The 144,179-nt window shown below is 45.6% G+C and overlaps 2 protein-coding genes across 2 annotated transcripts; both read left to right on the top strand.

Moving 5' to 3' along the window:
* Positions 1-8,784: 8,784 nt before the first annotated feature.
* LOC141095767 (serum paraoxonase/arylesterase 2-like) lies at positions 8,785-44,131 on the top strand. Its single transcript, XM_073582070.1, has 9 exons — positions 8,785-8,990; positions 25,556-25,626; positions 27,926-27,981; positions 31,345-31,513; positions 38,004-38,130; positions 38,612-38,812; positions 41,741-41,822; positions 42,236-42,364; positions 42,831-44,131. Exons 1-9 carry the CDS (start codon positions 8,917-8,919, stop codon positions 42,987-42,989), a joined length of 1,068 nt encoding a protein of 355 aa, XP_073438171.1. The 5' UTR covers positions 8,785-8,916; the 3' UTR covers positions 42,990-44,131.
* A 42,094-nt stretch (positions 44,132-86,225) lies between these two features.
* LOC141095765 (serum paraoxonase/arylesterase 2-like) lies at positions 86,226-141,673 on the top strand. The gene is made up of 10 exons (XM_073582069.1): positions 86,226-86,459; positions 127,052-127,122; positions 128,056-128,111; positions 129,049-129,217; positions 131,381-131,507; positions 131,982-132,182; positions 136,534-136,615; positions 138,720-138,848; positions 139,323-140,742; positions 141,005-141,673. Exons 1-9 carry the CDS (start codon positions 86,260-86,262, stop codon positions 139,479-139,481), a joined length of 1,194 nt encoding a protein of 397 aa, XP_073438170.1. The 5' UTR covers positions 86,226-86,259; the 3' UTR covers positions 139,482-140,742; positions 141,005-141,673.
* Positions 141,674-144,179: the final 2,506 nt, after the last annotated feature.

Here is a 144,179-nt window from a genome sequence, read left to right as displayed (position 1 = left end):
TGCCATCCTACAGTATATATGGGGGGTAAACTGCGACCATCCTACTGTATATATGGGGGGGGAAAATGCGGCCATCCTACTGCATATATGGGGGGTAAACTGCGACCATCCTACTGTATATATGGGGGGGAAAATGCGGCCATCCTACAGTATATATGGGGGGAAACTGTGGCCATCCTACTGTATACATGGGGGAAACTGCGGCCATCCTACTGTATATATGGGGGGTAAACTGCGGCCATCCTACTGTATATATGGGGGGGAAACTGCGGCCATCCTACTGTATATATGGGGGGGAAACTGCGACCATCCTACTGTATATATGGGGGGGAAAATGCGGCCATCCTACAGTATATATGGGGGGAAACTGTGGCCATCCTACTGTATACATGGGGGAAACTGCGGCCATCCTACTGTATATATGGGGGGGAAACTGCGGCCATCCTACTGTATATATGGGGGGGAAACTGCGGCTATCCTACTGTATATATGGGGGGGAAACTGCGGCCATCCTACTGTATATATGGGGGGGAAACTGCGTCCATCCTACTGTATATATGGGGGGTGAAACTGCGTCCATCCTACTGTATATATGGGGGGTGAAACTGCGGCCATCCTACTGTATATATGGGGGTAAACTGCGGCCATCCTACTGTATATATGGGGGGGAAAATGCGGCCATCCTACAGTATATATGGGGGGAAACTGTGGCCATCCTACTGTATATATGGGGGAAACTGCGGCCATCCTACTGTATATATGGGGGGTAAACTGCGGCCATCTTACTGTATATATGGGGGGTAAACTGCGGCCATCCTACTGTATATATGGGGGGTGAAACTGGGGCCATCCTACTGTATATATGGGGGGTAAACTGCGGCCATCCTACTGTATATATGGGGGGTAAACTGCGGCCATCCTACTGTATATATGGGGGGTGAAACTGCGGCCATCCTACTGTATATATGTGGGGGAAACTGCGGCCATCCTACTGTATATATGGGGGGAAACTGCGACCATCCTACTGTTTATATAGGGGGGAAACTGCAGCCATCATACTGTATATATGGGGGGGGAACTGCAGCCATCATACTGTATATATGGGGGGGGGAAACTGCAGCCATCCTACTGTATATATGGGGGGTAAACTGCGGCCATCCTACTGTATATATGGGGGGAAACTGCGACCATCCTACTGTTTATATAGGGGGGAAACTGCAGCCATCATACTGTATATATGGGGGGGAACTGCAGCCATCATACTGTATATATGGGGGGGAAACTGCAGCCATCCTACTGTATATATGGGGGGTAAACTGCGGGCAACCTACTGTATATATGGGGGGTGAAACTGCGGCCATCCTACTGTATATATGTGGGGGAAACTGCGGCCATCCTACTGTATATATGGGGGGAAACTGCGACCATCCTACTGTTTATATAGGGGGGAAACTGCTGCCATCCTACTGTATATATGGGGGGGGAACTGCAGCCATCATACTGTATATATGGGGGGGGAAACTGCAGCCATCCTATTGTATATATGGGGGGGGGAAACTGCAGCCATCCTACTGTATATATGGGGACTGGGGCCATCCTAATATGTATATGGGGTGGAACTGGGACCACTATACTATATATATGAGGGAACTTGAGCCATCATACTATATATGTGACAACCTGACAAAAGCCGGATTCGGGAAGATGGTAGACTAAGGTCAGGAGAGGTACGTAAGTGACTGGAAGAACAATATCATCAGCTCACAGAAACTGACCATGTACCGGAGACTACAGAGAGACTACAGACTGGCCCCATACCTGGAGAAACTCCCGGACCCCAGAGCCCGCAAGATCCTGAGCCGATATAGTCTCAGTGCCCACAGTCTGGCCATCGAATCTGGCTGACACAGGCAGAGCTACAAGCCCAGGGAGGAAAGACTGTGCCAACACTGTGACCAGGAGGCCCTGGAGGATGAGACCCACTTCCTGCTACACTGCTCCAAGTACTCAGCAGTGAGGGACACTCACTTCAGGAGACTCTCACATCTCTTCCCCGATTTCACCACCATGAAGGAGGAAGAGAAAACATACATCCTGCTGGGGGAAGAAGAGAGAGCAGTGGAGATAGCAGCGCGGTATGTGAGTGAATGTCATAGACTGCGAGAAAGAGAACTATGATATGCCATGGACTTCTATGGCCCCCACCCTGGATCTGCCCCATGCCCCCCCATCCACCTTCCCTATGCCATGGACTTCTATGGCCCCCACCCTGGATCTGCCCCATGCCCCCCCATCCACCTTCCCTATGCCATGGACTTCTATGGCCCCCACCCTGGATCTGCCCCCATCCACCTTTCCTACAGCCCCTACCCAACATCCCTACAGTCCCTATCCCTATTCCCTTTTGTACACCTGCTTTGGCAAAACTAATGTGTATTTAGTCCTGCCAATAAAGCTTCTTTGAATTTGAATTTATGTGGGGGAACTGAGGCCATCTCACTATATACAAGGGGGGACTGGGGCCATCATACTATATATATGAGGGAACTGGGGCCATCATACTATATATATGAGGGAACTGGGGCCATCTTACTATATATGTATGTACAGTTAGGGCCATATATATTTGGACAGAGACAACATTTTTCTGATTTTGGTTCTAGACATTACCACAATGAATTTTAAACAAAACAATTCAGATGCAGTTGAAGTTCAGACTTTCAGCTTTCATTTCAGGGTATCCACATTAAAACTGGATGAAGGGTTTAGGAGTCTCAGCTCCTTAACATGTGCCACCCTGTTTTTAAAGGGACCAATATCCCATATCTCTATAGTAAGCTCAGTTCTGCTCCAATATCTCTGTAGTAACCTCTGTTCTGCTCCCATATCTCTGTAGTAAGCTCGGTTCTGATCCCATATCTCTGTAGTAAGCTCAGTTCTGCTCCCATAGCTCTATAGTAAGCTCCGTTCTGCTCCTATATTTCTGTAGTAAGCTCAGTTCTGCTCCTATATCTCTGTAGTAAGCTCGGTTTTGCTCCCATATCTTTGTAGTAAGCTCGGTTCTGCTCCCTTATCTCTGTAGCAAGCTTGGTTCTGCTCCCATATCTCTATAGTAAGCTTGGTTCTGCTCCTATATCTCTGTAGTAAGCTCTGTTCTGCTCCCATATCTCTGTAGTAAGCTTGGTTCTGCTCCCATATCTCTGTAGTAAGCTCCATTCTGCTCCCATATCTCTGTAGTAAGCTCGGTTCTGCTCCCATATCTCTGTAGTAAGCTTGGTTTTGCTCCCATATCTCTGTAGTAAGCTCTTTTCTGCTCCCATATCTCTGTAGTAAGCTTGGTTCTGCTCCCATATCTCTGCAGTAGGCTCGGATCTGTTTCCATATCTCTGTAGTAAGCTCGGTTCTGCTCCCATATCTCTGTAGTAAGATCGGTTCTGCCCCCATATCTCTATAGTAAGCTCGGTTCTGCTCCCATATCTCTATAGTAAGCTCAGTTCTGCTCCAATATCTCTGTAGTAACCTCTGTTCTGCTCCCATATCTCTGTAGTAAGCTCGGTTCTGCTCCCATATCTCTGTAGTAAGCTTGGTTCTGCTCCCATATCTCTGTAGTAAGCTCGGTTCTGCTCCCATATCTCTGTAGTAAGCTCGGTTCTGCTTCCATATCTCTGTAGTAAGCTCGGTTCTGCTTCCATATCTCTGTAGTAACCTCTGTTCTGCTCCCATATCTCAGTAGTAAGCTCCAGTCCGTTTCCTTATCTACTTAACAATCTTGGTTCCGGTCTCGTGTCTATGTAGTCAGCTTGTTTCTGTTACATTATCTATGTGGGCAGTAAGCTTGGTTCTGCTTCCATATATATGCTAGCTCCGTTCTGTTCCCATATCTATGTACCACCCTGTTTTTAAAGCCTGTTATCTCTGCTTCTTTAATGCAGCGGCCAGAGATAAGCAGGGCAAAAGCACCGCAACTGGAGGGTCAACGCCTTGTGATTGCCCCCCAGGCTGAAAAGTGCCAGCCAGCCCCAGGGTGAAGGCCAGGGCAACCCTTGCGCCAAGCCGCTTTGTGGTAACCATTTTGGAACTTCCAGGTGACTATGAACGGTGCTCGCATGACATAACCCTAATTCTGAACCTAGACCCAAGCCAAACCCTAATCCAAACCCCAACCTCTAAACTAAGCCTAAACCTAGCCCTCACCCTAGTTAGAGATGAAAAAGTGTAAAATATAAAAACTGCTCTTATTACTTAACTAAGACAATTCTGGATCCATCTGCACAGCATCTGATTCAATACTATCTTCATTCATTAAGTGCTAATCTTCTGTCATCTCCGTTGACATCCTCTGAAACGTTGACATGCCATTACCACTGGAATCATTCTCCAAGCATTCTTCGTCATCAGTCGAGATCTCGCTTTGCAACTTTTAGCACTGAGATTTTGAAAGACAGTCCAGGTATGAAGTCCAACAGCAAAAACAAACACTTTTAGAAACTATCACAAGCTAAACAAGCAAAAATAAAATCTCTGCCTCTCTGGACTCTGACCAACACCAGGAAACAAACAAATCAGGTCCAATAGTACAGCGTTCCATGACACAGACCTCTCACATCAGACTTCCGATGACCCTCTCTGCACTGCGACCGGGGTCCCGCAATAGTTCGCTGTGAGTCTGCAGAGCTCCTAATAACTCCGGCCACGAGTCTAGCAATACACGTGAGCTCATGGGCTAATACTAATGCCCATATTAAAGGGGAAGGACAGACCATCCCCGCTACCAAAAATCTACCTGCCATAGGAATCCGCACACATTTCACAAAAGTCTCAGCAAAATGATTAGTGGGCTGTACTCTCTCTACAGCGCGTCATCCAGGGCCTGTTCACACTGGATACTATAAAGTGGTTTTCAATCTGCACTGTGTACAAGGACGTACAATGGATTGCAAAAGTATTCACCCTCTCAGCATTTTTCTCTTCCCCTCAACGACGACCATTTTCCCCGTCTCTGCTGCTAAAAAACGTCCCCACAGCATGACACTGATGTATCTGAGGAAGCTGAAAACAGGGACATTGTGTCACACACAGTGTAGGACAGACTAAGGCTAGTTTCAGACTAGCGTATTTGATCGCAGTGCACAGCGCCGCTAAGCCCCGCCCCCTGCCACGCCCCCTCTGGTCATCTCCTCCCCACTATCGCACATCGCTGCATGCGATCTGCGCACCTTATCTTTAGCATAGTGTGCGCAGATCGTGTGCTGGCCGTGCGCTAGTAGGATTTTGCATGCGCTGCGCACTTTTGACGGTGCGCCGATGTACGCCGAACGCACCATGTTGCATTTTGGTGCGCTTGGCGCACCGTCAAAAGGGCGCAGCGCACTCAAAATTCTACTAGCGCACGGCCAGCGCACGGTCTGCGCACCCTATGCTAAAGATAGGGTGCGCAGATCACATGCAGCAATGTGCGATGGTAAGGAGGAGATGACCGGAGGGGGTGTGACAGGGGGCGGGGCTTAGCAGCGCCGTGCGCTGTGATCAAATACGCTAGTCTGAAACTAGCCTAAGTGCAACACAAAGGGATAAGGGGAAGGAGGAACAAACACTAGGGAAGGGGGAAGTGGAGACCGCCAAGACAGATCTAACGTCACCTTGTCTGTCCTACAGTCCCTATATAGATTCTGCACCTATCGCCGAACAGGATACCTAATCTCTGTGTGACGATAAGTTCTGCACTGGAAAGGACAGGATAGCACTAGTCAATCCCACTAACACTAAAGACAGCAAGGATAAATGAAACAAGGGGGAAACTTAGCTTGAGTAGACTCAGTGAGAAACACCTACAACCTCCAAACTCCAAGAGGATGCTAGCCAACTGCTGCAGCTTCAAGCTTCACCAGAGAACTGAAAATAGAAAATGTCTCCCACAACTCCCAACAGGAACTTGGGAGTTATAAACACCCAGGTCCAGATGTGGCCATTAGCATCGGCGGAGGTGGCCACTAATCTGCAAAGCAAGCAACTGAGATCTCCTATAGACAGATGCAGTGCAACATCCGTGACACTGATGCCCCTGTGGAAGCTGCACACAGGGACATTGATGCCCCTGAGGAAGCTGCACACAGGACATTGATGCCTCTGAGGAAGCTGCACACAGGACATTGATGCCTCTGAGGAAGCTGCACACAGGACATTGATGCCCCTGAGGAAGCTGCACACAGGACATTGATGCCCCTGAGGAAGCTGCACACAGGACATTGATGCCTCTGAGGAAGCTGCACACAGGGACATTGATGCCTCTGAAGAAGCTGCACACAGGACATTGATGCCTCTGAGGAAGCTGCACACAGGACATTGATGCCTCTGAGGAAGCTGCACACAGGACATTGATGCCTCTGAGGAAGCTGCACACAGGACATTGATGCCCCTGAGGAAGCTGCACACAGGACATTGATGCCTCTGAGGAAGCTGCACACAGGACATTGATGCCTCTGAGGAAGCTGCACACAGGACATTGATGCCCCTGAGGAAGCTGCACACAGGACATTGATGCCCCTGAGGAAGCTGCACACAGGACATTGATGCCTCTGAGGAAGCTGCACACAGGGACATTGATGCCTCTGAAGAAGCTGCACACAGGACATTGATGCCTCTGAGGAAGCTGCACACAGGACATTGATGCCTCTGAGGAAGCTGCACACAGGACATTGATGCCTCTGAGGAAGCTGCACACAGGACATTGATGCCCCTGAGGAAGCTGCACACAGGACATTGATGCCTCTGAAAAAGCTGCACACAGGACATTGATGCCTCTGAGGAAGCTGCACACAGGACATTGATGCCTCTGAGGAAGCTGCACACAGGACATTGATGCCTCTGAGGAAGCTGCACACAGGACATTGATGCCTCTGAGGAATCTGCACACAGGACATTGATGCCTCTGAGGAAGCTGCACACAGGACATTGATGCCCCTGAGGAAGCTGCACACAGGACATTGATGCCTCTGAGGAAGCTGCACACAGGACATTGATGCCTCTGAGGAAGCTGCACACAGGACATTGATGCCCCTGAGGAAGCTGCACACAGGACATTGATGCCCCTGAGGAAGCTGCACACAGGACATTGATGCCTCTGAGGAAGCTGCACACAGGGACATTGATGCCTCTGAAGAAGCTGCACACAGGACATTGATGCCTCTGAGGAAGCTGCACACAGGACATTGATGCCTCTGAGGAAGCTGCACACAGGACATTGATGCCCCTGAGGAAGCTGCACACAGGACATTGATGCCTCTGAGGAAGCTGCACACAGGACATTGATGCCCCTGAGGAAGCTGCACACAGGACATTGATGCCTCTGAAGAAGTTGCACACAGGACATTGATGCCCCTGAGGAAGCTGCACACAGGACATTGATGCCTCTGAGGAAGCTGCACACAGGACATTGATGCCCCTGAGGAAGCTGCACACAGGACATTGATGCCCCTGAGGAAGCTGCACACAGGACATTGATGCCTCTGAGGAAGCTGCACACAGGGACATTGATGCCTCTGAAGAAGCTGCACACAGGACATTGATGCCCCTGAGGAAGCTGCACACAGGACATTGATGCCCCTGAGGAAGCTGCACACAGGACATTGATGCCCCTGAGGAAGCTGCACACAGGACATTGATGCCTCTGAGGAAGCTGCACACAGGGACATTGATGCCTCTGAAGAAGCTGCACACAGGACATTGATGCCTCTGAGGAAGCTGCACACAGGGATATTGATGCCTCTGAGGAAGCTGCACACAGGACATTGATGCCTCTGAAGAAGCTGCACACAGGGACATTGATGCCTCTGAGGAAGCTGCATGCAGAAATAGTGATTCATTCTTTATTCTATTTACTGTAGTTAGATATTTTAAAAGTGAGTTGTGGAGCGGAGCTGAATGTGAAATATGGGGTATGTACGGTACACATACCCCAAAATAGGCAAATGTAAAGAAAAACTTCAGGGAAAACAACTCTTTAAAAATATTTTCAAAACCATTTCAGGAAAAAGAAATACTGCTCCAAAAACTCCCCACCCCCAAAAGGAGAGTTCCCAGCAGCAGTTTCCTTTTAGAAAATTCTATTCTTCTTGAGCGCCTCAAAAATATCTGTGTGAACATTGCTTATAAACTCTGTGAATAAGCTGTTTATGTTAATGGCAAATGCTGCAAATAATGCACCATATGTTTTCTCGTTAAAATCAATAAGTGTTTAAAGTGTTTTTTTATTTGTATTTTTGAGCAGAATATACCCTAAGTAAGGCTGTGTTCACATGATGCATTCCTGATGTATTTTTTGCTATAAATTTTTGTAAACACTGTAAAAATGCCGCACTTCTGGAAGATTGCTCCAAAATAATACATTGTGCGATCTAGGCATAATATTACGTGTAATAAGCATGCAACTGCCATTTAATGATCAATAACGCCTAAATAATACTGACAAACAGCAGAGCGCCCCCATAACACTGCCATATACTGTATTTCATGCAATAAAACTAAAAATGCCATTTAGCGGCCAAAAAGTAAATTTCAGCTTGTCCAAAGCAGTGAAGGACTTGCTCTGCTCTTGGGGATCCAGTCTTTGGAAGCTGGTGAGAAATGAGGACAATTACCGCCTAGACATTGTGAAATCCCCCTCTATTAATAATTTCCATATTTGATCATGGTGACAGGGTCACTGCTGCTCGTAGCTTCTCTAATGCAACAGAAAATAAGTTTAGGAACTTTGGGAAAAGTTTGGACTCAGAGTGGGGGGGGGGTTTCTGGCATTCCACGCATGCGTAGATCACACAGCCGGGAGTCGGGACACACAGTGGGTGTGTTACAGATAACTGCTCTCACTCCTACCTACAGTCCAGGACACAGGTTGCTGCCAGTGAAGTCTCTGCAGCTATGGGGGCTCTGCTCAGACTGGCTGTTATTGGGGTCCTCCTGGCTGCTCTGGGGGAGAGACTGGTGAAATTCAGGTAAGTAAACTTATAGCTTGTGGATATACTATTAAAAGTTTTGTAACTTTTCCCTAACTTAGAAATGCTTGAGAACGGGGAGGGGGCTGATACATTGTATCTCTTTGTGTTGTAGCATTTATTTTTTATTATTAAACAAAGAAGCAACAATGTCTGTGTGGATCTTGCAGAACCAGCAGTCCCAGTATACATCTCTGCTGGGTCTTGTAGTCCCCCCTTCCTTCCTCTCACACTTTACCTTGGAATAGAATAAATTGGAGGGAAATACAGTCAGTAGCATGCTCTTTTTTGAGTATCAATGGTTGATAATATCAGATCTGTCCCCTCTATCCTGATATTTATTTGTATCTATTTGGTAAATGAGGCTTTGTTGCTCTATAAGATATTAACATCTACAACTCCCAGCATGCAGCTGTCAGGATATCCTGGGAGGGGTACAGTGGGAAGACCACCACTAGATCCTTACTATAATACTTCTAAAAACTGATCTAGCCATCCAGACTTCATCCTTTTATACTTGGATTTGCTGGGATTTGTAGTTCTGCAACAGCTTGGAGAGATGAATAAAATACAACATACTGTTGTGTAACTACAAGTCCCAGCATGCTGTAGGTGAAGTGAACAACTAATGCAGGGAAAGGGGCACTCATGGTCATTGGGGATTCCTTTGTCATATTTTTTCCTACTTTTTCAAGGCAGTCTGAGACTTCTAGTCCTCTCATCATTACATATACTGTGCACCGATGGTCTCCAACCTGCGACTCAACAACTTACAGTATGTGCTGCCGCACTGGTGTAGACCCTGCATCGTCTGTTCTAGGAGGTCAAACTTAAAAAAAAATAAAACAAAACAAAAAAAACAAAGAAAACTCTTTTGTTATCACTGTTCCTTCCTTTGCAATGCTGGGATTTGTAGTTCACCAACAGATGAAGAGCAATAGACCAGGAAATAGCTTGCAATTTTTAAGGTTCCTAGTTGCTGTGACTTGATGTTTTGCAGGCAGGCTGAGACTTGTAGTTCTGCAGTGATTGTCCAGTATGTTACCCCACCTTTTATATATGGGCACAGGCTGCCAGGAGCTATTGCACGGTGCACGCCCTGAGCGGTTGGCTCTGGGTGAAAGTCTTGCTGCACCTTAAGTTTTGTCTTTGTACTTTGGGCAGCAGTTCTCATCAAACATCTGACACACAAGTCACAGTACAGGATATTCCTGCTGAAAATCCACACGGAGGGCACTAATGGCTTTCGCAGATCCAGAAATCCTTTTTTTTCCTTAATCTAATGTCTAGAATACCGAAAGTAACCACCCCCAACCCATACAAATGCACCCTAGTGTGGTTGTAAAAGTGGCCCCCGATTCAGTATCGATTTCCGTGTAATTGTAGTTGAAGAGGCGGCCAGACCATTCTTATTTACTATGGCACCCAAATAAAAGCCAGTGCAGGCACTTTTGGGACCCCGCAGTGTGGAACTTAGAGCAGGTATCACATTTTTACAAATTTCTGAAGTTCCATTATAAGTGACCCAATAACAACATAAGACAAGAAGTGTTGTCATAGGGATTTTGGAACACCATGATGGGGCTTAATAATTCAAATTTAACTTAGTTTATAGTAGCTGATCTTAGTGACTTCTAAAACCTATTTTATTAAACATTATTAGGTCATTCTTAATACAAGGAGTCCTGTGCTCAGAATCTTTATCTCTTGACCAGAATATAAGTGGTCACACAGGATCCGTCCTGTGCGAGACAGACGGCCCAATGATGTGAATGGAGGTGTGTATATCTTTGTGTACTGTATGTGGTTTAGCCTAGAAAGTCTGGACTCTTGATGGTGTGTGTGTGTATATTGGTGGTTAAATAAATTTTATATATAATGTATGTGCTCTGTGTACGTAACAGTGCCAGTGTGTGTCACATACAGTGTATAAGTAGCAGCCACATTTATAAATCCCGGCAGCGCAGACGACAGTTCATAGGTGTAAACATGTCGGCAATAAGCCAACAAACAAGCAAAATTCTGCGCATTCATCGGGTGATTGGGAGGAGACACAGATTAGATATTAGAAAAAACTTTTTGACAGAGTGATCAATGAGTGGAACAAGCTGCCACGAGAAGTGGTGAGTTCTCCTTCAATGGATGTCTTCAAACAGAGGCTGGACAGACATCTGACTGGGATGATTTAGCGAATCCTGCTTTGAGCAGGGGGTTGGACCAGATGGCCCAGGAGGTCCCTTCCAACTCTACGATTCTATGATTCTATTCTATGATTCTATGATTGGATTGTTTATGGTGGAACAAAAATCCTTGTTCCTCGGTTTTCCTTGGGCGATGTGCTGCCGATAACATGATACTGTATGGCAGGGGTGGGGAACCTCAGGCCCCAGGGCCATTTACGGCCCTCGATGACCTTTTATCAGGCCCCCGAGCAGATTCTCAGGGACCGCATTCTTGGGCAGGGAGCTGTATTTTGATTGCCACAAGCTCATTAATTTCTTCTTGCTCTGTTAGCACACACACGCAGTGTTCACTACTGAACATTGAAGGGCATGCAATGAAATATTAAGTAATGAAACCAGTGCCAGAGTCAGGATGTATTTTGTGGGCGGAGTTTGTACGGACCCCGAAGGATGGCATAAATATCCAAATGGCCCTTGGCAGAAAAAAGATTCCCCACCCCTGCTGTATGGGGAGATTGATCTACTAGTTCTGTCCCCATCATTCATCGTCTTTCAGTGTAAAGACGCCGGGAAACAAACCCCGGATGACTTCAGTATTGTCGATCGCACTCGTCTAGCGGCCTGAGATCAGCGCGTGTGATTGTGCAATATGGGAGCATTTGGGGCCGCACTTTAAACTTTTGCCCCGGGGCCCCACTTTGTCTAATACCGGCTCTGCAAAGTGTTAGAGGTGTGGATGTGCTTGTATCATTATGTTATGACTGTTTTATGTGAGCAGTAGAAGCGCCGCAGGCAGAAGGGTATAAAATGTAAAAGGTGTCTAATTGCCACAAACACTTGGCACACGTTCTAGACGTCTTGGGCTGATTCTTCATCTGCTCATTCGTTACCAATTGTGAAATCCTTGTCCAGGCAGCAACGGAAAGACAACTGAGCGTACATGATGGACTGGCTGACCGGCTGCACGATATCCCATCGGGCACAAAGACTTTAATTTACAAAACCGTTCTACCAAACACTGTTATCTTTGTCTGGAATGTGCAGTTTTGCTTCATTTTTCTCTCAAGCATGAATGAACCTGGAATATAAATATTTTCAGATTTTTTTTTCCTTTTAGTGTATGGGGGAATTGCAAAAAAATTTATTTTTGTTGTTGTCTATCAACTAAAATAATAATAATAAGCCGCTTTAAAAAAAAACACTACTTTAAATTCCTCCTACTGTTTTCTGTACACGGCTTCTTTGCAGACCTATGTGTCTCCATGGTTACAGACTACAAACAAACCTTGTGCAGTCTGAGGGTATGTGCACACGTTGCGGATTGCTGTGCAGAATTTTCCCCATCTTTTGGCAAAATTCGCAGGTTTTTTTTATACAGATTTCCTGCGGATTTCCCCTGCGTTTTCACACCTGCACATTCCTATAATGGAATGGGTGTAAAAATGCTGCGGAATCCGCACGAAGAATTAACATGCTGCGGAAAAAAAACCTGCTGTGTTTCCGCACAGCAAATTTTTTTTCCCCATAGAATAACATTGTACTGTAAATCACTTGCGGATCTGCAACATGTCCACATACCCTGATCAAATCAATCAATCAAATCAAATTTATTATCACCAAGTACATATATACAAGGAATTCTTTGTGGCAAAGAGGCAACATAATATATAACAACAGATACAACAAGTAACATCTAACAAGACAGATACAGTATATAGTCTACACATGACGATTTAATTGTTGAACAGAGAGTGGATAGAAGCTGTTCATATGGCGGTTGGTGCTGCATTTGGGGACTCTGAAGCGACGTCCTGAAGGGAGTAGTTGGAATGAGGAGTGTCCCGGGTGAGAGGGATCGGATGAAATTTTCAATGCGTGGGATCGAATACTCTTATCATAAAGATCCTGGATTTTAGGCAGGGGGGAACCTATAATTCTCTCTGCTGTTCTGAAAGTCCTTTGTAAGCGGAGTTTGTCATGCGCAGTGGCTCCCCCATACCAGACTATCAGAGAGGAACAAATCACAGATCTGATGACAGCATTAAAGAATAAGATCAGCAGATTCTTAGACAAACCATATCTTTTCAGCTGACGCAGGAAGAACATCCTCTGTTGTGCTTTTCTTATAACAGCATCCACATTTTTCCCCCATTTAAGATCATGAGAGATAACACCAAGGAATTTGGTCTCTGTGACCCTAAGAACCACTTCGTCATGGATGTAGATTGGAAGTATCTCATGTTGATCTTTCCTAAAATCCACAACCATCTCAGCAGTTTTTTTTAGTGTTGAGTACAAGATTATTGGCTTTACACCATTCACATATTCTCTCCACCTCACTCCGATACAAGTCTTCTGCATTTCCCCTGATGAGACCAATCAGTGTCATATCATCAACAAATTTCAAGATTTTTACTGAGTCTGCTGAAGAGATGCAATCATTCGTATAGAGAGAAAACAGTAACGGGGACAAAACACACCCCCTGAGGTGCCCCGATGTTTGTGACCAAGGTGTCCGAAGTGAATGGTCCAACTTTTACACTCTGTATCCTGGCTGTCAGGAAGTTATAAATCCACAAGCATAAGTTGAGAGGGACTCCAAGAGCTACCATTTTCTTATGAAGTAAATTCGGATCAATGGTATTGAATGCTGAGCTAAAGTCCATGAAAAGAATCCGGACATATGAGTGCAGTTCATCTGTATGATCCAAAATGTACTTCAGTGCCAGATTGACGGTGTCGTTTGCCGAACGATTCTCCTTATAGGCAAACTGAAGCGGGTCCCATAGCTTCTGCGTGAATTTTATCAGGTGGGACATCATAATTCTTTCGAAGACTTTCATAGCTACAGATGTGAGTGCTACTGGTCTATAGTCGTTCAACTCAGAGGATCCCACTTTCTTGGGGACAGGGATAATTGTGGAACTTTTCCAACACTGGGGCGACACGGTGGCTCAGTGGTTAGCGCTGGGGTCCTGGGTTCAAATCCCACCAAGGACAACATCTGCAAGGAGTTTGTATGTTCTCCCCGTGTTTGCGTGGGTTTCCTCCGGGCACTCCGGTTTCCTCCCACATTCCAAAGACATACTGATAGGGAATTTAGATTGTGAGTCTCATCGGGGACAGTGATGATGATGTGTGCAAACTGTAAAGCGCTGCGGAATATGTTAGCGCTATATAGAAATAAAGATTATTATTATTAACACTGAGGTACAACGCACTCTTTCAGTGACACATTGTATATATTTGTCAGCATAGGGGCAAGCTGGGTAGCACATACTTTCAGACACATTGGAGATACACCATCAGGGCCAGGTGCCTTTTTGACCTTAAGTCCCTTTAGGATGCGTAGCACCTCTGCCTCGGAGATCACTACTTGGGTGTTGCACAATGAATGATCTTTATATGAACAGACTGAGGAGCTTAGAGATGAATAGCCACTGTGTGTAGAGCTTGCCTCAAATCTGCAGTAGAATTCATGTAACTCTGCTGCCAGACTTCTGCTGGGGTTCACTATAGTGGGGTGGCTTTTATAATTGGTGACCTCTCTTAATCCTCTCCATGCAGATCTAGTATCTTTTGATGAGAACCTTTCCTCCAGAATCTTTGCATACTCGTGTTTGGCTAACTTGATCTCTTTAGATAGCGAGTTCCTAAGTTTCTTGTATTCAGTAATATCGCCTGCTTTATAAGCCTCCTCTTTTCTCTTACGGATCAACCTGACTTTATTTGTAAACCACGGCTTGTTGTTTCCCCGAAAGTGGACAGATTTGGATGGAATAAACGTGTCTTCACAAAAACGGATATATGAGGACACTGCATCAACCCATTCATCCAGACCCGAGCATGTTTCCTGGAATACCTCCCAGTCCGTGCATTCAAAGCATGCTTGTAGTTGCAATTTTGCCTCCTCAGACCATGTCTTCTTTGTATAAACTGTAGGTTTGGATGTTTTCAACCTTTGCCTGTGGGCTGGAATTACCGTATATACTCGAATATAAGTCGAGATTTTCAGCCCAAAAAATTGGGCTGAAAGTCCCCCTCTCATCTTATATTCGAGTCATATACACCGGGGGGTCGGAGGGGGGGGGGGGGCGGGGGTGTCAGGTCATACTTACCCATCCTGACGCTGTGTCTTGAGCCCCCAGATTCTCCCCGTGCTCTCTCTTCCTGCCTTCAGCGGTCACGTGGTGCCGCTCATTAAAACTCATGAATATGCGCATATTCATGAGTTTTAATGATCGGCACCACGTGACCGCTGAAGGCAGGAAGAGAGAGCGCGGAGAAGCTGGGGGCTCAAGACACAGCGTCAGGATGGGTAAGTATAGCGATACTCACCTGTCCTGCGTCCATGGCTGCTTGCTGCTGTCTGTGTCTGTCATCGGTCAGTGACTTCAGACAGCAGAGGGCGCAGTGACGTGGTTAGTGCGCGCCGCGCCCCCTGCAGTCTGAACGTCACTGACTGATGACGTGGCAGATAGCGGTGAGCAGCCATGGACGCAGGACAGGTGAGAATCTGACACCCAGCGACGGAGAGGTGGGTATGTCATTTTTTTATTTTTAAATGCAGCAGCACATGGGGGAATAATCTATGGAGCTTCTAATGGGGGCAGCATATGGGGGAATAATCTATGGAGCATTTCCCACCCTAGACTTATACTCGAGTCAATAAGTTCTCCCAGTTTTTTGTGGCAAAATTAGGGGGGTCGACTTATACTCGGATCGACTTACACTCGTATATACGGTAAATGAATTAGACAATGATCTGAAAAGCCCACTGCTGCTCTCCTCACTGCCCTGTAGGCCCCTTTTATGACTGTATAGCAGTGATCAAGCGTATTGTTCTCTCTCGTGAAGCAGTTTATATGTTGAGTAAATTTGGGGAGATCCAGGTTGAGTTTTCCTTTGTTAAAGTCCCCCATTACGATCACAAATGCTTCTGGAGATCCTTTCTCCCATTCTGATATTTTGCAAGCTAATTCGCCAATAGCAGCTTTAACAGATGCTTGAGGGGGAATATATACTGCAACCAGAACCATAGATGAAAACTCTCTTGGAGAGTAAAATGGTCTACAATTGAGTGCAAGGTACTCTAGATCTGGAGAGCAGCCTTTTCCCAGTATGTTAACATCACAGCACCAACTAGTGTTGATGTAGAGACATACCCCCCCCCCCCCCTTTGTTTACCTGAAGCTACACAATCATGGTCAGCTCTGTAGATAACAAAACCAGGTAAATCCAGACTACAATCAGGGATGGTGTCATTCAACCAGGTCTCAGTATCAATCAATCAATCAATCAAATTTATTATCGCCAAGTACATATTACATATATACAAGGAATTCTTTGTGGCAAAGAGGCAACATAATATATAACAACAGATACAACAAGTAACATCTAACAAGACAGATACAGTATATAGTCTACACATGACGATTTAATTGTTGAACAGAGAGTGGATAGAAGCTGTTCATATGGCGGTTGGTGCTGCATTTGGGGACTCTGAAGCAACGTCCTGAAGGGAGTAGTTGGAATGAGGAGTGTCCCAGGTGAGAGGGATCGGATGAAATTTTCAATGCGTGGGATCGAATACTCTTATCATAAAGATCCTGGATTTTAGGCAGGGGGGAGCCTATAATTCTCTCTGCTGTTCTGAAAGTCCTTTGTAAGTGGAGTTTGTCATGCGCAGTGGCTCCCCCATACCAGACTATCAGAGAGGAACAAACCACAGATCTGATGACAGCATTAAAGAATAAGATCAGCAGATTCTTAGACAAACCATATCTTTTTAGCTGACGCAGGAAGAACATCCTCTGTTGTGCTTTTCTTATAACAGCATCCACGTTTTTCCCCCATTTAAGATCATGAGAGATAACACCAAGGAATTTGGTCTCTGTGACCCTAAGAACCACTTTGTCATGGATGTAGATTGGAAGTATCTCATGTTGATCTTTCCTAAAATCCACAACCATCTCAGCAGTTTTTTTTAGTGTTGAGTACAAGATTATTGGCTTTACACCAGTCACATATTCTTTCCACCTCACTCCGATACAAGTCTTCAGCATTTCCCCTGATGAGACCAATCAGTGTCATATCATCGGCAAATTTCAAGATTTTTACTGAGTCTGCTGAAGAGATGCAATCATTCGTATAGAGAGAAAACAGTAACGGGGACAAAACACACCCCTGAGGTGCCCCGATGTTTGTGACCAAGGTGTCCGAAGTGAATGGTCCAACTTTTACACTCTGTATCCTGGCTGTCAGGAAGTTATAAATCCACAAGCATAAGTTGAGAGGGACTCAACAGTAAAACAAAGATCCTGCAGACATGTGTTGCTCTTCTCCATCTGTTCCATAATTCTTTTACAAAATATGCTTGGTATGCTGGGAAAGGGAACCATTCAGGAAATGTCCATGGATGCTCAATTTTTTTTAGTTTGCCACATTTTTTGCAGTAGATTTAACCCTTTGTCTATTTGACTACCAAGGAAAATGTAATCGATCGATCCTCTGGGTCATTTCCACACCTAGAATCTGAGCGTCTACACTTTGCGCTAGCTGCGCTCTTGGTAAGGCAGGGAGTAGGATTAGAAATGATAATTCCTGTGTCTCTTTATGGGGGAGGAGGGAAATTGAAAAAGACCCTCCTACTTTTTACAACAACTTTAAACCCACCCCCACCACTGATTAGTGACTTCCTGTTAATGTATAATGTATTCAAGAAGCAGCCAATCAGAGGTGTGGGCGGGGTTAGGCTGGTTTCACATTTGCGCTTTTGTGCGCAGCACATCGTGCGCACCCGTGCGCATGCGCACTGCGCACCTATGTTTAACATGACGTGCGCATGGTCTTGCGCACACTTGCGTTTTCGTGCGCGTGCGTTTCTTTGTCTTTTGCGCCAGGCGCGCCAGACGCAACATGTTGCATTTTTTGGTGCGCCCTGTCTCGGCAAAAAAACGCATGCGCACGCTTGCGCACGGAATGCGCAAAAACAACACATTGAAGCCTATGGGAACGCATGCGTGCGCATGGTCTTGCGCACGGTTGCGTTTTTTTTGCGCATGCGTTTTTGAGTGAAACAAGTCTAGAATGTTCTCTAGACAATGGAAAAAATGTCACACCTAAAAACGCATGTGCATAAAAAAACGCAAACGCATGCAAAAACGCATGTAAAACGCAAGCAACGCTGCGTTTTTTTGACGCATCAGCGTGCGCATGACGTTAAAAAAACGCGCGTTTGTTTTGCGTTTTTCTTTGCGTTTTTTATGCGCACGATGCGCTGCGCAAAAAACGCTAATGTGAAACTAGCCTTATACAGGGGTCAGCATTCAGAAGTCTGCTTCTGCTAGATCTGCAGCAGAGAAAACGGATTGTATCAAAACAGAGACTAGCAAGTGATATATTGCTGGAATCAGGGTCTCTGCCGCTACATCATGCCACTCTCAGATTACATAGCTAAAATCCGCTGAAAGATCCCCTTTATAAAGAAGTAGCCACCATCTGCTAATGTTATAACAGCCTATTGTTTCTGGTCAGTGGGGTCTAACCTCTTGTATTCCCTATGATCCTGAAATTGAAGCGTTCCTTTAGACGCTTATAAAAAGACTCTTCATTCTAAGGATGTGTAGAAATCTAATCCTGATCCTTTATGATCTTGCGGTCTTGTTATTATGCAAAGTGTCTAACGTACAGCAGCTGCAATTGCCTTAAAGGAGGGGTGGGCAATTAATTTTCTCGAGGGGCCACATGAAAGACCGTGACTGTTGTGGAGGGCCGAACCAATAGGCCAAAATTCAGCTGAATATTAATATTGATATAGTAATTATATTATTGATAATTTTATTAATATTAATTGTATCACTTAATATTGAGCAGAATTAAGTATGCTGACATTATAAAGCAATCCACCTTGGCAGATGGTTAAAGGTGGTGTCTTGCGCTGAAGGTGGGGGGGGAACTTGTGTCGACCTGGCTTTACTGGGCCCGAGGGGTTTACCTTATCTTTGGACTAGGGCTAAAGGCCCCGTCACACTAAGCGACTTACCAGTGATCCCGACACCGATATCAAGGTGTCAGGATCGCTGGTAAGTTGCTATGTGATCGCTGGTGAGCTGTCACACAGACAGCTTCACCAGCGATCAGCACAGCGATGCCGAGCGTGCGGCATCGCTGGCCATCGCTGTAAAAAATAATAAAAAAAATAAAAAATATAGTTATTCTCACCATCCAATGTCCCGCGCAGCCATCCTGCCTCTCTCCACACTCCGGTCCCTGTGATCCTTTGCATGAATGACCGCGAGACTTTGTTATCCCTCGAGACCGTGACATCTCGCGGTCATTCATGCAAAGGATCACTGGGGCCGGAGCGTGGAGAGAGGCGGGATGGCTGAACGGGACGTCGGAAGGTGAGAATAACTATATTTTTTATTTTTATTATTATTTTTTACAGCTGATCGCTGGTCTCCCGCCTGTCACACACAGCGATGCGTGCTGGCCAGCGGGAGACCAGCGACCAAAGAAATGTCCAGAGGTTTCTTCCAGCGATCAGCGATACCGGCAGGGGGGCCGCTCGCTGATCGCTGTCACACACAGCGATCTCGCTGGTGAGATCGCTGTTACGTCACAAAAGTTGTGACTCAGCAGCGATCTCGCTACCGATATCGCTTAGTGAGACGGGGCCTTAAACCACCGGTTGCTCTTAGACTAGACGAGATAACTTCTACTACATTACGTATCAAAAGATTGATGTTGGGGGAATTACCGGAGGACACTTTTCCCTCGACGTTAACGCCGATTAGCTCAATACCGTTTCTATTGAATTTTGATTTTCAGGATCCTTATAATCTATGGTCTACCCTCCCTAGAGAAACATTGAATAGCTTTTATGGTAATAAAATACTTCAGGGAGGAGTTTGGCCACCAAATGCAATGACTCAACCAACTAATTTTCTTCAGAGCCAGCACATTCGGCGTACACTCCTGCAATTTAAGAAGAAATTCCCGACCAAATCGAACTGGTCCTGGTTAGATATTATGATTAAACTTCCGCTTCCACGGCTAAAAATCCTGTCTCATATTTACTCACATCTGATCTCTCCGGGAATACATTTTAAGCCCTCATTTATTTACTCCTGGGAAATGGAACTTAATACTACGTTCACAGAGAAACCGGTATCTAGAATGCTATCTGGTGCACGGGGATTCTCTAGGTGTGTTCTATTGCAAGAAAATTCTTATAAAATATTGACCAGGTGGCATTGGACTCCCGCGAAGCTCTTTCAGATGGGTCTTGCTGATAATGATGCTTGTTGGAGATGCCTCAACCCTGGAGGACATCATACACACATATTCTGGGATTGTCCTAAACTGAGACATTTTTGGGACGGTGTCGAGTTAGTTCTCAAGAAATTGCCACTATTAAAGACTAATCTCAGGGCTACGGAGGTTCTTCTTTCGTGCCCGTCAAAGGATTTCTTACCAAAAAAACATGGCCTACTCCCATTGATGCTAAGTGCTGCAAAACAGGTGATAGCTGTACATTGGAAAGATGTTGCCCCCCCCCACATTGGAGGAGTGGCATGGTAAGATAAATCAGATTTCTCGTCTGCAGGAGCTGTCTAGCTGGGAGATCTTCAATCACAAATATTATGTGTCGACCTGGACCCCGTGGACTAGATATCTGGGGGATAACCCTCGGGGTGAGAAATCGGTTAATACATGAAGTCTTACTTAGACCTGATGGCCTTTATATTGGGGTAGCTGGTTCCATGGTTACTTACAGAACTGTCCACCTACTCTATTTTCATAAATACACTCATTAACTGCTAGTGTCGATGCCGACGGTTACTTTATGTTGATGTTATTGTTTAATATTATGTATCCCTTTTTACCCTTCCCTTCTTCCTTTTCCTTTTTCCCACCCACTTTCCCCCTCCGCCCTTTTCACATTGGACCGACGCCTAAGCAATAATTAGCCATCTGTATTTATAAAATGGTGTTCTGTCTTATGGTGTGAGTTAAAACTGAAAATAAAGAATTAAAAAAAAAAGAATTAAGTATGCTGACATCCCCCTATATATCGTTTGAAGCCAAGCCCAGCCCCTGCTGTATATCGTATGAGACCCCAAATAGCCCCATATATATGCCGCATGAGCCGCCCACAGCCTCCCCATATACTGCATGAGTCCCACACAGCCACACAGTTGCCCTCATATGCACCATGTCGCCCCCCCCGTGCAGCAGCACCATGTGGCCCCCCCCCGTGCAGCAGCACCATGTGGCCCCCCCCGTGCAGCAGCACCATGTGGCCCCCCCCCGTGCAGCAGCACCATGTGGCCCCCCCCCGTGCAGCAGCACCATGTGGCCCCCCCCCCGTGCAGCAGCACCATGTGGCCCCCCCCCGTGCAGCAGCACCATGTGGCCCCCCCCCGTGCAGCAGCACCATGTGGCCCCCCCCCGTGCAGCAGCACCATGTCGCCCCCCCCGTGCAGCAGCACCATGTCGCCCCCCCCGTGCAGCAGCACCATGTCACCCCCCCGTGCAGCAGCACCATGTCACCCCCCCCCCCACCGCAGAAAAATACGCAGTATTAGCACAGCATGTGCGGAATGCCATTGAATTCAATGGGTAGCGTTTTGTATGCATTTTTGCGGTGCGAAAACGCTTACAATCCACAACGTGTGCACAGTTTCTACAGGAGCGCACGCACTTCATGGACTTACTATTGAGCCGGTACATCACTTTGTGCAGGAACGATGCGATCTGTGGGGGTCTCCAGGTCCAGAATCCCATCAATCAGCTGCATTCTGAAAAAATATATAATACTAGATGGAGGCCCGATGCTATCTCATCGGGAGGGCGGTAATATCACGATGGGGGCAGGCTTTGCAGCGTTGAGAATCTCCCCCCCCCCCCCATGTGCTCACTCATCTATCCACTCTCTCTTTCCCCATGTGCTGACTTCTCCCGTCTGTGCTCTCTTCCATGACTTGTCTACCCCATGTGCTATCCCCCTTGTCTGCTGTCTCTCTCCTTCTTCCTGTGCTGTGTGCTCTCTCCATTTGAGCTGTCTCCCCCCCCTGTGCTCTGTCTCTCTCACCCCAGTGTCTGACCGTGTACAGAACATACCACAGCTCCTGGGCAGGGGAGGAAGCAAAAGACAGTACTGACATTACAGGAGGGGATCACAGAGGATTCATTTTGTGAGGTAAAATATTGTTTAAAAACCAGTGGCGTAGCAACTGTTTGTGGCGCCCGGGGCGGTCGAAAAATTTGCTGCCCCTTTGGTCGTTGATAATCCGGAAGCATCCGAAGAGCAGTGGCGTAGCGTGGGGGGGGCGGTCCGCCCCAGGCGGCACGTGTGTGGGGGCGGCGCGGCAGCAGCAGCAATTCCTCTCCTCTGTGGAGAGGAGATCTAAATCTCGTTCACGGGCAGCAAACACTCAACCAGTTCCGCAACGAAAGTCTCTTTAATGCTCAATTCACAAATATACACAACACACGATATCTTATGGACCGCAGCCGCGAAACATATCCTCAAGATTGCAGCCAATAAACACGCCAGTCCACCACCGGTTCACAGCCGAGCACAATATAGTCCACCTCCGGATCGCAGCCGGGTACGGGACAGTCTACGTCCTAAACCGTCGTGTACGCTAATGGTGCCAGGCCTTTCAGCTCCCTTGGCTGTGTTGCCTCACACAGGTGGAGCTCTGCACTCTTGCAAAAACCAAACTAAACTGACCCTGACACACCAAAACCCTTTACTGCAGGGTTTTTAACTGGAATCTGTGGCCATGGGCCACATGGGAAACCCGGGTCGGGGGAGGAAACGGACTGCCCCACTACCATCCTGTAATCCATTTAAAAAATAAAAGCCCAGCAGGTTTTCTTAAATCTGCCCTGGACAAACAGCATGTCCAAGGCTGACACTTGTGACTGTACTGCACTCGCATGGCCTCCAAGCGCATCCTGGGGGAACACATGGTGACCCTTACATGTGACAACTGCCGCTGCATCATAGGGGTCTTTGTTTTGGATTCACCTGGAACCCACCTGAGAAAGCACAATATATTTCAAATAAAGAGCTAAAAGAAGTGACCTAAGCATTGTTCGGGTGGTTACTGCTTAGAAAAGTAAAAAAAAAAAAAAAAAGGAAAAAAAACTGTATTTGCTTCCGCAAATAAGATGATTATTCTGGAAAAACATCTAAAAAAATGTTGTGTGCACATACCCTTAGATGTTGCTCGTATCCCCTAGTAGAATTAAAAAAAATATTGAATATAGGGGAAAAAAAGCATTAAAAATAATCACCACTCTCCCAGAATGTTATCAAAATCTAATAAAGAATAAATAAAAAGGAAAATAAAATCTGGTATCGCTATGTGCAGGACTGTCCCAATTAATGAAATATTACAACATTTATCCCATACGGTGAACAATGAAAGAAAAATAGAATTTTTTTTTGGGGGGGGGGGGGTGAGGGAAGGAGTAAACTTTGCTTCCCCCCCCCAAAAGAAAGTGGATTGAAAAGTGATCAAAAAAATTAAGTTATAAAACTTACAATGGAAAGTGAAATGTCAGAGGCCTGAAGCAATCGGGTTCCAGAGATGGTCGCCCGTACACGAAACCGTGCAGCTGTTGTTCATATGCAAAAAAAGAGGTTCAGCAGCAGCTGAGCACTGTAACCTCTGTAAGAATAGGGGGCCTGCGCTTGAGGACATCTGATAAGGACAGCAGGGAGAAGATGAGGGATTCGCATGCAGATTGTACTTTCTCTGCCCCATTTCTCATACCTCTGCTTGCTGCCAGTGAATGCTGACCACTAGTCTCCGCAGGCCTCCCAGCACTGGGGAGCACAGGACAGGTGCACAGCGCTCTGCCTGCTGACTATTGCCAGTGACAGGAGTACCCTGCTGTCAGGTCACATCCCCTAGTACACTAATGTTGCACACACAGCAGTCACGTTGCTTCTCTGCTGTCACCGGCAGGTTATGCGGCTCAATAGTTTGTGGAGGTGTAATAACGCCGCCGCCGCCCTTACCTGACTCAGCGCCGCTAGTTCCGGTGCGACTGTCACCAGCTCCACGGTCTGTTGTTGTTATTAACATCAACAGCGGAAGCGTTTGATGATGTCAGCGGGGTCATGTGACTGCGCACAGAGGTGATGTTCTGTGGCTCTCTGACTGGGAGGAAGGGAGGTAGCTGGTGCTGCTGTGGGGCATCATGGAGGTGGTTGAGTGTTTGCTGCCCATGAGCGAGATTTAGATCTCCTCTCCACAGAGGAGAGGAATTGCTGCTGCTGCCGCGCCGCCCCCACACACTTTCCGCCTGGGGCGGATCGCCCCCCCACGCTACGCCACTGTTAAAAACAGTCAGTGAAATATTTTACCTCACAAAATGAATCCTCTGTGATCCCCTGCTGTAATGTCAGTATTGTCTTTTGCTTCCTCCCCTGCCCAGGAGCTGTGGTATGCTCCGTACACGGTCAGACACAGACTATTTTTAAAATGAACTTTCGTTTGTGGGAAAACCCTTTTAGGCTGTGTGCCCATGTTGCGTTTTTTAAGCGTTTTTGATGCGTTTTTTGGGGTCAAACCGCATCAAAAACGCTTAAATGAAGCATCCCATTCATTTTAATGCATTTTGGCCTTTTTATGCCAATGGATGCGTTTCTTACCGCTAAGGAAACACTTAACGGTAAAAAACCCAGCATGTTCATTAATTTCCGCTTAGGTCTGCGTTTTTGGCTATTTCCTATAGTCCAAAAGATGCGCGGAAAAAAACGCATCAAAAACGCGCAGTTTTTGCACAAAAAACAAGCAAAAAACGCGCATTTTCTGGGAAGGAGACCCGTTTCCTGAACGTTCAAAAACGCTACTGTGGGCACACAGCCTTAATGTGATCGGCTTCCTCTGCCTGTAGACACGTCGCGCATCTGCCGCCGGGATCATCCAAATGATTCACTGCGACTGCGCCGAATTCGCGCAAGACCTGCATGACTGTGACTGTGTGTGTGTGTGATGCATACGGTGTATACAGTGTGTGTGGTGCGACGGTGTTCCTCTGGTGGTACACACAATAGGTTGGTACCAGCAGCAGTTTCCATATTGAGACACCATCACTTGGGTGTCCCAATATGACGGTCGGTGATCTTCTGTCGCTTGGAATTCTGGGATACGGTGACATCTGGACAGAACAGGAAATGAAAACATTACAAGGCAGTTATATAGATATTAAATATATATATCTTTTTTGCATCCCCTTTAAAAGAGCACTGTGGATACATATAAAGGTGAATGTAAAGTAGCATCCTGGTAGAAAATGTGCAAATATTCCAAATGCTGAATATATTTAGCAGAATCTTCTCCCTTTGTTTTCTAGCCGTCGAGTCCAGTTCTCCAGGGAGATCGATCCCATAGAGCTTCCTAATTGCCAGCTCATAAAGGGGATTGGTAAGTGGCTGCAAAATCCACTGTGACCTAGATCATGAGATTTACTGGTTACTATATGGAGCCCTTCTATACAGGAGAACCCACTTATAAGAAGCTGATCGCAGCGAGTCCTGGAATGTATTGTAATGATATTTTATTTTCTGTAGCCCATGTTACCTGATCTTACCTGAGATGTAACATACATAGTAACATAGTTTTTAAGGCTGAAGGAAGACCTTATGTCCATCTAGTTCAGCCTATTTTTAGTGCAGCTGTTCTGCATTGTTGATCCTGGGGAAGGCAAAAATCCCACAGAGTAGAAGCCAATTTTCTCCATAGGGAAAAAAATTCCTTCCCCTAAGCTGGGTCACCCATCTACCTATAATATTCTGTTATTCTTAACCTTCTATACTGTTACAAGAAAAGCCTCCATTCCTTTCTTACATTCATTCAGTGAGTTGGCCATCACCACTTCCTCAGGAAGAGAATTCCAGAGCCTCACTGCTCTTACCGTGAAGAACCCTCTTCTATGCTGGTGCAGAAATTGTCTTTCCTCCAAACAAAGAGAATGCCCCCTTGTTCTTGTCACAGTCGTTGTACAAACAGTTCATTGGAGAGATCTATGTATTGCCCTCTGATATATTTGTACATATATATTAAGTCTCCCCTAAGTCTTCTCTTTTCTAGAGTAAATAGACCTAATTTTGATAACCTTTCTGGGTATTGTAGTGAACCAACTCCATTTATCATTTTAGTAGCCCGCCTTTGTACCCTTTCAAGTTCAGTAATGTCTTTCTTGAGCACCGGCGTCCAAAATTGCACACAATCCTCCAAGTGTGGTCTGACGAGTGATTTGTACAGAGGGAGAATTATGTTTTCACCTCGTGTCCCCAGTCCTCTTCTAATGCATCCCATGACCCTATTTGCTTTGGTGGCAGCTGCCTGACACTGGGCACTCCAATTTAGCTTCTCATTGACTAAGACACCTAAGTCTTTTTCCATGTCTGATTTCCCCAGCAGTTTCCCATTTAGTAAGTAATTGTAGCGTCTGTTTCTCCTTCCCATGTGCATAACCTTACACTTATCTGTGTTAAACCTCATTTGCCATTTTTCAGCCCAATTCTCCAATTTACTCAAATCTGTCTGTAGTTGCAAACTGTCCTCCTTTGTGTTAACTCCCTTACATAGTTTTGTATCATCTGCAAATACTGATATTTTACTGTGTAAGCCATCCACTAGATCATTAATAAATATATTAAATAGTAGAGGGCCCAATACAGAACCCTGTGGTCCCCCACTAGTAACCCTGGCCCAATCTGAGTATGCCCCATTAATAACCACTCTTTGTTTTCTATCACTAAGCCAGCTACCTGCCCATCTACACATATTTTCCCCTAGCCCAAGCTTTCTCATCTTACTTACCAATCTTTTATGTGGGACAGTGTCAAATGCTATAGGAAACAATACAGGGTGGGCCATTTATATGGATACAGCTAAATAAAATGGGAATGGTTGGTGATATCAACTTCCTGTTTGTGGCACATTAGTATATGGGAGGGGGGAAACTTTTGAAGATGGGTGGTGACCATGGCGGCCATTTTGGATCCAACTTTATTTTTTCCAATGGGAAGAGGGTCATGTGACACATCAAACTTTTTGAGAATTTCACAAGAAATACAGTGGTGTGTTTGGTTTTAACGTAACTTTATTCTTTCACGAGTTTTTTACAAGTTTATGACCACTTATAAAATGTGTTCAAAGTGCTGCCCATTGTGTTGGATTGTCGATGCGACCCTCTTCTCCCACTCTTGACACACTGATGGCAACACCGCAGATGAAATGCTAGCACAGGCTTCCAGTATCGTTGTTTCAGATGCTGCACATCTCGTATCTTCACAGCATAGACAATTGCCTTCAGATGACCCCAAAGATAAAAGTCTATGGGGGTCAGATCGGGAGACCTTGGTGGCCATTCAACTGGCCCATGATGACCAATCCACTCTCCAGGAAACTGTTCATGTAGGAATGCTCGGTGTTTGTTGCGTTGTTTGCTGCAGGCTACACTTGTCTCTTGTGCATTCTGATAAAGTTTATTGCGAAAAAAAAAAATCTGATTCTACTCCAGAAGAGTTTGGCACAATGCACTTTGCTAATATATTCCGGAAGCCTTGATTAAATTAAATATTTGGTCATTATCAGAAAAAAACGCTGCTTGTTGATGGTTTCCATGACAAAAACAAACCTGAATGTTTTGCGCTACATTGTGCGCTATTGAAATAAAATGCAACCAACGCCTCTTTTTTCTTGATTACTCTTGCAGAATACGGCTCTGAAGACATCGCCATTCTTCCCAACGGTCTAGCCTTCATCAGCTCTGTAAGTACACCGGATCTGCTGATAAAGTTAGTGTTTATCTGGGGTTAGAAAAACAGTCAGCTTCTTCCATACACAGCGCCTCTTGAGTCCAGAGGTTGTGTCTGGTACTGCAAGCCAGATCGATTGAAGTAAATGGAGCAGATCTGCAATACCACACACAGCCTGTGGATAGGGATGGCGCTGTTTATGTAAGAAATAATATTTTTGGTCTTAAATCCCTTTAACACTAAAATAGTTTTTCCATGCCAGATAATAAAATCCACGTTCTGCAACACATTACAATGCAGTCTGGCCTGGAATCTGTGTCAAGGAATTCTGGGTTAATAATGGAGGGTCTCTATTGGGGTCTATAATATTACAAATCGTCCCTCTCTGTAGAGGATTCAAGATGTTCTTGCGTTAAAAAGAAAGACCTATTGCTTTCAATGAGAACCTATAATGCTTACTTTCCCCACTGGTGGCGCTGCTGGGAATTTGTACACTTTCTGCTGCATCTCCCATAGATCACAGCTGATCACGAGGGTCCTAGCAGCCGGACATTCTGTGTTCGTTTTGGTACAAGTTGGAAACCTTGGCCACAAGTAAAGACCACCCACCCCCCCCCCCCCCCCGCCCAATATTTATAGACCATTTTTTTGTAATGATAAAATCCATAGATTCATATACACGTCCTACCTCTGCTGATACCTTAATACTGCCATACAGTGCCAAATAATGCAATACTGCCATTTCCAACACTGTCCGAAAAACATTGGCAAAAAATGCTTAAATGATAAGTGTAGGTATTGTTTGGATACAGAATACATGTATTGGTCACCTAGCAGTCCTATACAGAGCCAAATAATATTTATGTACAGTATCCACAGCATAATATCATTCAGTGCCAAAATAATACCGTTATATCATGTTTGAATACCTCAGTACAGTATCCAAGTAATACGTGCATGTAGTGCTCACGTGTCACTGCCATACAATGCAAATAATGTGGCCATGCAATGCCTAAATAATGCTTTAATACAGTACCCAAGTAATACTTGTATGTGGAGCTCACATAAAACTGCCATACAACTCCAAATAGTGCAATTTCCACAACATAACATACCATATATACTCGTGTATAAGCTGAGTTTTTCAGCACTTTTTTGTGTTCTGAAAACGCCCCCCTCGGCTTATACATGAGTCATTGTGACAGAAGATGGCGGGAGATGCGGAGCAGCATGTCACAGAGGCGGCTGAGTCTAAAGCCTGTGCCCGCTGCTAAAGAGAAATGAATATTCACTGCACTGGCAATGAATATTCATTTCTCTAATAGCGCACACAGTTACAGCTGCAGCCACTGGTTTCCAGCAGGGGCCGGACTATCATGGGTGCCCGCTCATTAAGGTAATGAATATTCACCTCTCTCCAATCACATAGGCGTGGAGAGAGGTGAATATTCATTACTTTAATGAGCGGGGACTCGTGATCGCTCAGCCAGAACAGCTGCTGGCACTGGAATGAGATGCAGTGAGGGCGCGCAAGGAAGGTAAGTAGGATGTTTTTTGCTTTTTTTATAGCGATGAGGAACCATGCATACAAGGGCAGGGATGGGGAGCCATGCAGACAAGGATAGGGGTTAAGGAGCCGTGCGGACGAGGACGGGGCTGGGGAGCCGTGCGGACGAGGACGGGGCTGGGGAGCCGTGCGGACGAGGACGGGGCTGGGGAGCCGTGCGGACGAGGACGGGGCTGGGGAGCCGTGCGGACGAGGACGGGGCTGGGGAGCCGTGCGGACGAGGACGGGGCTGGGGAGCCGTGCATACCTGGTTTATTCTCGAGTCAATAAGTTTTCCCAGTTTTTCTTGGCAAAATTAGGTGCCTCGGCTCATACTCGGGTCGACTTATACACGAGTATATAAGGTAGTTCAGCGCTAAAATAATACTGCTATATAACATCCAAATACATGCAGTGTTCACATAACAAATAGTACTTCTGTACAATCTCCACAACATAAAGTAACCTAGTGCCCAAAGAATACTGTTATATGATGTTACATGTAGTGCTCACATAACCAAATACCAAATTATATTTCTGTTTAGTAGTTCAATTAATACCGCCATATATTACCTAAATAGTGAAAGCTCCAACGCCACGTTTCTGTTGATCCACAGCAATGAAGGGCTACGTGCTGTGATCCTGAGACGTCCTGTTCTTGGTTGCCCCTTAGGAAACCGTGCCTCTGGCAGTGCTGGAGGCTGTCGATTTTTCATGTGCAGCTCTGGACGGTTTTTTCACCATGCTATACTGCAGTAATTACTGCAAATTATCAATGCCTCCTGATGCTCTCCTTCCTCTGCCCTTCTTATACTATTCTAAAACAGTGAAAAGAAAAAAAAAAAAAAAAAAAGCAGCTGCATACCCCTCCCCTCTCTCTTCCATGTCTACTATATATTGTTATAAACTAGATGATTCTTTTTTTGTGACAGAGGTTGTTTGTAAAGTTTTACAGAAAGTCTATGGCGGGAGTCCCCCTGCAAGTCTGCATCCTTTTGACCTGTATGACCCCTGCAAGTCTGCATCCTTGTGACCCCTATGACTGTAGTTAACCTTGGGAATAAACATTTAAAGGGATATTTATTTCTATCCTATAAGCGATATCATATGGCCCAGATAAGTCATTGTTTTATGTTTAACCTTATAGCTAACCTTTTGGAGTCTAGGACAATCCCCAATTTGGAAAAGAAATAATTGAATCTCAGCTCTGGCCACGTTACAGTATTTCCCTGCACAGTGGCACTAGGCCACCCACTGTCCAGGGGTGTATAAGTGTTAGAATCAAAGAAGCAATAGAGGTAGGCCCAGACAGAATCAAAGAAGCAATAGAGGTAGGCGCAGACATGCGCAAACCTATGTTGCTGTTTTCTAGTAAGTCTTTTTTCAGCCGGTGCTAGATTTACAGACACACTGCTCTATAGAGCTGTAAAATGCTATATATACCTCTGTTTTCTGGTAAGTGTTTATCTAGTTTCAGAGCTGGATTCACAGCTACACTGCTCTATATTGTTGTATAATGTCCTCCTCCATACTGCTGCTTCTGAACATGTGTTACATAGAGGCAGGAGAGCAGGAATCTGTCATGTCTGTATCTGCTGTATATATGGGATACCTCTTAGCTGCCAGTCTCTACTCACTAGCTCAGAGGCAACTGGAAATTACTGAGAGAGCCTGCAGAGGGGAAAAATGGTGGAAATGCAGCATACAATGCATACTATAGTGTTCTCCCTCCTGAGCGCACACAACAAATTATTCAGAGAAGTCCCAGGATACGGCAGGCACGCTTTAAATACTGAATCTTTCATATTAATCCGTTTAATGTACTTCAAGGGTCTGAAATATCCTGGAATTGTGAGCTTTGCTCCTGAAAGACCTGGAGAAATTTTCCTTCTGGACCTGAATGATGAGACGCTCCGTCCATCCACTCTGCGGATCAGTAAAGGGTTTGACTTGTCCACATTCAGCCCTCATGGAATCAGCACGTACATTGATGAGAAAGGTGAGGTCCCTATGGGGGCAGAGTACTGGACTCATTTGAGGGTATTCTAGTAGGGAATGTTGGGAGATTTCAGCTCTGGAACTTGTAGAATTTATGAATGCAGCACTTCTTTTTTTTTTTTTTTTTTTTTTTTTTTTTGTAGATTTAATCTTTATATAAAGTGAGCAGATCCCAAGCCCCGTTCCTCGCCCACTGACATGTTTGACCACTACTTCATGCTGTTGGCTCTCATAGTTGTGGAACGAGTATATCTTGTTCCTTCACAAAAACAACAAAATCCTTCGTAAATCCCGAGATTTATTGAACCGATGGGTGATATTGACATTACCTGCAGCTGTTTGCCAGCATTACTCAAATCATGGGTTGTGTCCTGGTTCGGATACTTAGTATCTCACATGTCTGAAAGACGGTCCAATTTCTTCAATGGGTTGTCCACCTTTTGGGGACCTTTTATTTTCACTTAAATAGATATATTTGGGCTAACAATAATTTTTGCAGTTGAGTGTCATAAAGGTTTGCACCATTTCTTTTCTATAGCTGTATTCCCTTATTTCTGGCTGCAGAATGAGTTAACTGAGAATTTGTAAGTGAGTTTGTTCTGTTTTTAACACAATCACAGACCACATCAAAAAATGGTGCGAAATGTTTAATTAAACACAACTGCAATTTTTTTTTTACTCAATGATATGGATTTAGGCCTTAAAAAAAAAAAATCTTGTTCTCCATGGTGGACGACATTCTCTTAATATGCTTCAGTGTTCCTTGTTATCAGCTGTCTCTGCCAAGAAAAGTCGGGCTCTTCTTTGTTTTGGTGAAGGGTGGGCACTGTTCCCAGACCAATGTGGGGACGTGGCTTCAGTTAGCCTTGGATCAATGAAAGGCTACCATTAACCCCATTTTGCTATTAAAGCGTTGTATTGAGCCACTGAATAGTAGTATCATGTGGAAAAACGATATTGCAGTGTTATGTGAGCGCTATATATACGAGGGGCTGCCGCTAAGTCTTTGGCTTTACCCAGAAAGAAACGAGAAAGGAAGATGAAACTTTACATTATTCCACATACTTCTTACACCGGTATTCCAAGTTCTGTAAGCCTTGCAAAAAGAAGGATTTCGGTTGTGCCTCAAACCAGGCATCCGTACCAGTCATGGCATCAGAAATGGTGTGAAGTTTGGTATCCTTGAGGTGTTTCTTCAGGTTTGGAACCAGATGACTTTGGAGAGAGCTAGATCTGGTGAATAAGGTGGGTGGTCAACCAGCTGGAAGCCCAGATCCACCAGTTTTGCCTTGATCGCTTGTGCAGTGTGAGCGGAGGCGTTGTCTTGCAGGAACATGATTCCTTTGGACAGCTTGCCGCGCCTTTTGGCCTTAAGAGATGCCTTCAATTAGTCCAAAAGTTCAATGTAATACATTGCATTGCTGGTGGAACCTTTTCAAGGTAGTCCACTAGCAGCACGCCCTCCTTATCCCAGAACACAGTCGCCATCACCTTAGTGACAGATTTTTGCACCCTGAACTTCTTTGGATGAGGAGAACCACTGTCCCTCCACTCTTGACTGCTCCTTGGTTTCAGTTTCATACAAATAAATCCAAGTCTCGTCTGAAGCGATGGCCAGGGAAACCACCACCGTGCAGGGAGACTACGGTACACAAGATGAGGTGCAAACAACAAAGGGTTAATTTATTGACAGGCAAGAAATGCAGTGATAGGAAGGTGTAAATAGGGGTATGCAATGACAAAAGACAATTTACAAGAGTGATATTCTTTAGCTGGGCCGTCAAATAGCACGGTGCTCCAAATATCACAGAGCAATATATTTTCCAACAGGCAAAACAACACAATAAAACACAGTATGCTGCTACTCTAACTGTAGCCTACCTGGCCTCTGCTACGCAGGCCACACAGCTGCCATGCTCTTTCTATTGCAGCCTATCCTAAGCCCTAACATGTGCACAAACTGGGTTAAAACTCACAGTAATGTTGAGGGCTCAGTCCAGTCCTGGGGCCCCCAGCAGTCCTGTAAGATGGTGCGCACGTCTTTCTGGAAGTTCTGTGAAACGTGGTCTTCTCCTCGCTTGATTGTCCTGGAGATGCTCCTGGAAACGGTACTTTCCTTTTCTTGTATTTCTTTGTGGACCTTCACGGTAACACAGGACAGCCACCTTTGTTATCCCCAGAAGAGTCTACACAATCTCACAAGTTCAGTCAGTTTCAGGCTGTGCGTCTTCTTCTCACAGCTCCAGGCACGCCAGCCTCCTGCAGAATCTTCAGCTCAGAACGCACACAGGTAACAGTCCCTCCCCTCTCCAGTGCTGGCAGAACAACACACAGTCTTTTGCAGGGGAGATCAGAATATACCATCTCACCAGCCACGGGGGTGCTGTCTCTTAAAGTGGCAGCATGTCTCTACTGTCCATAGCAACGCCACCCCCTTACAAGTCAATCCAGGAAGTTCTTATCAGTCTGGAAATGGTGACAAATGGACCGGGAAGTTTTCACTCGCATGCTTTTCTGAGCTGTCGGCAAACATTTGGGGACCCACTTTGCAGATCGCTTCTTCATGTCCAAATGTTCATGGATAATTACACAAACACATTCACGGGAAATCTCCATGATGTCCGCTATTGCTTCAGCTGAATTTCGCAGATTCTCCAGTATGAGGTTGTGCACAGCATTGACAATCTCCGGAACAACAACCACTCTCGGTCGTCCATGAAGTTCCTCATCGGTGGTGCTGAAGTGGAATATGAAGGGCATTTATCCCCCAATGTCTGTGACCTATCAATATGAATATCCTTCCCGGACTTTCCTTGCAGAAAAAAGAATTTTATCACTCCTCTGCTCTCATTTGCTGTGAATGTGGCATTAGACGCCGCCATATTGTTTTCCCGTGTGCGTAGAACACTGCTTCCATAAGCTAAAAACACACAATTTTTAAAACTTATATTAGAGACCCAAGGCTTTCATATGATGTAATATTCGTTACCATAGAAACAAAAAAAATCATAAAGCCAAAGACTTATCAGCAGCCCCTCATAAGTATTATGTTGGATACTGTATAGAGGTATTATTTAGACCATGTATTGCAGTATTATAGTACAAGTATTATTTGGCATGGTATAGTAGTGTTATGTGAGTATTTGTATATTGTGTTATCTAGGCATTGTATGGCAGTACTATTTATGCACTGAATACTAATATGTTGTGGGTATTGTACAGAAGTATTATTTTGCCTGGAATGGCAGTGTTTTACGTGAGCACCATCTGTAAATATTAATTGAACGCTGTATTCTCATATTTTTTAGCATTACTTGGTGGTATTTTTTTTTTTTTTTTGTACCAATGGTTTTATGTTTTTGGTATGTTTGATATGGAGGTATAATGCGAGCAAAGGAAGTATTTGGATAATGTATCTTGGTATTAAGTGGTTCTATGGCGGTATTAATCAGACACAGAATACTGGTGTTGGGAGGTACTGTACACGATTATTTGGCATGATATGATGGTGTTATGTGAACAATACATGTACTTATTTACTTATTATGCTTCACTAATATAGCGCCATCATATACTGCAGGGCTTTACAGACATAATCACTGTTTTTACTGTCTGTCTATATGGTGGTATTATTTAGATAACGAATGGTAATATGTTGTACAAGAGTATTATTCGGCATAGTATGGCTGAGTTACGTTATTACTACACATAAGAAGAGTTATTTGTGTGCCGCATGGCAGTATTATTTCTCAGTGGCTTCATTGGGGGACACAGGAACTATGGGTTAAGCTTAGTGCTCCTAGGACACCCCTGCCAGGGTACAGCTCTTTCCCCTCATGGTGTAAAAACCTTGTGGGTCTTATTCTGGCATATGTCTGTTCTTATATTCGATGGTGCCGCTACTTAGTCTTCTGTCTACATCATTGCGGAGCTGTGGATGCAAGTGTTAGAACAAGGGTACTACAAGCGACACTTGCTCGGGTAGTAACCTGGAGGATTGATATTCTCTCCCACCCAAGGGACAGTATTAGGCTAGGTTCACATTGGGTTAATGCAGTCCGCTCAACGCATAGCGTTGGCGGACTGCGTTAACGCTACTCCTGATTTGTGAAAGCGTCATGCGATCCCGCTAGCGCAGATGCTTCATCTGCGCTAGCAGTGACGGACCCTTGGACGCTGCAGACCACGTCTGAGGGTCCGTCACAGAATGACGGCACATCGCTAGCGCATGCCGATTATGGCATGCGTTAGCGATGCGCTAGTCTATAGTAGTCTATGGGTGGGTTAACGCATCCGTTACATAGCGTTAATGCCGCTATGTAACGGATGCGTTAAACGCACACCTTTAGCGCAATGTGAACCCAGCCTTAGGATGGGCCCCAAGGTTCCTGTTTCCCCCAATGAATCGACCAAGAAAGATTTTTGGTACTCTGTAGCTTTTATTGGGGGACACAGCGCTCGCCCTTGTTTGATGAGGGGATGTCTTGGTTCTGTTCCTCTTCCTGCTTTTGCACTAACTGGACGCCGGCTGCCCCGGTGTAATCTCTTGGGGAGTTGTCAGCTTTTTTCCCCAGGAGTATTCTTAGTGTCATATTGAGAAGCAGTAATGTTCTATCCAATAGATAGAAAGTAGAAATAGCGTGTGGATAAAATATAACTTTTAATAATATTAAAAAAGACCAACAAAATTTACACAACAAACCCAAGTGCAGTTAGGGGACCCTAAACCACATAAAGAGACAATGTTAAAAACTGCAAAGAAATACCCTCAGGTACTTAGACCTATAACAAGGGGTATATAGCCTCTTATAGAAACACTGTTTACTGATGGTCAACAAAGGATGCTTTGCACCTTTGAAAGGAAATCTGTCACCCCATTTTTGGCCTATCAGCTGCCGGCACTGCCATCAGGGGCTTATCTACAGCATTCTGTAATGCATTCTGTAATGCTGTAGATAAGCCCCTGATGTAACCTGAAAGATAAGAAAAACACGTTATATTATACTCACCCAGGGGCGGTCCGGGTCCGGTTTTGGTCCGATGGGTGTCGCGGTCCGGTGCCTCCCATCTTGTAGCGATGACGTATTCTTCTTTGCTTCCCGTCGCGGCTCCGGCGCAAGCGCACTGCTCTGCCCTGTTGAGGGCAGAGCAGAGTACTGCACTGCGCAGGCGCCGGACCAGGTCAGAGATATCCGGCGCCTGCGCACTGCAGTACTCTGCTCTGCCCTCAACAGGGCAGATAAAATACACCTGCGTCGGAGCCGCGACGGGAAGCAAAGAGGAGGACGTCATCACTACAAGATGGGAGGCGCTCCAAGGCCAGATATGTGTTCCAAATACAGCAAATGCGTTCCATTTACCGGAAGCGCGTCACACGCTGAAGGCGGGGGTTTGTTCTGACATGGCTCCTGCTTTTAAACCGCAATAATGGAGGCTGTGGTAAGGCAGCAGCAATAATATTTTCTTGCTAGAATACTCCCCTGATGAGTCTAAATATGACGAAACGCGTTGGGAGACGCATTAGCTGACTAAGGCAACTTTATGGCACACAGCATCCGGAGAATCTGTCACGGCTCAACACACATGAGATCCGTCCTGACTTGGGTGACATTGTTCAATGCTGATGCTTGTGCTAATCAAGTCATTATGTTTGTACATCACTCTATCCACAAGGAATGCTCGTCGGTAGATGAGGAAGCTTCATTACTGTTCTGTGTTGATACTACATGTGATCAGCTGTTTATACAGAATTGTTGCCTTTATAACTGCTGCTTATAGCATCATAGTGTCAGCCTCCAGGTGGCAGCATATTACTTGTGGTTCCTGTGATGCCCAAAAAAGCCACTGAGAAATAATACCGCCATACAGCATCTAAATAATGCTCACTTCTAATAGCCTCAAAGCGAGCTACTAGAATATTATATGGCGAGTACCAAAAATCTGCATTTAGTCACTGATTGTAATATGTTGTTGGTGCTATACAGAAGTATTATGTGACGCGGTATGGCAGTGTCATGTTAGTAGTACATGTATTAATTGGATACGGTGGTATTATTTACACATAGTATGGGAGTATTATTTTGGCTGTGAATTATATTATGGGTATTTGTACAGAAGAGACATTTGGCGTTGGGTGTTTTATTTTTTATTAAAGGGGTAGTCTGGTCTAAAATGAAAAGTCTGCAGTCACTCTGATTCTGTGTTCATTCTAGACCTTACAACCCCTTTAAATTCAGATTTATCTATTGTATGTGAATATTTTTTTTTTTTTTTTAATTTCCAGATACAACTGCATAAAAATCTCTACCATATAGCAAATCAAATCTCCAGAGTTCGGTTCCTACGTGGAGCAGCCCCCTTATCTCTACTTTTTAGGGTGTCTTATATCTTGAACCAAAGAGAAAAGAAAAATTGTGCTCCAACCTCCATTTTCAGCCTTACTGGGGGGAGCGTTTTTATTGAGGTCTCTTAATGGTCCCCCTCTGTTTCAGATGACTCGGTCTACCTCTTCGTGGTGAATCATCCCCATTACAAGTCTACCGTTGAGATATTCAAGTATGAGGAGGAGGAAAATGTTCTCGTCCACGTGAAAACCATTAAACACTCAGCGCTGCACAAGTACGGAGGATAAATGACAGATTTTACTAGGGAAATCAGAGGAGTAGAACTCGCCGACTGTTATAAATGTTGGTGTTCCCATGCCGGGACTCCCCTCTATGAGCCAGGAAGGGCCATGCTTCGTTTTTTGCTTCTTCCAAGTGTCATATCCATTATTTTAGATGTTACACTTTTTTTCGATTGTTCCGCCATCTTTTGAAATTTGTAACTTTTTTTAAAACTTTTCTGTTGATGTAGCTTGTGTATTTTTTATTATTATCTTTATTATTTTTGTTCCATTATTATTATTTCTTAAAATTTATTTTTTTGCACCTGTCCCGTATGGTGGCGTCAGCTCTCGGTATGGGCACCCTGATGGTGATACACTGTTATATTGGGGTGCGGGTTATATATTGAACTGCATAGCCCTCTATGGAAGTAGCAGAGCTAAGATCGTCCGATGTTCAGACTGATGCACTTTTGCTATTTTTTTGTCTTTCAGTGTCAATAACATAGTTCCAGTTGGACCAGAGAGCTTTTACGCCACTAATGATTATTACTTTTCGGTCTTCATCATGAGACAAGTAGAACTGATATTTGGATTGACATTGTCAAACGTGGTGTATTACAGTCCAGGAGAGGTCAGAGAGGTCGCAGCGGGATTCTACAGCGCTAATGGGATCGCCATGTCTACTGACCAAAAGTATCTACTCCTCATTACTGCAAATCAACCATTTGTCTATAGCGCCCCCTATAACAGCAGTCTGGGTGTGTAGTCTAGAGCCCCCTATAACAGCAGTCTGGATGTGTAGTCTGGAGCCCCCTATAACAGCAGTCTGGATGTGTAGTCTAGAGCCCCCTATAACAGCCGTCTGGATGTGCAGTCTGGAGCCCCCTATAACAGCAGTCTGGGTGTGTAGTCTGGAGCCCCCCTATAACAGCCATCTGGATGTGTAGTCTGGAGCCCCCCTATAACAGCCATCTGGATGTGTAGTCTGGAGCCCCCTATAACATCAGTCTGGATGTGTAGTCTGGAGCCCCCCTATAACAGCAGTCTGCGTGTGTAGTCTAGAGCCCCCCTATAACAGCCGTCTGGATGTGTAGTCTGGAGCCCCCCATAACAGCCGTCTGGATGTGTAGTCTGGAGCCCCCCTATAACAGCAGTCTGGGTGGGTAGTCTGGAGCCCCCTATAACAGCAGTCTGGATGTGTAGTCTGGAGCCCCCTATAACAGCAGTCTGGATGTGTAGTCTGGAGCCCCCTATAACAGCAGTCTGGATGTGCAGTCTGGAGCCCCCTATAACAGCAGTCTGGATGTGTAGTCTGGAGCCCCCCTATAACAGCAGTCTGGATGTGTAGTCTGGAGGCCCCTATAACAGCAGTCTGCATGTGTAGTCTGTAGCCCCCCTATAACAGCAGTCTGGGTGTGTAGTCTGGAGCCTTCTATAACAGCAGTATGGATGTGTAGTCTGGAGCCCCCTATAACAGCAGTCTGGATGTGTAGTCTGGAGCCCCCCTATAACAGCAGTCTGGATGTGTAGTCTGGAGGCCCCTATAACAGCAGTCTGGGTGTGTAGTCTGGAGCCCCCTATAACAGCAGTCTGGATGTGTAGTCTGGAGCCCCCTATAACAGCAGTCTGGGTGTGTAGTCTGGAGCCCCCTATAACAGCAGTCTGGGTGTGTAGTCTGGAGCCCCCTATAACAGCAGTCTGGATGTGTAGTCTGGAGCCCCCTATAACAGCAGTCTGGATGTGTAGTCTGGAGCCCTCTATAACAGCAGTCTGGATGTGTAGTCTGGAGCCCTCTATAACAGCAGTCTGGATGTGTAGTCTGGAGGCCCCTATAACAGCAGTCTGGGTGTGTAGTCTGGAGCCCCCTATAACAGCAGTCTGGATGTGTAGTCTGGAGCCCCCTATAACAGCAGTCTGGATGTGTAGTCTGGAGCCCCCTATAACAGCAGTCTGGGTGTGTAGTCTGGAGCCCCCCTATAACAGCAGTCTGGATGTGTAGTCTGGAGGCCCCTATAACAGCAGTCTGGGTGTGTAGTCTGGAGCCCCCTATAACAGCAGTCTGGATGTGTAGTCTGGAGCCCCCTATAACAGCAGTCTGGATGTGTAGTCTGGAGCCCCCTATAACAGCAGTCTGGGTGTGTAGTCTGGAGCCCCCTATATCAGCAGTCTGGGTGTGTAGTCTGGAGCCCCCTATATCAGCAGTCTGGGTGTGTAGTCTGGAGCCCTCTATAACAGCAGTCTGGATGTGTAGTCTGGAGCCCCCTATAACAGCAGTCTGGATGTGTAGTCTGGAGCCCCCCTATAACAGCAGTCTGGATGTGTAGTCTGGAGCCCCCTATATCAGCAGTCTGGATGTGTAGTCTGGAGCCCCCCTATAACAGCAGTCTGGATGTGTAGTCTGGAGCCCTCTATAACAGCAGTCTGGGTGTGTAGTCTGGAGCCCCTATAACAGCAGTCTGGATGTGTAGTCTGGTGCACCCCCATTCAAATATCAGTGTAAGTTTGTGAACCCTTCAGGATTTTCCATATCTCTGTAGTTGATTCAAAACTACATGAGATGTTCACACAATTTCAAGCCCTAAAAGTAGATGAGAACCAAAAGGAAACAAATGAGTGAAAAATATTAGACTTTAAATGAGGAATATGATCCAATATCACGTCTGCAAGTGGCAAAAGTATGTGAACCTTTAGAAATGAAGATTTAATTGGTGAAATTAGAGTCTGGTGTTTTCAATCAACAGGTCACCCACTCACATCTGATTGTCATCCTTTTTAAATTAAAGAATAGGGATCGATCAAAGTCTGATCTTCACAACGCAAGTTTATGGAAGCATGGCATGGATCAAAATGGATTTCTGATGACCTTAGAAGAAATTGTTTGTGCTCATTAGGATAGAGAAGTTTCAAAAACCATCTCTAATGAGTTTGACTCCATGTATACACAGTCAGACAGATTGTGTACGAATGGAGAAAATTCAAGTCCATTATTACCCTCCTCGTGATTGGTTGGCAAACAATTATCACTGCAACAGTAAGTGGTATAATAGTCCATGAAGTTTCCAAGGAACCCAAGGTAACTTCTAAGTAACTAAAGGCCTCTCTCATATTTGTTAATGTCCGTCTGAAGTTTGCTAAAGATCACCTGGACAAAGCCAGAAGGCTACTGGGACAATATTTTGTGGATGGACAAGATCAAAATAGATATTTCTGGTTTAAACTGGAAGCATTATGATTAGAGAGAGAAAAACCACTACAGCCTACATACCTCACACCATCTGTGACACACGGTGTTAGTTGTATCATGGTATGGGCTGACTTTCGGCATCAGGACCAGGACTGCTGCTATTATTAATGAAACAATGAATTGTAAATTTTATCTACAAATTCTGAAGTACAATGTCCGAACTTCTGTCCATGAGCTAAAGTTCAAGAGAATGTGAGCCTGGCCGCAACACATTGACCCAAGGCATATAATTGTTGGTTTAGGGTTTTAGGTCAAATTTATACAGAAATAACGAAAATTCTTAAGGGATCACAAACTTTTAAAACACCACCGTAATTGTAGTCTAGATGTGTGGTCTGGAGCCCCCCTATAATGGCAGCATTTTGTGTTTCTTGTAGGTACATCTATGTCGCTGACATCACTGGTCGCACAGTTAATGTTTTTGAAAAGCACGCAAACTTGTCCCTCTCTCCAGTAAAGGTAATCCTGAGATTAAGGTGGGATCTTATTTCCGATTCTAACAGTGATGTATTTTATTGAGGTATCAGACAGAGACCACTTTTATCCATGTGAGCGCCACCGCCGTCATGTCACCATTGACCCAAGGGACGTTAATTTTCTTGCCTGCATTTTCTTCTACATATCTTTCCTAACCAGTTACATGACAACATTCTGTCTGTCTGCAGTCGCCACAAGGGGGAGCTCTCTGCCTCTGAATGTAGACATCTCCCATTGAGCGCTGTATGCAGTAACTCCTGTGCTGTGCAGTGTCGGTGCAGAGGATTTGGAGACCTAAAAAGACATTGGTCAATCAAGTGGCACAGAATTTTGGATAAAAAATCTCATATATAGATCGAGTAATACTTTTATGAAATTATCTTCTGTTCTACCAGGTGGTGCAATTAGAAACGCTTCTGGATAACCTTTCCGTGGACCCAGTTACAGGAGACGTCTGGACAGGAGGCCATCCAAACGGCTTTAAACTTTTCCGTTACGATCCTAAAGATATTCCGGGGTCAGAGGTCAGTATACAAATTATAGGGGGCGTAATAAATTATTGTAAAGATTCCAATTCTTTCATGCTCCTAATCTTGGCAAAAAAAAATGAGATTTTTAAAAAGTAGTGTTGCCATCCGCAGACCCAGCAAAAACCTCCTCTGTCGACATGAAATCTTGTGTAAAACAGAAGAGAGGGAGGAGGGGGATGCAGCTGCAGTTTCTCTTTCTGTGTGTGAGACTCATGCTGTGAGGGAGGAGAGATCTGATTGGCTCAGAGCGCACAACACAGCTTTTACATCACACGATAAAATCTGTAGTTGCGCTGACCTTCTCCATCTTGTGGTGTAGTGAAAGTATCACTCGTGGTGACCCTGACGCCAGGTCGCTTGTAGGGAGTGGGAAGCTTGGTGTAACCTGGTAGAATGTATTTCTATCTTGTCTTGTGATTTTATTTTTGCACTTTTGATCATTGCTTTTTACTTCTTGCAGATTGTCCGCATACAGAACATTCTCTCGGACAATCCCATAGTGACCACCGTATACGCCAACGACGGCTCGGTCATACAGGGGTCGTCCTGTGCGGCCGTGTACGAGAACAAACTTTTCATGGGTACGGTGTTTCACAAAGCTTTGTGCTGTCAGTTGTAACAATGTGACTGGGCCCCAGAATTCTGCTCCGGAGGCTGAAAGACCACATTTGGCCAGATGGCATTTTATTGGTGGAATTGGCATCGATATTTAAAGGAGTTGGCCATTTTACGTCTCCTATGCTCTGGAATTGACAGCCATCTTTTCTCTATAAGGTGCAGGGGTATTCATCCCTATCTGTTTCTGACAACACTCAATCTCTATGTTGTCATCTTCTGCCATTGATGCCACTGTTTATTATGTATTAAAGGGGTTGTCCGGGGTAACAAAAAAACAGACACAGCGCCATAGCTGTCCACAGGTTGCGTCACTTATTGCGGTCTACTTCCTTTCAAATTAATCATTCTAAGGTGCAGTACCACAGACGACCTGTTTACAGTTGTGGCGCTGTTTTTCATTTTCTAAATTTGGACAACTTTATAAAATAGGACTTCATAATCATTTCCATGGGGGACTCAGCTTTGCTAAAAAGTCATATAGCCTAACAGAAGGATCCAATTACCATCTTACTTGGAGCTAAGATGTAGCAAGCATCATAATGTCTTCTAAGGCCACGTTCACACGTTCAGTATTTGTAAGTCAGAACCTGGAGTTGGCGATAAATGTAGAAGTGGTGACGTGCTTCTATGATACTTTTGATTGTTCCACTCCTGGTTTTGGGTTACAAATACTGATATAAACTACTGAACGTGGCCTAACACTGTAATTCTTTCGAGTCTTTAGGCTTCTGAAAGGGATGATTTAAGATAATACATTGGATTAATATTGTGAACGCACCTGGTGCTGACATTTAATAATATAATGTAGATCAAAATATTCAGCACTAACCTATTTTTGTGTGTTGCACTACACTTTTCTACCACTAGCTGGTGCTATAAAATATTGCACTACGTGTCTGAATCATTATGATTTGTGCTTCATTCTGCCCATGAAGATGTTTCTGTGTAACAGCCCCAACAAGTGGTCAGATGGGGTACTGCAAGGGATAATCTATAATAATAAATGCCCTAAGCAACTTCCGGTTGTAACAACTTCCGTCCAGTTGTAACCGGTGACGTCACCGCACACCTCTTTTTTTTCATGTTAACCCTCAACACACACGCTCCTCTCACCTTTCACCATCTCCACTCACTCTTTCACTCCACATGCGACCCTTTCTCTCACTCCGTCTCTCATACTCACGCCGTCATCGCCGCTGATCCACGATCCCCGACATCTTCTTCTGCCGGCGCCATCCTGGATGCAGACGTCCTCCACGCCGGCGACATGTTCTTGCGGCGACGCCATTTTGGATCGGCGAAATCCCGCGATAGTCAAGATGGCGTCGCCGCAAGAACATGTCGCCGGTGTGGAGGACGTCGGGATCCAAAATGGCGTCGGCGAAATCTCGCGATATTTTGCCAACGCCATTTTGGATCCAAACGGCATCCACGTCGGCGACATGTTCCTGCGGCGACGCTATTTTAGATCCGTGAAATCCCGCGATACTCAAGATGGCGTCGCCGCAAGAACATGTCGCCGGCGAGGACGACGTCGGGATCCAAAATGGCGTCGGCGAAAACTCGCGAGATTTCGCCGACGCCATTTTGGATCCCGACGTCGTCCACGCCGGCGACATGTTCTTCCGGCGATGCCATCTTGACTATCGCGGGATTTCAAGATACTCTAGATGGCGTCGCCGCAAGAACATGTCGCCGGCGTGGACAACGTCTGGATCCAGGATGGCGCCGGAGGAAGAAGATGTCGGGGATCGTGGAGCAGCGGCGATGACGGCGTGAGTATGAGAGACGGAGTGAGAGAAGGGGTCGTATGTGGAGTGAAAGAGTGAGTGGAGATGGTGAAAGGTGAGAGGAGTGTGTGTGTTGAGGGTTAACATGGCAAGAGGTGTGATGCTATCGCATCCTCTCCATGCGATAGCATCGGGCCATAATCTAGTGATAGTATAATAGTCAAGAAATGTCAATATGAAATATAATAATGACTTATGACTATTAGTGATGACTACAGTATCAAAATGGAAATCACGGGTGACTTTTTTTTTTTTTTTTTTTTACTCCTTTTAGAAAATATTTACCCCTTTTATTTTTGAAAAACGTCTGACTTTTTAAGGCTCACGTATTTTGTGTAATTTTTTTTTTTATAAACCAAAATAAGACTTGTGATATTGTGAATTAATGTTTTTTACAATAAATATTGAATTTGATCATTTTCTTTGTTTCCTTCATTTACATTATACTTGAATCAACTGATTGATTAAACAATCCATCAAATCAGCCACCAGTCGATCTAATGATCTATCAATCATTCACGCTACGCCATCTATGACACTGTTTATACATTGCAGCAGCGCTTTTTTTTTTTCTTTGCCATGATTTTGGTAAAACTGCAGCAACTTTACAGCGATTTTCAAATTTTTTTTTTTTTTTTTATGCAACCAAAAATCCGGATTGTGACCGCAATGTGTGGATGAATCCTTATATTGTCAAAAAGACCTAATGTTACAAGCACAGATGCTGCATCTCTACTTACAGACCTGCAAAGCCTGATTTAGCTGCAATTTATCTTTTTAAATTCCATGGTGTAGAAATGGCTAAAAAAAAAGAAAAACCTACGGTAATTTACAAAAAAAAAAGTATTCAAAGAAATACTGTATATAACAAAAAAAAATCTAAATATATATATTATATACAAAAGTTATTTTTATTCTTTAGGGTGAACACTGCAAAAAAAAAACTTGTGTATTACCTTTTTCGGAAACGTACATCAATTTTTTTAAATTTTTTTTTAAATTTAAAAGCTGTAAAACTCTGACAAATAATAGTAAAGTGAACGGTGTGAAAACTCTGCCTCATATTGCAAAAAGAACAACCTTCATACCGATATGACAATGAAAAAATAAAAAAAAATAGATGGGAAAGAAGAAATGAAAACGCAAAAAGAAGGCAGAACTTTTAAATTCCTATTTTGCATCTGAAAGGAAATGTAACATCAACTGATCTTCACAGTCCTATTAAAGGAATAGAAGAATCCAGGATATACAGTGGGGAAAAAAAGTATTTAGTCAGTCAGCAATAGTGCAAGTTCCACCACTTAAAAAGATGAGAGGCGTCTGTAATTTACATCATAGGTAGACCTCAACTATGGGAGACAAACTGAGAAAAAAAAATCCAGAAAATCACATTGTCTGTTTTTTTTTCATTTTATTTGCATATTATGGTGGAAAATAAGTATTTGGTCAGAAACAAGCAATCAAGATTTCTGGCTCTCACAGACCTGTAACTTCTTCTTTAAGAGTCTCCTCTTTCCTCCACTCATTACCTGTAGTAATGGCACCTGTTTAAACTTGTTATCAGTATAAAAAGACACCTGTGCACACCCTCAAACAGTCTGACTCCAAACTCCACTATGGTGAAGACCAAAGAGCTGTCAAAGGACACCAGAAACAAAATTGTAGCCCTGCACCAGGCTGGGAAGACTGAATCTGCAATAGCCAACCAGCTTGGAGTGAAGAAATCAACTGTGGGAGCAATAATTAGAAAATGGAAGACATACAAGACCACTGATAATCTCCCTCGATCTGGTGCTCCACGCAAAATCCCACCCCGTGGGGTCAGAATGATCACAAGAACGGTGAGCAAAAATCCCAGAACTACGCGGGGGGACCTAGTGAATGAACTGCAGAGAGCTGGGACCAATGTAACAAGGCCTACCATAAGTAACACACTACGCCACCATGGACTCAGATCCTGCAGTGCCAGACGTGTCCCACTGCTTAAGCCTGTACATGTCCGGGCCCGTCTGAAGTTTGCTAGAGAGCATTTGGATGATCCAGAGGAGTTTTGGGAGAATGTGCTATGGTCTGATGAAACCAAACTGGAACTGTTTGGTAGAAACACAACTTGTCGTGTTTGGAGGAAAAAGAATACCGAGTTGCATCCACCAAACACCATACCTACTGTAAAGCATGGTGGTGGAAACATCATGCTTTGGGGCTGTTTCTCGGCAAAGGGGCCAGGACGACTGATCCGGGTACATGAAAGAATGAATGGGGCCATGTATCGTGAGATTTTGAGTGCAAACCTCCTTCCATCAGCAAGGGCATTGAAGATGAAACGTGGCTGGGTCTTTCAACATGACAATGATCCAAAGCACACCGCCAGGGCAACGAAGGAGTGGCTTCGTAAGAAGCATTTCAAGGTCCTGGAGTGGCCTAGCCAGTCTCCAGATCTCAACCCTATAGAAAACCTTTGGAGGGAGTTGAAAGTCTGTGTTGCCAAGCGAAAAGCCAAAAACATCACTGCTCTAGAGGAGATCTGCATGGAGGAATGGGCCAACATACCAACAACAGTGTGTGGCAACCTTGTGAAGACTTACAGAAAACGTTTGACCTCTGTCATTGCCAACAAAGGATATATCACAAAGTATTGAGATGAAATTTTGTTTCTGACCAAATACTTATTTTCCACCATAATATGCAAATAAAAGGAAAAAAAAACAGACAATGTGATTTTCTGGATTTTTTTTTCTCAGTTTGTCTCCCATAGTTGAGGTCTACCTATGATGTAAATTACAGACGCCTCTCATCTTTTTAAGTGGTGGAACTTGCACTATTGCTGACTGACTAAATACTTTTTTTCCCCACTGTATGGCATGCTCTGAATGTACACAACTTTCCCCGGCTCCTGACTGCCTATGTGAATTGCGTTTACTTTCTCTGGTATTATGCTCTGCTTAGGCCCCTTTCAAATATCAGTTTTTTGCTATCAGTCGCAATCCGTCGTTTTTTGAAACAAAATGGATCCGGCAACTGCCGCTGGATCCGTTTTTTTTCTCGTAGAATTCTATTAGTGACGGATGGCCTCACGTTTCGTCCATCGTTCGCCGGATCTGTCGGAAATTCTTTGTCCGGCGGCCGTCCCTGTCTGATTTTAGCTAGAATGGAAGCCTAAGGGCGCAGGATCCGTCGCTGTCCGATAAATGACAAAATCCGGCAACGGATTCCATCTTTTAAACTGCGCATGCTCCGACACTGTGTGCATGTATGGTGTGTGTGCGCCCGTGTGTGTGGGGGGTATGCGGGGGTCTGTGCGGAATTCTATACATGGGGCTGTGCGGGGGTCTATGCGGGGCTGTGCGGGGGTTTGTGTGGGAGTATGCGAGTCTGTGTGAGGCTGTGCAGAAGGCTGTGCAGGGATGTATGTGTTTCTGCTAATAACCAAGAAAAAATATATTTCACAACTGGGGCAGAATCCAACCAGAGGAGCAGCACTTTTAGACCTGACAGAATAACAAATCTGCAGGTTTTTGGGCATCTAGGAAATAGCGACCAAAATATTGTAGTTTCACTTGTCTTTCGCTAGGGGGACATGTCCAAGAGTCACAAAAACAGAAGGCAAAGTTTGACCAGCTTAGGGTGGTTTCACATTTGCGTTTAAGGCCGCAACGTCGGCCTGCGCATGGCCGCCGCTAAGCCCCGCCCCTGATGTGCCTCCACCAGTAGCTCCACCTACGGGCGCGTGACGCTGCATGCGTCCTGCGTCCCCTATCTTTAGCACTGGGGACGCAGGCCGTGCGCAGGTATGCGTTTGGCGGCGCATGCGTCCTTTTGACGGTGCGCCGAGCGCACCAAACTGCAACAGAGAAGCACATTGCTAAGGAGAGTAAAACTAAGCCCAAGCTGTTCTTCAACTATATCAATAGTAAAAGAATCATAAGTGACAGTGTAGGCCCATTAAAAAATTGTGAGGAAAGTATGGTTGTAGATGATGAGGAAAAAGCGAATATATTAAACACCTTCTCCCCGGTATTCACGGTGGAAAATAAAAATCTAGGTGAAATGCTAATAGACAAAGAAAACCCTATATTAAGGGTCACCAATCTAACCCAAGAAGAGGTGCAAAACCGGCTAAATAAGATTAAAATGGATAAATCTCCGGGTCCGGATGGCATACACCCACGAGTACTAAGAGAACTAAGTAATGTAATAGACAAACCATTATTTCTTATATTTAGAGACTTTATAGCGACGGGGTCTGTTCCACAGGACTGGCGCATAGCAAATGTGATACCAATATTCATAAAGGGCTCTAAAAGTCAACCTGGAAATGATAGGCCAGTAAGTCTAACCTCTATTGTTGGTGAGATATGTGAAGGGTTTCTGAGGGATGTTATTCTGGATTATCTCAATGAGAATAACTGTTTAACGCCATATCAGCATGGGTTATGAGGAATCGCTCCTGTCACACCAATCTAATCAGTTTTTATGAAGAGGTAAGCTATAGACTGGACCAAGGTGAGTCATTGGATGTGGTATATCTTGATTTTTCCAAAGAGTTTGATACCGTGCCACACAAGAGGTTGGTACACAAATGAGAATGCTGGGTCTGGGGGAAAATGTGTGTAAATAGGTAAGTAACTGGCTTAGTGATAGAAAGCAGAGGGGGGTTATAAATGGTATATTCTCTAACTGGGTCGCTGTGACCAGTGGGGACCGCAGGGGTCGGTGTTGGGACCGATTCTCTTCAACATATTTAATGATCTGGTAGAAGGTTTACACAGTAAAATATCGATATTTGCAGATGATACAAAACTATGTAAAGCAGTCAATACAAGAGAAGATAGTATTCTGCTACAGATGGATCTGGATAAGTTAGGCCGAAAGGTGGCAGATGCAGTTTAACGATAAATGTAAGGTTATACACATGGGAAGAAGGAATCAATATCACTATTACACACTGAACGGGAAACCACTGGGTAAATCTGACATGGAGAAGGACTTGGGGATCCTAGATAATGATAAACTTACCTGGAGCAGCCAGTGCCAGGCAGCGGCTGCAAAGGTAAACAGGATCATGGGGAGCATTAAAACAGGTCTGGATACATGATAGTAATAATAATCTTTATTTTTATATAGCGCTAACATATTCCACAGCGCTTTACAGTTTGCACACATTTTCATCACTGTCCCCGATGGGGCTCACAATCTAAATTCCCTATCAGTATGTCTTTGGAGTGTGGGAGGAAACCGGAGTAGCCGGAGGAAACCCACACAAACAAAGGGAGAACATACAAACTCCTTGCAGATGTCCTGGGTGGGATTCGAACCCAGGACCCCATGCTAACCACTGAGCCACCATGCTGCCCTATGATGAGAGCATTATACTGCCTCTGTACAAATCCCTGGTTAGACCGCACATGGAGTACTGTGTACAGTTTTGGGTACCGGTGCTCAGGAAGGATATAATGGAACTAGAGCGAGTACAAAGGAAGGCAACAAAATTAATAAAGGAGATGGGGGAACTACAATACCCAGAGATATTAGCAAAATTAGGATTATTTAGTCTAGAAAAAAGATGACTGAGGGGCGATCTAATAACCATGTATAAGTATATAAGGGGATAATACAAATATCTCTCTGAGGATCTGTTTATACCAAGGAAGGTGACGGTCACAAGGGGACATTCTCTGCGTCTGGAGGAGAAAAGGTTTTTCCACCAACATAGAAGAGGATTCTTTACTGTTAGGGCAGTGAGAATCTGGAATTCCCTGCCTGAGGAGGTGGTGATGATGAACTCAGTCAAGAGGTTCAAGAGTGGCCTGGATGTCTTCCTGGAGCGTCACAGTACTGTATCTTACATTTATTAGGTTCTTTAGAAGGACATAGATCTGAGGATTTATTCTGACGGAATATAGGCTGAACTGGATGGACAAATGTCTTTTTTCGGCCTTGCTATCTATGTTACTATGACTCAGATCCTGCAGTGCCAGACGTGTCCCCCTGCTTAAGCCAGTACATGTCCGGGCCCGTCTGAAATTTGCTAGAGAGCATTTGGATTATCCAGAAGAGTATTGGGAGAGTGTCATATGGTCTGATGAAACCAAACTAGAACTGTTTGGTAGAAACAAAACTCGTCGAGTTTGGAGGAAACAATGCTGAGTTGCATCCAAAGAACGCCATACCTACTGTGAAGCATGGGGGGGTAACATCATGCTTTGGGGTTGTTTCTCTGCAAAGGGACCAGGACAACTGATCCGTGTACATGAAAGAATGAATGGGGTCATGTATCATGAGATTATGAGTGCAAACCTCCTTCCATCAGCAAGCATTGAAGATGAAACGTGGATGGGTCTTTCAGCATGATAGGGCAACAAAGGAGTGGCTTCATAAGAAGCATATGAAGGTCCTGGAGTGGCCTAGCCAGTCTCCAGATCGCAACCCCATAGAAAACCTTTGGAGAAACTTGAAAATCCGTGTTGCCCAGCGACAGGCCTAAAACATCACTGCTCTAGAGGAGATCTGCATGGAGGAATGGGCCAACGTACCACCTACAGTGTACGCAGTGGCGGTTTATAATGAGGTCAATTTGGGCAGTTGCCCCGGGCCCAGTGGGGTTAAGGGGCCCACAGCCCAGGCCAGTAAATTGCCCCATTATAATCCGCCACCGCGCAGGGCCGGATTATAGGCAGGGCAGGCGGGGCTTCAGCCCCGGGGCCCCCACCACAAGAGCTTCTAAGGGGGCCCCCACCACATTCCTGCTGGCTGCTGCAATGGCACTCCATCTTCTCCCCACCTAAAAGTGAGTGACCGTGGGGGCGGCATTATGTGCTCTGCTACCAGCAGCATCTACAAGTAGCGTGCAAAGGCTTGTGATGAGATCACAGGAGGTAAGGTGTCAGGGTCCCGATCATGTGACCCCTGTCTCCTCCCCTCCTGTGACCTCATCACAGGTCCTGTGCGCACAGCATAGAGCACTGAGAGCAGCCATGTATGTGGAGTGCGGCTCTGCGGGTGGAGGTCGGTGCTGGAGGCTCCATTATTCTCTATGTGGAGTGCGGGTGGAGGTCGGTGCTGGAGGCCCCATTATTCTCTATGTGGAGTGTGGCTCTGCGGGTGGAGGTCGGTGCTGGAGGCCCCATTATTCTCTATGTGGAGTGTGGCTCTGCGGGTGGAGGTCGGTGCTGGAGGCTCCATTATTCTCTATGTAGAGTGCGGCTCTGCGGGTGGAGGTCGGTGCTGGAGGCTCCATTATTCTCTATGTAGAGTGTGGCTCTGCGGGTGGAGGTCGGTGCTGGAGGCCCCATTATTCTCTATGTGGAGTGCGGCTCTGCGGGTGGAGGTCGGTGCTGGAGGCCCCATTATTCTCTATGTGGAGTGCGGCTCTGCGGGTGGAGGTCGGTGCTGGAGGCCCCATTATTCTCTATGTGGAGTGCGGCTCTGCGGGTGGAGGTCGGTGCTGGAGGCCCCATTATTCTCTATGTAGAGTGTGGCTCTGCGGGTGGAGGTCGGTGCTGGAGGCTCCATTATTCTCTATGTGGAGTGCGGCTCTGCGGGTGGAGGTCGGTGCTGTAGGCTCCATTATTCTCTATGTGGAGTGCGGCTCTGCGGGTGGAGGTCGGTGCTGTAGGCTCCATTATTCTCTATGTGGAGTGTGGCTCTGCGGGTGGAGGTCGGTGCTGTAGGCTCCATTATTCTCTGTGGAGTGCGGCTCTGCGGGTGGAGGTCAGTGCTGGAGGCTCCATTATTCTCTATGTGGAGTGCGGCTCTGCGGGTGGAGGTCGGTGCTGGAGGCCCCATTATTCTCTATGTGGAGTGTGGCTCTGCGGGTGGAGGTAGGTGCTGGAGGCTCCATTATCCTCTATGTGGAGTGCGGCTCTGCGGGTGGAGGTCAGTGCTGGAGGCCCCATTATTCTCTATGTGGAGTGCGGCTCTGCGGGTGGAGGTCGGTGCTGGAGGCCCCATTATTCTCTATGTGGAGTGTGGCTCTGCGGGTGGAGGTCGGTGCTGTAGGCTCCATTATTCTCTATGTGGAGTGCGGCTCTGCGGGTGGAGGTCAGTGCTGGAGGCCCCATTATTCTCTATGTGGAGTGCGGCTCTGCGGGTGGAGATCGGTGCTGGAGGCCCCATTATTCTCTATGTGGAGTGTGGCTCTGCGGGTGGAGGTCGGTGCTGTAGGCTCCATTATTCTCTATGTGGAGTGCGGCTCTGCGGGTGGAGGTCAGTGCTGGAGGCCCCATTATTCTCTATGTGGAGTGCGGCTCTGCGGGTGGAGGTCGGTGCTGTAGGCTCCATTATTCTCTATGTGGAGTGTGGCTCTGCGGGTGGAGGTAGGTGCTGGAGGCTCCATTATTCTCTATGTGGAGTGCGGCTCTGCGGGTGGAGGTCAGTGCTGGAGGCCCCATTATTCTCTATGTGGAGTGCGGCTCTGCGGGTGGAGGTCGGTGCTGGAGGCCCCATTATTCTCTATGTGGAGTGTGGCTCTGCGGGTGGAGGTCGGTGCTGTAGGCTCCATTATTCTCTATGTGGAGTGCGGCTCTGCGGGTGGAGGTCAGTGCTGGAGGCCCCATTATTCTCTATGTGGAGTGCGGCTCTGCGGGTGGAGATCGGTGCTGGAGGCTCCATTATTCTCTATGTGGAGTGTGGCTCTGCGGGTGGAGGTCGGTGCTGGAGGCTCCATTATTCTCTATGTGGAGTGCGGCTCTGCGGGTGGAGGTCGGTGCTGGAGGCCCCATTATTCTCTATGTGGAGTGTGGCTCTGCGGGTGGAGGTCGGTGCTGGAGGCTCCATTATTCTCTATGTGGAGTGCGGCTCTGCGGGTGGAGGTCGGTGCTGGAGGCTCCATTATTCTCTATGTGGAGTGTGGCTCTGCGGGTGGAGGTCGGTGCTGGAGGCTCCATTATTCTCTATGTGGAGTGTGGCTCTGCGGGTGGAGGTCAGTGCTGGAGGCTCCTTTATTCTCTATGTGGAGTGCGGCTCTGCGGGTGGAGGTCGGTGCTGGAGGCTCCATTATTCTCTATGTGGAGTGTGGCTCTGCGGGTGGAGGTAGGTGCTGGAGGCCCCATTATTCTCTATGTGGAGTGTGGCTCTGCGGGTGGAGTCGGTGCTGGAGGCCCCATTATTCTCTATGTGGAGTGCGGCTCTGCGAGTGGAGGTAGGAGCTGGAGGCTCCATTATTCTCTATGTGGAGTGCGGCTCTGCGGGTGGAGGTAGGAGCTGGAGGCCCCATTATTCTCTATGTGGAGTGTGGCTCTGCGGGTGGAGTCGGTGCTGGAGGCCCCATTATTCTCTATGTGGAGTGCGGCTCTGCGGGTGGAGGTAGGAGCTGGAGGCTCCATTATTCTCTATGTGGAGTGCGGCTCTGCGGGTGGAGGTAGGAGCTGGAGGCTCCATTATTCTCTATGTGGAGTGCGGCTCTGCGGGTGGAGGTCGGTGCTGGAGGCCCCATTATTCTCTATGTGGAGTGCGGCTCTGCGGGTGGAGGTCGGTGCTGGAGGCTCCATTATTCTCTATGTGGAGTGTGGCTCTGCGGGTGGAGGTCGGTGCTGGAGGCTCCATTATTCTCTATGTGGAGTGTGGCTCTACGATTCTTGACCCCCGTCACGTGACGAGGGGGGCCCACAGAGTCTGAACTGCCCCGGGCCCTGGCTACCCTTAATCCACCCCTGAGTGTACACCAACCTTGTGAAGACTTGCAGAATACAGTACGTTTGACCTCTGTCATTACAAAGGAAATATAACAAAATATTGAGAGGAACTTTTGTTAATGACCAAATACTTATTTTCCACCATAATTTGCAAAATAAATCTTACCAAATCAGACAAGGTGATTTTCTGGATTTATTTTCTCATTTTGACTCTCATAGTTGTGCTCTACCTATGATGTCAATTACAGGCCTCTCTCATCTTTTTAAGTGGGAGAACTTGCACAATTGGTGGCTGACTAAATACTTTTTTCCCCACTGTCTACAGGACAAGAGGAGTGGTACTGTACAGTGTGTATATATATACAGGACAGGATACGGGGCACTGTACAGTGTGTATATACAGGACAGGGGGAGTGGTACTGTGCAGTGTGTGTGTGTGTGTGTGTATATACAGTGGGGAAAAAAAGTATTTAGTCAGTCAGCAATAGTGCAAGTTCCACCACTTAAAAAGATGAGAGGCATCTGTAATTTACATCATAGGTAGACCTCAACTATGGGAGACAAACTGAGAAAAAAAAATCCAGAAAATCACATTGTCTGTTTTGTTTTCATTTTATTTGCATATTATGGTGGAAAATAAGTATTTGGTCAGAAACAAAATTTCATCTCAATACTTTGTGATATATCCTTTGTTGGCAATGACAGAGGTCAAATGTTTTCTGTAAGTCTTCACAAGGTTGCCACACACTGTTGTTGGTATGTTGGCCCATTCCTCCATGCAGATCTCCTCTAGAGCAGTGATGTTTTTGGCTTTTCGCTTGGCAACACGGACTTTCAACTCCCTCCAAAGGTTTTCTATAGGGTTGAGATCTGGAGACTGGCTAGGCCACTCCAGGACCTTGAAATGCTTCTTACGAAGCCACTCCTTCGTTGCCCTGGCGGTGTGCTTTGGATCATTGTCATGTTGAAAGACCCAGCCACGTTTCATCTTCAGTGCCCTTGCTGATGGAAGGAGGTTTGCACTCAAAATCTCACGATACATGGCCCCATTCATTCTTTCATGTACCCGGATCAGTCGTCCAGGCCCCTTTGCAGAGAAAAAGCCCCAAAGCATGATGTTTCCACCACCATGCTTTACAGTAGGAATGGTGTTTGATGGATGCAACTCAGTATTCTTTTTCCTCCAAACACGACAAGTTGTGTTTCTACCAAACAGTTCCAGTTTGGTTTCATCAGACCATAGGACATTCTCCCAAAACTCCTCTGGATCATCCAAATGCTCTCTAGCAAACTTCAGACGGGCCAGGACATGTACAGGCTTAAGCAGTGGGACACGTCTAGCACTGCAGGATCTGAGTCCATGGTGGCGTAGTGTGTTACTTATGGTAGGCCTTGTTACATTGGTCCCAGCTCTCTGCAGTTCATTCACTAGGTCCCCCCGTGTGGTTCTGGGATTTTTGCTCACCGTTCTTGTGATCATTCTGACCCCACGGGGTGGGATTTTGCGTGGAGCACCAGATCGAGGGAGATTATCAGTGGTCTTGTATGTCTTCCATTTTCTAATTATTGCTCCCACAGTTGATTTCTTCACTCCAAGCTGGTTGGCTATTGCAGATTCAGTCTTCCCAGCCTGGTGCAGGGCTATAATTTTGTTTCTGGTGTCCTTTGACAGCTCTTTGGTCTTCACCATAGTGGAGTTTGGAGTCAGACTGTTTGAGGGTGTGCACAGGTGTCTTTTTATACTGATAACAAGTTTAAACAGGTGCCATTACTACAGGTAATGAGTGGAGGAAAGAGGAGACTCTTAAAGAAGAAGTTACAGGTCTGTGAGAGCCAGAAATCTTGATTGCTTGTTTCTGACCAAATACTTATTTTCCACCATAATATGCAAATAAAATGAAAACAAAACAGACAATGTGATTTTCTGGATTTTCTTTTCTCAGTTTGTCTCCCATAGTTGAGGTCTACCTATGATGTAAATTACAGACGCCTCTCATCTTTTTAAGTGGTGGAACTTGCACTATTGCTGACTGACTAAATACTTTTTTTCCCCACTGTATATATATATATATATATATATATATATATATATATATATATATATATACAGGACTGAAGTGTAAGGCAGGAGTCACACTAAACATATGGAAAATCGGTCCGAGTCTCCCTGCCGAGAGTCGCACAAGTGTTCTCCGTATGGTCATAACTGTGTAATGTGTTTGCAATGCAATGATACGATTTTCTCCCACCAATGTATCCGTATGGCATCCATATGACATGTGAATGGCTTTACATTTCTCACTGATTTTCTCCATTGAATTAAATGGCTCAATGGGCTGAAATGAGGAAAATGTGTACGTATTTGTCACAAGCTACATGGATGGTCCGTGTGGCGTCCGAGTTTTTCTCGAATCCATTAGCTTGCATTGGCGAGTCTCTGACTATATTATTATTATTATTTATTGTTATAGCGCCATTTATTCCATGGCGCTTTACATGTGAGGAGGGGTATACATAAAAACAAGTACAATAATGTTAAAAAATACAAGTCGTAACTGGTACAGGTTGAGAGAGGATCCTGCCCGCGAAGGCTCACAGTCTACAGGGGATGAGAGAGGATACAGTAGGCGAGGGTAGAGCTGGTCGTGCAGCGGTTTGGTGGATCGGTGGTTACTGCAGGTTATAGGCTTGTCGGAAGAGGTGGGTCTTCAGGCTCTTTTTGAAGGTTTCGATGGTAGGTGAGAGTCTGATATGTTGTGGTAGAGAGTTCCAGAGTAGGGGGGATGCACGAGAGAAATCTTGTATGCGATTGTGGGAAGAGGAGATAAGAGGGGAGTACAGGAGGAGATCTTGTGAGGATCGGAGGTTGCGTGCGGGAAAGTACCGGGAGACGAGGTCACAGATGTATGGAGGAGACAGGTTGTGGATGGCTTTGTATGTCATGGTTAGGGTTTTGTACTGGAGTCTCTGGGCAATGGGGAGCCAGTGAAGGGATTGACAGAGGGGAGAAGCTGGGGAACAGCGGGGGGACAGGTGGATTAGTCGGGCTATCGCAGCATGCTGCGATTTTACACACACGTCAAATATGTCTGAGAAAAAATACGGTGATGGGAGCTGCTCCATAGATTAACATTGGTCCGAGTGTTATGCGATGTTTTCTTGCATCGCACTCGTCCGTTTTCTACGGTAGTGTGACTCTGGCCTAAGTGACTCACCGGCACCTGCGCAGGAGAACAATGAAGCCAAGACCCATAGAATAGTGGAAAAGGTAAGTATAATGGCGCTATTGCAGTGCACAGGCGCGGGATCCCGGGGCCACCAGTACACGTCATAGGGCGCTATGACACTGATTGGAGCTGGGGTAGGGTGGTATGCAAGTGAGCACTGGAGGCCAAGTTTTCTTCCAGGCACTGCACACCCGGAGCCTGGAAGAACACATTACCATAAAGAAACAAAAGTCAATTTCTCCACAACAAGACCGCAAATATTAGTATACAGGTCGGATTATTCTAACCATTCTATTACCTGCATGTCCATATTAAAAACAACCCAGGGGGTCACAGATTTGAGAAGTATGCACAGCAGACATCACTCCACAATACATACTGTGTTAAGGAATATAGAGTGGAGCAGTGTATACAGTCATGGCCAAAAGTATTGACACCCCTGCAATTCTGTCAGATAATATTCAGTTTCTTCCTGAAAATGATTGCAAACACAAATTCTTTGGTATTATTATCTTCATTTAATTTGTCTTAAATGAAAAAACACAAAAGAGAATGAAGCAAAAAGCAAAACATTGATCATTTCACACAAAACTTCACAAATGGGCCGGACAAAAGTATTGGCACCCTCAGCCTAATACTTGGTTGCACAAGCTTTAGCCAAAATAACTGCGACCAACCGCTTCCGGTAACCATCAATGAGTTTCTTACAATGCTCTGCTGGAATTTTAGACCATTCTTCTTTGGCAAACTGCTCCAGGTCCCTGATATTTGAAGGGTGCCTTCTCCAAACTGCCATTTTTAGATCTCTCCACAGGTGTTCTATGGGATTCAGGTCTGGACTCATTGCTGGCCACCTTAGAAGTCTCCAGTGCTTTCTCTCAAACCATTTTCTAGTGCTTTTTGAAGTGTGTTTTGGGTCATTGTCCTGCTGGAAGACCCATGACCTCTGAGGGAGACCCAGCTTTCTCACACTGGGCCCTATATTATGCTGCAAAATTTGTTGGTAGTCTTCAGACTTCATAATGTCATGCACACGGTCAAGCAGTCCAGTGCCAGAGGCAGCAAAGCAACCCCAAAACATCAGGGAACCTCCGCCATGTTTGCCTGTAGGGACCGTGTACTTTTCTTTGAATGCCTCTTTTTTCTCCTGTAAACTCTATGTTGATGCTTTTGCCCTAAAAGCTCTACTTTTGTCTCATCTGACCAGAGAACATTCTTCCAAAATGTTTTAGGCTTTTTCAGGTAAGTTTTGGCAAACTCCAGCCTGGCTTTTTTATGTCTCGGGGTAAGAAGTGGGGTCTTCCTGGGTCTCCTACCATACAGTCCCTTTTCATTCAGATGCCGACGGATAGTACGGGTTGACACTGTTGTACCCTTGGACTGCAGGGCAGCTTGAACTTGTTTGGATGTTAGTCGAGGTTCTTTATCCAACATCCGCACAATCTTGCATTGAAATCTCTTGTCAATTTTTCTTTTCCGGCCACATCTAGAGAGGTTAGCCACAGTGCCGTGGGCTTTAAACTTCTTGATGACACTGCGCACGGTAGACACAGGAACATTCAGGTCTTTGGAGATGGACTTGTAGCCTTGAGATTGCTCATGCTTCCTCACAATTTGGTTTCTCAAGTCCTCAGACAGCTCTTTGGTCTTCTTTCTTTTCTCCATGCTCAATGTGGTACACACAAGGACACAGGACAGAGGTTGAGTCAACTTTAATCCATGTCAAATGGCTGCAAGTGTGATTTAGTTATTGCCAACACCTGTTAGGTGCCACAGGTAAGTTACAGGTGCTGTTAATTACACAAATTAGAGAAGCATCACATGATTTTTCGAACAGTGCCAATACTTTTGTCCACCCTCTTTGTTATGTTTGATGTGGAATTATATCTAATTTGGCTTTAGGACAATTCTTTTTGTGTTTTTTCATTTAAGACAAATTAAATGAAGATAATAATACCAAAGAATTTGTGTTTGCAATCATTTTCAGGAAGAAACTGAGTATTAGCTGACAGAATTGCAGGGGTGTCAATACTTTTGGCCATGACTGTATAGTGTAGAGATGTGCCAGGGTGTATAGCCTGAATTCCACACTATATACACAGCAACATACTATATAAACATTTGCACATTATATACTAATATATACGCACAACTCTACATTACACACTATATTAAGGCAGCATTATACTATATTATGTTGCATACATCACATAGGAGACATACATATCTATCAAATCACCTCGACTGCTGAATATATATATATATATATCACAGACTGCTGTATATATATATTATATAAGTGATACTGTGACTGCTGTATATACATTATTTTGGTGATACTGCAACTATGTAGTTGCATCATATTCACAATGTATATACAGCAGTCACTGTATCACCTGTATAAATGCAACCTGTCACCAGGTTAGGCCAATACGAGTTACGGCCACCTCCTTTCAGGGCTTATACAGCATTATAGAATGCTGTATATATCTGGCACCAACCCGACCTGTAAGAGAAGAAAAATAACTTATTATTCTCATCTGCGGGGAGGTTTGGTCCGAGGAGTGTCGGTCATCTTGGTCTGGACCCTCCTATCTTCTTGCGATGCCAACCTCCTGCTTGCTTCATGTGGATGACGTGTCCCTGCATCATCCACACAGTCTCCCCGACATTGCGTTCCTGCGCAAGTGTACTTATCTGCTCTGTTGAGGTCAGAGCAAAGTCCTGCAGTGAGCAGGTATCGGGAAAGGCCAAAGAGATCCAGTGCCTGTGCACTGCAGTACTTTGCTGTGCCCTCAACAGGGCAGAGAAGTACGCCTGTGCAGTAGTGTGATGCTGGGGTTCCTGTATGGATGATGCAGGTGTAAGGGGGTGCAGAGACTGATATACGCCCCTACCCCCTTAAGGTAGAGCATAAGGTTTTGTTGCTATATGTGCATAGTGTTTCTATCTTTATGCCTTATGTGTTTGATACAATGTACATATGTCTATATATGTTCCTGTCATTTTGCTGTAAGGTAGAGTTAGGGTATGTGTATTACCCCAAATCGGACACTAGATGGAGCACAATAGTGTACATAGTTATTTAGGTGGGACTGACCCTGGTTAAGTGTAGAAGTCTTCCTTTTTGTATTCAGTAATGGCCTATACTAGAGCCCGTGTAGAGCAGTCAGCCCTGCAACGTTGAGTAAGCTACCCAGCCATTCGGAGTCCGGATGGATAGAAGTGCGGCTAAAGCAGCAGCGTGGCCACAGTTTGAAGCAGAAGCTTGAGAAGTGGTCATTAAGCAGTACAGGGACACAGATCGGTCATCATGTGTCAGATCATTGCATGGGCTGATGCCCTTAGATCCAGGGTGAAACGGACAAGGGAACCCCCAAGCGTAGTGAGTCTGGACAGGGAGGACACTGTGTTACTTTATGAGACGGTACAATCCCGTAATGTACTGAAGGACATAGAGAAGAGTGCAGAGGAAGTGAGTAATTTGAACTGTATGGAACGCTATGCTGATATTGTTGACAGTATCCCCTATATAATGTATATAGACAGTTGTATATTCATTATATAGGTGACTGCTGTATATACATATTATAGGTGATACTGTAACTGGCGTGTTTAGTCGCAGTATCACCTATGTAACATATATACAGCAGTATCACATATATTGTATTTATAGCAGTCGCAGTATCACTTATATATTGTATATACAGCAGTCTATATACAGTATACAGGTGGTACTGCAAGTGTTGTATACACATAAAACAAAGTTTCCATATTGGAACTCATCCAGGTCCCTGAGATGGGGGAAGATGAAGAGCTGAGGTGGGTCCATCGTTGGGCATGCAGAGGAGTGGAACCCTTGGGAATGGTGGTGAGTAGCGCAGGAAACAAAATCCTCTGACGCTGGTACTGGCCAATGTCAGGCAGAATAGTCCTGTGCGCCGCGGTGGCCCTTTCAAACTTGTTACTGAAGGCCCTGTGTGCACGCTCTCACGCTTGCACACATTGACAGGGGTCGCAGCCAAGCATACGCATGAGTTAACAAGGGTAGCCGCAGGGAGCACTTACTATCAAGTGCCGCTACAGCCCTTGTCAGCACGTGCAAGTAACAGAGTGTGCGTACACAGGGCCTCTAGTAAGACGTTTTAAAGGGCCGGTGGCCCACTTTGTGGTACACAGCCGCCAGCCCACCGGGCATTTGCTCGACCCGGCAGATTAGCAATCCAGGCCTGGGTGAGGCTGTTCTATATAAACCCTTGAGAGCCAGTGCCCACTACCAATCAATAGTGTTGGTATCCTGGTGTATGCTGAGGTGCGGTGCTCCTGTTTTTTGTTCTGATTTTCCTGTTCTTCGACCTCAGCTAGACTTCTGACTACCTGCTAGCTACAGGATTTTGTCCCTGATGTGAACCTCCTGGATCTGACTCAGTTACCTCACTATCCTTCTTGCCAGCTTGCGCCACAGAACATCAGCTGACTCTGTGGCCTTTGCCCAGCGACCCCTGTGTAAATCCAGATTTCTATGTAGGGGTTAAGAGGTGAAGGCCAGGGCAACCCTTGTGTTCTAAGAAATGGAGTAGCTTGAGCCAAGCCGGTTTGTGGTAGCCATTTTGGAGCTTTCAGGTGACTATGAACGGTGCTCGCGTGACATAACCCTAATTCTGAACCTAGACCCAAGCCAAACCCTAAGCCAATCCCTAACTCTAAACTAAGCCTAAACCTAGCCCTCACTCTAGTTAGAGATGAAAAAGTGTAAAAATCTAAAAACTGCTCTTATTACTGAATGAAGCCAATTCTGGATCCATCTGCACAGCATCTGATTCAATACTATCCTCATTCATTAGGTGCTAATCTTCTGTCATCTCCGTTGACATCCTCTGAAACGTTGACATGCCATTACCACTGGAATAATTCTCAAAGCATTCTTCGCCAACAGTCGGGATCTCGCTTTGTAACTTTTAGCACTGAGATTTTGAAAGACAGTCCAGGTATGAAGTCCAACAGCAAAAACAAACACTTTTAGAAACTATCACATGCTAAACAAGCAAAAATAAAAAAAAATCTCTTCCAGGAAACAAACAAAAAAGGTCCAATAGCACAGAGTTCAATGTCAGAGACCCCTCACATCAGACGTCCGGTGCCCCTCTCTGCACTGCGACCGGGTGCCACAATGGTTTGTTGTGAGTCGGCAGAGCTCGTAATAACTCGGCCACGAGTCTTCCAATTCACGTGAGCTAATCCAGGGCCTGTTCACACTGGATACTGTAAAGTGGTTTTCTATCTGCACTGTGTACAAGGATGTACAGTGGCTTTGCGAAAGTATTCACCCAACCAGCATTTTTCGGGTTTTGCTACCTCACAACTTGGAATTTCACTGTTTTTTTTTCTTTAGGTTTTGCATCAGTTCATATAAAGAACATGCCTAGAACTGTGGACATTTGGTTTTCTTTTTTTTCTGTGTAGCAAATAACAAATAGGACAAATAACTGAAAACTTCAGTGTGCAGAAGTATTTGTCCCCCTAAAGTCAGTACTTTGTAGAGCCACCTTTTGAGGAAATTACAGCTGCAAGTTGCTTTGGATAAGTCTATATGAGGTTTCCGCATTTGGCCAGTGGAATTTTTGCCTGTTCCTCAAGGCAAAACTGCTCTAGCTCTTTCAGGTTAGACTTTTTCCTCTGGTGAACAACAATCTTCATGTCTGACCATAGATTCTCCATTTGATTAAGGTCTGGGCCTTGACTAGGCCACTCCAAAACATTTTCACATTTTGCCTTAAACCACTCGAGTGTTTCTTTAGCAATATGCTTTGGGTCATTGTCTTGTTGGAAGGTGAACCTCCTTCCCAGTCTCAAATCACTGACAGACTGAAACAGGTTTTGTTCAAGAATACTGCTGTATTTCGCTCCATCCATCTTCCCATTTACTCCGACCATTTTCCCTTTCTCTGCTGCCAAAAAACATCCCCACAGCATAATGCTGCCACCACCATATTTCAATGTAAGGATGGTGTTCTTGGGGTGATGAGCTTTGTTGGTTTGGTGTCAGCCATAGCTTTTACCTTAGTGTCCAAAAAATTTAACTTTGGTCTCATCTGATGATAGGACCTTCCTCCATATATATGGGGAGTCTCCACATGTTTTTTGGCCAACTCATGACGAGCCTCACATTTTTTTGTGTGTCAGTAAAGGCTTTTTTCAGGCCACGCTTCCATAAAGGCCACCTCTATGGAGTGCTTATTGTTGTCGTTTGGACAGATACTCCAGTCTCTGCTTGGGAACTCTGCAGCTCCTTCTGGGTTACCTATGGTCTCTGTGCTGCCTCTCTGATTAATGCCCTCCTTGCCTGGGCTGATAGTTTTGGTAAGCGGCCCTTTCTTGGCAGGTTTGTTGTGGTACTATGTTCTTTCCATTTGATGATTATGGATTTGATGGTGCTATGGAGATCATCAGAGATTGGGATATTTTTTATAACCCAACCCTGACTTGTTCTTCTCAACAACTTTGCCCCTGACTTGTCTGGAGATCTCTTTGGTCTTCATGGTGTAGTTTGGAGATCTCCTTGGTCTTCGTGGTGGTGTTTGGAGATCTCCTTGGTCTTCATGGTATTGTTTGGAGATTGCCTTGGTCTTCATGGTGTTGTTTGATTAGTGGTGCCTCTTGTTAATGGCGTTGCCGCCTCTGCGGCCTTTCAGAAAAGGTAAAGTTTATATACGGACAGACGGGTGACACTTAGGTTGCACACAAGGGGACATCCTGTCACAAAGTGAGCAAAAACCCTTTCATGCTACTTTTGATCAAAAACAGTATTACTAAAAACTCTGTATTATTTAGATGCACTTTTGCTTTTACTTATTTAGGTACAGCAGGGTTTTTGCTCACTTTGTCTTTTGCAATTTTACCACATGCAGAACGGTATAAAGGCCCCCCAAAAGAAATTCATGAAATGCTGATTTTTGTTCATTCTGTGTCCTAAATATTGGAATAAAAAGCAATCAAAAAAGTCACGTGCCCGAAAATGATACCAATAAAAACCTCAAAGCGTCTTTTAGCGTGTGACAGCTGCCAGACATAAAAACCACCACAAATAGTAAATCAAACCCCCCGTTATCACCCCCTTAGTTAGGGAAAAATAATAAAATTAAAGAAAAATGTATTAATTTCCATTTTCCCATTAGGGATAGGGCTGGGGTTAGAGTTAAGGGGTGTGTTGGGGTTAGGGTTGGAGTTAGAATTGGGGGATTTCCACTGTTTTGGTACATCAGTAGCTCTCCAAACTTTACATGACGTCTGATCTCAATTTACCACCAATTTTGCTTTGAAAAAGTCACGCGGCGCTCCTTCCCTTCTGAGCTCTGCCATGCGCCCAAACAGTGGTTTCCCCCCACATATCAGGTATCAGCGTACTCAGGACAAATTGCACAATAACTTTTGCAGTCCAATTTCTTATTCAAATTAACTTTATTGAAATTCTAAATTTAAGGCAGTCCAATTTCTACTGTTACCCTTGGTAAAATAAAAAAAAATGAACCTGAAGTAATTTTTTTTGTGAAAAAAAGTTAAATGTTCATTTTTTTAAACATTCAAAAAATTCCTGTGAAGCAGCTGAAGGGTTAATAAACTTCTTGAATGTGGTTTTGAGCACCTTGAGGGGTGCAGTTTTTAGAATTGTGCCACTTTTGGGTATTTTCTATCCTATAGACCCCTCAGTGATGTCAAATGTGAGGCGGTCCCTAAAAAAAATGGTGTTGTAAAAATGAGAAATCGCTGGTCAACTTTTAACCCTTATAACTTCCTAACGCAAAAAAAATTTGGTTCCCAAATTGTGTTGATGTAAAGTAAACATGTGGGAAATGTTACTTATTAAGTTTTTTGTGTGTCGTATCTCTGTGATTTAAGGGTATAAAAATTAAAAGTTGGAAAATTGCGAAATTTTCAATATTTTTGCCAAATATCCATTTTTTTCACAAAAAACTCAAGTTATATGAATGAAATTTTACCACTATCATGAAGTACAATATGTCACGAGTAAAACAATGTCAGAATCACCAGGATCCATGGAAGTGTTCCAGAGTTATTACCTCATAAAGGGACAGTGGTCAGAATTGTAAAAATTGGACAGGTCATTAACGTGCAAACCACCATTGGGAGTAAAGGGTTAAAGGTACCAGGGATTATTTTGGCTCGGCATTGTATGGTACCATTGTGCACTGAATAGCTCTTTTTGTGCACTTACTGGATCTCTGCAGCTTGTGACACATTATTGAGGCAGTGGATGGTAAAGTACAGTGGCAACCAAAAGTTTTACGTGTTTTTTTTAAAGTGTGATTACTTCTGTCTGGTTGTTGTGATGCCATTTACCTGGTGATTTTAGTAAACTGGAAGCAAATGATTGTCAGCTATAAGGATGACAATTGTGTTTGACATTGTTTTATCCCTTTATGTGTTAGTTTTCAACATTTGCTGGGGCCAAATGTTTGGCATTCTTTTGTAACCTTGGCCAGATCTGTGCCTTGCCACAATTCTGTCTCTGAGCTCCTTGGCCAGTTCCTTTGACCTTTTGATTCTCATTTGGTGTGACATGCACTGTGAGCTGTGAGGTTTTATATAGACAGGTGTGTGGGTCGCCCTCCCAGGGCTGTGGGGTACTCGGTACTGGGCCGGTGTCAGGGGGATGTGTCACAGCAGCGGTGACCCGGTCCGTGGCCCTGGGCGCCCAAGTAATGGCGATATGTTAATGGTGGAATGTAGTTTAAGTGGAATAGAATAGTTCGTGACGCCACCTGTGGTGCTCGGCAAGGGAGGTGTTAAGCCGACGCTGCAGACAGATCCTCTGGGACAGATGGCATGGTGCAGCAGTGATGGTATAGCCCTCCACAGGCAGGGCTCAGGTCCCAGGGCTGTGTAGTGGCAATGGTTGTGGAAAGGCGCAAGAATGAATGGAGGACACCGAGGCTTGCAGTTCCAAGGCGTTACTCACAGTCTGCGGTACACAAGGGTGCCTGCCTCCGAGCCGTGTCCTCCGGGTCAGAGACTCAGCCAACCTCCAGCCAAGATGAAAAGCTCCTCTCCAACAATCCGCCAACATGTACCTTTCCTGAACGACTCCTCTATTGCGCTTTAAAGTGTGAAGATCTCCAGTACAGTGGTACTCCGGAGTTCCTCCTGTCGGATGTTCCCAAGAACTCTACTTGTACGGCAGACAGCTGTAGCCTGCTTCGGGGACTCCCTTCTCCTGAGCCCCGGCTCTCTAATCAGTTGCTGTTGTGCCCCAAGTCTTAGATGGGAGTAGTGCATTTACAGCCAACTACTCCACCGGTGTCTGCTGCAGAACCATAAGTGTCCATACAACCTCGGGGATCGGGCCCCGGCCTTGCGCTGAGAACCTATAGGCAGGGTTCCTCTTCCAACCCACATCCTCTCTGTTCTCTCTACTCCTTCGCTCCGTACTTGTCTTTCTTTCTCTTATGGAAGCTTAGGATTCAGTTCTACGTCTTTCTCATTCTTTTCCTTTCCCGTGCCAGCTGGCTCAGATCACTGAGGCAGCTGCAGCTGCTGCAGCACTCCTTCCTCCATCCCTTCTTCCAGGGATCCCCACTCCTCCCGAGTGGCTTCCTTCCTCACTGACCTCCTGTCAGACTGACCTGTAATCCTACACTTTCCCACTCTTTTATGCATCCTAACTCCACCCACCTCCCAGCACATCCAGTGTTCCAAGCAGGGAACCACCAAAGGTGCTCTGCTACTCTCTAAGCACTGAGCCGCAATGTGGTTGTGCAGAACTACCCTGTTGTGTGGGGTGCGAGTGTTGGAGCGTGGAGAGGAGTTACCCGGACGGTGGGGCACTACACCTTAGGAGAAGGTGCAGTACCTCTGTGGCGACTGAGCCTCAGGGGCACCACATGTGCGCCTTTACAAATTAAGTCCTATCAGTAATTAAACACAGCTGGACTCACATGAAGGTGTAGAACCATCTCAAGGAGGATCACAAGGAAATGGACAGCAGGTACCTCTGTCTCCTCATCCCCCCTACACTCGCTCTCTCCTTTAGCTTTCCATTCCACGGGCAAGAATTCTTCGTATTCCTCCTGAAGTGGACCATATTTGGTCCAAAAAAATCATCCCGTGCACTCCTTAGAGATGAATCTTCAGCATGGTATCACGAAGTGCTCGGAACTTCAGGTAGAATGGGCGAGAACGGGAGTCCGTCCGGGTTCCATGAAGCAGTAATCTTTGGGGCCTGTTCGTCTTCTGAGTCAACAGCTGTAGGAAGAGATGTCTCAGGTGTACTCTCTTTTCTTTTTGGTCGGGACCCCTTGAGCTAGCGGGCATCAAACTTTCTCTTTCCCCCATGATGGCACCACGGAGAGAGAGGGATCCGCCCTCAGAGACAGGAAACCTACAGATGAAAAAGGCGGTACCTCTCTCCCACATCAGTTGGTTTCCTGTCCCTGACGGGGAAACTACAGCACGTACCTGGAAGTCATCGCAGGATTCCGGGGACCGATCCAGATCGGCAATAGGCAGTAGGGCTCCTTGCCTCGGCTGGGGCGAGGCCTTGAACAGGCTCCCCCCCGAAGCACCACCATCGGGGTCGGCGGGCCTTGAGGGTGAGTGGGGAGAGGCAGTGAAGAATCCAGGAAGTCTGCCGATCCCAGGAAAAAAGGGAAAAAGGAAAAAAGGGAAAAAGGTAAAAAAAAAAAAGGGGGCCTCCTGCAGTATAGTGACGGTGGTCACTACAGGAGAGCCCAGCCAATCTGATAAGGGGCCGGGCAGGTGGCGGCGGTAACCAAGGGCCATACAGCAGAGCCTGCCATACCTGGGACAGAGGTGGGGCCACCGAGAGCCACAAAGCGGGCAGTACTCTGCAGCGCACAGCAAGGGCGGCAGCGGCCACCGGAGCCAGGTGTGCAGCGCCGGGAAGCCGCAGGAAACCGGCGCTTGAGGATGGGGGCACGCGCGCGCGCCATGTCAGCTCCCTTATGAGAAAGGGAGGCGCGGTGCACCGCTGGGTGATCTCATGGTACGCATGCGCGAGACTGCCGGCGGGCCGCGGTACTTCCAGCAGGGCGCAGGGATCCCTGGGAAGGGGGCGGTGGGAAATAAAAAAAAAAAAAAAAGTTGGAAAGTTTAAAAAGAACAAAGGAGAAAAAGAAAGCCGTCACCATGAGTGGGAAACCGGAGAAGGAGACTCGGCGGCTGTCCCCGAAGCAGGGACCACAGCAAACGCAGGAACAGCGCCAACAGCGCCAGCGCGACTCTTCCGAGCAGTGCAGCAGCAGCAGTTACACGAGATCGCGGCGCAGCCAAAGCTCCACCATGGCAGCACAGCCAGAAGTGGATTCAGCAGTGGAGATAATCCCTACGCCTGAGACGGTATCGTTCGTTCCACAGGAGGGTGAGTGATCTCCGTGAATGCCCGTCTGCTAATTTGCGACTATTAATTTTTCTTTTCCAGGGGCGTAAATGCACTACCAAATCTAAACACATGGTATGTGCTATATGCACGGAGGAACTACCCCCTAAATGAGAGAAAAAGCTCTGTGCGGCTGGCATAGAGCAGACAATACAAGTGGAATCCCGGAGGTTTGCCTTAGACCTCAAAACGTTAATAAAAACTCAGGTCGAAGACGCCCTTAAGGGCGCCAGGACCTCAAAGAAGAAATGCCGCTCCAGGCATAGATCCCCAGAGTCGAGCATCAGTGAGTCTGGAAGCGAACTATCTGACTCAAGTGATTTATCATCCTCCCAATCCTCTTCATCATCATCAGAAGGGGGATGCAGCTGCTTTCCCATTGAGGAGATGGACATCCTGGTAAAGAATGTGAGGACAACTATGGGGCTGGCAGACTAACGCCCCAAGAAATTGGCCCAAGATATAATGTTCAGAGGGCTAGAACAAAAGAAACGGAGGGCTTTCCCCATTAATGAGAAAATCCACTCCCTCATCAAGCGAGAGTGGAAAAAGCCCGACAAAAAAGGTCTCCTAACACCAAAGAGGAAATACCCCTTTGACGACCCGGGGGGCTCCCTTTGGAGCAAAGCTCCTAAATTAGATGTAGCGGTCACAAAAGCCTCTAAAAAGTTTGCCCTGCCCTTCGAAGACATGGGCACCCTGAAGGACCCAATGTATAAGAAAGCTGAAACTTTTTTAAAAAACGCTTGGGAAGCAGCAGGAGGAGGGCTAAAGCCAGCCATAGCAGCCACATGTACGGCACGGACCCTGATGGTATGGCTGGACCATTTAGATTCTCAAATAAAGGAGAAGGTCCCGAGGGAAACGATATAGAGGTCAGTTTCCGTAATGAAGGGAGCAGCAGCGTTTCTGGCGGATGCGTCGGTAGATTCAACCAGACAGGACAGCGGCCTTTTCAAATGCCGCAAGACGCGCCTTATGGCTTAAATGCTGGCCGGGAGATTTGCAGACAAAAGCCAAATTGTGCGCAATCCCGTGCGAGGGTGAATTCTTGTTTGGCGCAACACTGGACGACATCTTAGACAAGGCCGGGGACAAGAAAAAATCCTTTCCCGGGTTCCCCAGCCAGTCATACAAACGACCCTTTCGGAACAGAAGGTTTATGCGGCGGAAGCCCTCAAAAGGGAACAAAGAAGGTTGGGAGGACAGAAGGAACAAGAGTAAAGGCTTTATGTTTAATAAAAACCCCGACAACAAGAGACCACAATGAAGGTATTCCCCGGGTCGGGGGAAGATTATCATAATTTCTCCAGGCCTGGGAGAAAATATCTGCGAGTTCTTGGATACTGGACATAATAAAGGAAGGTCTGAGGCTAAAATTCATTCCCCTCCCAAACAACTCTTTCGTGATAACCCCTGAAAGGACATCACAAGAGCAGCTGGCTCTACAACAAGAAATAGCGAACCTAAGGGAGAAAAATGTATTACAAGAAGTCCCCTACCAAGACAGGGGCAAAGGCTTCTACTCCCATCTTTTCCTTCACAAGAAACCAGATGGATCGTACAGGGTGATCATAAATCTGAAAAGGCTGAACAAATTTCTAGAAATTCAGCACTTCAAAATGGAGACGATAAAATCTTGTATAAAAGTGCTTCCCCCAGCTTGCTTCCTGGCCGTATTAGACTTGAGGGACGCATATTATCATGTGCCTATTAACAGAGACCACAGGAAATACCTCAGAGTGGCGGTGACTAGAGTTGAGCGAAACGGGTCGAAAAAATTCAAAAGTCGCCGACTTTTGGCAAAGTCGGGTTTCATGAAACGAAACCCGACCCTAGGATGAGGTCGGCCACGAGGTCGGCGACTTACGCGCCAAAGTCGCGTTTCAAAAGTTTGTTTTGCGCTCTTTTTCAGCCAATCAGGATCCACGGACACTGTGGGCAACGTGATGACCTAGGCACGGGTCACCACCATCTTTCAGAAGGGCATGCAAGTGATTGGCTTGCTTTGGTGGGCGTCACAGGGGGTATAAAAGGGCGTGCACGCCGACCGCCATCTTACTTCTGCCGATCTTAGTATAGGGAGAGGTTGCTGCTGATTCTGTAGGGAGAGCGTTAGGCAGGGAAGAAGACAAAAAAAACTGCTTCTGCTGCTAGCGATTTGGCCTGCACAACACACAAGTCACTGTGTGTGCAGTGCAAGGGGAGGCTATATTGTGGTGTATCAGTGGTGTTGGTTGTTGGGCTGCCTTTTAAGGCTTCCTGACATGCTGGCATTGCTGTTTACCCACTGCTCCGCAAACTGCTTTTTTAAAAGCAATCCAATCTCCCTTATCCTCTAGTCACTTTTGTCACAGCTGTGCCATCGAGCGTGTCACATAGCGCTCAGATATCAGTGGGCCTCACACAATCCACAAGTGTCCAGTGTCCAAAAGTGTACGCAGAGATTCAAAATCTCCATTATCCTCTCGTCACTTTGGTCACAGGCAGCTGTGCCATCGAGCGTGTCACATAGCGCTCAGATATCAGTGGGCCTCACACAATCCACAAGTGTCCAGTGTCCAAAAGTGTACGCAGAGATTCAAAATCTCCATTATCCTCTCGTCACTTTGGTCACAGGCAGCTGTGCCATCGAGCGTGTCACATAGCGCTCAGATATCAGTGGGCCTCACACAATCCACAAGTGTCCAGTGTCCAAAAGTGTACGCAGAGATTCAAAATCTCCATTATCCTCTCGTCACTTTGGTCACAGGCAGCTGTGCCATCGAGCGTGTCACATAGCGCTCAGATATCAGTGGGCCTCACAATCCACAAGTGTCCACTGTCCACAAGTGTGTGCAGAAATTCTAAAACTCCCCTGTCCTATAGACACCTTGTACCTTGTTTTACATTACTATATAGTTTGTTGGATTTTGTCTACATTACTACCAAAAATGAGGAAGGCTGGTGGAAGAGGCCGTGGAATTGGGCGGGGGTTGGCAGCTGGTAATGATGGTGTTGGTGGTGGATCTGATGGTAGTGGCAAGAGCAAAATAGGACCGAATGCAGGAGGTGCTGACCCTGCGTCATCGTCTGGCTACATAAGGCCTCGAACGCTTAGTTTTCTAGGAGTTGGCAAACCGCTTTTAAAGGCAGAGCATCAGGAAAAAGTTTTGTCTTACATTGCTGACTCAGCCTCCAGCTCTATCGCCTCCTCTTCTTCAGTTGTAAAAAGTAAAAGCACTGAGTCGTCATTGGAGGCTCATGTTCATGAACCACACCTTTCCTTGTGTCCTTCACCCCAACCAAGATTGAAGGATGACGCAGGCCATACTACTGATTACTCCATGGAGCTGTTTTCACATACCATGCCTGGATTATCAAGTCAAATGGTGAATTACCCAGGCCAAGATGAATCTGACATGGAGTGCACTGATGCACAGCCGCTGATGGATGATTCTGCTGGTACATTCACTCAGAGCACTACATTGTCCTCGCAGTGTACAGACCCAGATTTTGACCCTGATGAGACTCAGGTGCCCCTTCCCGCACACTATACCACCATACACGGTGACACAGAGAAAGGTGCACATGACATAGAAGAGGAGGTGATGGATGACCCAGTTGTTGACCCAGATTGGCATCCATTGGGGGAAGAGGGTGCTGCTTCCAATAGCTCAGATGAGGAGCATCCACAGCAGACATCGACATCGCAACAGCTGTTATCTGGCAGGCCCGGAGCACTCCAAAGACAGGTTCCAAACATCAAAAGAGTTGCTGGACAGCTTGTCCAGAGGGTCAAAAGATCACAGCGTGCTAGGCCGCAAAATGTCTGCCAAAGTAGGAAGAGTGCAGTGTGGCACTTTTTTGAACAAAATCCTCATGATCAGGCCAAGGTTATCTGTAAGAAGTGCGCAAAGACCTTTAGCCGAGGGAAAAATCTGAAAAATTTGAATACCAGTTGCATGCTTAGACATTTAACCAGCATGCACTTGCAAGCGTGGACACAACACCAAACCTCAAGTGCCACATGTGCAACTGATCACAACGAAGGTAGTCAGCAACGCTACATTGTTTCCCCCACTGTAAGCCCACCGGTTAGCACAGCAGCAAATGTTGAGGTGTCGTTGCAAGGCCACAGCAGTCAGGGAATCCCACTGGTATATCAACGAAAGACTGATTCTAGGCCATCAGAAAGAACACCAACTCCATCACCATCATGAACCCTCTCTCAGTCCGCCCTGTCCACCGCTACTTCCACCATATGCAGCTCTCAAGTCCAGCTCACCCTCCCAGACACTATGAGTAGGTCAAGAAAGTACTCAGTCTCTCATCCGCGTACACTGGGTTTGAACGCCCACATTGCCAAACTAATCTCGTTTGAGATGATGCCCTTTCGGTTGGTGGAAAGCACAGCTTTCCGCGAACTCATGGCCTATGCAGTACCACGCTATGACCTACCCAGTCGCCACTTCTTCTCTCGCAAAGCCATCCCAGCCCTCCACCACCATGTGAAAGACCGCATTGTCCATGCACTCAAGCAGTCAGTGAGCGGAAAGGTGCACCTCACAACTGATGCATGGTCCAGTCGGCATGGCCAGGGCCGTTACGTGTCCATCACTGCGCACTGGGTTAATGTGGTGGATGCAGGGTCCACAGGGGACAGCGGTGGTGGGACAGTGCTGCCTAGCCCACGGTATAGGAAACAGTTGGCTGTAGGCGTTCGACCCTCCTCCTCCTCCTCCTCCTCCTCCTCCTCCTCCTCCTCCTCCTCCTCCAGAAGCGAAAGCTCGTCCACAGAGCGCAGTCGTACGAGCACTCCATCTGCAGCTGCCACTGTTGCACACGATGTGTCCCCCTATCGAGCAGCTAGTGCAAAGCGTCAGCAGGCTGTGTTGCAGATGATGTGTTTGGGCGACAGACACACCGCCGAGGTGCTGGCCGAGTACTTGAAGCGACAAACTGAGTCATGGCTGGGCAGTGTACATCTTGAGGCAGGCAAGGTAGTTAGTGATAACGGCCGTAATTTTGTGGCAGCCATAGCCCTTTCAAAACTCAGCCACATACCTTGCTTGGCGCACACCTTGAACCTGGTGGTGCAGTGCTTCCTCAAAAATTATCCGCAGTTAACAGCCCTGCTCCAGAAGGTGCGAAGACTGTGCGCGCACATCCGCCGGTCGCCTGTACACTCCGTTCGTATGCAGAAGCTGCAGCGATTGCTCCACCTTCCCAACCACCGCCTCATTATCGACATTGCAACAAGGTGGAACTCCACCCTGCACATGGTGGAGCGGCTGTGCGAGCAGAGGCAGGCCATAATGCATTTGTGGGAGGATACACGGACAGGCACTTTGAGAGCAGACATGGAGTTGACAGGCGTGCAGTGGTCGAAGCTGAAAGACCTTTGTAAAGTCCTTCAGTGTTTTGAGGAATGCACATGGCTGGTAAGCGCAGACGACGCCATCCTAAGCATGAGCATCCCACTTATGCGTCTGCTCATGCAAACTTTGACGCACCTTAAGGAGCAGGCGTCTGCAGCCAATGTTGATGAGGAGGAAGAGGAGGAGGGAATCCTTGATGACATTCAGCCATTGTCTGCTCAGGGACCTCTCCTGGACGAGGTGGAGGAAGAAGAGGAGGAAGAGGAGGAGGATGATGGGGTTGATTACTTAGGGGAGGAGGATGCATCTCGTGGGGCAAGTGAAAATGATGGCGTGGCAAGGTCTGGTACAGGGTTTGTGCGTGACTGGAGGGATGTGGATTTGCTAGAAAGTGCTCCTCCACCCAGCACTCGCAGTGCATCATTGACACCGGGAACATTGGCCCACATGTCAGATTATGCCTTGCGGATCCTAAAAAGGGACCCCCGCATTGCCAAAATGATGAACGATGACGACTACTGGTTGGCCAGCATCCTGGATCCACGCTATAAAGGCAAATTACAAAACATCATGCCACAGGAGAACCTTGACCTAATATTGGCTAATAAACAAGCAACTCTGGTAAATCGGTTGCTTGAGGCATTCCCAGAACACAGCAGCGGTGATGGTTCTCACACGAGCCGTACGGGCCGGGGGCAGCTTGGCAGAGGTGTTCGTGGTGCACACAGCAGAAGTGGCGTTGGAGACAGGGGTTTCATGTCAATGTTGTGGACTGATTTTTCAAATACCGCTCACAAAACTGGTAATACTGCATCGATGGAAAGTGACAGGAGACAGCAGTTGTCAACTATGGTTACAAACTACTTTTCCTCCCATATCGATGTTCTCCCACACAGGTCATTCCCCTTTAACTATTGGGCCGCTAAACTGGACACCTGGCCTGAATTGGCCCAATATGCCTTACAGGAGCTCGCTTGCCCAGCTGCAAGTGTGCTATCGGAAAGAGTCTTCAGTGCAGCTGGATCAATCCTGACAGAAAAAAGGACCCGTCTGTCAACCCAAAATGTGGATGATCTAACCTTCATTAAAATGAACCACGCATGGGTTTCCAAGGATTTTGTCCCACCTTCCCCTGATGACACATAGGGTGACAGAAAAATGGCTTGCTTTGGTCCACCTCTTCCTGGTACTTCACCTATTTCGCCTTTTGCATCAGCTGAATGTCCAACATCAACATATGCCACTTTCTAAAACTCCCTAACTGTGCTGCCTCCCCCCCCATGGCCGGGGTAACCACCTAGCGCACGACACCGTGCGAGTGCCGTTGCCCTGGACAGGTGGGTAGGCCGACTCTTGGGCGCGGGCACTGGCACAGGGTCCCTCATAGTGCAATCAAGTGTCTCTGACGGTGGTGGTGCACACCCGCCGTCAGACACACCGCTGTACTATGAGGGGCCCAGTGCCAGTACCGACGCCCACGAGTGGGCCCCCCTTGCTTGGGCAGGGCCCCAGCATTTGCAATCTTTACCTCTCCCTGCTCCTCCGCTGTGTAATCTGGGCCGTCAAATCCATACTGTGCCTGACACCGTCTGAGCCTGCCTCCTGAGACATATATTTTGAATGTGTACGCTATCCATACATGTTATCCAGGGATACGGTACCCTTTCTAACCTTTGTGCAATGACGTGCAATCCATACTGGGCCTAACACCGTCTGAGCCTGCCTTATGCTGTATAGACATATATTTTGAATGTGTACGCTATCCATACATGTTATCCGGGGATACGGTACCCTTTCTAACCTTTGTGCAATGACGTGCAATCCATACTGGGCCTAACACCGTCTGAGCCTGCCTTATGCTGTATAGACATATATTTTGAATGTGTACGCTATCCATACATGTTATCCAGGGATACGGTACCCTTTCTAACCTTTGTGCAATCACGTGCAATCCATACTGGGCCTAACACCGTCTGAGCCTGCCTCATGCTGTATAGACATATATTTTGAATGTGTACGCTATCCATACATGTTATCCGGGGATACGGTACCCTTTCTAACCTTTGTGCAATCACGTGCAATCCATACTGGGCCTAACACCGTCTGAGCCTGCCTCATGCTGTATAGACATATATTTTGAATGTGTACGCTATCCATACATGTTATCCAGGGATACGGTACCCTTTCTAACCTTTGTGCAATCACGTGCAATCCATACTGGGCCTAACACCGTCTGAGCCTGCCTCATGCTGTATAGACATATATTTTGAATGTGTACGCTATCCATACATGTTATCCGGGGATACGGTACCCTTTCTAACCTTTGTGCAATGACGTGCAATCCATACTGGGCCTAACACCGTCTGAGCCTGCCTCATGCTGTATAGACATATATTTTGAATGTGTACGCTATCCATACATGTTATCCAGGGATACGGTACCCTTTCTAACCTTTGTGCAATCACGTGCAATCCATACTGGGCGTGAGAACGGCTGGCGAGCTGTTAAGCAAGCTACAGCACCTGTCCAGACAAGTACAGGGATTCCCTAGCGAGGAGACTTAGGCTACTTTCACACATCCGGTGTGTGGGGTCCGGCGGCGTGCGGCGAAAAGCCGGGCCGCCGGATCCGGCCTGCAGCCGTGACACCGGATGTGTGTGCGGCGAGATGATACGGCTCGGACATTATTAAAGGAGCCGCAGGACAGAGGCAGCCAATGAGACAGCTGCTGAAAGGGAGGTGAGGGGAGGAGAGGATAGGAGAGGGGAGGGGAGGAGAGGGGAGGGGGGTGGAGAGAGAGAGACATGGGGGGTTAACATTAGTGTCCAGGCAAGAGAATCTCTCTCTCTTGCTGGGCACTTGTGGGGTTAACCCCACAGAGAGATCTCTCTCTCTCACCCAGACACTGTGAGTGTTAACCCCACAAGTGCCCGGCGAGAGAGATCTCTCACAAGTGTCCGGGTGACAGAGAGAGATCTCTCTCTCTCTCGCCGGGCACTTGTGGGGTTAACATTCACAGAGTCCGGGCATGCGCTGTGGAAAAAGCCGGTCCGGCGCTGCAAAAAAACGTTACATGGAACGTTTTTTCCAGACGCCGGACAGGCTGTTTTTGCCGGATCAGGCAAAAACCGGATACGCCGCATAGGTATCCGGCGCAATGCGGCAATAATGAAACTGAATGGGGGAAAAACCGGATCCGGTGGCAACCGGCGCCAGATCCGGTTTTTACACTTTTCGCCGCATCGCGCCTGATGCTGAAAACCGGATGTGTGAAAGAGGCCTTATTTGATTGTTTTCAATGTTGGGACAGCAATTTTTGGGGAGCACTATAATCTGGAGAATGATAGAAGGGGCCCACCATACACTGGAACATTCCAAAGGTGGACATCAGACACTGGAGCAGCATTTACAGGGCCCATTATACACTAGAGCATTAGAAATGGGGCCCATTATGTTTGGAGCATTATTTGGGCCCATAAGACAGTGGAGCTTCATCCATGGGGACCAACATATACTGTAGCATTATGTGGAGCTCATCATATACTGTTTCAAACATTATATGGGACCAATGATTCTGTATGGAGAAATAGATGGGCCTCGTCATGAGATGTAAAAAGTGAGGTATTTTTCATTGTACTATACCGCTATTTCTCTGCCGTATCGGAGCATGATGAGTTGTGGTATGTGTTAAAGGGGCGCTCTTTCGCCCAGGGCACATGAAAACCTGCAGCCAGCCCTCCCCCCCCCCCCACAACTTTAGCCAAATAACCCCCATTTTTCAGTGCGTAACTTATATTATGAAGTTAATTAAGGTTGACAAGCTTAAGTAAGAAGAATTGATGCTTTTGGCATTCAAATGGGCACTGTAGGTGTGTTTCCTGTCCTCCTCTCACTGCCGACTTTTATTCCCCATTGACTTACATTGGGTTTCGTGTTTCGGGACGACCCCGACTTTTCCCTATAATCGGACGATCTTGCTCGACCCGACTTTTGGAAAAGTCGGGTTTCAAGAAACGAAACGCGACCCTAAAAAACCAAAAGTCGCTCAACTCTAGCGGTGACGATTCAGGGGGAGTTAAAGCATTATCAGTCCAAAGCCCTCCCCTTCGGGCTAGCCATTGCTCCAAGGGTATTTACAAAGGTAATGTCAGAGATAATGGCCCACATAAGAGAGCAAAACATTCTGATAGTCCCATACCTGGACGATCTCTTAATAATAGGGGTCACCTCTCACCACTGCAAACAACAATTGGACATAGTCATGAGGTTCCTACTGAGTCTAGGGTGGATGCTGAACTTGCCCAAGTCCAAACTCGTACCAAGTCAGGTGCAGGAGTATTTGGGGATAACACTGGATTCAATCAAACAGAAATGTTATCTGCCGCAGGCAAAGGTTCAAAAAATGACACAAATGGCGTCACAAATGATAGCCTCCCCAAACACTACCCTGAGAAAAGCGATGTCTCTGTTAGGATCCATGACAGCCTGCATGCCAGCAGTTCAGTGGGCTCAGAGCCATACTCGAGACTTACAGTGGGAAATATTAGACGCAGACGTTTCCCTACACGGGAATTTAGACATGCAGTTAAACATCTCACCAGAGACAAAACATTCCTTAACGTGGTGGACAATTCCAGCCAATCTAGTCAAGGGGGTTCCTTGGACATTGCCTGCGACAAAGATCCTAACTACAGACGCAAGCCCCTGGGGGTGGGGTGCACATCTAGACAACCAAGTGGCACAGGGGGCCTGGGACTAGGGAAGAAAGTTCGCTTCCTCAAATATGAGGGAGCTGCTGGCAGTAAAACTAGCTCTTATTCATTTTCTGGACTCCCTTCGTTCCCATCACACAAGGGTCTTCTCAGACAACCAGGTAGTGGTGGCATACCTAAACCACCAGGGGGGGCCCCAGATCTCGACCACTGATGGAGGTAACGAAATCCATCTTCCACCTGGCAGAGCACAATCTAGAATCCCTGATAGCCCTTCACATAAAAAGTGCAGAAAATCGAACGGCGGACTTTTTAAGCAGGATACGTCTAAAACAGGGGGAGTGGGAACTAAACCATTTAATCTTCAACCAGATCGTGAAACTCTGGGGCTGGCCACAAATAGACTTATTTGAGAACAGTCAGAACCGGAAGCTGGAAACCTTCTGCTCGATCGATCCCCGGGGGCCCAGTAGCGCTAGACGATTTCACGATACCCTGGGATTATCATCTGGCCTACGCCTTCCCACCAATATCTCTCATCCCCTTAGTACTGAGGAAAATACGGGAAGACAAGGCAACGGTAGTGGTAATAGCGCCATTCTGGCCACGGAGAATATGGTTCTCCTGGCTGAGAAGAATGTCCGTAACGGATCCCTGGGTTCTACCAGAAACTCCAGACCTGCTATCCCAGGGACCAGTGTATCACCCCCACATAAAAAACCTACACATGACAGCTTGGCTTTTGAGAGGGAGCTCCTAAGTAACAAGGGCTTCTCGTCAAACTTGGTATCCACACTACTACAAAGTAGAAAGCCAGTAACCACTAAAGCATATGGCAAAGTGTGGAAGAAGTTCATGTCAGTGTCAGGCTCTTACCCAACGGGCGAAATCCCTGTAGCCAAGATTCTGGAATTCCTACAGAGGGGGTTGGAATAGGGGTTAGCTACCAGCACCTTAAAAGTACGCGTGGCGGCCTTGGGAGCTTTGTATAACCATGACCTAGTCAAAAATAGATGGGTTATGAGATTCATTAGAGCCTCAAGTAGGTCCAGGCCGATCCCTCTACACCCCCCCCCCCCCGGGATCTAAACCTAGTGCTAAACGCACTAACCAAATCTCCCTTCGACACACTGGCGAGGTGGATAAGAGAAGCCATCACCCTATCCTACTCCTCTTGCGGGGCGGCCATACCGGAGGACATAAGGGCCCTCTCAACGAGGGCAGTGTCATCATCCTGGGCAGAGAAAGCCAGCGCTTCAATAGATCAGATATGTAGAGCTGCCACTTGGTCTTCCCCCTCTACATTTTTCCAACATTACCGTCTAGATTTGACCTCCTCTTCAGATCTCACCTTTGGGAAAAGGGTTCTGGAGGCGGTGGTCCCTCCCTAGATGTACAATCTTTGTAATTCTCTCCGTGGTGCCGTCATGGGGGAAAGAGAAAATCGTAGTTACTTACCGATAACGGTATTTCTCTGATCCCATGACGGCACCCGTACATCCCCTCCCTTTCACACACACAGGTGTGCACATAAGAGTGAGTTAGTTAGCTTTAGTACTTAGCCACGCGGTGCCTTTGTTAAGCTTAATTTGATTAATGTTGGATTTTTTATAACAGTTTGAGTTGCAGCTGAGAGTTCTGTGTAATGCTCTGTAAACCAACTGATGTGGGAGAGAGGTAACGCCTTTTTCATCTGTAGGTTCCTGTCCCTGAGGGCCGATCCGTCTCTCTCCGTGGTGCCGTCATGGGATCAGAGAAATTCCGTTATCGGTAAGTAACTACGATTTTCCACATCAGGGAGCAAAGCAAGCGGTTCTTCCTCCTCACAAGCTGGAGCCGTGGAAGCGAGCATTTCGGGGACACTAGGCTCTCTCTCTTCTTCAGGCTGAGTCTCACAGACGAAACCTTCAGAACTAAATTGGAACTTCACCAGACTCGCCTCCAGGCGCCTGAACAATGCAGACATCTCTCCGTAGACAGTGGACACTGTCTCCCTTTCTTCTCGGCGTCCGACGTTGTGGCTCTGTCTGGCCCTGGGTGCAGCTGCTCTTCTCTCGCCATACCGTTTCTCCCAGGGGCGACATTCCCTCTAATTAGCTGAACCTTCGGAAGGATGAGCAGATCTTCTCCGTCGTCTGTGTCGGGTGGGGCAACTTCTGGACAGGTGCCCCATTCTTCCACATGTCTAACACCCTCTTCTGGACCTGTCTGGTGGGCGGTTTAGTCTGGATCGCCGTCCTCTCCGGAAAACACCCCCCTCTGCATTCACTCTTCACTCCACGAACTGGAAGCAAATTTTGGGGCAACTTCTGGGGTACTTCTTATACTCTGCACCTCTCCTCTAACTTTCTTCTCTTTTTGTTGCAAGTATCTTTGAGGTATGGCATTGGACTTCAAGACAGCAGTCAGAGCTTCCTTCAGGCTTCGATTTCTTCCCATATTTTCAGTATTCCTTGCTGTAATTTGCGGGACTACTTCGGTTCTTCCTCGTTCGCGGTGAATACCTCGCAGTTCCGGACCATCCCCATTGAGGATGCAATCCCCTGCTCCTGCTCGCCTATGCACACCTCTGCCTCAATGTCTGCAGAAGTCATGCGCGGGTTAGCTCACAGGTGCTCATGCAAAGCCCACCCAAGCAGCGCATCTCGAAGGCCCATGACTATCTGGTCTTGCAGTACTATGTCAGGGGGTACAACGCCTACGCCATCTTTTCTAATAATGGCAGCGTGAATCTCCTGTAACACGTTCATGTACTGGGTCACAGTCTCCCCCTCTCTTTGAACACGGCAGAAGAAACGCATATGCAACTCTCCTACGTCCGTGTGGTCTCTGTGCATTCCTCCAGTATCTGCAACTCCTTGTCAAAAGTGTTCCGTTTTCCAGGGGGTCGTAGCATGACGGAATGCCTTGCCTCTCCGTCCAGAGCCATCATGGCCACCTGTGGGTCGCCCTCCCAGGGCCGTGGGGTACTCGGTACCGGGCCGGTATCAGTGGGATGTGTCACAGCAGCGGTGACCCGGACCGTGCCCCTGGGTGCCCGAGTAATAGGAAGAGATGTGTATGGTGAAATGTAGTTAGATGAATAGTTTGTGATGCCACCTGTGGTGTTAGGCAAGGGAGGTGTTAAGTCGACGCTGCAGACAGATCCTCCGGGACAGATGGTGTGGTGTAGCAATGATGGTATAGCCCTCCACAGGCAGGGCTGTTGTCCCGGGGCAGTGTAGATATGGGGACACTTAGATGGTGTAGTGTCTGGCGCAGGGGATGCAGCAGTGCTAGGCGGACGGACGCAGGAAGGAATGGAGGACACCAGGGCATGTAGTTCCAAAGCCTTACTCACAGTCTGTAGTGCCCACTTCCGTGCCGCATCCTCCGGGTCAGGGACTCAGTCAACCTCCAGGCAAGATGGAAAGCTCCCTTCCACACTCCGCCAACTGATGTGCCTTTTCTGAACGTCTCCTCTATAGCGCCTTTAAGTGTGAAGATCTCCTAGTACTGTGTTACACTGGAGTTCCTCCTGACAGATGTTCCCAAGAACTCTACTTGCACGGCAGACAGCTGTAGCCTGCTTCGGGGACTCTCTACTCCTAAGTCCCGGCTCTCTATCCGTGTTGCTGTTGTGCCCTCAAGTCTTAGATGGGAGTAGTGCATTTACAGCTCGCTACTCCACCGGTGTCTGCTGCAGAACCATTAGTGTCCATACAACCTCAGGGACCGGACCCCGGCCTTGCGCTTAGAACTTCTAGGCAGGGTTCTTCCTCAAACCCACGTCCTCTATATTCCCTTTTACTCCTACGTTCCGTACTTGTCTTTCCCTTCTATGGAAGTTCAGGCTTCGGTTCACTGTCCTCCTTCTTTTCTTTCCTTTCCCGTGCCAGCTGGCTCAGGTCACTGAGGCAGCTGCAGCACTCCTTCCTCCATCCCTCTTCCAGGGATCCCCACTCCTCTCTGAGTGACTTCCTTCCTCCCTGACCTCCTGTCAGGCTGAACCCCGAACTGAACAGATCTCAATCCTGGAACTGTCCCACTCTTTTATATGTATACTCAACTCCACCCATCTCCCAGCATGTCTAGTGTTCCAAGCAGGGAACCACCAAAGGTGCTCTGCTTCTCTCTAAGCAAGGAGCCACAATGTGGTTATGCTGAACTACTCTATTGTGTGGGGTGCGAGTGTTGGAGCGTGGAGAGGAGTTCCCAACTTACCCGGACGGTGGGGCACTACACCTTAGGAGAAGGTGCAGTACCTCTGTGGCGTCTGAGCCTCAGGGGCACCACATGTGCGCCTTTACAAATTAAGTCCTATCAGTAATTAAACACAGCTGGACTCACATGAAGGTGTAGAACCATCTCAAGGAGGATCACAAGGAAATGGACAGCAGGTACCTCTGTCTCCTCATCCCCCCTACACTCGCTCTCTCCTTTAGCTTTCCATTCCACGGGCAAGAATTCTTCGTATTCCTCCAGGCTTCACATAGCAATGTTCCTTTTCTTTTCCTGCACTTCTCTTACGGTTACACCGCACGGAGCCGGGTACAGCTCTGCTATAGATATGCATCCCTCAGTCTGTTTCACCCCAGGCACAAGATCATTAGTTCCCGAAGTCATAAGCCCCTCGGAGAGAATCCTGCCCTTCTGTATTGTCCCCTGCACTGGCACAACTTCTTTACAATCTGTACTCACTGCATCTGTGGATTCCCCTGGCCCTGTTGCCTCAGTCCTAACTTAGGGTATCTGCCCATGCAATGAGTTGCCACATACTGGAACCAATATTGACTCCCTCAACTGATTAAGCCTGCTGCTGTGGTGTCCTGCTGTGGTGGATGGCTGGGCCTTACTCCTTCAATGTTGCGTGGCTGCTGTTCCGTCCTGGCCCTATAGCCTTTGTGGAGTGTTTGGGCGTCCAGCCCTAAATAACTCTAATCAGGAAATGTGTCTGACTTACCACACAGCAGCCCCTCCTACTATTAACCCTATACTTACACTACACACTGTCTAAGAACCGTGGACACTAAAATGCCCCCCAACTAGTGGCCATTAATAGTAACTACACTTACCCTATTATATACAACAGAACACAGATGAAACATTACATACAAATAGTAATACATTATAGTGATACATCTATTAGTGTCGCAATACCAATGAAACAATGATAATACTCTTTTTAGGTGTAGCAGTACCATTATGTATAACAAAGAAACATACATTGATAGTACACGGTACCAAAGATGTAACAGTAATATTTCAAACCCCCTACAGTCTTGTTAGAAGGTGAACCTTCGGCCAAGTCTGAGGTCCAGAGCACTCTGGAAGAGGTTTTCATCCAAGATATCTCTGTGCTTGGCCGCATTCAGGTTTCCTTCAATTGCAACCAGTCATCCTGTCCATGCAGATGAAAAACACCCCCATAGCATGATGCTGCCACCACCATGTTTAACTGTTGGGATTGTATTGGGCAGATAATGAGCAGTGCCTGATTTTCTCCACACATACAGCTTAGAATTATCACTAAAAGGTTCTATCTTCGTCTCATCAGACCAGAGAATCTTATTTCACATAGTCTGGGAGTCCTTTGTCTGGCACTGAGGGGAGGCTTTCGTCGGGCCACTCTGCCATAAAGGCCCGACTGGTGGAGGACTGCAGTGGTAGTTGACTTTGTCGAACTTTCTCCCAGCTTAGCCACAGTGATCTTGGGGTTCTTCTTTACCTCTCTCACCTTGGCTCTTCTCCCGCGATTGTTCAGTTTGTCTGGACGGCCAGGTCTAGGAATATTTCTGTGGTCACAGACTTCTTCCATTTAAGGATTATGGAGGCCACTGTGCTCTTAGAAACCTTGAGTACTGCAGAAATTCTTTTGTAACCTTGGCCAGATCTGTGCTTCCTGTCTGCTCTCTGCATGCTTCCTGGCTGTGTGCATAGGGGGGTGGCGCCAGAACTCTCTGGTTCTTATGGAATCAGTGTGCACCTGCTAAATGTGCTCCTGGCCAATCGTCAAGACGTCTCTGGTATTTAGGGCAGCTCCACCCAGTGGATTCAACCTGTGCAATGTCTTAACTCAGTTAGTATCTTGGTACTGAGCTTTAGCCTTCAGAATATCCTGGTCCCTGTGCTATTGTTCTTTGCTTTGCCTTGTACATATCCTGTCCGCCCTCCAAGAGGCAGAATATCCTGGTACCTCTGCTATTATTCCTTGTCTTGTTTTATCCTGGTCTCTGTGTCCTTGTTCTTGGCCTTGCCTTGTACCTGTGTATATCCTGTTCCCTAGTCTTGTACCTTTACCTTGTCTGAACTCAGTCTTACCTCTGTCATTCTCCTTGTTTTTGGCTTCTTTCCCTGCTGTGTCTTTCCTCGTGTTCCCTCTGTCTGCTTATTCTCCGCACCCTTGCGGTTCTGCCTGCTCCGTACTCTTGTGACTCTACCTGTGCTCCGTACTCTTACGGCTCTGCTTATGCTCTGCACTCTTGCGGTTCTGTCTGCTCCGTACTCTTGTGACTCTACCTGTGCTCAGTACTCTTGCCGCTCTGCTTATGCTCCGTACTCTTGCGATTCTACCTGCTGTGTGAACAGGTCTCTACCTGTTCCTTCATACACCATTCCTCCCTGTCAGTACCAGTAGTTGCTGTGTGAACAGGTCTCCACCTGTTCCTCCATACACCATTCCTTCCTTGCTGTGAGAACAGGACCCTACCTATTCCACACACCACTCTGTGTCCCTGTACCTTTCCAGTTGGGCCCTGCCCTGTGTCTCAGCCGTGCCTACATACCCTGTGTTCCAGCCGTGCTCGCCTGCCAGCGTCTCAGCCATGCCCGCCTGCCAGCGTCTCAGCCATGCCCGCCTGCCAGCGTCTCAGCCGTGCCCGCCTGCCTGTGTGTCTGCCGTGTCTGCCTGCCAGTCATGCCCGCCGTGCTCACCTGTCTATTGGGGGATCCAGTCTTTGGAAGCTGGTGCGAAATGATGCCTTCGGATAATTGCCAGCTAGACATTGTGAAATCCACCTCTATTAATAATTTCCATATTTGATCTTGGTGACAGGGTCACTGCTGCTCGCAACTTCTCCAATGCAACAGAAAATAAGTTTAGGAACTTTGGGAAAAGTTTGGACATAGTTGGGGGGGGAGTCTTCTGGCATTGCACTCATGCGCGGATCACACAGCCTGGACACCCCAGCAGCAGCAGCACCCAGTGGGTGTGTTACAGATAACTGCTCTCACTCCTACCTACAGTCCAGGACACAGGTTGCTGCCAGTGAAGTCTCTGCAGCTATGGGGGCTCTGCTCAGACTGGCTGTTATTGGGGTCCTCCTGGCTGCTCTGGGGGAGAGACTGGTGAAATTCAGGTAAGTAAACTTATAGCTTGTTGATATAATATTAAAAGTTTTGTAACTTTTCCTTAACTTAGAAATGCTTGAGAACGGGGAGGGGGCTGATACATTGTATCTCTTTGTGTTGTAGTATTTTTTTTTTTTTATTTTGATTAAACAAAGAAGCAACAATGTCTGTGTGGATCTTGCAGAACCATCAGTCCCAGTATACATCTCTGCTGGGTCTTGTAGTTCCCCCTTCCTTCCTCTCACACTTTACCTTGGAATACAATAGGAGGGAAATACAGTCAGTAGCATGCTCTTTTTTTGAGGATCAATGGTTGATAATATCAGATCTGTCCCCTCTAGCCTGATATTTGTATCTATTTGGTAAATGAGGCTTTGTTGCTCTATAAGATATTAACAACGACAACTCCCAGCATGCAGCTGTCATGATATCCTGGGAGGGGTACAGTGGGAAGACCACCACTAGATCCTTACTATAATACTTCTAAAAACTGATCTAGCCATCCAGACTTCATCCTTTTATACTTTGATTTGCTGGGATTTGTAGTTCTGCAACAGCTTGGAGAGATGAATAAAATACAAAATGCTGTTGTGAAACTACAAGTCCCAGCATGCTGTAGGTGAAGTGAACAACTGATGCAGGGAAAGGGGCACTCATGGTGATTGGGGATTCCGTTGTCAGATTCTTTACGACTGTTTCAAGGCAGTCTGAGACTTCTAGTCCTCTCATCATTGCATACACTGTCCACCGGTGGTCTCCAACCTGTGACTCAACAACTCCCAGTATATGCTGGCCGCACTGGTGTAGACCCTGCATCCTCTGTCCTAGGAGGTCAATCCTTGATGCACAACTTAAAAAAAACAAAGGAAACTCTTTTGGTATCACTGTTCCTTCCTTTGCAATGCTGGGATTTTTAGTTCACCAACAGCTGAAGAGCAATAGACCAGGAAATAGCTTGCAATTTTTAGGCTGTGTTCACACAGTGTTTTTTTTTAGCAGTTTTTACCGCGGTTTTCACTATAAAACCGCTAAGAATAAGTTTCCCAGTCATTTCTATGCATTTTGCACTTTTTGTGCACATTGATGCGTTTTTTACCGCGAAAAAAACGCATCGCGGTAAAAACCGCAGCATGCTAATTAATTTTGCAGATTCTTCTGCGGTTTTGGCTTCTTCCATGCGGTTTGAAACCGCTGCGGAAAAAAACGCATCAAAACTGCGCAAAAAACGCGCAAAAACCGCCGTGGAAAAATAGGTGCGGTTTCTGGGAAGGGATTCAGGTTTTTGAGCAGAAATTTTCTGCAATATGTGCACTTAGCCTTAAGGTTCCTAGTTGCTGTGACTTGTAGTTCTGCAGTGATTGTCCAGTATGTTGCCCCACCTTTTAGATATGGGCACAGGCTGCCAGGAGCTATTGCACGGTGCACGCCCTGAGCGGTTGGCTCTGGGTGAAAGTCTTGCTGCACCTTAAGTTTTGTCTTTGTACCTTGGGCAGCAGTTCTCATCAAACATCTGACACACAAGTCACAGTACAGGATATTCCTGCTGGAAATCCACTTGGAGGGCACTAATGGCTTTCACAGATCCGGAAATCGTTTTTATTTCTTCTTAATCTAATGGCTAGAATACCGAGCGTAACCCCCCCCAACCCATACAAATGCACCCTAGTGAGGTTGTATAAGTATAGTATCCAACTGTGGTTAGTTATAACAAATTATAATGATTATATTGCACATAAAAACCGTGCATCTAATCCTCTCCTGTGTGATACTGACTGCTGAGCCGTGTATCTAATCCTATCCTGTGTGATACTGACTGCTGAGCCGTGTATCTAATCCTATCCTGGGTGATACTGTCTGCTGAGCTGTGTATCGAATCCTATCCGGTGTGATACTGACTGCTGAGCTGCGTATCTAATCCTATCCTGTGTGATACTGTCTGCTGAGCCGTGTATCTAATCCTCTCCTGTGTGATACCGTCTGCTGAGCTGTGTTTGTAATCCTATCCTGTGTGATACTGGGCTCCTCCTGCAGTCTGTGTCAGAGGGTGGTCTGTGTTGGCACGGTAATAAATTGTGTTATTTCCAGCTTTACAGAAGGACGATAACACCATAGAAATGATAAGAATAATAGGCCTCAGTTACCACAACTGTCTACAAAGAAAACTGTTGCTGATAGCAGCCAATCACAGCTCATTTTTCATCTTTAAAACAACTCTGGGACAGCGTGGTGAGTTTTGAGTGGCGACTTTTGTGTTTCGACTTTTATGTGGCGAGGTTGGTGTATGTGTGGTGAAATGTGTGCTGAGGGTGGTATATGTGTTGAAGCACGTGGTAGTGTGGCGCATTTTGTGTGTGTGTTCATATCCCCGTGTGTGGGGAGTATCCCATGTCAGGGCCCCACCTTAGCAACTGTACGGTATATACTCTTTGGCGCCATCGCTCTCATTCTTTACGTCCCCCTTGTTCATATCTGGCAGCTGTCAATTTGCCTCCAACACTTTTCCTTTCACTTTTTCCCCATTAGGTAGATAGGTCCAAAATTGTTTGGTGAATTGGAACGCGCGGGGTTAAAATTTCGCCTCACAACATAGCCTATGACGCTCTCGGGGTCCAGACGTGTGGCTGTAGCTGCGACGGTGCAGATGCCAATCCCGGACATACACACATACATAAATACATACATACATACATTGAGCTTTATATATTAGACTAGCAGAAGAGCCCGCCGCTGTCCGGGCATAGTAACTAACTACGGTTAGTTCTAACAAATTATAATGATTATATCTATATTATATCTATATTTATAAAGCTGAGTGTATAGCCCACTCCGCATAGCCATATTCACTATAATATCCCACATCATCCCGTCAGCCAGAGCTACCGGACTACTACCCCTAATATCCCACATCAGCCTGAGCCACCGGACTACTACCCCTAATATCCCACATCATCCCGTCAGCCTGGAGTCAGAACCAGAGTACTGAGTGGAATGGTCCTAACTTCCATACCGGGGATCCCTTTAAGAGAGGCCTAGTGTCAGAACCAGAGCGCTGAGTGGATTTGCCCTGACTTCTATACCAATGATCCCTTTAATAGAAGCCTGGGGTGAGAATCAGAGCGCTGAAGGATTTACCCTAACTTCCATACCCTTTAAGAGGGAAGATGTGCCTATGGGATGGAGGATGTGTGATGGGTATATGGGCAGGGAGGGCGTGATTAATTTCTGTAATGTGCTCTCTGCTCCTTTCTGGGGGGGGGGAGACAATGGCTGGGAGCTTATGTTCCCGGGGATGCTAGATTTCTCCCACCATGTCACTGTCTGCTGAGGTGCTAAGAGTGGGAAAACTGTTGCTCATAGCAACCAATCATAGCTTAGCTTCTTTTAAACAGCTCTGGTGAAATGAAAGTTGCTTAGTGATTGGGTGCAAGGAAAACTGTTGCTCATAGCAACCAATCAAAGCTCAGCTTCTTTTAAACAGCTCTGGTGAAATGAAAGATGCTTCGTGATTGGTTGGTGATATATACACACATACATTCAGTTTTATATATATAGATGCCACCCGAATTAAAGCCAGTGCAGGCACCTTTGGGACCCCCGCAGTGTGGAACATAGAGCAGGTAACACATTTTACAAATCTCTGAATTTTTTTCACCTCTTAGATTAAAAAAAACCTGTAAAAGTACTCGTAATGACCTGGAGAATCATATATCTAGGCCAGCTTTACCATATAGTACAAAAAAAAAAATAGTGGAATTGCACTTTTTTTGCAATTTCAACACACTTGGAATTGTTTTCCTGTACACTATGTGGTAAAATCAATGCTGTCATTCAAAAGTACAACTCGTCCCACAAAAAAACAAGCTCTCATACGGCTATATGGTTAGAAAATAAAAAAGTTATGGCTCATGGAAGAAGGGAAGGAAAAAAAATTGAAAATTGCCCAGGTGACTGGAGTGAAGGGGCTACGTTGAAAATAAAAAAATAGAAAAGTAGCCAGCTCACCAGTGTCCGCCTCACGTGCTCGGAACAGCCCTGTAGACACACCTTGTCCATATGAGAGCATGCCATTTTCTATATGAATTTGAAAATGACTTAATAAAGGAACTACGTTTTAAGGAGCTGGAACTACTTCGCTTTTTACTATTTGCTACGCTGAAAATCATTAAGGAAGGGGAAGAGTTCTTAGACAGAGCAGAATTATCTCTTCATGTTACAGAAAGAGAAGAAATTCGAAGTGCACCTGAAGAAACAGAGGAATGGAGACATGTGACCCAGAGAAGCAGGAGGATCAGGAGGCAGTCAGCACCCATACTGCTCAGGAACCAGTACCAGGTTCTCACGCAGGAAAACGATGAAGAAATACATCAGGATAAGACTCTGCCCACAAAGAACAACCTTGTACGCCTTCAGAGTCCTCCTGGATGGAGAAAGAAGAATGTTGTGAAGAAGAAACGGAGAGTGGTGGTCATGGGGGATTCCCTGTTGAGAGGAACAGAGACCGCAATCTGCAGACCGGATATAACTTCAAGAGAAATGTGCTGTCTTCCAGGTGCAAAAATTAAAGATGTGTCTGACAGGATATCAGGACTCTTCAGACCTACAGATGACTACTAGTGATAAGCGAGTATACTCGTTGCTCGGGTGTCCTCCGAGTATTTTGGCGTGCTCGGAGATTTAGTTTAGCGTGAATACATGTGGGGATTCCCTAACAAACAGGCATTCCTCATATGTATTCAGGCTGTCCAGCAGCAGGTGGTCTTCTCTTCCATCCTCCCAGTGGATGGCCATGGAACAAGGAGGTGGAATAAGATTCTGCAGGTGAACAACTGGCTACATCAATGGTGCCGTCAGCAAGGATTTGCATTTCTGGATCACGGAGTGAATTACCTTTACGATGGACTACTTGCTAGAGATGGGGTGCACCTTACGAAGACTGGAAAACATGTATTTGGAAGTCGCCTCTCATCAGGAGAGCTTTAAACTAGAACAACATGGGAAGGGAAGCAAAAGGCCAGAAAAAGCCATACACCTGACAAATGCTATTGAGAACTCTGCTATTAGAAGTGGAAAGGAAGAACAAAGACAAAAGAATCTAATTAATAAAAATATTGGAGAAAGAGAAACCAATCACAAACTAAAATGTTTCTATACTAATGCACAAAGCATGGGCAACAAACAAGGAGAATTGGAACTACTAACACAGGAAAAGAAATATGATGTCATTGGAATCACTGAAACTTGGTGGGACGATACACATGATTGGAATACAAGACTAGAAGGACACCACTTATTTGCAAGAAACAGACTTGATAAACGAGGAGGGGGTGTTGCATTAGAAACGCGTATATCTGCACAGAGATTGAAGCTTCAGAGACTGGGAGTTCTGTGTAAACTGTTTGGGTAAGAATACAAGGACAGAACAATGGAAAGGACACCATTGTAGGCATTTACTACAGGCCGCCTGTGCAAGCTGAAGATATGGATGAACTCTTTATGCATCAAATGGCCAAGTTCTCCAAAAAATATCACATAGTTTTCATGGGAGATTTCAACTATCCAGACATTTGTTGGGAATCTCTCTCAGGCAAAACTAACAGGTCAAGGAAATTCTTATCCTCTCTTGCTGACAACTTTATCTTCCAAAAGGTAAGGGAGAAAACAAGGGGAACTGCTACCTTGGATCTAATCCTTATAAACAGGGAGGAAATGTTGGAGGAGGTAAAAGTGGCTGGGACCCTAGGAGGTAGCGACCATGCTATTTTAGAATTTTGGATAACTAGAGGCGGAAGACCTGTGAAGACTCAGATGTCAAGGTTAGATTTCAGAAAGGCAGATTTTAAGGGATTCAGAAAGAGAATTGGAGGGATCCAATGGCTGGATATCCTTAAGGACAAAAATGTTCAGGAAGGATGGGAAATCTTTGAAAATGAGATTCTCAAAGCATAATCGTTAACAATTCCGAACAGAGGGAAGAATAGGAAGCATTTAAGGAAACCAGGATGGATGAACACAGAACTTAAACACATGCTAGAAAGGAAGAAATAAATGTTTATAAAATGGAAAGATGGAGGCATATCTAAAGAAGAATATAATGTGGTCTGCAGAACCTGCAGAGCACAAATCAGATTAGGTAAAGCTGACAATGAATTGAGGCTTGCAAGAGATGTCAAAAGCAATAATAAAGGATTTTGGGGATATGTCAAAAGTAAAAGAAAAGTCAAAGATGCTATAGGATTTTTACAGGATGAAAATGATGAAATGGTAAGACAGGATGTTGAGAAGGCTGAACTTCTAAATTCCTATTTTGCATCTGTTTTCTCTCAGAAAGGACATGTAACATCAACTGATCATCACTGTCCTATTAAAGAAATAGGAGAATCCAGAATATCTATAAACTAAAAGATAGCGAGGAAACACTTAGCTAACATAAATTAATTCAAGTCTCCAGGTCCAGATGAATTACACCCCAGAGTACTGAAGGAGATAGCAGAATAAATTTTTGAGCCACTCTCCATAATCTTTGAAAATTCTTGGAGAAAAGGAGAAGTCCCAGAAGACTGGAGAAGAGCAAATGTTTTTACTATCTTCAAAAAGGGAAAGAAGGTGGACCCAGGGAACTATAGGCCAGTGAGTCTGACTTCTATACCAGGAAAGATCTTTGAACAAATTATTAAACAACATGTATGTCAGTAAGAATAAAGTAATTAACCAGAGTCAGCATGGGTTTGTAACTAAGTCATGTCAGACTAACTTTACTTCCTTCTATGACAGAATCACTGACTGGGTGGATTCTGTGAGCACAACCCCCATCTGTGGATGTCGGGCCCTCAGACCATCCTCATGGAGTCGGTTTCTAACAGTTTGGGCAGACACATGCACAATTGCGGCCTGCTGGAGGTCATTTTGCAGGGCTCTGGCAGTGCTCCTCCTGTTCCTCCTTGCACAAAGGCTGAGGTAGCAGTCCTGCTACTGGGTTGTTGCCCTTCTATGGCCCCCTCCAAGTCTCCTGGTGTACTGGCCTGTCTCCTGGTAGCGCCTCCAACATGTGGACACTACGCTGACAGACACAGCAAACCTTCTTGCCACAGCTCGCATTGATGTGCCATCCTGGATGAGCTGCACCACCTGAGCCACTTGTGTGGGTTGTTGAGTCCGTCTCATGCTACCACGAGTGTGAAAGCACAAACAACATACAAAAGTGATCAAACATCAGCCAGAAAGCATTGGTACTGAGATGTGGTCTGTGGTCCTCACCTGCAGAACCACTACTTTATTGAGGGTGTCTTGATAATTGCCAATTTCCATCTGTTGTCTATTCCATTTGCACAGCAGCATGTGAAATTTATTGTCAACCAGTGTTGCTTCCTAAGTGGATAGCTTGATTTCACAGAAGTTTGTTTTACTCGGAGTTATATTCTGTTGTTTAAGTGTTCCCTTTATTTCTTTGAGCAGTGTGTATATACTGTGTGTGTGTGTGTGTATATATATAATATATATATATATATATATATATATATATATATATATATATATATATATATATATATATATATAAGAACAAAAAGGAAATCCAGCAAGAACTCAGCAAACCAGGGTTGGAGTAAAATGATGCTTTTCTTTATTTCTTCAACAAGGTATAAAAACGACCGACAAGAATCAGAAACCGGAGTCCATGGCAGAAATAAGCGCAAATGGGACTACGCGTTTCGGCGGCCTAATCCGCCTTCTTCACGGTCCAAACCTAATCTGCTCCTTGTATGTGGAGCCATATAAAAGGCAATCCTGAATAAAATTAGTGCAAATAATTACAAACATGTGTGCAGAAAAAGGGTTTAACCAATTCGCTATTGTGGATAACTAACAGCATTGCTACAGAAAAGACAACTTTTTCTTATATAATAAAAAATACAAATAACCGTCCTAGTTAATGACATGATGTATAGGATGAAAAAAAATAAATAAAAAATATTATATTAGACATGAATAAAATAAGCTCCACTGAAACCTCAATAATGATATCTGTGCGGCTATTAAATCCTAAAGGAGTTCTTGTACCCATTTCAAAAATCCATTTACTTTCTCTAGCTAAAACCTTCCTGCGTAAGTCCCCCCCGCTAAGAGGTTTTTTTACTTGTTCAATTCCCATGAAGGAAAAACTAGATAAATTACCACTATGAACTTTAGAGAAATGGCGTGAAACAACTGAAGCTCCAACCAAAGGTAAATTTTTAGCGTCGGATATGTGTTTTCTCATCCTGGTTTTCAATGAATTCATGGTACAACCAATATACTGAAGTCTACAAGAGCTGCAGCTGATCAAATAGATCACATTTTCAGTGTTGCAGTTAATGAAAGATGCAACACTAAACTCTTTATTATTAGAAAATGAAGAAAAAACTTTTGATTTATTAGCAAAGCCGCAGCAGATGCAGACATTAGCTCCACATTTGAAGAAACCCACAGTTTGTATAGTTTTTAACCAATTATTAGACTTCTTATTCTGATCAATAAACATGCTAGGAGACAATGAAGACGCTAAGGTGGGTGCCCGTTTAGCAACAAACGCCACATTATGATTATTCACAATATTTTTTAAACCATCATCCTGCGTTAAAAGTGGCAAGTACCGTTTTATAATGCTAACTATGGTATTATATTGTGGGCTGTAATTAGTACTAAATACAACCTTCGAATCAAATGAGTTCATTGAACGTCTCTCAGTTTTCTCCTGAAGAAGTGAACTTCTATCAATATTATTAACAATTCCTCTATCTCTGCTAAGTGACCACTTAGAATATCCTCTTTTAAATAGGTTAGTGCAGGTTTTGTTGGCTTCCATCTCAAAATCCATATCCAAGGTGCTGTTTCTTTTTAATCTAGTAAGTTCACCTATTGGAATATTTTTTATAACATGTTTGGGATGGTTAGAAGTTGCCATGAGAATGCTGTTGCACGCCGTGGGTTTCCTATAAGGGGCCACAGTAACTTTATTCCCACTGCTGTCTCCAAATAGTTTTAAATCCAGAAAATTGATGGAACACATGTCACTAGAACTAGTAAAGCGTAAATTGAAATCATTGTTATTCAGATAAACAACAAACTCATCTAAAGATAAGGTGTCACCCCTCCAGATAAACATCAAGTCATCTATATAGCGGCCCAGCCATATAATGTTGTCCTTAAAGGGATTATCATCAATATAAATAAATTTTTCCTCCCAAACGGACATAACGATGTTGGCTAGGGACGGAGAAAATTTCGCACCAATACTCACGCCCTGTATCTGGAGAAAATACCTCTCATCAAAGGAAAAGTAATTATGCATTAGTAAGAATCGTATGGCCTTCAAAAGGAAAGTTTGAATATGAGCTGGATATTTGCTGTACTTAGGTAGTATTCGGCACAGCTTATAGCAACATGATGGGAGATAGAAGGATATAGTCCTACTACATCACAAGAGAGCCAAGAATAATCAGCCTGCCATTGAATTTTCTCTAATATAGAAACAGTGACTTTTGTGTCTCTCAAATAACTTGGTGTCAAAGGTACCAAAGGTTGAAGGTAGTGATCCACCCATTCCCCCAGTCTCTCACTAAATGAGCCTATCCCTGAGACTATTGGTCTAAAAGGAGGGGGAAAGATTTCTTTATGTACCTTGGGGAGTGAGTGGTCCACTGGAATAATAGGTGAATCACAATAGATATACTTTTGTATTTTTTCAGAGATGGCACCCTCATTAACACCCTCTTGTAGCAGCTGGGATAATTTTAAATTGAAAAAGGAGGTCGGATTAGAATGTAATTCATTATAAACATTAGTATCTTCTAGACTGGAAAGATTCATTTTTTTATAAAGTCCCGAGTTGAGGATCACAATAGCCCCCCCCTTGTCAGCCGAAGTGACAAGGAGGTCACTATTTGCCCTCAGCTCGCGGACCGCCCTGTGCTCAGCTATACTTAAGTTGTATTTAACCCGGGCTGGACCCTCAGCGTGATATAATGAAACCAGTTCATTCTCAATGGCTTCCTGAAAAAAATCTAAAGAAGGTGGCCTGGATTTAATTGGATAAAACTGTGTATTATATGTTTTAAAGACATTATTTAAATTAACCTCACTTAATATGTTATCATCACTATCCAGTTGTCTAAGATTTTGCAGGGTACATTGGTCAGAAAAATACAAACAATCAGTATTAATATTGGTAGCAGGTAAAGCAGAATCATGAGCAGATTGTACAGCTTCTTTGCTGAAATGAACTTTCAGAGTCAAGTCACGCGCAAATCTGTTAATACCTACTATAGTGTCATAAAGATCAAATTTTTTACAAGGTGAAAAACCCAGTCCTTTTGATAGCAGCGATATCTGCGGTTCTGTAAGAATATAACTCGATAGATTAAAGATAGGAATGTTCATATTTTCCACTTCCTTGTTCTCAGACATGAGCCAATTGGCCCTGTGTTTTCTGCCACCCCTCCTCCTCGATCGTTTTTTGGCATAGCTCCTTCTTGCAAAAAATCTCTTTTATAATGTTTTTTATTTATATTCTGATCAATAGGTAATGAGGAAATAGAAGAGTCCGTTAGTTCATCAGAAGTTTCTCCAAATGAGGTGTCTGAAATAGCAGAGGAATTGCTGAAAGAGACTTTGGATTTTTTAAACCAAGATTTTTTTCTTTTGCGTATAGATGGAGGGTAATGCGACCAGTTGTAAACTTTGTTACTCTTATAATCCTCCAAATCTCTTATAAACTTTCTTTTTTTGGTGGATACTATGGCGTTCTCCCTTCTTTTTAAGTTGTTATGCATTCTCTCCAAGAACTTGGTTTTATTGTCTGATACAGGCAAATCATTAACAGACTTTTTCACCATCTCAATTTCAACATTCAATTTATCCAGCTCTTTAGATTCCTCATCTATGATCAGTTCAATTAATTTTAGTGAACATTCACTTAGAACCTTATTCCAATTGGTCTGGAAATCCATACCATAAGAAGTTGTGGATTGTTTATTCAAACGCAGTCCACGGGGGATCATTTTTCTCTCCAGATAACCATTGAGAGAGTTATGATCTCACCAAAGTTTCTGTTCCTTTTTTAATAGTTGATCCAGCTTATTCAGCATGGAATCAGAATCCACTTGTATGGTATCCCCTGAAGATGATTCATTCTGAAAAATACATGCCAATTTATTAAGACGTACCGTATTGTCCTAAGTGTCCAACGTTGTAACAGTAGATGGCAACATGCTGAAAGTCTAAATCCACATAAAAATCTTGCCAAACTGTATAAAGGGTTCCATAGAGCGAGCACGGACAAATCTCCTTCCAACAGCAGAGTATGTATGTCAGTGTCCAGCTGCATCCCAAACATGTTATAAAAAATATTCCAGTGGGTGAACTTACTAGATTAAAAAGAAACAGCACCTTGGATATGGATTTTGAGATGGAAGCCAACAAAACCTGCACTAACCTATTAAAAAGAGGATATTCTAAGTGGTCACTTAGCAGAGATAGAGGAATAGTTAATAATATTGATAGAAGTTCACTTCTTCAGGAGAAAACTGAGAGACGTTCAATGAACTCATTTGATTCGAAGGTGGTATTTAGTACTAATTACAGCCCACAATATAATACCATAGTTAGCATTATAAAACGGTACTTGCCACTTTTAACGCAGGATGATGTTTTAAAAAATATTGTGAATAATCATAATGTGGCATTTGTTGCTAAACGGGCACCTACCTTAGCGTCTTCATTGTCTCCTAGCATGTTTATTGATCTGAATAAGAAGTCTAATAATTGGTTAAAAACTATACAAACTGTGGGTTTCTTGAAATGTGGAGCTAATGTCTGCATCTGCTGCGGCTTTGCTAATAAATCAAAAGTTTTTTCTTCATTTTCTAATAATAAAGAGTTTAGTGTTGCATCTTTCATTAACTGCAACACTGAAAATGTGATCTATTTGATCAGCTGTAGCTCTTGTAGACTTCAGTATATTGGTTGTACCATGAATTCATTGAAAACCAGGATGAGAAAACACATATCCGACGCTAAAAATTTACCTTTGGTTGGAGCTTCAGTTGTTTCACGCCATTTCTCTAAAGTCCATAGTGGTAATTTATCTAGTTTTTCCTTCATGGGAATTGAACAAGTAAAAAAACCTCTTAGCGGGGGGGACTTACGCAGGAAGGTTTTAGCTAGAGAAAGTAAATGGATTTTTGAAATGGGTACAAGAACTCCTTTAGGATTTAATAGCCGCACAGATATCATTATTGAGGTTTCAGTGGAGCTTATTTTATTCATGTCTAATATAATATTTTTTATTTATTTTTTTTCATCCTATACATCATGTCATTAACTAGGACGGTTATTTGTATTTTTTATTATATAAGAAAAAGTTGTCTTTTCTGTAGCAATGCTGTTAGTTAATCCACAATAGCGAATTGGTTAAACCCTTTTTCTGCACACATGTTTGTAATTATTTGCACTAATTTTATTCAGGATTGCCTTTTATATGGCTCCATATACAAGGAGCAGATTAGGTTTGGACCGTGAAGAAGGCGGATTAGGCCGCCGAAACGCGTAGTCCCATTTGCGCTTATTTCTGCAATGGACTCTGGTTTCTGATCCTTGTGGGTCGTTTTTATACCTTGTTGAAGAAATAAAGAAAAGCATCATTTTACTCCAACCCTGGTTTGCTGAGTTCTTGCTGGATTTCCTTTTTGTTCTCCTATTGAAGGATCTACTCCTAATCCAGTCCGTGCAGGTACTTGATTACCAGGTGGGAAAGACCCATGAGTCTCATTGCTGCAGCTGGACATTGATACACATATTTATATACACACACACATATACAGCTCTGGCAAAAATTAAGAGACCACTTTCAAATGTTCAGTTTGTCTGATTTTTCTCTTCATATTTTTGAGTAAAATGTAAATTGCTCTTTTATTCTATAAACTACTGGCAACATGTCTCCGAATTTCCAAGCAATACATTTTGTACTTATTTACAGAAAATGTGAAATGGTCAAAATAACAAAAAAAAATGCAGTGCTTGCAGACCTCAAATAATGCTAAGAAAACAAGTTCATAACATTAATATTTTTGTTTCTAAATGATTTAAACTCAGAAACATACTAACATACTAACATAGTTAGTAAGGCCGAAAAAAGACATTAGTCCATCCAGTTCAGCCTATAAAATTCTATCAGAATAAATCCCCAGATCTACGTCCTTCTAAAGAACCTAAGAATAACTGTAAGATACAATATTGTTACGCTCCAAGAAGACATCCAGGCCTCTCTTGAAACCCTCGACTGAGTTCGCCATCACCTAGTCCTCAGGCAGGGAATTCCAGATTCTCACTGCCCTAACAGTAGAGAATCCTCTTCTATGTTGGTGGAAAAACCTTTTCTCCTCCAGACGCAGAGAATGCCCCCTTTTGACCGTCGCCTTCCTTGGTATAAACAGATCCTTGGAGAGATATTTGCATTGTCCCCTTATATAGAATCATAGAATCATAGAATCGTAGAGTTGGAAGGGACCTCCTGGGCCATCTGGTCCAACCCCCTGCTCAAAGCAGGATTCGCTAAATCATCCCAGTTAGATGTCTGTCCAGCCTCTGTTTGAAGACTTCCATTGAAGGAGAACTCACCACTTCTCGTGGCAGCCTGCTCCACTCATTGATCACTCTAACTGTCAAAAAGTTTTTTCTAATATCTAATCTGTGTCTCCTCCCATTCAGCTTCATCCCATTGCTTCTAGTCTTTCCTTGTGCAAATGAGAATAAAGTTGATCCTTCTACAATGTGACAGCCCTTTAGATATTTGTAGACAGCTATTAAGTCTCCTCTCAGTCTTCTCTTTTGCAAACTAAACATTCCCAAATCCTGCAACCTTTCCTCATAAGACAGGGTTTGCAGACCGGTCACCATTCTGGTCGCTCTTTTCTGAACTTGCTCCAGTTTGTTGATGTCTTTTTTAAAATGTGGTGCCCAAAATTGGACACAATATTCCAGATGAGGTCTGACCAAAGAGGAGTAGAGGGAAATAATTACTTCACGTGATCTAGACTGTATGCTTCTGTTAATACATCCTAGAATTGCATTTGCCTTTTTTGCTGCTGCATCACACTGTTGACTCATATTCAGTCTGTGATCTATTAGTATACCCAAGTCTTTTTCACATGTGCTGTCACTTAGCCCTATTCCTCCCATTCTATATATGCTTTTTTCATTTTTATTGCCCAGATGTAGTACTTTGCATTTCTCCCTGTTAAAAACCATTCTGTTAGTTGCTGCCCACTTCTCCAGTTTATTTAAATCTTTTTGAATCCTCTCTCTCTCTTCTCTAGTATTAGCTATCCCTCCTAGCTTTGTGTCATCAGCAAATTTAATCAGTTTACCCTCAATTCCTTCATCTAAATCGTTGATAAAGATGTTGAACAATACAGGGCCCAGGACAGAGCCCTGTGGTACCCCACTTGAGACATTCTTCCAACTGGATGTGCAGCCATTTACGACCACTCTTTGGGTCCGATCACTAAGCCAGTTATGAATCCACCTAACAGTTGCCTTGTCCATTCCATACTTAGTCATTTTTTCAATAAGGATTGTATGAGAGACTTTGTCAAATGCTTTGCTGAAGTCAAGATATACTATATCTACAGCATTTCCTTGATCCACCCAATCAGTAATACCATCATAGAAGGAAATTAAATTAGTCTGACATGACTTATTAGTTACAAACCCATGCTGACTCTGTTTAATCACTTCATTCTTATCCAGGTATTGACATACATGTTGTTTAATAATTTGTTCAAAGATCTTTCCTGGTATAGAAGTCAGACTCACCGGCCTATAGTTGCCTGGGTCCACCTTCTTCCCCTTTTTGAAGATAGGAACAACATTTGCTCTTCTCCAGTCTTCTGGCACTTCTCCTGTTCTCCAAGAATTTTCAAAGATTATGGAGAGGGGTTCAAAAATTTCTTCTGCTATCTCCTTCAGTACTCTGGGGTGTACATCTTATACATGGTTATTAGATCGCCCCTCAGTCGTCTTTTTTCTAGACTAAATAATCCTAATTTTGTTAATCTCTCTGGGTATTGTAGTTCCCCCATCCCCTTAATTTTGTTGCCCTCCTTTGTACCCGCTCTAGTTCCATTATATCCTTCCTGAGCACCAGTGCCCAAAACTGTACACAGTACTCCATGTGCGGTCTAACCAGAGATTTGTACAGAGGCAGTATAATGCTCTCATCATGTGTGTCCAGACCTCTTTTAATGCACCCCATGATCCTGTTTGCCTTGGCAGCCGCTGCCTGGCAGTGGCTGCTCCAGGTAAGTTTATCATTAACTAGGATCCCCAAGTCCTTCTCCATGTCAGATTTACCCAGTGGTTTACCGTTCAGTGTGTAATGGTGATATTGATTCCTTCTTCCCATGTGTATAACCTTACATTTATCATTGTTAAACTGCATCTGCCACCTTTCGGCCCAAGTTCCCAACTTTCCAGATCCATCTGTAGCAGAATACTATCTTCTCTTGTATTGACTGCTTTACATAGTTTTGTATCATCTGCAAATATCGATATTTACTGTGCAAACCTTCTACCAGATCGTTAATAAATATGTTGAAGAGAATAGGTCCCAACACCGACCCATGCGGTCCCCACTGGTCACAGCGACCCAGTTAGAGAATATACCATTTATAACCCCCCTCTGCTTTCTATCACTAAGCCAGTTACTTACCCATTTACACACATTTTCCCCCAGACCCAGCATTCTCATTTTGTGTACCAACCTCTTGTGTGGCACGGTATCAAACGCTTTGGAAAAATCAAGATATACCACATCCAATGACTCACCTTGGTCCAGTCTATAGCTTACCTCTTCATAAAAACTGATTAGATTGGTTTGACAGGAGCGATTCCTCATAAACCCATGCTGATATGGAGTTAAACAGTTATTCTCATTGAGATAATCCAGAATAACATCCCTCAGAAACCCTTCAAATATTTTACTCGGTCGCCCTCCCAGGGCTGTTGGGTACTCGGTACTGGGCCGCTGTCAGGGGATTGTGTCACAGCAGCGGTGACCCGGTCCGTGGCCCTGGGCGCCCAAGTAATGGGGGAATGTAGTTAATGGAATGGAATACTTCGTGACGCCACCTGTGGTGCTCGGCAAGGGAGATGTTAAGCCGACGCTGCAGACAGATCCGCTGTAACTGATGGTATGGCGCAGCAAGGATGTAATAGCTCCCCACAGGTGAAGCTATAGCCCCAAGGCAGCGTAGATGTGGTTGGCACGGTGATGTAGCAGTGCCGTAAGGGTAGGAAGCAGTCAAGACACAGCGGGGTGCAATTTCTGTACCTTTACTTGATAACTGCAGTCCAGGGTCCTGATTACAGATGGTATTGGAGCAGGCTAGCCTGGAAGCAACTCGGGGATTCTCTCTCAGCAGACGGGCTGTGCAGTCTCCTTCCTAGCGCTTGGTTGAATGAAGTACTCCAGTACTAAGTTACTCTGAAGTTCCTCCTGTCAGATGTTCCCAAGAACCTTACTTGCACGGCAGACAGCTGTAGCCTCTCTCGGGGACTCCTCTCTTTAGTCCTGGCTCTCTATCCAAGCTGCTGTTGTGCCTCAAGTCTTAGACGGGAGTAGGGCATTTACAGCCTCCTACTCCTCTGGTATCTGCTGTAGGACCGTTAGTATCCGTACAGCCATGGAGGCCAGGCTCCAGTTCATGTGCTCTCAAGTGGTGGGAGCTCTCCTTCCTAGCTCAACCTCCAGCTTCTCTCTCCACGTCTGCACACTTCACCCTCCGCAAACTGACCACTCCTTCCTCTTGGCCTTCAGACGGCACCCCTCCGGGTGTCCGTCTAACCATTAGACATCCAGGTGTTAGGCAAAGCTGAAAATTAGACTCATCACAGAAGGTTACCTTACTCCAGTCCTCTATGGTTCAATCCTTATGGTCTTTGGCAAACTTCAGCCTGGCTCTCTTTTGCTTCTCATTGATGAAAGGCATTTTTCTAGCTTTACATGACTTGAGCCTTGCCTCTAGGAGCCTGTTACGAACTGTTCTTGCCGTGCACTTCACCCCACCATATTTTTATGGTATTTCATTCCATCATCCATGTATGCTGTCTGACAAGTGTGAACTGCATCATATAGTGCCAGATATTTTTATGGTATTTCATTCCATCATCCATGTATGCTGTCTGACAAGTGTGAACTGCATCATATAGTGCCAGATATTTTTATGGTATTTCATTCCATCACTCCTGTGGTGGATCTTTATTTTTTATCTATTTGGTTTCTGCTTTGAAGTGTAGAAAGGTGTTTTTTTTTTTCTCTCCCTTTCTCAGTTTGATGGCCTTGTCCAGCGTTAGTTATTTACCCTGGATAGTAATGCCTGCTCTGGCCTTGTGCTAATTGGTTAATTACTGATTGTGGCCTTTTGGTGGCTGAAGCTAGCAGACATTTCATTTCATATATATTTAGCTCTGGCTGGGATAGCACGCGTGCGGGCTTACGCGTGCAACAGATTAAGTGCAACAGGATAAAGTGTTTTGCAGTTAGACAATGCAGTTGGACAGGGCAGGAGACAGGTAAGGTGCATAAGTTTTTCATGCATGCTTGCTTCTTGGTCAGTCGTACTACGTATGCATTGATCATATTAACCTGCTGCTTATTTGTCTTCACTTCTGCTTTTTAACAACTCGCCTGCCCTTTTACACATTCTGTGCACTCTCTGCATATCCACCCCTCCCTTTTCCCCTCTCCCGTGTTTAACTCTGAGGCTCTATTGACATTTCTTACCCACACCAAACCATCCAAAACCTCCATGCAGCACTCAAAACGTTCATACAAATCATCCCACCACCTGCTTTTTCTGTTTTTTCTCCTTTTAATAGTTGCAGGTGACATCTCCCCCAACCCTGGGCCTCCCTCCACCAGCATACATTACTCTCCTCCAGCTGCATATAGAAACCCTGCTAATCTTATTAACATTCAGTGCATGCCTTCTCCTCTCACTTTCCAAAGTGCTCTCTGGAATGCACGGTCTGTGTGTAACAAACTGACTTACATTCACGATCTTTTTCTCTCTAATTCCCTTAACCTTCTGGCTATTACAGAAACCTGGATCCAGCATTCAGACACCACCGCTGCTGCCTCTCTCTCGTTTGGTGGGCTGAAATTTTCACATACCCCCAGACCTGAGAACAGACAGGGTGGAGGTGTTGGTTTGCTGCTTTCATCACAATGTGCTTTCCAGGTCATCCCCCCGGTTCCATCACTTACATTTCCTTCCTTTGAAGTCCACGCCGTCAGACTCTTTAAGCCCTTCTCCTTACGAGTGGCGGTCGTTTATCGCCCTCCAGGCTCCTCCCGCCAGTTTCTAGACCACTTCACCACCTGGCTTACTCACTTTCTGTCCTGTGACATCCCCACCCTCATCATGGGAGACTTTAACATCCCCATCAATGATCCGCTCTCCCAGTCTGCCTCTCATCTTCTTTCTCTAACTTCTTCATTCGGCCTCTCACAGTTTACTAATTCTCCTACACATGAGGACGGGAATACTCTGGACCTGGTTTTCTCCCGTCCCGGCTCGCTGCACGACTTTACTAATTCACCTCTCCCGCTCTCGGACCACAACCTTCTTTCCTTCTCTGTCAAGAATTGTCTCCTCACCCGGGACACCCCCACTTACCACACTTATCGGAATACACGTACCATTAATACCCAACAGCTTAGGGACAATCTCCACACATCTTTAGCCCCCATCTCCACCCTCTCCTGTCCAGACATAGCATTGTCACACTTCAATAATACACTGAAGAATGCCCTAGATGAAGCAGCACCTTCTATACGCAGAAAAACCCGACACAGACAAAGGCAGCCCTGGCACACAACGCAAACACGCTCTCTTCAGCGATGCTCGAGGTGTGCAGAGCGGCAGTGGAGAAAATCTCTCTTAGCAGAAGACTTCATCCACTATAAGTTCATGCTCAAAACCTATAACTCTGCCCTTCATCTGGCCAAACAATCCTACTTCACCACCCTCATCACCTCACTATCCAACAACCCAAGATGACTTTTTGAAACCTTAAACTCCCTCCTGAAACCTAAAGTACAGGCCCCCATCACCAACCTCAGCGGTGAGGATCTGGCCACTTATTTCCTAGAAAAAATCAACCACATCCATCAGGATATCTCAGCCCTATCTCCTCAGTGCCTGGATCCCCTTCCCTGCCGCACCTCAAGCTCACTAGACATCTTTGAGCCTGTTTCAGAAGAAGAAGTTTCCAAGCTCCTCGCTTCTGCTCGGCCTACAACCTGCAACAGTGACCCTATTCCTTCACAGCTCCTGCAGTCTCTCTCACCAGTGGTCACCACTCACCTGACTAAAATATTTAACCTCTCTCTTTCTTCAGGTATATTTCCCTCCTCATTTAAACATGCCATCATAACCCCTTTACTTAAAAAGCCATCCCTGGACCAGAACTGCACTGCTAACTACAGACCTGTCTCTAACCTTCCCTTCATCTCTAAACTCCTGGAACGCCTGGTCCACTCCCGTCTAATCCGCTATCTCTCAGATAACTCTCTTCTTGACCCCTTACAATCTGGTTTCCGCTCGTTACACTCTACTGAAACTGCCCTCACTAAAGTCTCTAATGATTTAATAACAGCTAAATCGAAAGGTCATTGCTCCCTGCTGATTCTCCTGGATCTATCTGCCGCATTTGACACTGTGGATCACCAGCTCCTCCTCACTATGCTCCGCTCTATAGGCCTCAAGGACACAGCCCTCTCCTGGTTCTCCTCCTACCTCTCTGACCGCTCCTTCACTGTATCTTTTTCCGGCTCCTCTTCCTCTTCTCGTCCCCTTACTATCGGGGTCCCGCAGGGCTCAGTCCTAGGCCCCTCCTCTTCTCTTTATACACTGCCCCTATTGGACAAACAATCAGCAGATTTGGGTTCCAGTATCATCTCTATGCTGATGACACCCAATTATACACTTCTTCCCCTGACATCACCCCTACCCTAATTCAAAATACCAAGGATTGTCTGTCTGCTGTCTCTAACATCATGTCCTCCCTCTATCTGAAACTAAATCTCTCTAAAACTGAACTTCTTGTGTTTCTCCCCTCTACTAACCTCACTCTACCTAACATCGAAATAACCCTGGAGGGTTCAACCATAACTCCCAAGCAGCATGCCCGCTGTCTTGGGGTCATATTCGACACTGAACTTTCCTTTACTCCGTACATCTGATCACTCAGTCGCTCTTGTCACCTGCATCTTAAAAACATCTCCAGAATCCGACCTTTTCTCACCTTTGAAACTGCTAAGACTCTTACTGTCGCTCTTATTCATTCTCGTCTGGACTACTGCAACTCTCTTCTGATCGGTCTCCCTCTTACCAAACTTTCTCCTCTCCAATCCATCTTGAATGCGGCAGCCAGGGTCATATTTCTGTCCAGCCGCTTCACCGATGCCTCCATCTTATGCCAGTCATTACACTGGCTACCTATTCGCTACAGGGTCCAGTATAAACTCATCTCTCTCACCCATAAAGCTCTCCACTGTTCTGCACCGCCTTATATCTCCTCTCTCATCTCTGTCTATCGCCCTACACGTGCCCTCCGTTCTACAAATGACCTAAGACTAACATCCCCCGTAATCCGAACCTCGCACCTCCGTCTCCAAGACTTCTCTCGTGCTGCTCCAGCTCTCTGGAATGCACTTCCACAGACGATCAGACTGATACCTAGCCCTGAACTATTCAAGCGCGCTTTGAAAACCCATCTCTTCAAAGAAGCCTACCACATCAACGACTCAGTAAGCTAACTTTGCCCTGTTCCCTACTTCCAAATATTATTCTGAATCTGCACCCTACTATTCATCTGTCTCCACACCCTTCATGCACATAACTGCACTTGATACTTGTCTATTGCACTTAAACACACGGGCTGATGACCGGATCATGCAGCTTTATATGAAAATCCCTATTATAATTGCCAGACCTGAATTAACAAGCATTTCTCACCTACTGTGTCCCCCCATTTCCTTGTAGATTGTAAGCTTGCGAGCAGGGACCTCACTCCTAATGTCATTGTTTGAATTGTCTTAACTTGTATTGAATTTATTGTCTGTACATGTCCCCGCTTAATTGTAAAGTGCTGCGGAATATGTTGGCGCTATATAAATAAAAATTATTATTATTATTAGCTGCCATTTGCCATTCCTTTTGTAGGCCTCTTGATGTCATCCAGCGGTTGCTGAGTTACATTCGAATAAGATGACGGTCATCCCGGTCAGTGGATAATCGTTTTTGCCCTGTGCCGGTTTGCAGTTTCTTTGTCCCCAATGTCAGCTGCTTGACCTTGTTGTAATGGACTGCCGTCTTAGAAATGTTAAGAATGGAGGCAACATGACGCTCACTGTATCCCTCTGCTATTAAAGCCAGAATTGAGGCCTTCTTTTCCTCACTCAAGACTTTTCTTTTCAACTCCTTTTGGCATGGTTAAAAGATATTTTCTCCTTCACCTCATTGGGGGACAAAGACCATGGGTGTATGCTGCTGCCACTAAAAGGCTGACACTATGTGAATACAAAAAAGGTTAGCTCCTCCTCTGCAGTATACACCCTCATTCTGTCTCCAAGAGAACCAGTTTTTGCTTAGTGTTCGTAGGAGGCACACCGGTCTGGTCTTCAAACCAAAATATCCCTTTTTATTTTAATTTTCAATTGTTACTTTTTTCTTTGGATGAAGGGGCGATGTATCCTTTCAAGGCTCCGATCTTTCCGAACCAACAACAGGCGAGCATGTGGAGTGTCGCCTCCACGTATCGTCTTCTGCGATGTGACGCTATGCCTGAGCTGATCTTTAGGGGAGACAGGTCCCTTAAAGGGCACCGATTTCCCCTCACCGACAACAGAGGAGCACATGGAGTGTCGCCTCCACGTACCCTGTTATGATGACAAAATACTAGCTAAGTCCAGAAAAAACCAAAGAGGTTGGCAGCTATCGGATTGCAGACCCCTGAACCTATCCACAACAACTAGCAGTAGCCGTGGGGGGTTCCTACGGTGCCCTAGACCCCTCGATCACAGCCGGAGAACTACATAGCCTAAAGACAGAAAGGGGAAAAACTAATCTGCCCCAGAGCAGACCCCAAAGCAATAGGCAGCCCCCAACATATAATGACGGTGAAGCAAGATGAAAACACTAACACAGATAGAAAGATAGGTTGAGCAAATGATGGGGCCCAAGCTAACTAAATAGGACAGGATAGGAAAGCTGCTGTCTGCCATCCGCAAATCCCCTATCCAAAATGTGCCAACCGACTGATAGGAAAAACAGGCCCTGAAGTCGCTAGGCTTCAAAAGACTATATCAGCACTCAGGTATATCCTGAAGACAGAGCAAAAGATCAACAGATCAGAGACAAAAATGGAATTCAGCTCACCCCCGGCCGGGGATGGAAGAACTCCCAAAAAACAAGGCAAAACAAAAACAAAACTGAAGTGTACAAAGCAGAGCAGAAAAACTTAGCTTTGAGACGCAGGAATCAGACTGTTCTCCAAGAATCCAGCAGGATCACCAGCAAGGCAGAAGGGCGTCGGCTGCCTTATATCCAGTCCTCAATTCCAGCCACCCAGTCATCATCTAGCTGCCCAGGTGTTTGGTAATCAGCCTCACTACCTTCCTTCACCAGAGGAGGGAGTTCATCAGACCTCAATGTTGAAGGGAAAAATGAACTCACAACAGTACCTCCCCCTTGAGGAGGGGTCACCGAACCCTCATCCATGACAACAGGGCGATCCGGGTGAGCCCGATGAAAGGCACGCACCAATCTTTCGGCATGAATATCAGAGGCAGAGTCCCAGGAATTATCCTCCTGACCATAACCCTTCCACTTAACCAAATACTGGGTCTCCGTCTAGCCAGATGGGAATCCAGTATCTTCTCTACCTCATATTCCATGTTACCTTCAACCAATACAGGGTCAGGAGGTGCCACCACAGGAACTACTGGTTCAACAAACCTTTTCAACAAAGACTTATGAAACACATTATGAATTTTAAATGTGACAGGAAGAGCCAATCGAAAAGAGACCGGATTAATAATCTCCAAAATCTTGTAAGGTCCAATAAATCTAGGCTTAAACTTATGAGAAGCCACCTTCATAGCAATATTTTTTGATGACAACCAAACCATATCACCCACATTAAACTGGGGACCAACGGTCCTACGCCGGTTGGAAAACCGCTGGGCCTTTTCCTGGGAGAGAGACAACTTATCCACTACCTGGTCCCAGAAATGGTGCATTCTCTCCACCACAGTGTCAACACCTGGGCAGGCAGAAGGCTCCACCTGCCCTGAAGAAAATCGAGGGTGAAACCCAAAGTTACAAAAAAAAAGGTGACATCAAAGTGGCAGAACTAGCTCTATTATTTAAAGCAAATTCGTCCAAGGGCAAAAATGAAACCCAATCATCCTGATCGGCAGAATTAAAACATCTCAAATACGACTCCAAAGTCTGGTTTGTTCTCTCCGTCTGCCCATTGGTCTGGGGGTGAAACGCAGAGGAGAAGGACAACTGAATTCCCAGCTTGGAACAGAAAGTCCTCCAAAATCTAGACACAAACTGAACTCCTCTGTCAGATACAATGTTCTCAGGAGTCCCGTGCAAGCGAACCACCTGTTGCAAAAACAAGGGCACCAACTCAGAGGAAGATGGCAACTTAGGGAGTGGTACAAGATGGACCATCTTAGAGAATCTATCACAAATCACCCAAATAACAGTCATTCTCTGAGAGACAGGCATATCAGAGATAAAATCCATTGAAATATGGGTCCATGGCCTCCTGGGCACCGGCAAAGGCATCAACAACCCACTAGAGCGAGAACAAGGTTTAGACCGGGAGCAAGTCCCACAGGACTGCACAAAATTCCTGACATCATGAGACAAGGCGGGCCACCAAAAAGACCGACTCACCAGATCTCTAGTACCAAAAATACCTGGATGACCAGCCAATGCAGAGCAATGAACTTCAGACATCACTCTCTTCCTCCACTGGTCAGGAACATACAACTTTCCACTGGGACAATGCTCAGGTTTGTCCTCCTGAAACTCTTCCAGAGCATGTCTCAAATCGGGCGAGATGGCAGAAAGAACTACCCCCTCGCCTAAGATGGTAGCAGGCTTAGTCACAACAGGGGAATCACCAAGGAAACTCCTGATGTTGTGCCCTAGACAAAACTCTATCACATTGCATAGGTTCAGACATTTGTTCAACAGGTGGCAACATCTCTCGTGTAGTTTTGCATTCACGTAAACGCCGATCCACCTGAATGGCTAATGACATAGAATCGTCAAGACCAGAGGGAACAGGAAATCCCACCATAGTATCTTTTATAGTTTCTGACAAACCCTTCCGAAAGAGGGCTGCCAAGGCACCATCATTCCAGGTAGTAAGGACCGCCCACTTTTGGAATTTTTGACAGTACAACTCTGCCGAATCCCGACCCTGGCTTAATGCCAACAGGGTCTTTTCAGCCTGATCAATAGCATTAGGTTCATCATACAACAACCCCAAGGCTTGAAAAAATGCGTTCACATTATTCAGAATAGGATCATCAGGTTTCAAAGAAAACGCCCAATCCTGGGGATCGCCGCGCAGCAAAGAGATGACAATTTTAACCTGCTGCGCGGAGTTCCCCAACGAGTTAGGCTTCAAGGCAAAAAATAATTTACAATTATTCTTGAAATTCAAGAATTTAGACCGATCCCCAAAAAACACATCAGGAGTAGGAATCTTTGGTTCACCAGCATGTGAATGAGCAAGATAGGCGGAAATTCCCCGCACTTCAGCAGCGAGCTGCTCCACATGATCAGACAATTGCTTCATCGCCATTGAGAGAAAAATTCCCCCTATGGCCTCAGAGATATAGAGGAAAAAATATGCACAAAAAAAAAAATACTGACACACTTTTTTTTTTTTTTTTTTTTTACAATTCTCTCCTGCTATTGAGTACCCTAGGATCTGCGGTATGGCTGGTGATTCTGTTACGATGAGTCACCGAAGGAGGAAAAAACAAAATACTAGCTAAGTTTAGAAAAAAACAGAGCGGTTGGCAGCTATCGGATTGCAGACCCCTGAACCTATCCACAACAACTAGCAGTAGCCGTGGGGGGTTCCTACGGTGCCCTAGACCCCTCGATCACAGCCGGAGAACTACATAGCCTAAAGACAGAAAGGGGAAAAACTAATCTGCCCCAGAGCAGACCCCAAAGCAATAGGCAGCCCCCAACATATAATGACGGTGAAGCAAGATGAAAACACTAACACAGATAAAAAGATAGGTTGAGCAAATGATGGGGCCCAAGCTAACTAAATAGGACAGGATAGGAAAGCTGCTGTCTGCCATCCGCAAAAACCCTATCCAAAATGTGCCAACCGACTGATAGGAAAAACAGGCCCTGAAGTCGCTAGGCTTCAAAAGACTATATCAGCACTCAGGTATATCCTGAAGACAGAGCAAAAGATCAACAGATCAGAGACAAAAATGGAATTCAGCTCACCCCCGGCCGGGGATGGCAGAACTCCCAAAAAACAAGGCAAAACAAAAACAAAACTGAAGTGTACAAAGCAGAGCAGAAAAACTTAGCTTTGAGACGCAGGAATCAGACTGTTCTCCAAGGATCCAGCAGGATCACCAGCAAGGCAGAAGTGCATCAGCTGCCTTATATCCAGTCCTCAATTCCAGCCACCCAGTCATCATCTAGCTGCCCAGGTGTTTGGTAATCAGCCTCACTACCTTCCTTCACCAGAGGAGGGAGTTCATCAGACCTCAATGGTGAAGGGAAAAATGAACTCACAACAGTACCCTCTTCGGAAGCCAGGCCTAATGCTGGACAACCAGCCCTGTCCCATCCTAGGGGATTGAACCCTTTGGATGTACAGAGGCACTTCCTTGGCATCCGTGCAGCCCCCACTACATCAACCACTGTAAAGCGGATGATGCAAGGAGGTGGACCGTCCCTCTCCACCTCCCTATTAAACGGATGGTGGATTGAGGGTTCCTCTTTATCCCTGCACCGTCCAAACGACAGCGACAGCACTCTGACCTGCTGAATAGATCAGTGTACTGCATCCGGCAGCTGCTTTGGTAAATGCCGGGTATGGAGCGGTTGGAGGGCTCTGTGCAGAGGTCCGGGCAGCGCTGGTACCAGCGGATTCGTGTTTTTTTAGCCAGCGGAGGTGTCCCTCTTTTTCTTTCAGTTCAACCCCGGCTGGTGCCGAAAAATGTGGCCCCCGGCTTCGGACATTGTGTAGGCCGCAACCCCGAGGCTCCGCCCGCACTATGTCGCTAAGGCGGCTTCGTCCACTTTTCTGGAGCTTCTCATCTAGGACGAGAGTGCTTGCAATTCTCGGCGGCCATCTTCATTCTCCTGCCACTTGCGTATACGGGCTCCCCTGGGTATCTCTCCCGCCGGCCGCAGAAATTTAGGCCCCGGCTAGGAGCGATCCATGAAGCTCCGCCCCATTGCATGGCATCACGGCCATGGCCCCACCCCCAAACTGGCGCTTCTCGCTCACTGCGAGACTTCACCACCTCTGCAGCTCCCGGTGGCCATCTTGGTCCACCCGGCCAGCTTACACATTGGCGATGACTTTGCAAGCATGATGTGGCACCAGGAAATACCGGTAGCATATTTTAAAGGGGCACAATGGACCTGCGGCACAGGACCTGGGTAAGAGCCTTGACCCTGGACATCCAGAAGCGGCTACTTTATTGACCACGGTGGCATTTAGCGCAGAAGATAGCGCTAATCCAATGCGGACTCCGGGAACATCAGGATCAGGGTAAGGAGGCGCTGCACCCTCTACCCTACAGTATCCCCCTGCAGTATCCCCCTGTAGTATTCCCCGGTCTTAAAGGCGCCATGACACCATGTCCCGGTCCAAGCTCCCAAAGGGTCTAATAAGATTATTGTATTCTTCTTTACTTTGCAAAACCCGTGACCCCAAATGCGCTCAGGAGACCTCTGCCACCACCAATATCAGTGTACCTAGTTCCCCTAAGTTGGCTTCATCACTGTAGCAATCCATGGCTTCTCTGGCCAAAGAGATGAAATCCCTCCGTGATTCCTCTGTGGATCGGAGAGTTAGCAGGACTGATGTAAGTGGATCCTCTCCTACACGGGAGTCATCGTCTAGCAAGGGCCGCAAGTATTCTAGAAACGTACTGGCATCTAGAAAACAGATCCGTAGTACGTTACCCGAGCAATCACGTGACTTAGCATCCATGAGCTATGTTTTCTCGCTCTCCCTCACCAGAATTTTGCATCAAACAAGACTCTGAGTATGAATTGGATGTTTTCTTGGATCTGGACTCGCAGAGTTCCAGGAAACGGTGGATTCGCTTATTGAGGCCGTCAACCAGACGCTGAAGGTTGACGAGATTTACGGTCCTGGATCATGCAATGTCCTTCAAGAGGACTAGACGCCCTCATACAGCGTTTGCTATCCACGCAGAGGTCCGGGTTATAGTTAACCGGCACAGGGAGTGACCGGATGAGCGCCTCACAGGTCAGAATCCTCTTGAGGCGAGGTACACCTTTTTTTCAGCTGATCTATGGAAAGATCGGGCTGAATATCCTGCTGTAGACCCGCCAATATCTCGCCTGGCATGAAAAAACCTTCCATCCTGGCAGATGGATCATCAATTAAGGTCCACGGACTGCCAGAGAATCTGATTCGCTCCGTTCCTTTTTTTGAGACCTCGGGTTCAGTACTCTATCCATCGTGCGTAGCTAAAGCAATGGTCTCCTGCACGCCTCTTTAATAATAATAATAATAATAATAATAATAATAATAATAATAATAATTTTTATTTATATAGCGCCAACATATTCCGCAGCGCTTTACAGTTTAACAGTTTCAAAACACAAGTCATAAGTAACAACGTTAACAATACAGTAATTAAAGTAAAATAAGACGACCCTGCTCGTGAGAGCTTACAATCTACAATGAGGTGAGGGAGATACAAAGTACAGGTGTGTATTTACAATGATGCATTTACAATGATGGTCCAGCCATCTTGAGAAGGTGGGGGACAGAGATAGTGAATGGGCTACATACTCACACTTGCACATAAAATGACTTTGATTAGTGAACGTGATAGGCTGCTCTGAATAGATGTGTTTTGAGAGAGCGCCTAAACCTGTGCAAATTGTTGATAGTCCTAATTTCTTGGGTTAGAGCATTCCAGGGTATTGGCGCAGCGCGGGAGAAGTCTTGGAGTCGGGAGTGGGAGTTGCGGATTAGTGCAGAGGTTAGTCGAAAGTCTTTTGCAGAGCGCAGCGGTCGGCTAGGCCGATAGACAGAAACGAGGGAGGAGATGTAGGGGGGTGCCGCACTGTGGAGAGCTTTGTGGGTGAGTACAAGTACTTTGAAATGGACCCTATAATGAATGGGCAGCCAATGTAAGGACTGGCGAAGAGCGGACGCGTCCGAGTACCGATTAGCCAGATAGATGACCCTTGCTGCTGCATTAAGTATGGACTGGGGAGGGGAAAGTCGAGTAGCGGGGAGGCCAATTAATAGAGCATTGCAGTAGTCCATGCGTGAGTGGATCAATGCGACAGTGAGGGTTTTTGTTGTTTTCATGGTGAGAAAAGGGCGAATTCTGGAGATGTTCTTTAGGTGTAGGCGGCAAGAGCGGGCAAGACATTGCATATGGGATGTGAAGGAGAGGTTGGTGTCAAATATAACACCCAGACAGCGCGCCTATATAGTTGTGTATCATGAGCATAAAGATGGTACTGAAAGCCAAATCTGCTGATGGTCTGTCCAATTGGGGCCGTGTAGAGAGAGAAGAGAAGGGGGCCAAGGACAGAGCCCTGAGGTACCCCGACAGCAAGAGGAAGAGGAGATGACGTGGAGCCAGCGAACAAAACACTGAAAGAGCGGTCAGAGAGATAGGAAGAGAACCAGGAGAGAGCGATGTCCTTATTGCCTAGTGACTGGAGCCTATGGAGTAGGAGACGGTGGTCAACAGTGTCAAAAGCTGCAGAAAGGTCGAGAAGAATGAGCAAAGAATGTTCACCGTTACATTTTGCTGTCAGAAGGTCATTGGTCACTTTGATGAGTGCAGTTTCAGTCGAATGTAGGGGTCGGAAGCCAGACTGTGAAGGGTCTAGGAGAGAGTTAGTAGAGAGGTAACGGGTAAGGCGGCAGTAAACTAGACGCTCCAAGAGTTTAGAGATGAAGGGGAGATTGGAGACTGGTCTGTAGTTGTTTGTGCAGGATGGGTCAAGAGCAGGTTTCTTTAATAATGGAGTAATAATAGTGTTTGAAAGAGGAAGGGAAAATGCCTGAGGAGAGGGAGAGATTAAAGATTGTAGTTAGGTGAGTTGTGATGACTGGAGAGAGAGAACGGAGGAGTTGTGAGGGAATGGGGTCGGTAGTGCATGTAGTTGGGCGAGAAGAAGATAGGAGTCTGGAGACTTCTTCTTCTGTGATGGGATCAAATGTGGAAAGTGAGCCAGGGGAAATGCAGGTAGGGATGGGAGTCACAGCACTTGGTGGTTGGGAGCGGATTTCCTGACGGATTTATATTTTCTCTATAAAATGGGAGGCCAGGTCATCAGCACAAATGTCTGAGATAGGAGCTTGTGCTTTTGGCCTGAGGAGGGCCAATAAAAATGAAAAAAGCATATATAGAATGGGAGGAATAGGGCTAAGTGACAGCACATGTGAAAAAGACTTGGGTATACTAATGGATCACAGACTGAATATGAGTCAGCAGTGTGATGCAGCAGCAAAAAAGGCAAATGCAATTCTAGGATGTATTAACAGAAGCATACAGTCTAGATCACGTGAAGTCATTATTTCCCTCTACTCCTCTTTGGTCAGACCTCATTTGGAATATTGTGTCCAGTTTTGGGCACCACATTTTAAAAAAGACATCAAAAAACTGGAGCAAGTTCAGAAAAGAGCGACCAGAATGGTGACCGGTCTGCAAACCCTGTCTTATGAGGAAAGGTTGCAGGATTTGGGAATGTTTAGTTTGCAAAAGAGAAGACTGAGAGGAGACTTATTAGCTGTCTACAAATATCTAAAGGGCTGTCACATTGTAGAAGGATCAACTTTATTCTCATTTGGACAAGGAAAGACTAGAAGCAATGGGATGAAACTGAATGGGAGGAGACACAGATTAGATATTAGAAAAAACTTTTTGACAGAGTGATCAATGAGTGGAACAGGCTGCCACGAGAAGTGGTGAGTTCTCCTTCAATGGAAGTTTTCAAACAGAGGCTGGACAGACATCTGACTGGGATGATTTAGCGAATCCTGCTTTGAGCAGGGGGTTGGACCAGATGGCCCAGGAGGTCCCTTCCAACTCTACGATTCTATGATTCTATGAGGGAGTGAAAGGTGTCAAAAAGTTTCTTGGGGTTGTTGGCTAGTGAGATCAGGGTGGTGAAGTAGGTCTGTTTGGCGAGGTGAAGGGCAGAGTTGTAGGTTCTTAGCATAAATTTGAAGTGGATGAAGTCTATCAGCAGCATAAGCCATCAAAGGGCATTATGGCTTAGAGAGTGGACTCTGCGTCCAAAGACTCTCTGATTATATCTTCCTTACCAGAATGGCCTTTTATTTGGAACGTTCCCCACGCAGGGTCAAAGGATTCCAGGTCTCCTCTAGGCCCAGTCAGTAGTGGAAGTGTCGACCCAATCAGTCTGGATCTGAGGGATCTAGGTCCCAAAGATTTTCCGCTCAGTGTCTTCTGGCGTTATGTGGTCGACAGCAGCAGGGTAGGCGGCCACCTACTTCTGTTTCGTTAGGACTGGGTTTTTCTGTCGTTCACAAAGAAACGTCCTTCCCTTCCCGTCCTCAAAAAATCAGAGGCGAGAGCAAGGGCTTTTTCCCAAGACATACATTCACTGCTTCAAAACGGAATAATTGTTCCGATCCCAGAAAACTAAAGGTTCGAGGGGTTTTAATCGAACACGATTGTGGTTCCCCCCCCAAAAAAGGGAAGTTTGTAGCATCCATCAACATTCGAGATGCTTACCTCCATATTCTGATTTTTCCCCTTACTAGAAACTCCTGTGCTTCGCCATTCGCGAACAGCATTTTCAGTTCACAGTTTTATCCTTCCTGCTTGGATGACCTTCTAATCAAGGGTCTGTCCTTCCAGGACTGCGCGGAGTGTGTTTGTATCACTTGTGATATTCTTTCTTGCCTGGGCTGCCGGAAAAACGTAAAGCAAGTCTTTCCCCATTTTGGCCCAGCGGATGTCCTTTCTAGAAATGACCCTGGACACCTTCCAAGGGGGTGATGCTCCCTCGAGACAATGTCCTAGCCCTTCATCAAAGAGGCTGCGCACTTTGACACTCATCCTGTCATTACATACGGTTTGCCTTGAGGGTACTGGGAAAAATAGTGGAATCAATGGAAGTGGTTCCCTTCACTCAGCTGCATCTCCGTCCCCTGAGCATGCTCTTCTGACTACTTTGGACAGGAACCCGTTCTCTTTCGACCACCGGTGCCCCTGCGGGTCAGGCAGCCTCTCAGGTGGGGACATTGAGGTCTTTTCTCATCCAAGGGAAATCCTTTCTCCCAGTTCAATGTCTAGTGGTGACTACCGATGCCAGTCTCCTTAGCTAGGGAGCAGTCTTTCGTTGTTACACTGTTCAGGAGCACTGGTCAACTCGGGTGTCGAGCCTCCCGATGATCCGGCTAGCTCTGCAGCAGTTCCATTATCTCCTTGCGGGTCACCCTATCCAAATTCTATCGGACAAAGCCATGGCTGTGGCATACAGTGGGGCAAAAAAGTATTTAGTCAGTCAGCAATAGTGCAAGTTCCACCACTTAAAAAGATGAGAGGCATCTGTAATTTACATCATAGGTAGACCTCAACTATGGGAGACAAACTGAGAAAAAAAAATCCAGAAAATCACATTGTCTGTTTTTTTTTCATTTTATTTGCATATTATGGTGGAAAATAAGTATTTGGTCAGAAACAAGCAATCAAGATTTCTGGCTCTCACAGACCTGTAACTTCTTCTTTAAGAGTCTCCTCTTTCCTCCACTCATTACCTGTAGTAATGGCACCTGTTTAAACTTGTTATCAGTATAAAAAGACACCTGTGCACACCCTCAAACAGTCTGACTCCAAACTCCACTATGGTGAAGACCAAAGAGCTGTCAAAGGACACCAGAAACAAAATTGTAGCCCTGCACCAGGCTGGGAAGACTGAATCTGCAATAGCCAACCAGCTTGGAGTGAAGAAATCAACTGTGGGAGCAATAATTAGAAAATGGAAGACATACAAGACCACTGATAATCTCCCTCGATCTGGTGCTCCACGCAAAATCCCACCCCGTGGGGTCAGAATGATCACAAGAACCACGCGGGGGGACCTAGTGAATGAACTGCAGAGAGCTGGGACCAATGTAACAAGGCCTACCATAAGTAACACACTACGCCACCATGGACTCAGATCCTGCAGTGCCAGACGTGTCCCACTGCTTAAGCCTGTACATGTCCGGGCCCGTCTGAAGTTTGCTAGTGAGCATTTGGATGATCCAGAGGAGTTTTGGGAGAATATCCTATGGTCTGATGAAACCAAACTGGAACTGTTTGGTAGAAACACAACTTGCCGTGTTTGGAGGAAAAAGAATACTGAGTTGCATCCATCAAACACCATACCTACTGTAAAGCATGGTGGTGGAAGCATCATGCTTTGGGGCTGTTTCTCTGCAAAGGGGCCAGGACGACTGATCCGGGTACATGAAAGAATGAATGGGGCCATGTATCGTGAGATTTTGAGTGCAAACCTCCTTCCATCAGCAAGGGCATTGAAGATGAAACGTGGCTGGGTCTTTCAACATGACAATGATCCAAAGCACACCGCCAGGGCAACGAAGGAGTGGCTTCGTAAGAAGCATTTCAAGGTCCTGGAGTGGCCTAGCCAGTCTCCAGATCTCAACCCTATAGAAAACCTTTGGAGGGAGTTGAAAGTCCGTGTTGCCAAGCGAAAAGCCAAAAACATCACTGCTCTAGAGGAGATCTGCATGGAGGAATGGGCCAACATACCAACAACAGTGTGTGGCAACCTTGTGAAGACTTACAGAAAACGTTTGACCTCTGTCATTGCCAACAAAGGATATATCACAAAGTATTGAGATGAAATTTTGTTTCTGACCAAATACTTATTTTCCACCATAATATGCAAATAAAATGAAAAAAAAACAGACAATGTGATTTTCTGGATTTTTTTTCTCAGTTTGTCTCCCATAGTTGAGGTCTACCTATGATGTAAATTACAGACGCCTCTCATCTTTTTAAGTGGTGGAACTTGCACTATTGCTGACTGACTAAATACTTTTTTGCCCCACTGTATATCAATCATCATAGGGGTACCCGCAGCAGGGCGGCCATGCACGAGGTAGCACTTATTCTCCGATGGGCAGAGAGGAACCACTCGGTATTTTCAGCAGTGCATATCCCAGGCATGAAAAATTAGGCGGCAGTTTTTCCTAGCCGTCACAATCTTGCCTTGGGACAGTGGGAACTTCATCTGAAGGTCTTCGACAGTTCTGTATTCGTTTAGGGACTCCAGATGCGGATCTGATGGCTTCAAGTTTGAACACCAAGATACTCCACTTCAGAGCTCGGTCTCGGGATCCCAAGACCATCGAGGTGGATGCACGGGTCTCTCCATGGCATCAGTGTCATGGTCCAGTCCGGAGTTTATTTTCTGCTGTCTTCACTCCGGACTGGTCATGCGGGAGTTAATCTCCTCAGCCTCATTCTGGAGCTAGCTTGGCTATTTCAGTCTCTCACAGCCTGCTGACCAGTGTTAGTGATAGCTCAAGCTTCCAGTTTAGAGCCTCTGACCCTTGCACCTTGGTGTTCCTCCTGCCTTTGACTGATATTCACGTGTATGACCCGGACTGATTTCTGACCCCGTCTCTTAATAATAATAAATTTTATTTTTATAGCGCCGACATATTCCGCAGCACTTTACATTTCAGAGGGGATTTGTACAGACAATAGACATTACAGCATAACAATAATCACATACAGTAGATTATAACAGATACCAAGAGGAGTGAGGGCCCTGCTCGCAAGCTTACAGTCTATGAGGAAAGAGGTAGACACGAAAGGTGGGTGGTAACAGTTGCCCTGATTGTATGGACCAGCCAGTCTCTTGGTATTTGTCTCTTCTGTTACGTTCCCTCTCTGGCATCTGACTCCCCGGCTTGTATCCCGACCACGTATTTCGTCTCACGTTTTGGACCCCGTGCTCATGTTCTGGCTTTCTGACTCTCGGCTTGGTATTTTAACTACGTGTATTGCTGCTCCTTCTAGTACGTCTGCTCTGCTAGTTTCTGACTCGGTTCATCTGACTATTCTCTCTCGTTACCTGTGGCACCTGTGCTGTTGCTCAGGGTTGCTGCTCTTAGTGTGTAACCTCTCTTCCCTCACCAGCTCCCCCTGGTGGAGGTTTCACTACAATCAGTTTTGTCTTCCGTATGTGTTTTCCCCCACTTTCGTTACTTCCGAGGGTCATCAGGAAGATCAAGGTGGAGGAGACTCCAGTAATCCTAGTTGCCCCAGATTGGCCATGCTGGGTATGGTATGCAGAGTTAGTGCAGATCGCCGCCAATGTCCCGTTGCGACTGCTGGATTGTCCAGTTCTGCTCTGCCAATGTCTGATATTTTTCATGAGAACTCAGAGGCCCTGTGTTTAATGGCTTGGCCCTTGAAGCCTCGGTGCTATCTCAAGCTGGGTTCTCTCTTGCATCTATCACCGCACCCGATAACCATTTTCGCATGGTTCAGGGACCGCGGACGTTCTCGTGTCTTCTCTGTTCCTTCTATTTTGTGAGTTTTTTCCAGACTGGCCTGGAATCAGGTTTGGCAGTCACAACTATCAAAGGCCAGATCTCGGCCTTATCTGTTTTATTCCAGCGCAGGATTGCTTCCAATCTGCGAGTGAGGACTTTCATTCAGGGGGGTCTCCTATGTGGTACCCCCCTATAGAATGCCGTCAGAGGCCTGGGGACCTTATTTTAGTCCTGGGTGCTCTTCAGCAGATGCCTTTCGAACCGTTCCAGGACGTCTTGTTGCCAGTTCTGTCTCGGAAAATCGCTTTTCTTGTTGCAGTGACGTCAGAGCGTCGTCTATGAGGCAAGTCTCAGAGCTAGCCCCTCTGTCCTGTCGAGTTCCTTTCCTGACTTTCCACCAGGACAAGGTGGTCATCAAACCGTCTGTTGTTTTTTGTCCAAGGTGGTCTCGTTTTTCCACCTTAACGAGGACATTGTCCTTCTCCCTTTTGTCCAGCACCAGTACATCGGGTAGAATGAGCTCTTCACACCCGGGATGTAGTGAGGGCTCTCAGAAGGCACGTCTCGAAGACGGCGCCCTTCCGTAGGTCGGACGCCCTATTCGTGATTCCTGAGGTTCTCGGGCAGGGTTTAGCCACTTCAGGGCCACAATCGCCAAATGGATTTGCTTGGCTATTCAAATGGGCTACTATATCAGGGGCACGCCTATCCCAGCAGGGATTAAGGCACACTCTACTCAGATGGTGGACGCTTCTTGGGCTATTCGGCATCGGGAATCGTCAGAACAGGTCTGCAAGGCTGCAACTCAGTACAGCCTACGCTCTAAGACTTCTGCACATGTGGCCCTTTGCAGATGTATTCTGTAAGCGGCAGTAGCGAACCTTTAGTCAGTTGGTACATGTGGTTCGATCTGTTATGTGATTCCCCTCCCAGGGACTGCTTTGGTCCCCTAGTCTGTGTCCCCCAATGAGGCGAAGGAGAAATAGGGATTTTTGTGTACTCACCATAAAATCCTTTTCTCCGAGCCACTCATTGGGGGACACAGTACCCACCCTGTTAACCTTTTGGCTTGTTCTGGTTTTCTTTAATTTGATGTGTTGTACTCTGATATGATGTTAATGATCTCCTACTGCTTTTGCACAGAACTGGTTCTCTTGGAGCCAGCATGAGGGTGTATACTGCAGAGGAGGAGCTAACCGTTTTTGTATTCACTTAGTGTCAGCCTCCTAGTGGCAGCAGCATACACCCATGGTCTGTGTCCCCCAATGAGTGGCACGGAGAGAAGGATTTTACGGCGAGTACACAAAAATCCCTATTTTTCATTTCTATTACTTTTGGGATGTTACTAGCACTTGTTTTGCCATCCAGCTTGTCCTATTGTAAGAGGATTGTGAACACCACAGCAGTGTTTTTCATACTTTCCTTCGTTAAATAAGATTTGGTTCAGGTGATCACGTAATCAGAAGCACATTAAATAGAATGAGGTGTACTCTGGTGGAAATTCAACTGACACTGGAATGGAATGGCTGTCAGACATGGAGAGAAGCTGATTTTTATAAAACTGTGCAGTGGTCTCTTAATTTTTGCCAGAGGGTTATGTATAGTACAATATATATATATATATATATATATATATATATATATATATATATATATATACATACATATACACAGTGGGGCAAAAAAGTATTTAGTCAGTCAGCAATAGTGCAAGTTCCACCACTTAAAAAGATGAGAGGCGTCTGTAATGGGAGACAAACTGAGTAAAAAAAATCCAGAAAATCACATTGTCTGTTTTTTTTTCATTTTATTTGCATATTATGGTGGAAAATAAGTATTTGGTCAGAAACAAAATTTCATCTCAATACTTTGTGATATATCCTTTGTTGGCAATGACAGAGGTCAAACGTTTTCTGTAAGTCTTCACAAGGTTGCCACACACTGTTGTTGGTATGTTGGCCCATTCCTCCATGCAGATCTCCTCTAGAGCAGTGATGTTTTTGGCTTTTCGCTTGGCAACACGGACTTTCAACTCCCTCCAAAGGTTTTCTATAGGGTTGAGATCTGGAGACTGGCTAGGCCACTCCAGGACCTTGAAATGCTTCTTACGAAGCCACTCCTTCGTTGCCCTGGCGGTGTGCTTTGGATCATTGTCATGTTGAAAGACCCAGCCACGTTTCATCTTCAATGCCCTTGCTGATGGAAGGAGGTTTTCACTCAAAATCTCACGATACATGGCCCCATTCATTCTTTCATGTACCCGGATCAGTCGTCCTGGCCCCTTTGCAGAGAAACAGCCCCAAAGCATGATGTTTCCACCACCATGCTTTACAGTAGGTATGGTGTTTGATGGATGCAACTCAGTATTTTTTTTCCTCCAAACACGACAAGTTGTGTTTCTACCAAACAGTTCCAGTTTGGTTTCATCAGACCATAGGACATTCTCCCAAAACTCCTCTGGATCATCCAAATGCTCTCTAGCAAACTTCAGACGGGCCCGGACATGTACAGGCTTAAGCCGTGGGACACGTCTGGCACTGCAGGATCTGAGTCCATGGTGGCGTAGTGTGTTACTTATGGTAGGCCTTGTTACATTGGTCCCAGCTCTCTGCAGTTCATTCACTAGGTCCCCCCGCGTGGTTCTGGGATTTTTGCTCACCGTTCTTGTGATCATTCTGACCCCACGGGGTGGGATTTTGCGTGGAGCACCAGATCGAGGGAGATTATCAGTGGTCTTGTATGTCTTCCATTTTCTAATTATTGCTCCCACAGTTGATTTCTTCACTCCAAGCTGGTTGGCTATTGCAGATTCAGTCTTCCCAGCCTGGTGCAGGGCTACAATTTTGTTTCTGGTGTCCTTTGACAGCTCTTTGGTCTTCACCATAGTGGAGTTTGGAGTCAGACTGTTTGAGGGTGTGCACAGGTGTCTTTTTATACTGATAACAAGTTTAAACAGGTGCCATTACTACAGGTAATGAGTGGAGGAAAGAGGAGACTCTTAAAGAAGAAGTTACAGGTCTGTGAGAGCCAGAAATCTTGATTGCTTGTTTCTGACCAAATACTTATTTTCCACCATAATATGCAAATAAAATGAAAAAAAAAACAGACAATGTGATTTTCTGGATTTTTTATTCTCAGTTTGTCTCCCATAGTTGAGGTCTACCTATGATGTAAATTACAGACGCCTCTCATCTATTTAAGTGGTGGAACTTGCACTATTGCTGACTGACTAAATACTTTTTTGCCCCACTATATATATATATATATATATATATATATATATATATATATACACTCACTGGCCACTTTATTAGGTACACCTGTCCAACTGTGTGTTAAGACTTAATTTCTAATCAGCCAATCACATGGCGGCAACTCAGTGCATTTAGGCATGTAGACATGGTCAAGACAATCTCCTGAAGTTCAAACCGAGCATCAGTATGGGGAAGAAAGGTGATTTGAGTGCCTTTGAACGTGGCATGATTGTTGGTGCCAGAAGGGCTGGTCTGAGTATTTCAGAAACTGCTGATCTACTGGGATTTTCACGCACAACCATCTCTAGGGTTTACAGAGAATGGTCCGAAAAAGAAAAAAAATCCAGTGAGCGGCAGTTCTGTGGCCGGAAATGCCTTGTTGATGCCAGAGGTCAGAGGAGAATGGGCAGACTGGTTCGAGCTGATAGAAAGGCAACAGTGACTCAAATTGCCACCCGTTACAACCAAGGTAGGCAGAAGAGCATCTCTGAACGCACAGTGCGTCGAACTTTGAGGCAGATGGGCTACAGCAGCAGAAGACCACACTGGGTACCACTCCTCTCAGCTAAGAACAGGAAACTGAGGCTACAATTTGCACAAGCTCATCGAAATTGGACAGTAGAAGATTGGAAAAACGTTGCCTGGTCTGATGAGTCTCGATTTCTGCTGCGACATTCGGATGGTAGGGTCAGAATTTGGCGTAAACAACATGAAAGCATGGATCCATCCTGCCTTGTATCAACGGTTCAGGCTGGTGGTGGTGGTGTCATGGTGTGGGGAATTTTTTCTTGGCACTCTTTGGGCCCCTTGGTACCAATTGAGCATCGTTGCAACGCCACAGCCTACCTGAGTATTGTTGCTGACCATGTCCATCCCTTTATGACCACAATGTACCCAACATCTGATGGCTACTTTCAGCAGGATAATGCGCCATGTCATAAAGCTCGAATCATCTCAGATTGGTTTCTTGAACATGACAATGAGTTCACTGTACTCAAATGGCCTCCTCAGTCACCAGATCTCAACCCAATAGAGCATCTTTGGGATGTGGTGGAACGGGAGATTCGCATCAGGGATGTGCAGCCGACAAATCTGCGCCAACTGTGTGATGCCATCATGTCAATATGGTCCAAAATCTCTGAGGAATGCTTCCAGCACCTTGTTGAATCTCTGCCACGAAGAATTGAGGCAGTTCTGAAGGCAAAAGGGGGTCCAACCCCTTACTAGCATGGTGTACCTAATAAAGTGGCCAGTGAGTGTATATATATATATATATTATTGTATTGCATTGGTAGCACACTTGTGCAGTGATGAGGCAGTGACCCACAAAATACAAACACAAAGTCTCTTTAATGCAGTTACTTCACAGCATTAAGGTCCAATTCACACACAAGTGCATATAAACTCAGTGTTCAGTTCATAGTACTCAATGATACACGGAATTTTTCAGTTTCACAGTCATTAAACACGCTGGACTTCCCTTTGTTCAGTATCCGTGGGTGACTGCAGCACCGTGTTAAAATCTTTTACTCACACTCACAGCCATACACAGTCCATGATATCCTCCTGTTTGCAATCGTTACACACGCCAGTCCTCCTCTGACCAGTTACCATGGATGACAGCAACTCTGTGTACGCTGTGGGTGCCAGGCCTCTTGGCTCCGCTCTGTCCTGTGTCTCCTTAGGGTATGTTTCCACGAGCAGAAACCTATAGCGCTTTGGACGCAGTACATGTCCGCTCCGTCCAAAGCGCTGCCGGCTTTTGAACGCAGGTGATTCCACATGTGTTCATTGAACCATGCGGAATCACCACATCCAATACATTGTATGGGACATTTATCTTGCGGAGCGTCTCCGCAAGATAAATATGCTGTGGTCTAGAAAGACGCACCACGTGTGCGTATACACAGGGCTGCCGGAGGTGACCCTGCACACATAGTGGAGATGGAATTTCATGATCCCATCCACTATGCTGTAACATCTGGCCACTGCGGGTTTGACGCTGCAGATGTACGCAGCATCAAACCCGAAGTGTTTACTGCCCGTGGAAACATACCCTTACACAGACAAAACTGCAGAACCTCTGCTCTGCACCCTCACCTGCCAAACTGAAACTGGCCCTGACACTGGACCTGACACACCCAAACACTTTCCTGTAGGGCTTTTAACAAAGAAACCTGTGGCCTTTAGCCAAATAGAAAACCCAGGCCAGGAATGAAAGGAACTGCACGACTACCATCCTGCAGTCTGTTTCACAACACAACATCCCAGAGCAGGTTTTCCCTACATCTACCTTGGACACTAGCATGTCCAAGACTAACACATACTTTTATTATTTCTAGTCTGCATGTTTTTTCATACCCTTTAAAAGAGCAGTGTGGATAAATATAAAAGTGAATGTAAAGTACCATCCTGGTAGAAAATGTGCATATAATGCTGAATACATTTCTTCTTCCTTTGATTTCTAGCCGTCGAGTCCAATTCTCCAGGGAGATCGATCCCATAGAGCTTCCTAATTGCCAGCTCATAAAGGGGATTGGTAAGTGGCTGCAAAATTCACTGTGACCTATAAAATTAGATTTACTGGTTAATATATGGAGCCCTTCTTTAAAGGAGAACCCACTTATAAGAAGCTGATCGCAGCGAGTACTGGAATATATTGTAATGATATTTTATTTTCTGTAGCCCATGTTGCCTGATCTTACCTGAGATGTTGTCATTTAGAGAGATGCTTACATAGGCCACATGGACCATAGGAAACAATAGATTGGAGGATTGATGGACTTTTATGGGAGAATGTATAGGGCATGCTCTGTTGTCTGTGCAGAAGTCATTGCGCAGGGAGGGAGGAATGATCTGTGATGATATTGTCAATGGTGGATCCTGTGACCTCCATATACCATGTATGGTCCTGCCCGTGGTGACTGCTGAGAAGTAATTGCTACAGCACAGGGTTTTTATTCCTGCTAGTAACATAGCCTACTGTTTAACTAAGGTAAGTTTTTATGTTCTGACACATTCTCTTCAAATATTGTATCTAAAGCCTTTATGTTTTATTTTTGCCTTTTTTTTTGTTCTTCACTCCTCTTCAACTTTGTACTTATGCAATGAAGAAAAAAAACTAAGGTTATGTTCATACTAGATGTTTTTTAAGATTCTGATTTTACTTCATAAGGTTTTGGCACAAAGAACGTTGCAAAACCTGACACGCAGGAACACTCAGTTTAGATTGGAGGTGCAAATATTGGACTCTAGGAGCATTCCCTGTACTTATCAGTTTATGAGCCGAGTTTCGGGCAGATTTCCAGTTTCGGAAGCCTTGATTAAAATAAATATTTGGTCATTATTAGAAAAGTCCGCTGCTTGTTGATGGTTTCCATGACAAAAACAAACCTGATTGTTTAGCGCTACATTGTGCGCTATTGAAATAAAATGCAACCAACGCCTCTTTATTTCATGATTACTCTTGCAGAATACGGCTCTGAAGACATCGCCATTCTTCCCAACGGTCTGGCCTTCATCACCTCTGTAAGTACACCGGATCTACTGATAAAATTAAAGAGTTTATCTGGGGTTAGAAAAACAGTCAACTTCTTCCATAAACAGCGCCACTCTAGTCCGTGGGTTGTGTCTAGTACTACAAGCTAGATCGATTGAAGTAAATGGAGCAGATCTGCAATACCACGCACAGCCTGTGGATAGGGATGGCGCTGTTTATGTAAGAAATAATATTTTTCTTATTCTTATAAGCCCACTTAACACTAAAATAGTTTTTCCATGCCAGGTAATAAAATCCACATTCTGCAAAACATTACTATGCAGTCTGGCCTGGAATCTGTGTCAGGGTATTCTGGGTTAATAATAGAGGGTCTATAATATTACAAATTGTCCCTCTCTGTAGAGGATTCAAGATGTTCTTGCATTAAAAGGAAGGTCCTATTGCGTTCAATGAGAACCTGTAATGCTTACTTTCGCCAGTGGTGGCGCTGCAGGGAATTCACATACTCGCTGGATTTCCCATAGATCACAGCTGATCACGAGGGTCCTAGCAGTGTAATTAGTTTTTTTCCAGGGTATTGTTTGGTTTTAGCTCCAGTTATTCCACTTCCCCTTTGTTTTGTTTTTTTTGTTGCTGGGATAAGTTTCTATTCTTCTGTAAATAATCAATATTCACGTTCTAGCACTAGTGTGAGCCCCGCAGGTTCTGTGCTCTGCTGCCGTCGACTGATCTCCAGTTTGGAACACCAGGAGTTAATGCACTTACATTAGGAGCTCTAAGATCTGGATTCCTGCTATGTCACCAGTCACACCCAGAGCTGCATTCTGAATTCTGCACTGATTTAACAGAAGCCCTTGATGTCTTAGCCAAGCTCACACTTTAGTACAATGCTCGTTTTTGTACAAGTTGAAAACCTTGGCAACAAGAACGGACCGCCCACCCCCTACCTGTTGTGTGTACTTCTAGGGTCTGAAATTTCCTGGACTTATGAGCTTTGCTCCTGAAAGACCTGGAGAAATTTTCCTTCTGGACCTGAATGATGAGACGCTCCGTCCATCCACTCTGCGGATCAGTAAAGGGTTTGACTTGTCCACATTCAGCCCTCATGGAATCAGCACGTACATTGATGAGGAAGGTGAGGTCCATATGGGGGCAGAGTACTGGTCTCTGGGAGATTTCAGCTCTGCAACTTGTAGAGTTCATGAATGCAGCGCTTTTTTTATAGCATTCTATAATGCTGTAGATAAGACCCCAATGGAACCTGAAAGATGATAAAAACAAGTTAGTTATACTCACCGGGGGGCAGGGGTGGGTGCGGTGGTTGTCGCGGTCCGGTCCGGCGCCTCCCATCTTCTAGAGATGGGGCTAAAAAATATTTTTTGCAGTTGTTTCATAAAAAAGTTTTGCACCATTTCCTTTCTATAGCTGCTGTTTTACCCTGTCTACTTCTAGCTGCAGAATGAGTTAACTGAGAATTTGTAAGTGAGTTCCTTCTGTTTGTAACTTTTTTGTAACTCAGCCACAGACCACATCAAAAAATGCTGCAAAATGTCTAATTAATCACAATTGCAAATGTTTTTATTTACTTAGTTACATGGATTTAGGACTAAAAAAAAATCATGTTATCATGTTCTCCAAGCTGGACGTCCCCTTCAGAGTATTATTAAGGGTATGTGCACAGGTTGCGGATTTAGATGCGGATCCGCAGCATTTTTGGCCGCACGGATTTACATCGAATCCGCAGTGTACTGCACAGCCAATGTTATTCAATGTGAAATTAAGAATTGTTGTGCACATGCTGCGGAAAAATCCACGCAGATTTACAGCGTTTTATTTTCCACAGCATGTCAATTCTTTTTGCGGATCTGCAGCGTTTCTGCACCCATTGACTTCCATTAAGTCAGGCACATCGGCAGCAAAACTGCAGGTCTAAGAAAGGTCTGCGGATTTGCTGCGGATGTGGGTGCGAAAAACGCTACAGATCGGGAGGCGGGAAGAGTGTGTGGCCGGAGACTTTGTGCGTGTCTGAGTGTGCTGGGGTCTGCGTGTATGTGCGTGTCTGTGTGTGTCTCTGTGTGCGTGTCCCTGTGTGTGTGCAGGTCTGTGTGGCCAGGCATCGTGTGATGGGACTACTGCTCCCATCCGGCTATGAATGCTGTCACATATGACAGTGACAGCATTAGACGATGATGGAGCAGTAGTCCCATCACTCAATGTCTTTGTTCAAGTGAAAAAACAAAACAAAAATACAGTGCAGACAGTACATACAACATATAACATAAAGTACATACTCACCAATCACCTAGCCCCGACGCCCTCGATCTCCTGTAACCAAAAATAAAATAATAAACCAACCTATACTTACCTTTCCGCCGTAGTCCAGTTAATAACGAGTGTCCAACGACGATCTCCCATGTAAAACACTGACATTGGGGATGTCACTGTTCTACAAGGCCCTCCGGCGTGCACTGACAGGCGAAGGTAATCCTACGCTATGTATCCCTCCGCCGCCGGGAGAGAGGTCACCTAAGTTCATTCTCTCACTGGCAACGATGTGTGAGAAAATTCTCATGCAGCATTGCCGTAAAGTGAGAGCCTGAACTCAGATAACCTCTTCAGTGATGCACTGCAGGAGCCATTGTCTCCAGTCAGTGCATCGCAGGAGGCCTTGTAGAGCAGTGATATCACCCGATGTCACTGTTCTACAGGGGAGATCGTCGTGGGAGATTTCTATTGTATGGCGAGTGCCAAAAATCTGCATTTAGTCACTGACTGTAATATGTTGTTGGTGCTGTACAGAAGTATTATGTGACGCAGTATGGCAGTGTTATGTTAGCACTACATGCATTAATTGGATACGGTGGTATTATTTACACATAGTATTGGAGTATTATTTTGGCTGTGAATTATATTATGGGTATTTGTACAGAAGAGACATTTGGCGTTGGGTGTTTTTTTTTTTCTTAAAGGGGTAGTCTGGTCTAAAATGAAAGTCTGCAGTCGCTCTGTGACTCTGTGCTCATTCTAGACCTTACAACCCCTTTAAGTTCAGATCTATTCGTGTTGTATGTGAATATCTTTTACATTTCCAGATAGAACTGTATAAAAATCTCTACCGTACAGCAAATCTCCAGAGTTCGGTTCCTATGTGGACCGGCCCCTTATCTCTACCTTTTTTAGGGTTTCTCATATCTTGGAGCAAAGAAAAAAATTGCGCTCCAATCTACATTTTCAGCCTTACTGGGGGGAGCGTTTTGAATTTTTATTGAGGTCTCTTAATGGTCCCCCTCTGTTTCAGATGACTCGGTCTACCTCTTCGTGGTGAATCATCCCCATTACAAGTCTACCGTTGAGATATTCAAGTATGAGGAGGAGGAAAATGTTCTCGTCCACATGAAAACCATTAAACACTCAGCGCTGCACAAGTACGGAGGATAAATGACAGATTTTACAAGGGAAATCAGAGGAGTAGAACTCGCCGACTGTTATAAATGTTGGTGTTCCCATGCCGGGACTCCCCTCTATGAGCCAGGAAGGGCCATGCTTCGTTTTTTGCTCTTTTTTTCCCCACATACTTCTTCCAAGTGTCATATCCATTATTTTAGTTCTTAATTTTTTATTCTGTTAGTTCCACCATCTTTTGAAATCTGTAACTTTTTTTAAAAACTTTTCTGCTGATGTAGCTTTGTCAGGGCTTGTGTGTTTTTTTTTTTGTTTTTTTTTTTGCACCTGTCCCCGTATGGTGGCGTCAGCTCTCGGTATGGGCACCCTGATGGTGATACACTGTTATATTGGGGTGCGGGTTATATATTGAACTGCATAGCCCTCTATTGAAGTAGCAGAGCTGAGATCGTCCGATGTTCAGACTGATGCACTTTTGCTATTTTTTTGTCTTTCAGTGTCAATAACATAGTTCCAGTCGGACCAGAGAGCTTTTACGCCACTATTGATTTTTACTTTTCGGACGTCATCATGAGACTTGTAGAAATGATATTTGGATTGACATTGTCAAACGTGGTGTATTACAGTCCAGGAGAGGTCAGAGAGGTCGCAGCGGGATTCTACAGCGCTAATGGGATCGCCATGTCTACTGACCAAAAGTATCTACTCCTCATTACTGCAAATCAACCATTAGTCTATAGCGTCCCCTATAACAGCAGTCTGGGTGTGTAGTCTGGAGTCCCCTATAACAGCAGTCTGGATGTGTGGTCTGTAGCCCCCTATAACAGCAGTCTGGGTGTGTAGTCAAGAGCCCCCTATAACAGCCGTCTGGATGTGTAGTCTGGAGTCCCCTATAACAGCAGTCTGGATGTGTAGTCTGGAGTCCCCTATAACAGCAGTCTGGGTGTGTAGTCTGGAGTCCCCTATAACAGCAGTCTGCGTGTGTAGTCAAGAGCCCCCTATAACAGCAGTCTGGATGTGTGGTCTGTAGCCCCCTATAACAGCAGTCTGGATGTGTAGTCTGGAGCCCCCTATTACAGCAGTCTGCGTGTGTAGTCAAGAGCCCCCTATAACAGCAGTCTGGATGTGTAGTCAAGAGCCCCCTATAACAGCAGTCTGGATGTGTAGTCTGGAACCCCCTATAACAGCAGTCTGGATGAGTAGTCTGGAACCCCCTATAACAGCAGTCTGGGTGTGTAGTCTGGAGCCCCCTATAACAGCAGTCTGGGTGTGTAGTCTGGAACCCCCTATAACAGCAGTCTGGTTGTGTAGTCTGGAGCCTCCTATAACAGCAGTCTGGATGTGTAGTCTGGAACCCCCTATAACAGCAGTCTGGTTGTGTAGTCAAGAGCCCCCTATAACAGCAGTCTGGATGTGTAGTCTGGAACCCCCTATAACAGCAGTCTGGGTGTGTAGTCTGGAGCCTCCTATAACAGCAGTCTGGATGTGTAGTCTGGAACCCCCTATAACAGCAGTCTGGTTGTGTAGTCAAGAGCCCCCTATAACAGCAGTCTGGATGTGTAGTCTGGAGCCCCCTATAACAGCAGTCTGGGTGTGTAGTCAAGAGCCCCCTATAACAGCAGTCTGGGCGTGTAGTCTGGAGCCCCCTAGAACAGCAGTCTGGATGAGTAGTCTGGAGCCCCCTATAACAGCAGTCTGGGTGTGTAGTCTGGAGCCCCCTATAACAGCAGTCTGGATGTGTAGTCTGGAGCCCCCTATAACAGCAGTCTGGATGTGTAGTCAAGAGCCCCCTATAACAGCAGTCTGGATGTGTAGTCAAGAGCCCCCTATAACAGCAGTCTGGATGTGTAGTCTGGAGCCCCCTATAACAGCAGTCTGGATGTGTAGTCTGGAGCTTCGTATAACAGCAGTCTGGATGTGTAGTCTGGAGCCCCCTATAACAGCAGTCTGGATGTGTTGTCTGGAGCTCCCTATAACAGCAGTCTGGATGTGTAGTCTGTATGTGTAGTCTGGAGCCCCCTATAACAGCAGTCTGGATGTGTAGTCTGGAACCCCCTATAACAGCAGTCTGGGTGTGTAGTCTGGAGCCCCCTATAACAGCAGTCTGGGTGTGTAGTCTGGAGCTCCCTATAACAGCAGTCTGGATGTGTAGTCTGGAGCTCCCTATAACAGCAGTCTGGATGTGTAGTCTGGAGCCCCCCATAACAGCAGTCTGGGTGTGTAGTCTGGAGCCCCCTATAACAGCAGTCTGGGTGTGTAGTCTGGAGCCCCCTATAACAGCAGTCTGGGTGTGTAGTCTGGAGCCCCCTATAACAGCAGTCTGGATGTGTAGTCTGGAGCCCTCTATAACAGCAGTCTGGATGTGTAGTCTGGAGCCCTCTATAACAGCAGTCTGGATGTGTAGTCTGGAGCCCTCTATAACAGCAGTCTGGGTGTGTAGTCTGGAGCCCCCTATAACAGCAGTCTGGGTGTGTAGTCTGGAGCCCCCTATAACAGCAGTCTGGGTGTGTAGTCTGGAGCCCCTATAACAGCAGTCTGGATGTGTAGTCTGGAGCCCCCTATAACAGCAGTCTGGATGTGCAGTCTGGAGCCCCCTATAACAGCAGTCTGGGTGTGCAGTCTGGAGCCCCCTATAACAGCAGTCTGGATGTGTAGTCTGGAGCCCCCTATAACAGCAGTCTGGGTGTGCAGTCTGGAGCCCCCTATAACAGCAGTCTGGGTGTGCAGTCTGGAGCCCCCTATAACAGCAGTCTGGGTGTGTAGTCTGGAGCCCCTATAACAGCAGTCTGGGTGTGTAGTCTGGAGCCCCTATAACAGCAGTCTGGGTGTGTAGTCTGGAGCCCCTATAACAGCAGTCTGGATGTGTAGTCTGGTGCACCCCCATTCAAATATCAGTGTAAGTTTGTGAACCCTTCAGGATTTTCCATATCTCTGCAGTTGACTGAAAACTACATGAGATGTTCACACAATTTCAAGCCCTAAAAGTAGATGAGAACCAAAAGGAAACAAATGAGTGAAAAAATATTAGACTTTAAATGAGGAATGTGATCCAATATCACGTCTGCAAGTGGCAAAAGTATGTGAACCTTTAGAAATGAAGATTTAATTGGTGAAATTAGAGTCTGGTGTTTTCAATCAACAGGTCACCCACTCACATCTGATTGTCATCCTTTTTAAATTAAAGAATAGAGATCGAGCAAAGTCTGATCCTCACAGCACAAGTTTATGGAAGCATGGCATGGATCAAAATGGATTTCTGAGGACCTTAGAAGAAGCTGTTTGTGCTCATTAGGATGGAGAAGTTTCATAAACCATCTCAAAGGAGTTTGGACTCCACCAATACACAGTCAGACAGATAGTGTACGAATTGTCATGACTGCGGACGCAGCCCATCAGGCGCCTCCATGCCGACCGACCACAACGGTGTGGGGCGGGCGTCCCCCGGGGATGCAATATGGACCCTCTATACCACAGAGGGGGACCCGAGCCTACCCACACTAGGGAAGGGCATCGACCGGGATACTGTGGCAGCTGAGCATGTGGCCAAAGAGAAGACACGTAGGACTTGATAACACCGGTTACAAGAGACTCAGTCACTGGGTGCGAGGCTCCAGTCACAGAGGGATTCCAGAAACATAACACAGCCAACACAGTTCAGACAGGGTCAGGTACAGGACAGGTACAGGATCAAGGATTCAGACCTGTATATACCACCTCCAGGGCAGGGTGCAGGAACAGGACAAAGCAGGAATCAAGTTAGGGATTTTGGTACCAAAACATAGACGGGAGAGGTCCAGGCACACCAAACACACATGGCAAAGTTCAAGACCTTTGTGAGTAGCTCTGGCCCCGACCATAAAGCAGGATGAGTTTATATAGGAGCTGCCCCTCAGCAATTGCCTGGGGACAGCATTTCAAATACACATATTAACCCTGATAAAAGCAGGGGAGGTCTGGCTGCGCACGCCCTAAGCACACACAGAAACCATTGCAGCACAATCAGTGCAGGAACTGAGGCTCAGGGCACCTGTCAGTGGCTGTATACCCAGACCCACGGGGAAAGTCATGCACCAGATGCAAATGACCTCACAACCCACGGGCAGCTTCCACAGCGGCAACCAGGTACCGAACATGCAGATGGTCATACAGCAGAGCAAAGACCAAACACCACATGCACGGCTACGCAGCAGAGCAGGGAACTGAGCAGGCTTTATACAGGTAACAGCCAGCAGTATCCCAGCTCAATTAGGGGGAAAAGAGCAAAGGGTTAAAGCAAAGACATGCATTGTCATGCCGACAACCAAATAAAGACAGAACGGCGTGACACGAATGGAGAAAATTCAAGACCATTATTTCCCTCCTTGTGATTGATCGGTAAATAATTATCACTGCAAGAGTAAGTGGTATAATAGTCCATAAAGTCACAAAGGAACCCAAGGTAACATCTAAGTAACTAAAGGCCTCTCTCATATTTGTTAATGTTTATCAGTCCACTGTAAGGAGGACACTGAACAACAATGGTGTGCAATGCAGAACTGCAAAGAGAAAGCCACTGCTCTTCAACAAGAACATTGCTGTCTGTCTGAAGTTTGCTATAGATCTCCTGGACAAAGCCAGAAGGCTATTGGGACAATATTTTGTGGATAGACGAGATCAAAATAGATATTTCTGGTTTAAACGAGAAGCGTATGATTACAGAGAGAAAAACCACTACAGTCTACATACCTCACACCATCTGTGACACACGGTGCTAGTTGTATCATGGTATGGGCTGTTTTCTGTATTTGGACCAGGACAGCTGCTATTATTAATGGAACAATGAATTGTAATTTTTATACCAATTATAAAGTACAATGTCCAAACTTCTGTCCATGAACTAAAATTCAAGAGGATGTGGGCCATGCCGCAAGACATCCAAGGCATATAATTGTTGTTTTAGTTCAAATTTATACAGCTATATGGAAAATTCTTAAGGGTTCACAAACTTCTAAACACCACCGTAATTGTAGTCTAGGTGCCTATAATGACAGCATTTTGTGTTTCTTGTAGGTACATCTATGTCGCTGACTTCACTGGCCGCACAGTTAATGTTTTTGAAAAGTACGCGAACTGGTCCCTGTCTCCAGTAAAGGTAATCTTGAGAACAAGGTGGGGTCTTATTTCCGATTCTCACAGTGATGTGTTTTATGGAGATATCAGACAGAGACCACTTTTATCCATGTGAGCACCACAGCCGTCACCATTGACCCAAGGGATGTTACTTTTCTTGCCTGCATTTTCTCTTCTACACATCTTTCATAACCAGTTACATGACAACATTCTGTCTGTCTGCAGTCACCACAAAGGCAGAGCTCTCTGCCTCTGAATGTAGACAGCTCCCATTGAGCGGTGTATGAGTAGGAAAGTGGACTGACCTATGGACCTGTCTGAAGTAGGAAAGTGGATGCGAGATGTGTCATAAATATACTTGATGTGAACTGGTGTATACATAAGGGGAGACAGCGAGAAAGACTGGAAGATGGTGAAGTACTGGGCTTTGGCCACTAGGGGGAGACAAAGAACAGCAGGAAGAGGAGACGGTGCAGTACTAAGATTTGGCCACAAGATGGAGATAGAGAGTAGTGAGGAAAGGGCTTAAAAGCTAGGAAACCGCATAGTCATGGTGGGCGGAGTTACAGGAGCTCTAGAGGGGAATTCCCATGGAGGGGAATAAATAGAGAGAGTGAGTTCAGAAGGGAGCCTGTTGTGAACACTTTTGACCTGGCTTCTGAGTTTGGGCTCCCTCTGGTGGTTGCTGCTGGTAATGGAGCTGGTCTGGCTGACAGAAGTCAATCACCTGAGCTGGATGATTGGAGGTCAGGTGTTACAGACTGGGGAGATTTAAGTGAGCAACCTTCCCTCAACTCTTGACGGTGATTTGGTTTTCTTCCGGAGCCTTTTGGAAGTCTGCTTGCCTCCTGCTTCGTCCTGCATCTTTCAGATAAGTTATTTGTCTGCTTGAACCTTTTTTGCATTTCTGCCTTGCTGGTGTGAGTCCAGCCTGGTTCCCTGCTTGGACCTGTGCTGGACTCTGTTTCATTGGCCTCAGCTTAAGTCAGTCTTTGCAGTATTTCTAATCCCCTGTCATATCAGTATCTTTTGTTTGCATCCAGTTACACCAGAGTTCTGATTTAGTGGGGGAGAGGTCGTGTGGCCCCGGTATTTTTGCATATCAGACGTGTTGGAGTTTTTCTTAGGGCTTTTGCGTGATTGCAGACAGTATCCTTTCCTGTCCTGTTCTATCTAGACAGTTTGGGCCCCATTATTTGCTTACTTTATTTTCTGCCTGTGTTTGTGCCTCATCTTGTCTCACCGGCAATATATGTTCGGGGGCTATCTATTCCTTTGGGGTTCTACTCTTGGGCAGTTTAGTTTTCCCCTTTTTCTCTTTAGGCTTAGTTAATTCTTTGGCTGTAGCATCTACGGCATCGTAGGTATGTCCCACGGCTAATTCTAGTTGTGTTGTCAGTTTAGGGGTCTGCAATCTGCTAAGTTACCAACCTCTCTGGTTATCTGGTTGCCTCGCCTATTCTCCTGTTATCCTCCTCGGTTAATCATAACAGGAGCCAGTCCAGGGGAAGGAGCTGAGCAGAGGAAGAGACTGAAGGAGGAAAGACGGGAAGAGGAAGAGCTCCAGAGGGGACTGGAAGGAGAGACGGTCAGGGGGGTGGCCCTGACAGGACAGCCACAGGACAAAGGAGGCCGGGAGGTACCAGATGAATGGACTCGGACGGGTGAAGCACTGTGGCGGTAGGCCTAGGGCAGCCACAGCGACAGAACCGTGAGGGACATAACTACAAGGGAAAGAAGGAAGGTGAAAGGTACCCGGCCCGTGTGTACGGAGGCTGTCTTGTTGCTGTGGTCGTCAGAAGGACGACCAACAAAGAAGACCTGTTGAACGTATATCGGTTTCTGTCTCCAGTCTGTTCACGGCGCAAAGGGGCCACCCCCCAGTCGGCACACGTACCTACATATGCAGTAACTCCTGAGCTGTGCGGTGTCAGTGCAGAGGATTTGGAGACCTAAAAAGTCATTAAGTCAATGAAGAGGCACAGAATTGTGGATCAAAAATCTTACAAGATGGCCACCTTAGGTCTTATAAAAAATAGAATCGTAGAGGTCAAGCAGACCCGTATGTGAAGCCTTTATATATGGATCGAGTAATACTTTTATAAAATTATTTTATGTTCTACCAGGTGGTGGAATTAGAGACACTTCCGGATAACCTTTTCATGGACCCAGTTACAGGAGACGTCTGGACAGGAGGTCATCCAAACCTCATGAAGGTTTTCCGCTACGATCCTAAAGATCTTCCCGGGTCAGAGGTCAGTGTATGAATTATAGGGGCATAATACATTATTGTGAAGATTCCAATTCTTTCATGCTCTTAATATTGGCAAAAATAAAAAGAATATGAGATTTAAAAATAAAAATCGTTGCCATCTGCAGACCCAGAAAAAACCTCCTCTGTTGACATAAAATCTTGAGTAAAACATACAAGAGAGGGAGGAGGGGGATGCAGCTGCAGTTTCTCTTTCTGTGTGTGAGACTCATGCTGTGAGGGAGGAGAGTTCTGATTGGCTCAGAGCGCACAACACAGCTTTTACATCACACAATAAAATCTGTAGTTGCGCTGACCTTCTCCATCTTGTGGTGTAGTGAAAGTATCACTCGTGGTGACCCTGACGCCAGGTCGCTTGTAGGGAGTGGGAAGCTTGGTGTAACCTGGCAGAATGTATTTCTATCTTGTTTTATGATTTTATTTTTGCACTTTGACCATTGCTTTTTACTTCTTGCAGATTGTCCGCATACAGAACATTCTCTCGGACAATCCCATAGTGACCACCGTATACGCCAACGACGGCTCGGTCATACAGGGGTCGTCCTGTGCGGCCGTGTACGAGAACAAACTTTTCATGGGTACGGTATTTCACAAAGCTTTGTGCTGTCAGTTGTAACAATGTGACTGGGCCCCAGAATTCTGCTCCGGAGGCTGAAAGACCACATTTGGCCAGATGGCATTTTATTGGTGGAATTGGCATCGATATTTAAAGAGGTTGGCCATTTTACGTCTCCTATGCTCTGGAATTGACAGCCATCTTTTCTCTATAAGGTGCAGGGGTATTCATCCATACCTGTTTCTGTCAACACTCAATCTCTATGTTGTCATCGATGCCACTGTTTATTATGTATTAAAGGGGTTGTCCAGGATTACAAAAAAACAGAAACAGCGCCATAGCTGTCCACAGGTTGTGTCACTTATTGCGGCCTACTTCTATTCAAATTAATCATTCTAAGGTGCAATACCACAGACAACCTGTTTACAGTTGTGGCGCTGTTTTTGCTTTTCTAAATTTAGACAACTTTATAAAATAGGACTTCATAATCATTTCCATGGGGGACGCCGCTTTGCTAAAAAGTCATATAGCCTAACAGAAGGATCCAATTACCATCTTACTTGGAGCTAAGATGTAGCAAGCATCATAATGTCTTCTAAGGCCACGTTCACACGTTCAGTATTTGTTAGACAGAACCTGGAGTGGGCGATAAATGCAGAAGTGGTGACGTGTTTCTATGACACTTTTCTTCTGATTGTTCCTCTCCTGGTTTTGGGTTACAAATACTGATATAAAATACTGAACGTGGCCTAACACTGTTATTCTTTCCAGTCTTTAGGCTTCTGAAAGGGATGATTTAAGATAATACATTGGATTAATATTGTGAACGCACCTGGTGCTGACATTTAATAATATAATGTAGATCAAAATATTCAGCACTAAACTATTTTTGGGTGTTGCACTACACTTTTCTGCCACTAGCTGGTGCTATAAAATATTGTACTACGTGTCTGCATTATTATGGTTTGTGCTTCATTCTGCCCATGAAGATGTTTCTGTGTAACAGCACAACAAGTGGTCAGATGGGGTACTGCAAGGGATAATGATAGTTTTAGGCTATGTGCACACGTGCGGAATTGCCGCGGAAATTTCTGCCACGATTCTGCAACTCCCTGCTATGTGCACACGTGCGGATTTCCCGCGAAAAAAATAGCGTTTTGCAAGCGTATTCAGCTTGCAGAATGCTAGCGTTTTCCAAGAGATCTGTAGCATCGCTTGGAAAACTGATTGACAGGTTGGTCACACTCGTCAAACATAGTGTTTGACAAGTGTGAGCAACTTTTTACTATTGAGGCCGCCTATGCGGCATCAGTAGTAAAAGGTAGAATGTTAAAAATAATAATAATAAAAAAAAAATCGTGATATTCTCACCTTCCGGCGTCCCCTGCAGCGTCCCCGGGCCTCAGTGATGCTCCCGGCAAGTCCCGTTCCCAGCGATGCCTTGCGGCGGCAATGACCCCAGATGACGTAGTATCACGCGAGACCGCTACGTCTTCACAGGTCATTGTCGCAAGGCATCGCTGGGAACGGGACTTGCCGGGAGCATCGCTGAGGCCCGGGAATGCTGCAGGGGACGCCGGAAGGTGAGAATATCACGATTTTTTATTTTAATTCTTTTTTTAGCAGGGATATGGTACCCAGAGCCCGGAGGGGAATCTTCTCTCCTCCAGACCGTGGGTACTATCCGCACATTTTCCGCTTACTATTCACATGGTGGGCACAGCCACATGCGGAACGTAAGCAAAACAATGCATTCCTATGTGTGCGGAATCCCCGCGATTCCGCAAAAAGAATGAGCATGCTCAGTATTTTTCTGTGATGCGATTCCGCTGCGGAAAAATCCGCAGCATTAGCACAGCATGTGCGGAATGCGATTGAATTCAATGGGTTGCGGATTTTTAGCGTTTACGCGGTGAAAAAACACGGCAAAAACGCATAAAATCCGCACCGTGTGCACACAGCCTTAATAGTCAAGAAATGTCAATATGAAATATAATAGTGACTTATGACTAATTATAAATATCTTGATGACTATGGTATGAAAATGGAAGTTAGTGGTGAATTTTTTTTTTATTCCTTTTAGAAAATATTTACCCCTTTGATTTTTTAAAATGCCTGACTTTTTAAGACTTGTATTTTCTATTTTTTTTTTCTAAATGTAATTTTTATTTTTTTCTTTTGTAAGCCAAAATGAAAGACTTGTAATATTGTGGATTAATGTTTTTTTTCCCAATAAAGTTTGATTTTGATCATTTTCTGTTTCCTTCATTTACATTATACTTCAATCAGTTGATTCATCAAACAATCCATCAAATCAGCCACCAGTCGATCTAATGATCTATCAATCATTCACGCTACGCCATCTATGACACTGTTTACACATTGCAGCAGCGCTTTTTTTTTTCTTTGCCATGATTTTGGTAAAACTGGAGCAACTTTACAGCGATTTTGAAAAATTAGAATTTTTTTTTTGCAACCCAAAAATTCCTAAAAATCCGCCCTGTGACCGCAATGTCACAGACATAATGTAACAAGCACAGATGCTGCATCTCCTTTACTTACAGACCTGCAAAGCCTGATTTAGCTGCCATTTAAATGCCGTGGTGTAAAATTAGCTAAAACAAAATATAATGTACAAAAATAAAAAGTATAAAAAGAAACAAAAGAAACATTTGTTATTTAAAAAAATCCCAAAAAATATATATCATCTACATGTTTCGATTTTTTTTTTATATATTTAAAAAATATATATTTAAAAATATATATACATTTAAAAAAAATCTAAATATATAATAATATAAATATATATTTTTAAATATATAAAAATAAAAAATATGTATATATATTTTTTTTTTCTTTAGGGTGAACACTGCAAAAAAAACTTGTATCTTTCAGAAAAAGGTAAATCAAAAAATTTTTTTTTTTTAATTTAAAAGCTGTAAAACCACGATGAATAATAGTAAAGTGAATGGTGTCTTTGAAAACTGCCTCATATTGCAAAAGAACAACCTTCATACCAATATGACAATGAGAATATAATAGAAAAAAATAGATGGTTCTTGGAAGAAGGGAAAGAAGAAATGAAAACGCAAAAAGGACAATCGGCTGTGCCAGGAAGGGTTACGGGAGGAGCAGCTGAGATTGAAGAGAAGATCCTGCCACTGGGAAAACAAGAGTCGCCCTTGGACGCTTAGCGGGTGAGCGGCTTTGTCTGGTGATCTCGGTAAATTGCTGCCAAACAAGTTTTTGAACAAGAATTGAAGAAGGAATTTTCTCTCGATCATTTGTGAGTATCGCACAAAGGAAGTGAGATTACTTGTTCAAATCCAGAGAAAAGGTTTCTGGATCAGTTTCTGTTGCACCTCTCCTGACCCCGTCACCAGCACAGAGAACTTTCTACAAATTGTGGTAAGGGCGCACCGTTTTCATATCACCGCCACTAAAGCCAGACAAGGAGAAACGTATCACACAAACCTCTCCCAACAAAGTATCACACAATCATGTTTTTCTCCTAAATTGTTCATCTTCCACCATTCCTCTTGTGATATGTCTTGAGTATACTCAGCAGCATACTCTTCTTTTCTTGGTGGCTTCAGTCACAATCAAATGTTTGGACTCCTCTGATCACGCAATGGTCATTATTGGAATGGGCACAAAGATTCAGACTGAAGGCAACAAAACCCACGAAGGTAGCATCTATGGAAACCAGTGTAAGTTTGCACGGGGCGGTAGGCGTGGGTAAGGTACGCGCCTCTCACGCCCCAACATGTTACATGCCTGTGGGGGTCGTGGCTGGGTGTGTGGACTTGTGCTATGGAGGCTCTACGACAGTGCAGGCCGCATGTTACCGATGACTTTGGTCGGCCAGGACCAGATGTCGAACAGTCCAATGAGGGAGACCACCAGTCAAAAATAAACGTTCTACTGAACGTAACTTGATGGGGATTACATACAGTAGAGGGCGGGTACACAACCCTATGAACGTTTCCTTCACAATACGGAGCATTCTTCACACACCTTTCCAATTCCTTTCTCGTTACTCTTTTGGTCTCCATTGTTTCACTTTACTTCACCACCGGCTCAGTACTACAGTCCAGCTAGCAAGAGTCCTATTCCAAACCTGCAGTTCCGTATATTCTTTCCCCACAAGGGAACTATGTTGCCGGTATGGCGGGTACTTATCTTCTCTGTCACTGATGCCTTGGAACTCCTGCCCGATGCGCTCTCTCTGTCTCATGTACTCTCACGTCTTGGCTCATTACATCTCGGAGTTATAAACTCTGGGCTATACTGCTAGGCGCCCTCTCCTAGGACCTGTCTCCATTTGATCACTCTGTCCTGTCAGTTTTCCTTTTCTCTTTGCTCCAGTTCATGCTAACCACCGTCTCGGTCTCTCCTCACTTCAGGACACTAACGTCAAGTGGCACTACTTAATGTCCAGACTTTAGGTCTGCTTCAGGTGTATACTGGGCCCTATCTGATGTCCTGAGACTCCTGACAAGAAACAGTCTGTCCCTTAACTCTTTCCCACTCTGGGCTAGTCCCAAACTATAACTCTAATTCTCCATACCGTTGGGCAGCACGCATTAACGCATGACATAGTACACATTACAACCAATCAAATGTCTTCAAAGGGGAACATGGGCAGCATGTCCATCTCCTTTCACCAGGAATAAAAAATAAAAACAATGTTTTTTACTCTGGTGACCATGTTACACCCCATTGGAATTTCTCTCTGGCACCTTCATCAGGTCAACA

This window comes from Dendrobates tinctorius, unplaced genomic scaffold, assembly GCF_039654945.1.
Source record: "Dendrobates tinctorius isolate UK_male_01 unplaced genomic scaffold, ASM3965494v1 ptg000070l, whole genome shotgun sequence".
Taxonomy (NCBI): Eukaryota; Metazoa; Chordata; class Amphibia; order Anura; family Dendrobatidae; genus Dendrobates; species Dendrobates tinctorius.
Note: the sequence above shows the minus strand (reverse complement) of the source record. Positions and strands in the feature narration are given on the sequence as shown.

Excerpts from the sequence above, each read along its gene's own strand:
- LOC141095765 (XM_073582069.1), top strand. The coding sequence starts at position 86,260 with ATGCGCGGATCACACAGCCTGGACACCCCAGCAGCAGCAGCACCCAGT. Across the intron at positions 127,123-128,055 it reads CCAGCTCATAAAGGGGATTG|AATACGGCTCTGAAGACATC; the intron begins GTAAGTGGCTGC and ends TTACTCTTGCAG. Across the intron at positions 132,183-136,533 it reads GCCATGTCTACTGACCAAAA|GTACATCTATGTCGCTGACT; the intron begins GTATCTACTCCT and ends TGTTTCTTGTAG.
- LOC141095767 (XM_073582070.1), top strand. The coding sequence starts at position 8,917 with ATGGGGGCTCTGCTCAGACTGGCTGTTATTGGGGTCCTCCTGGCTGCT. Across the intron at positions 27,982-31,344 it reads GTCTAGCCTTCATCAGCTCT|GGTCTGAAATATCCTGGAAT; the intron begins GTAAGTACACCG and ends ATGTACTTCAAG. Across the intron at positions 31,514-38,003 it reads CACGTACATTGATGAGAAAG|ATGACTCGGTCTACCTCTTC; the intron begins GTGAGGTCCCTA and ends CCTCTGTTTCAG.